Source organism: Saccopteryx bilineata, chromosome 7 (genome assembly GCF_036850765.1).
Source record: "Saccopteryx bilineata isolate mSacBil1 chromosome 7, mSacBil1_pri_phased_curated, whole genome shotgun sequence".
Classification (NCBI taxonomy): Eukaryota; Metazoa; Chordata; class Mammalia; order Chiroptera; family Emballonuridae; genus Saccopteryx; species Saccopteryx bilineata.
In genome coordinates, this window is record NC_089496.1 from 113,096,647 (window position 1) to 113,206,914 (window position 110,268).

At 59.7% G+C, this 110,268-nt stretch overlaps 4 protein-coding genes across 6 annotated transcripts in view; 3 read left to right on the forward strand and 1 right to left on the reverse strand.

Moving 5' to 3' along the window:
* The window catches only part of DPYSL4 (dihydropyrimidinase like 4), a 13,632-nt gene extending 13,249 nt beyond the window's left edge, over window positions 1-383 (forward strand). The window contains exon 14 of the mRNA XM_066238678.1: window positions 1-383. This exon is cut by the window's left edge and continues 365 nt beyond it. The gene's annotated coding sequence lies outside the window, so the exon portion shown is untranslated.
* A 1,223-nt stretch (window positions 384-1,606) lies between these two features.
* STK32C (serine/threonine kinase 32C) lies at window positions 1,607-46,337 on the reverse strand. The gene is made up of 12 exons (XM_066238767.1): window positions 45,975-46,337; window positions 13,233-13,288; window positions 12,321-12,472; window positions 9,571-9,744; window positions 8,741-8,778; window positions 8,555-8,644; window positions 8,138-8,241; window positions 7,474-7,590; window positions 6,157-6,282; window positions 5,939-6,070; window positions 3,262-3,329; window positions 1,607-2,523 (listed from the first exon to the last, which is right to left on the reverse strand). Exons 1-12 carry the CDS (start codon window positions 46,234-46,236, stop codon window positions 2,376-2,378), a joined length of 1,467 nt encoding a protein of 488 aa, XP_066094864.1. The 5' UTR covers window positions 46,237-46,337; the 3' UTR covers window positions 1,607-2,375.
* Window positions 46,338-51,811: 5,474 nt separating this feature from the next.
* LRRC27 (leucine rich repeat containing 27) lies at window positions 51,812-78,075 on the forward strand. Its single transcript, XM_066238888.1, has 11 exons — window positions 51,812-51,880; window positions 52,084-52,360; window positions 55,290-55,420; window positions 60,699-60,757; window positions 64,065-64,217; window positions 65,914-66,301; window positions 67,372-67,518; window positions 68,753-68,849; window positions 69,239-69,357; window positions 70,090-70,219; window positions 76,453-78,075. The coding sequence occupies exons 2-11, from the start codon at window positions 52,142-52,144 to the stop codon at window positions 76,597-76,599; spliced, it is 1,590 nt and encodes a 529-aa protein (XP_066094985.1). The 5' UTR covers window positions 51,812-51,880; window positions 52,084-52,141; the 3' UTR covers window positions 76,600-78,075.
* Window positions 78,076-81,033: 2,958 nt separating this feature from the next.
* On the forward strand, window positions 81,034-99,741 carry PWWP2B (PWWP domain containing 2B). 3 transcript variants are annotated; one of them, XM_066238884.1, is made up of 3 exons: window positions 81,034-82,353; window positions 88,700-90,335; window positions 99,205-99,741. In XM_066238884.1, exons 1-2 carry the CDS (start codon window positions 82,229-82,231, stop codon window positions 90,315-90,317), a joined length of 1,743 nt encoding a protein of 580 aa, XP_066094981.1. In that variant the 5' UTR covers window positions 81,034-82,228; the 3' UTR covers window positions 90,318-90,335; window positions 99,205-99,741. The 3 variants fall into 3 exon arrangements, with proteins under 3 accessions (XP_066094981.1, XP_066094984.1, XP_066094982.1); XM_066238887.1 differs by having other exon boundaries at window positions 88,700-90,030; XM_066238885.1 differs by lacking the exon at window positions 99,205-99,741 and adding an exon at window positions 93,171-93,609.
* The last annotated feature ends 10,527 nt before the right edge of the window (window positions 99,742-110,268 follow it).

A 110,268-nucleotide genomic window follows, 5' to 3' on the forward strand; every position in this document is an offset into this window, starting at 1 on the left:
GCCCCCCCCCCCGTCCCTGTGTTGACCACTGCCCCTCAAAGCCCCGGCTGTGCCACCTGCCTCCCTGGGGAGCTGCAGCCTGTCCCCCCCCCCCCCGCCCAGCCCGCCTGAGCACAGGGAGCGGCCCCGCGGAGCTGAGCCCCGCCAGGACTGCCGTGACTCCAGGGACCCGCGAACGGAGCGGCGCGGTTCGGCCGCCGTGTGTGTGAGCTTCTCCGAGGACCAGAGCTTCACCTTCGTAGTAGTTGCCTGTCTCTAGGGCAACGCTAGGACCGTTAGCTAGGATGCTCTCCTTCTGTCGCTAACCGTGTGTCCCGGTAGTGTGTTAGAGCGTCGGTTTTGTGCGGTGACGACCGTACGGTGGCCAGGACTCTGCATGGCACCGCAGCTCTGCCGCCGGGCTGAGGGGTGCTGGGCCAATTAAAGGCGGCTAGGTTGGAAGCTACTCTGACTTCTCTGCCCCCTGTACCACATCCGCACGAGTGGGTAATGCGTCAGACACCCGGGCCCCCCTGCTGGCCCTTTGCCTGGCATTGTGCTGTCTGTGAAGCCCAGCCTGGGGACCACACACAGGGACAGCATTGCTCTGAGTGGTGGGGAGGGACCCCCTCAGGGAAGGGGGCGCCTGAGAACTGTGCCCCTGAGTCAGGCCTGCGGGTCAGAGGGTCAGAGGGACAGTAGTGGACTGGGAGGACCTCCACCTACATTCTGACCAGACGGGCCGGCCCACGAGCGGAAGGCTGGGGGCTGCATGGCCGGGAGCTCATACCTCCAGTAAGCAGCCATGGCTGACGCCCCCATCCACTGAAACACGCAGCCTGGGCCCTGCCCCTCAAGGCAAAGCAGCCCAGGGTTCCAGTCCAGATCCTGAGCGAGGCTGCCCAGAACCTTCCAGAAGAAGGAGCTGTTGGGCTGGCCTTATCTCAGCTTCTCTCACAAAAATGTTTTTATTCTTGTACCCCACGTGTGGAACCCTCCCAGAAAGGGTGCCCCCCACCAGAGCAGAGTGGTCATGTCACTGAGAAGACAAGTCTGGAAGGTCAGCTGGGCCCAGGGCAACTCGTCCGTCTTGCTGGTCCCGCCGAGTGCCCGGGGCTTCCTCTGGCTGAGTGGTTTGGTCAGTGCAGCCTCATGGCCGGGGCTCCACTGAGGCTGGCGTTCACTACACCATGCCCCCTCCCCCAACAAGAGACAGGGTGATCGTGGAGCCAGACACACCCTCATCCCTGCCATGTATGAGGGGAAACAGGCATGTGTGTGCCGGTGACTCAGAAACGCACATAGATTTACACGTTTATATAAAACTGTAGGCCTCCCTCCCCCTTCCTGCCTCTGACATCTCCACCCAGAACTTTCTCTGGGTCTGTCCCATCCCCGGGGTAGCCTGTAGCATAGCCGACCTCTGGCCCCTGACTTCCCTGGAGGTGACTGGGCCTGACGTCCCCACGTCCCCACGTGGGCACACCCAGCTGTGCTTCTGACAGCAATCCCGGCACCCGCTGAAGGGCGGCAAGATGCCCCCCCGCCCTTCCCACCTCCACCTTCAGCCGGCTCCTCAGGAGGGAATGGCCACGTCCCCGTCCTTGTGGAGCCTGGCCCACAGAGCCCCGCAGGCACCACCTCTGCCACAGCCTTACGGCTCCCAGGGGGAAAATGGGCACCCACCCCTGGGTGATGGGACCGGGTGCCAAGGGCCCCTGCCCAGAAGAAGCTGCTTAACTTCTGGACAAAGGCTCCTTGTGACCCGCACGACCACTCAGCAGGCAGAGAGCATAGAAACCGACAACTGAATAGATCCGTTGTCATTCCCGGAGGTGAAAGTATACAGAAACACCACGAAAAGTGTCGGGAACAGTTCGTATTTATAAAATATCTTCAACTGCCCGCCCACGACCCTCCCTCTTGATGTATAGGAGCCGTGGGCCCCGGGCCACCCCCAGGCTCTGAGGGCCAAGCTCACGGGTGTCGGGCGGCCAACGGCAAGGCTGGTGACCAGGTCTGTGTACAGCCAGAAGGTGGTCAGAGACAAGAGGGCTGGTTGGTCCCACCACGCAGCCCGGCCTTTGACCTGCCAGTGAGCGGGTCCGGAGGCCCCAGGTGGTGACCGCATGTGTCACCGCACTCCTTGTCTACCGCTCAGCCACACTGTCAACCTCGTATCACCAGGTGGCTCTGAGAGTGCAATGGCAGCTCGGTGGTCAGGCTGTCCCGGGCCAGGGCGCGGCTCGATCCACCGGCCTGGGTCTGTGCTTGGACAAGCAGGGCTGCTCCGTGGGCACATTGACGCTGGGCTTCCTCCCGCCAGTCGCCCTGTCCTTCTGGTGGGCCTGAGTCTCCGGTGCAGCCCGAGTGACCGCCTCGGGGCCAGCAGGCTCCTAGCAACTCCCGGCCGAGGGGCAGATGGAGCCGCACATGGGCAGGGCGGGGCTCACCTCCTCGCCGTCCGCGGAGGCCTCACCGTCCACGTCCCCGGCCTCGGGAGTGGGGAGCGCCTCCCTGGTGGGGTCCTGGCTCCTCTTCAGCCTGGAGAGGAGCACAAGGAGGGCTCTGGGCAGCCTGAGCATTCCAGAATGGGTCCCTCGGGGATGTGGCTCGGTCCCCACCCAACATGCACCAGGCGCCGGGCATCTCCTGGGTAGGGCGGCCCAGCAGGGGGCTGACAGCCGCTGTGGGTGGGTTACAGGCCAGGCAGGTGCCGGGCACTCAGCCGAGCAGCAGCCTCTGACCACGAGCCGTGGGCTGGAAGTGCAGGGTTGGTGAGTCTCGTTTCCTTTCCAGCCAGAAGCTGAAAGGGGGCCTTGCTTGAGGGGAAGTTCTGGGGGTCAGAGATTTTGGAAGAGGGCTTTACAAAGAGCGTGGCCATGTCCCATTCTCACCCAAGCTCTGCCACTCAGTAAAATGTTTGCTGAATGACTGAGTGACGGACTGGGGTGGCAGCTGCTGTGCAGGGACCGAGGGAAGCCTCCAGCCCGTGTCTGGGAAGTCCCCTGTGGGCCTTCTCAGGAGGTTCTGCCCTTGGCTCCGGTTTAGAACTCAAGTTCTGGAGGAGCCCCCCCTGCATGAGTCTGAGGCTGTGCCTCCCATGCTCTCCCCCCAGGTGGACGGACCAGGCTTCCGGAGCCCAGTGATGCCATGTGGCTGCTGGGGCTGAGGACTGGTGTGGCCAAGAAAACCCCAGTCCATTTCTCCAAACTCCTCTCTGGCCCCATCACCCCTCCCCCCAACACACACACACACACACACACTCACACACACACTCACTTTTCTCTGTTAAAAATCACAAAGTCCTGCTGGATCGCATCGAGGCAGTCCTGAAGGTAGTCGTTCTCCTGTTAGAACGAGCAGTGAATGCCCTTGGGTTCTCTCACATCCCCCCCCAGATGGGATCCCTTCCATCCTTGTCTGCTTCTCCTCCCATGGCCTGCACCTGTGACTTTCTTCCGAAGCTTGAACTCTGCCCTCAGGCAGCCAGAGCACCTGGGTGTTTGCACCTGCCAGGTGACCCTCAGCCAGTAACCAGAAGGTGTCCTGTAGGGAGGACCAGCTCCCTGCCACAGGGTGGGTGGTGACATGGAAGGCAGTGTCTGTGAACCCACACCTGGCTCAGCTTCCTCCCCTCCCCTACTTCCTGCTGGGTTCTACCGGTCACTTGTCACCTGGGCACAAAGTCCCACCTCAGGGTCTGCTTGGAGAGAACCTGCCTGAGGTGGTCGTCACGGGGGCTGCCCCGAGAAGCGGGTCCTGGGGACAGGCCTGGAGCCGGGTCCTGCCTGCACCGGCCAGACACACGAGGACCCACCGCTGGTGCCACACAGAGGGAGTCGGGAGGGTGGGAGTGGAGGGGCATTGGAGACAGGTGGGGAGGAGTGGCCACAGGAACCGTGGGTCTGCTTGGTCACTGTGGGGCACTGGGGTCGTGTGAACAAGGGACAGGCTCAAATCCTGAGAGCAGCAGGATTTCAGAGAAGGCTGGCCCGCCAGGCCCTGAGAGGGAAGGCCCTGGGCTCGGACACCCGGGAGGGGTGGGCTGAGTGGATGCACGTGGGCACCCTGACGCACGGGCAGGAGAACAGCCCCCGTCCGCAGATGCCTCAAAAGACAGCGTTCAACCCTCAGGATCTGCCTCCCCTCTGAGCTTCAGAACAACCAGCCCCTGGCAGCACGGCTGGAGTGGGGCAGTGCTGCCCTCAGGGGTGCAGGCTGTGGCCGGAGGCTGGGGACTCAGGTGGGGCCCAGGCCACACGCTGGAGAAGCAGTCAGCCATGAGATCATCCCCCCCCCAGACTTGGGGTCTGCTTCCTGGGCAAGAGCCCCTGGAGTGGGTTCTCATTCACTTCTCATTCTACTCAGAGAAGTAAGGGGCTCAGAGGAGAAGTGAGGGGCTCAGAGGGGAAGTGAGGGGCTCAGAGGGGAAGTGAAGGGTTCAAGACGGAGGTGGGCTCAGAGGGGAAGTGAGGGATTCAGGATGGAGTGAGGGGCTCAGAGGGAAAGTGAGGGGTTCAGGACGGAGGTGAGGGGCTCAGAGGGGAAGTGAGGGGTTCAGGATGGAGTGAGGGGCTCAGAGGGGAAGTGAGGGGTTCAGGATGGAGTGAGGGGCTCAGAGGGGAAGTGAGGGGTTCAGGACGGAGGTGAGGGGCTCAGAGGGGAAGTGAGGGGTTCAGGACGGAGGTGAGGGGCTCAGAGGGGAAGTGAGGGGTTCAGGATGGAGTGAGGGGCTCAGAGGGGAAGTGAGGGGTTCAGGATGGAGTGAGGGGCTCAGAGGGGAAGTGAGGGGTTCAGGATGGAGTGAGGGGCTCAGAGGGGAAGTGAGGGGTTCAGGATGGAGTGAGGGGCTCAGAGGGGAAGTGAGGGGTTCAGGATGGAGTGAGGGGCTCAGAGGGGAAGTGAAGGGTTCAGGACGGAGGTGAGGGGCTCAGAGGGGAAGTGAAGGGTTCAGGACGGAGGTGAGGGGCTCAGAGGGGAAGTGAGGGGTTCAGGATGGAGTGAGGGGCTCAGAGGGGAAGTGAGGGGTTCAGGACGGAGGTGAGGGGCTCAGAGGGGAAGTGAGGGGTTCAGGATGGAGTGAGGGGCTCAGAGGGGAAGTGAGGGGTTCAGGATGGAGTGAGGGGCTCAGAGGGGAAGTGAGGGGTTCAGGATGGAGTGAGGGGCTCAGAGGGGAAGTGAGGGGTTCAGGACGGAGGTGAGGGGCTCAGAGGGGAAGTGAGGGGTTCAGGATGAAGTGAGGGGCTCAGAGGGGAAGTGAGGGGTTCAGGATGGAGTGAGGGGCTCAGAGGGGAAGTGAGGGGTTCAGGATGGAGTGAGGGGCTCAGAGGGGAAGTGAGGGGTTCAGGACAGAGGTGAGGGGCTCAGAGGGGAAGTGAGGGGTTCAGGACGGAGGTGAGGGGCTCAGAGGGGAAGTGAGGGGCTCAGAGGGTGTGGGGAAGCAGCTGTGTTAGGCTGGCTCACTGGTTTACAGGCTGCAAGCACTTTGCATGGTGGTGCGTGGGCGCGTGGTAGCCCCACGTGTGTCTAGTCTATGTGCGACTATGGGTGCTCGCGCTCAGGCAGATGGCGGGGTGCCTGTCCGCCACCGTGAGGGGCCACTTCTGCTATTTCTTTGCCTGAGAAGCGGTTTTCCCCGCCTGTGTGCTCGTCCGCCGTTGCGAGGCTATTAAACAGGAATGGCCCAACGCTTTCCGGCTCCGCAGTTCCTCTACCATCTGCCCAAGTCCAGTGAGACCCTGCCTGGCCTCAGCCACCAGCATTACAGAGGGGAGGGGAGGGGCTCTGAAGCTGCAGGAATCCGGAACAGGTGAGAGGCTGGGCTGGAAAAGGCAGGAGGAAGGTCTTGGGACTTTGGGAGGACCACCTGCAGGACTTCAAGGGGCATCCCTGCCGGGGCCTGTCGGGGTGCTGCCATGCGGCAGAGAGATGCCTGCTCCCCGAAGCCCACACTCACGGACTGGGAGCTGTCCCTGCTGCTGTCCCGGGACCTGTTCTTGGCCAGCCGCTTCTTCTTCTTGTGCAGTGGCCTGGACTCCAAGATCATCTCCTCCAGCTCGAAGGTGGGGTCGCAGTGCAGGCGGCCTTTCTGTGAAGGGGGGACAGGGCGCTGAGCTCACCGAGGGCCCCTCCCTGCCGCCCCGGAGCCCCCACCGGGCCACCCTGCCGCCTTACATTGGGCACAAAGCCCGGCTCCACCTTCTTCTTGCTCAGGTCATCCCACAGGACATCGGCCAGTGACGGGGCTGCCTGCATGTCCTGCAGGCTGGACACGCGGTGCTTGGGGTTCACGGTCAGGAGCTGGAACAAGGCCCACGTCACATGGTGCCTGGCCTAAGCCCTGTGGGACCAGGCCCAGCATTCGCCAGGTGGAGCAGCCAGCCCCAGGCCAGGGCACCCGGGCAGGCCTTGCCGGAAGACCTGATGTTTAGAAATTCAAGATCTCAAGTGTCAGGCAAGCAACCTGGTCAGCACAGTAATGTAGCCAAGGGGACGATTTGGCCTGGCTTAGCTCTTAGAGCCCAGGGAGGCAGAGGGCCAGTGGGGTCTGCAGGGATGCTCTGCTGAGATTCACCAGCAGGTGGCAGCCTCAGCCTGGCTGACCGCAGGGTGGCCACGGGCCATACCACCATCACAGCCCCAGAGCGTGTTGGCCCCACGAGGCATCCTCAGGCGTGGGGCTTGGCGTGAGGATCTTCCCCACTCCCCATTCGAGCTTCTGGGGGCCCAGATCCCACCTGTGAACCACCTTGGCAGGTGTGGGCAGAGCTCTGTGGGGCAAAAGCTAGTGTAAGAGGCTCTATTAGGGACCAGAAGAGGCCGCTAGCTGCCTGGCTACAGCTCCAGAGTCCAAGGTCTCCAGGCAGGGATCTATAGGCAAGGACTCAGGACCAAGAGCCGCTGGGCCCCACGTGTTCAGCCTACCCTCCCACACCAGTGTCTCTAAAGTGGTTCTGTCCGAGTGGGCAGCTGTGGGGCCAGCAGAGGTTGGAGTGACCCCACAGCTCAGGCCTGGCCCTGAAGGAGGCACCCCGGTGACACCAGGGCCCATGTCTCTTCAGGCTGAGGGCCCTGGGAGATGCAGGGGATGTTCTCTGCTTGTGCCGGGGTGTGTGTATGGGGGAGTGGCAGGCCATCGGCAGCAGGGCACCAAGAGCAGGGGCAGAGGAGGCCAGAGCAGCGTGGCCGGTACCCTCCCTTCAGCATGCGGAATGTGTGACCCACTCAGGGCTCACTTCTCTGCCCTGTCTTAGTTTGGGCCCCTGTGAGATAGGACCAGGTGGGAAGGATTCCATAGCTCATAGCCAGAGCGCAGACGGGCTGGGCTGCTATGGGACAGAGCCGGCCACAGGTGGGCGGAGAGCCTGCTGTACAGGGACAGCAGACAGGCATTCAGGGACTGGACGCCTGCAGCCACCAGGGGCCCCCTGCCCTCGGGAGGCCCGATACAGCCCCGTGTGCTGGCAGCCCAGCCCTCTGGTCGGGGCTCACCTTCCTCAGCAGGGCCACCATGTCCTTTGACCAGGAGGGGACGTACTGGACACTCATGGTGCTGAACAGCTGTACCAGGGACTCCACAGCGTTGCTCGAGTGGATGTCGTAGGGCCTCTGGGCAGGGAGGCAGGGCTGTGTGCTGCCCCGCCGGGACCACAGCACCCACCAGCACCCACCCCAGTGTGGGGACACAGCCTGGGCACCGCCTCCCTGCAGGGAGAGCTGGGAGAAGCGGGTGCCTGGGCCAGGCCACGTGTCTGCCAGGGAACTGACCAGCCGGGAAGGAAACACGCCCCTCCCAGGGCATGGGCCAAGTGGATGGACCGGGGGCGGGGGCTACCTTCACTGGGGGTGGAGTTTCTCAGAGGCCTCCCCCACCCCAGGGGACAGGGAAAGGCATCCAGGTGCAATGCCCAGAGGCCAGTGCATGGCCCTTGTCACCAGCCCTGGAAACCCCAGCAGCGCCCCTCCCACACTTGTCTAGGCAGTTGTGTGACCCACTCCAAGTGTGGGCGGCTAGACGCATGGGTCCTGGCAACAGAGAGAGCGGACCTCTGAGCACCTAGGGTGGGGCAGCCTCACCCCCCAGGGCACCACGGCCACACCTGGGGCACAGCCAGCTGGGGGTCGGACCGGGCCTGCTGGCCACGGGGCTCCATACCCATCCACGCAGCAGCTCGTAGGCCATCACCCCCACCGACCACCAGTCCACCTCGAAGGAGTAGCCGGTCCCGCCATTGATGAAAGACTGGAAGATCTCCGGAGCTTTCCAGAAAGGGAGGGGGGACGCTGAGCGGCCCTGACCCAGGACAGGCAACTCGGACCGGGGCCTGGGACCAGGCTGCCCCTCAGTGGCCATCCTTCCCCACACCCCACCTGGCACAGGTCCCACAGCCGCCCCGTGAGCTGGGCTGTCTCACGGCCGTGCCCCTGACCCTCGCCTGGGTCTCTGCACACATCACACACAGAGCCGTCCTTGACACTGACCGTGGGTCTCCTCAGGGAAGTGACCGCCCCCCCCAGCCACACGTGACGTGGGAGACGGCGGGCTGGCAGGGGGGTGCGGGGCCAGGCTCACCCATGTACGGCTTGGTCCCGGCGAGCGCGGTCGCCCGCTCCCCGTCCTTGATGATGGTGGCGATGTTGAAGTCGGTCAGGTGTGCGTGTCCTGTGAGGAGAGAGGACAGCGTGGTGGTGCACTGAGCAGAGGTATGTCCTGAGGGCAGGGACGCTCGCCCCTTGCTGGCCTCAAGCCCCCGCTCACCTTGCTCATCCAGCAGGATGTTGTCGGGCTTGACGTCTCTGTAAAAAGAGCAGAAAGCAGGGTGATGACCTCCCTGCTCCATAGTCCCGGGCAGAGGCCCCAGAGGTCTGACATGGGCCCTGGTGACATGTCAGGGCCTGAAGTCCTCTCCCCACCTGGCAACACGTGAACCGAGCTGGGCAAACCAACCTTCCTGGTCCCTGAGGGGGCCGCCTCCAGCCCATCCTCTGGGCCAGACAGCAGAGAAAAGCCCGGCACTGGACGGAGGGAGAGCCAAAGCCTCAGAGAACAGAAGCTGTACCCTGGAGCCCAGACCCCCTCCCAGAGCCCCCAGCTGCACAGAACCACGGAGGGGGCCAGGCAGGCCTGACTTCCAGGTGCTTAGAATCTGGACCAGAGAGCAGCGTCTCTCAGGGCAGAAATGCTGGAGTTGCAACTATAATATTTTGACTTCATAATAGGCAGCACGGTGTTTTATTTGGTCCTGTGACTGCAGCTTGATCTCCCTAAGGTCACCAGCTGTAAGCTAACGTTCACACTGGTATGAATGGGACCTGCAGTTAAACAGACCAGGTGAAGGCCACCCCAGGGTGGCCAGGCCCTGGGCTGAGATCCTAGGGCTCTGTGTGCTCGGTTCCCACTGGGGCTGCTGGCGTAGAACCCACTGCCAGGTGGACATCAGGTATGTCACTAGGGGTGGGAGGGAGGGGTCTGGCCTTGAAGCCACACCTGGGCGCAGATCGGTGGGCAGGGCGCAAGGCAGCCGTCCAGCTCTGCCGGACGTGGCATCCGCAGTCCATCCCGCCCAGTCTGGGCAGGTGCACCCTTACCTGTGGATGATATGCTGACTGCGCAGGTAGTCGAGGGCCAGCGCCATCTCGCAGATGTACAGCTTCACGGTGTCCTCGGAAAACTGCACATTCTGCTGCAGGTGGTAGCGCAGGTCCCCGCCCAGCAGCAGGTCCACCACCATGAACATGTCCTCCTCGTCCTGGAAGGAGTACCTGTGGGCACCGGGGCGGGGGGACCCAGCACAGGCATGACTGGGGGCCCGCGCCCCCTGGGCCCCTCACACCCCACACACATACACTGCACAGGGCAGGGCGCCCCCGGGACCCTCACCCCCCCATACACACTGCACAGGGCAGGGCGCCCCCCAGACCCCTCACCCCCCACACACACACTGCACAGGGCAGGGCGCTCCCCAGACCCCCCCCCCACACACACACTGCATGGGGCAGGGCGCCCCCCAGACCCCTCACCCCCCCCCACACACACTGCACAGGGCAGGGCGCCCCCGGGACCCCTCACCCCCCCCCCCACACACACACTGCACAGGGCAGGGCGCCCCCCAGACCCCTCACCCCCCACACACACACTGCACAGGGCAGGGCGCTCCCCAGACCCCCCCCCCCACACACACACTGCATGGGGCAGGGCGCCCCCCAGACCCCTCACCCCCCCCACACACACTGCACAGGGCAGGGCGCTCCCCAGACCCCCCACCCCCCCACACACACACACACTGCACAGGGCAGGGCGCTCCCCAGACCCCCCACCCCCCCCACACACACACACTGCACAGGGCAGGGCGCCCCCCAGACCCCTCACCCCCCCACACACACACTGCACAGGGCAGGGCACCCCCCAGACCCCTCACCCCCCCACACACACACACTGCACAGGGCAGGGCGCCCCCCAGACCCCTCACCCCCCCACACACACACACACTGCATGGGGCAGGGCGCCCCCCAGACCCCTCACCCCCCACACACACACTGCACAGGGCAGGGCGCTCCCCAGACCCCCCACCCCCCCACCCCCCCACACACACACTGCACAGGGCAGGGCGCTCCCCAGACCCCCCACCCCCACACACACTGCACAGGGCAGGGCGCCCCCTAGACCCCTCACCCCCCCACACACACACTGCACAGGGCAGGGTGCCCCCCAGACCCCTCACCCCCCCACACACACACTGCACAGGGCAGGGTGCCCCCCAGACCCCTCACCCCCACACAGGGCAGGGCGCCCCCCGGGCCCCTCACCCCCCCACACACACACACTGCACAGGGCAGGGCGCCCCCCAGACCCCTCACCCCCCCCACACACACACACTGCACAGGGCAGGGCGCCCCCCAGACCCCTCACCCCCCCACACACACACACTGCACAGGGCAGGGCGCCCCCCAGACCCCTCACCCCCCCACACACACACTGCACAGGGCAGGGTGCCCCCTAGACCCCTCACCCCCCCTACACACACACTGCACAGGGCAGGGCGCCCCCCAGACCCCTCACCCCCCCACACACACACTGCACAGGGCAGGGTGCCCCCCAGACCCCTCACCCCCACACACACACTGCACAGGGCAGGGCGCCCCCCAGGCCCCTCACCCCCACACACACACACTGCACAGGGCAGGGTGCCCCCCAGACCCCTCACCCCCCCATACACACTGCACAGGGCAGGGTACCCCCCAGGCCCCTCACCCCCCCCCACACACACACTGTACAGGGCAGGGCGCCCCCCAGGCCCCTCACCCCCCACACACACACACTGCACAGGGCAGGGTGCCCCCCAGACCCCTCACCCCCCCCCCACACACTGCACAGGGCAGGGTACCCCCCAGACCCCTCACCCCCCCCCCACACACACACTGTACAGGGCAGGGCGCCCCCCAGGCCCCTCACCGCCACACACACACACTGCATGGGGCAGGGCGCCCCCCAGACCCCTCACCCCCCACACACACACTGCACAGGGCAGGGTGCCCCCCAGACCCCTCACCCCCCCACACACACTGCACAGGGCAGGGTACCCCCCAGGCCCCTCACCCCCCCCACACACACACTGTACAGGGCAGGGCGCCCCCCAGGCCCCTCACCCCCCACACACACACACTGCACAGGGCAGGGTGCCCCCCAGACCCCTCACCCCCCCACACACACTGCACAGGGCAGGGTACCCCCCAGACCCCTCACCCCCCCACACACACACACTGTACAGGGCAGGGCGCCCCCCAGGCCCCTCACCGCCACACACACACACTGCATGGGGCAGGGCGCCCCCCAGACCCCTCACCCCCCACACACACACTGCACAGGGCAGGGTGCCCCCCAGACCCCTCACCCCCCCACACACACTGCACAGGGCAGGGTACCCCCCAGGCCCCTCACCCCCCCCACACACACACACTGTACAGGGCAGGGTGCCCCCCAGGCCCCTCACCCCCCCCACACACACACTGCACAGGGCAGGGTGCCCCCCAGGCCCCTCACCCCCCCCACACACACACACTGTACAGGGCAGGGCGCCCCCCAGGCCCCTCACCCCCCCACACACACACTGCACAGGGCAGGGTGCCCCCCAGACCCCTCACCCCCCCACACACACTGCACAGGGCAGGGTACCCCCCAGACCCCTCACCCCCCCCCACACACACACTGTACAGGGCAGGGCGCCCCCCAGGCCCCTCACCGCCACACACACACACTGCATGGGGCAGGGCGCCCCCCAGGCCCCTCACCCCCCACACACACACTGCACGGGGCAGGGCGGCTGCTGCGGGCGTCTTACCACAGGTTCACCAGAAAGACGTGCTCGATCTCCTGCAGGATCTCCAGCTCCCGGAATACATTGCGCACCTCGTCCCGCTCGATGCACTGGTGCTTGCTCATGTACTTCATGGCATACATCTTCTCCGTGTCCCGCTTCTGCACGATGCACACCTGGGGGGGCACCAGGAGCATCAGCACGGCCACCCGACACCTGCCCGCCCACCGCAGGCTTGGCCTTGAAGTGGCCTGATGTGGGTCTCTGGAGATACACGTCTCCTGTGCACAGCAGCCTTCCAGGAGCAGGCAGGGGGCCCCAGGCCTGTGCCCCCCGCCCCTCCCCTCCCCAGCCATGACCTGGACAAGTGGTGTCACTGTCCTCAGCCCCAGAGCCCCCTTCCTGGGGCTCAGAGCAGCAGCTGGGCTTGGGAGTTGTTGGGGAACGGATGAGAGAACCCGTTAGCCGGAGGCCTGCACCCGGGAAGCCCCCATGCATGACAGCTGCTGTCCTCAAATCCTGTTGCCTCCCCAGTGACAGGGTCCCCACCAGCTCTTCAGTCGCCTCGGGCATTGAACTGCACTGTCAGGGAGGCGGACACTGCTCCCAGGCTGGGCTGGCGGAGAGGGCCGTGGTCAGCATGGAGAGCGAGTGGGTGTGAGGGTCTCGGCCCCTCAGGCTGTGACTATACTATCTGCATGCACCCTGGTTCCCGCGGAGCTCTGCGATGCCCAAACACCTGGACTAAGGACCCTAGCACCTGTGAGCTCAGGACAGCCCACTCTGCCCCAGCAGCGGAACGGGAAGCACCCCCACACCCTCCCTGGCAGACTCAGGTGGGGCCAGCCCTCCCCCCAATCCCGGCAGCAGGTGGGCTGAGCATGTGGCTGTCCAACACCGCGGTCCTGCCCTGGCCTCTCACGGGCATTGCCTTACCTTGCCAAAGCTGCCCTTCCCGATGGCTCGCAGGATCTGGAAGTGGTCGAAGTTCACTGCAGGAAGAACAGAGGGGTCCTGGGTCAAGGCCAGAGGAGGGACTTCAGGCTGCTGCGGCAGGTGAGGTGGCAAGAAGGCCTGTGCTGCCCCCAGCCCCCCCTTTCTCTGCCACTCCTGTGCGGAGCCCCCTGCAGAGCCCACTGCACGCGGACAGGGTCAGTAGTGGCCACGCTGGCTGGAGGCTGACCTCCAGTTCCTGCCAGCAGGGAGGGCCCAAGCCCAGGCAGGGGGGTGGGTCCTGGGGGCCGTGCAGCCCCTCTTCCCGGGCTCATGGTGGGGCAAGTCCGGGCGGCCCAAACTGCAGACAGACAGCATCAGTGACACCCTCCGTTTCGTCTCAGGCGTCCAATGGTTCCCCATAAAAGCTGTCCCCAACCGACAATACCCACAAAGAGGAGCTCCTGGGGCTCTCGGGGTGGCCTGAAGCCTCAGGGGCAGAACCCCTCCTGCTGAGTCTCCTGGGGGAGTATCTGCCCTGGCGAGTGGCTGGGTGTGCTTTCGGGGGGCCTGTGCCAGCCCCAGGATGACAACACCTCTCTGAGGGGTGGCCCACAAGGCCTGTGAGAAACCACATGGTTCTTATTGCTGCCGACTTTCTGTGCAGAATTGGACAAGTCCCACTTGGAGAGAAGGGTCCTTAGAAATGACTTCCTGTCACAACAAGACTCTCTCCTGCCACGCACACTGTGAGCCATGAGCATGAGTCCCTGCAGAGCGGTTGTGGGGTAAGAAGCATGCTCTCCAAGGCTTCCTTAGCCTGTACACATGTTTCCTCCTCTGCCCCTCTCAGTCCCCCAGGTGGTGGGGGGCCGTGTCCCCCCAAGGCCCCGGCTAGCCTGGCTGTTCCCCCAGGTCTGTGCCCTCCCTGCTCTCAGACTCTGAGCAGCCTCCTCCAATGTGAAGCCTCCGCTCCAGCTCTGTGTGTGGTCAAGCTCCAAGCCCCTCAAGCAAACCTTTTGCTCCCCATTCCCAGTGTCCGGGGGGGGGGGGGCCTCTGTCCTCACACCTTCTGACCCCCCCCCTCCCAGGCGGGCCTACAGCCTTACTGGGCTCTGCTGTCCTGCACATGGCACCAGGAGCCACCTGAACCCTGAGGGCCCTCCGGCCCCCAGACCTTTCAAGGAAGGGGCTGCTTCTCCTGGGCCACTTGGGATTGGACCTTGGCTGTTTGATGGAGGGCTCTGGCCATGGTTCTGTTTGGGAGGCTGGGCCCCAGTGAGCGAGCTGCAGGAACCACAGGCCAGCCTGGTCACCTGGGAGGGGACCCCTGGAGCAGGGACACTCGAGCGCGGGGCACAGATACTGAGCCAGCAAACAGCTGTAACGCCTATAAGAAAAGTTCTTCTTCAAGACAGGCTTTTGTCTCGCAGAGGTGGAAGCACAGCATTGCTATGGAAATAGGTCACCCTCATGAGGCAGACTGGCAACAGCGGAGCGGGGGTGGACGCACACCCGCCGTGCCCACTGCCCGGCCACGCGGAACCCAGGCCACGTCCTTCCGCGGGTGGCTGCTTGGTTCTGGGTCACTGAACTGAGCCGCACGGCACTGGAGCCGCCACCTCACGACGTGTCCGGGGGCTCAGCCCAAAGCCCAGATGGCGCCCCAAGGGGACGCCTAACGATGTTCTGGAGCTTGTCCTGCGGCCTCAGGAGCCAGCCCCCAGGAGAGCCCGGGAGCTCCTTCCAGAGGGTGGTCAAGGCTCCCGTGGCCTCGGCCCCAGCGAGGCGGATGCAGACCATTCCCGGTCTCCCAGAGTCAGCCGTGGACTGTCCTGTTGTGACAAGGAGCCTGGCCCTGTCACCTCTGGCTCAAGGTGGGCTGCGCCATCAGTCCTGAGGTCTCAGAAGGGACGGTTTCGGGCTCCTGGGCCAAGGTCAGTTGGAGGGATCAGGGAGCGGTTGGAGCTCCCTGGCTCAAGGCCAGAGAAGGGACTCCACACTGCTGCGGCAGTGACCACAAAATCCAGGGAATGTATCTGTATGTTTGAGCACTTATTCCCCAAAAATAAAGTCACGATCTGCCCTTCCTTTGTGCCTGCCCCCAGCCCTGCATCCGTCTGGAGTCCAGCCCCCGCGCTCAGAAAAGCTGAGGTCCCGGAAGGTTTAAGCAGAGAGCGCAATCCCCTCACCAGCCAGGCTTTCCTCAAAACAGACGGAAGTTGCCTCCAGTGAGGGCTGCAGAGGGAATTCAGCCTGGCGGCAGCAAGATTAGAGCTGCTGGGAGTCACGCGTCACTGCTGCTGTCACTGCTGCTGTCACCCAGGACACAGCGAGGGTTCCCCCACGCGGATCTGCAGGGCCACCCTTCTCCTGCCCCTGCCCCAGGGCGTACTGCCTTCAGAGCCTGGGCAGTGGATGCCCGGGACAGTCCACAGGCACCACGGGGAAGGTGAGCCGCCCACGGCCACAGGGCGAGTCCAGGGCATGCCTGGACCGGAACTTTCCGACCTGCCCCTCCTGGCCTGCCTCTCCCTGTAGGGAATCACCCCTGGAGCCTTGAACCCTCTAGGATTGGACTGGGGAACTTGAGTTAAAAGCCCTTGGTGAATGGCTCTTGGATGCAAACACCAAGATAGTGTGAGTGGGTGACCTCTGTGCGGACACAAAGGAATGCATGTAAACGGCTTTTAGAAAATTAGCCTAGAGGTTCTGGATTGTCCCGGTGCTGGTTAATTAGCAAAAGAAAAGGAATTTACTGGCCAACTTAGCCCTTTCTCCATGTCCGCAAATCGACCACGAGTCATTCTCCCCCTTGTCACCTGGTCTTCCTCCCCTGGAACCCTGTTACCTCTGTTCTGCTTCTGGTCACAAAAGCTAAGGGAAGAGATGCCGGAGGTCCTCTGTGCCTCCCTGGGCAGACCTCCCGCCCTCTTCCTCTCGACCTGAGTTTGTGTCTCGAGTAGGTTTCTTCCACGCGACACCGGTCATTCCCAGCGGGCTGGAGTCCCACATCCCCCGTCACCTAGGGGAGGTCCAGCTGCCAGTGTCCCCAGGAGAACCAGCCCCTTCGTCCCCGGGAGAAACCTGTGATAGTAAAGCCAATGTCTCAAGTCAGTCGGTTCCTGGAACCAGTGGCGGGCACCTGGACCCGGCTCTGTGAGGCCCTCCTGTTCTCATGGCTCTCACTCCTCAGAACAGTGTGGTGGTGGTGAGCGCGCCCACCTTACATTTGAGCAGGCTGAGCCCAGAGTCCAGCAGTGTCTTGGGAAAGGACTGCAGGACCCTCGAAGCAGAAGAGAGGATGGAGTTCTCCTGATCTTCAACCCTCTCCCAGGGACCGGAGCCCAGGGTTCCCTGTGCCCCTGAGGATGTCTTGAGGCCCCCGGCAGGAAGGTCAGATGTTGCGATGGGAAGAGGGTGGTCTCTCTGGCCTCTTACCTCAGACCCCTCGGCCCCAGGGGGAACCCCATGGCGATGGGGGAGCGTGATGTATGCTGTAGGTTTGGGGGGACCGGCCAGGCACCCACCACCCAGGCAGGGTGGCCGGCAGCCCCTGGAGACAGACACTTGTGCTGAGTCCTCCCGGGAACCTGGCGCCCTGGCTCAGCCTTGTGGGGTGCAGGGCAGCTTCTCAGCGGTCTGGGCAGGCGCCCCAGGCTGGAAGGAGCCTGGGGAGGGCCCCGCCCTGCAGGACCCTGCTGTTCCTCCACCGGGGACAGCGCTGCACTCACTGCCCCCCTGGCCAGCCCGCTTGGGCCTCAGGCACTCACCACCCCGCCGTGCCTGCCTGCTCAGATGCATCCTCCACAGCGGGGCACCCAGGGCCGCCCTGTGCCTGCAGCATGGCGGCCCCTTCCTGGCCAGCCTGGCCCAAGGGCCGGAGCAGGGCCAGCCAGCATCCTGTCATTTCTGAGAAGCAAACACAGCCTGATGCGCACCAGGCAGGAGGCAGAGCTGAGGCCTCTGGGGGCCTTGCTTCTGGAACAATCCTGGCTTCTGGTGCCCGGATGCAGCCGGAGCCTGAGAGTCGGCGTGACTGGAAACCAGAGGCCAGCAGGTGTGCTGCCTCTTGTCCTCAAGCTGGACTCGGGGGGCTCGGGAGACGGCCCCCACACTCCCGCTCACGGGAAAAGCTTCAGCCCAGCAAACAGGTTTAGGGGTGGCTTCCCAGACTTAGCACCATTCACCCCGGGTCCCGGCTGGTCTAGGGTAGCCTGGAACTGCGTTCCGGTGTTTCACAATGACAGCCTCAGGCGGTGCCAGAAACCCTCATAAATTAGTGATTAGGGCAACAGCCAGATCAATAGAGTATCTCCGGCCAGCAGGCTGGGGCGCAGCTCCTCCCTGAGGGGTGTCACCCAGGACAGGATGGCAGAGGGGTCCTGCTGCCCCCCCACCAGCACCACCAGTGGGTAGGGACTCCACAGGCCATAGGGCTGCTTCGCCCCAACCCCAGACACGGAACCAGCTCCAGAACCAGCCCCAGGGTGCACAGACCAGCAGGGTGGAGGGAGGTGGCCCTGACTGGGGGGAGGGGGTGTCAGGCATGGTTTGGGGAGCAGAAGAAGCCTGTGGAGCAGCTGAGCCCTGAGCCCCGAGGTGGGTTTTCCTAGGGAGGCAGGGAGGGGACCGGGCAGGGAAGAGCAGTCCTGGACAGAGGGCAGCTCCAGTCTCTGTGAGGTGTCTGTGCCTTCATGCAGGTGGGCAGACAAGCCCGGTGGCTCCTTTCCCCGAGTCTGTGGCAGCCCTGCCCGGGCAGGCCCAACTGCCGGGCCCCACCCACCTCATCCCTGCCCAGGCCTCTGGGCGTTTTCAGTCATCCTGACCCCTGATCTCTGACCCCCAACCCACTGTACTTCACCTTTCCTCCTCCCTCCCCCTCCTCCCTCCTCCTCCCTCCCTCCTCCCTCCTCTGCCCTCCCTCCTCCCTTCTCCCTTCTCCCTCCTCCCTCCCCCTCCTCCCTCAGCCTCCTCCGTCCTCCCTCCTCTCTCCTCCCTCCTCCGCCCTCCCTCCTCCCCTCCTCCCTCCTCCCTCCTCTGCCCTCCCTCCTCCCCTCCTCCCTCCTCCCTCCTCTGCCCTCCCTCCTCTGCCCTCCCCCTCCCTCCTACCTTCTCCCTCCTACCTTCTTCCTCCTCCCTCCTCCTCCTCCATCCTCTCTCCTCCACACTGCCTGGAGCTCCAGCTCATGTGAGCCCCATGGCTGGGGTGCATTGCCCCCCTGTGGTCAGGGTCTCTGCGGGGAGCACAGCTGTGGGTCCACCAGGGTGAGCCGTACCCGAGGGTGTGACTCCCGGGGAGGGTGAAAAGGGAGTAGGGTCCAAAGCGTGAGCAGCTCTCTGGGGCATCCTCAGCCCCTCCCAGACAGCCGGGCAGCAGGTGGGAACTGAGGACCTCTCACCCGCCTGAATTCAGGCTCATGGCTGCATCCCTAAAGGCTCCCACACCCCTGAAGGCTCAGAGAAGCTGACAGTCCTGAGCCAGGCTGGGAGGTGGCTCTCACCCCTTGTGGGCATGTCCCCAGCCTCCCAGCCACACAGCCAGTGGGGGTGGGGCCCTTGCATCCTTCCCTCCATCCAGGGTGGACGCAGCCTATGGCCTGGGAGGGCACACAGGACCCTCATGATGCCCCTGCCACTACTCTTGAGAAACGCGGACTGTGGACTTCCTGGGACACAACCCGTGCAAGGCGGGTTGCCGCGGCGAAGGAGCCGTAACAGGTCCTCAGCCTTCACAGGGCAGCCAGTTAACGCTCTGCCCTGCAGCCTCAGGGGTTCCTGTTACTGGGTGACACGTGTCACCATGGCCAGCGCCATGCAGGGCACAACAACAGCCTGATTCAGGGGACAGGTACAGGCAAAGTGGACAGGCTGGGCTCCCGAGTCAGAGCCGTCCCCAGAAATGGCCCTTCGATGGAGAATGTGCCCTCCACGCCCCACTGCAGACACTGAGGCCGACCCCAGCAGCCTCAGCTGGACCCCACCCGTGAGCCAGAGAGAAAGGGAGACTCTGAAGGCGCACCCCAAAAAATCTTGGCCGGGTGAGGATGATGGCCACTGTCAAACAGGCTCAGAAAACAAGATGTGTGTCCCAAAGCCGGCCACCTGGGGAGGGGCTGGTGGGCACTCAGGGCCCCTGTGAGGTCGCTTCCTGCCACCACCTGGGCCCCAGCCAGCTCCTGCGAGCAGGGGAAGGAGCCCCCCCACATACACACACAGGCTCCCACACCCCAGGCAGCGTCCCAGCATGGCCCACGGGGGACCGAGCTTTTCCAGAGCTACGATGTCCTGTGGTGACGCAGGGTGAGCAGAGGGCCAGCACCAGGCCAGCCCAGACCCCTCTCAGCCAGCCGGCAATTTCTGAGCTGTGGGAACAGATGCAGCCTGTGGATTCTGCTGGCTGAGCCACCGTGTGTGAGTGTGTGTGTGAGAGAGAGAGAGTGTGAGAGTGTGAGTGACTCAGGCCTGTGAGCTGCTGCAGGGGCCGGGGGGGCACTTGGGAAAAGCAGGTGCAGGCACCAGCACGGGCCTCACAGCCACTTGTCACCCCCACGGCTCTGCTGAGAGCCGCCTGCGACCGTGTCTCCTTCCTGCACACGCCGCGGCCGTGGACTCTGGCTGCTGGTGACGCCTGTCCCCAAAGGCACGAAGGCCGCTCCTGGCCTGACAAGAGCACCCAGCGCCTCTCCCCTGTGTCAGCTGACCAATGAAGAGCCACCGGACCCCAGGCTGTCCCCGTGCCCCCTACCCCAGGAGCACCCCTTGCCTCGCCATGCAGACGCAAGGTGGCCGGGGCCCAGGTGTCCGCGCAGTCACCATCGCTGACGTCCGACATACTCATGGACGGAGGCCTCACCACGATCAGGTACTGTCTACTCAGCCTTCCAAGGCATTCAAACACAGCCACCGGACACCTGCTGTGGTCACCTACGGCTCCCACACAGTGCAGCCTCCCGCCAGGAGGAGCCACTTGTCCTGAGGGGGCTCTTAAGGGTCGGGCTCCCAGCAAGTCACCCGGCCGGGCTGACTGGTGATGCCCTGCAGCCCGGTCCCACCCCGGCACCCAGTGCAGGCTTGTAAGCGAGCAAGGAACGGATGAGCGTAGCATCAAGGCAGACCACAGCGCCTAACCTGCCCTCGGCCAGGGGGTCTTCCCTGCCAGGCGGCTCCCGCCGGGACCTGGGGCCTCAGTTCCTTAACTGCTGAGAATACGGAACGAGTCCGAACAAATGAGACGAAGTGCATGTTCAGGCTGGAATCAAGGGTCCACGGAGAGAGGCCAGCGGTCTCCAAACCTGAGGGGTCATCAGGCTGGACAGGGCCAGACCACTCCCAGTGGCTGGAGGACAGCGGAGGCGGGAGGCACATGGCACGTTTCTGCTCGGTGGGTTTCCGCTCGTCCCCACCCAGCAGCACAACCTGCTCTGCCCCACGCAGCCTGTCAACCCCGGGCTCTCTGCTCTGCCCCACGCAGCCTGTCCAACCCAGGCTCTCTGCTCTGCCCCATGCAGCCTGTCCACCCCGGGCTCTCTGCTCTGCCCCACGCAGCCTGTCCAACCCGGGCTCTCTGCTGCTGTCCACCCAGGCTCTCTGCTCTGCCCCACGCAGCCTGTCCACCCCGGGCTCTCTGCTCTGCCCCACGCAGCCTGTCCACCCCGGGCTCTCTGCTCTGCCCCACGCAGCCTGTCCAACCCGGGCTCTCTGCTGCTGTCCACCCGGGCTCTCTGCTCTGCCCCATGGAGCCTGTCCACCCTGGGCTCTCTGCTCTGCCCCACGCAGCCTGTCCAACCCGGGCTCTCTGCTGCTGTCCACCCGGGCTCTCTGCTCTGCCCCACGCAGCCTGTCCACCCCGGGCTCTCTGCTCTGCCCCACGCAGCCTGTCCACCCCGGGCTCTCTGCTCTGCCCCACGCAGCCTGTCCAACCCGGGCTCTCTGCTCTGCCCCACGCAGCCTGTCCACCCCGGGCTCTCTGCTCTGCCCCACGCAGCCTGTCCACCCCGGGCTCTCTGCTCTGCCCCACGCAGCCTGTCCAACCCAGGCTCTCTGCTCTGCCCCACGCAGCCTGTCCAACCCGGGCTCTCTGCTGCTGTCCAACCCGGGCTCTCTGCTCTGCCCCACGGAGCCTGTCCACCCCGGGCTCTCTGCTCTGCCCCACGCAGCCTGTCCACCCTGGGCTCTCTGCTCTGCCCTACGCAGCCTGTCTACCCACCAGCACAGCCTGCTCTGCCCCACGGAACCTGTCTACCCACCAGCACAGCCTGCTCTGCCCCATGGAGCCTGTCCACCCCGGGCTCTCTGCTCTGCCCCACGGAGCCTGTCCACCCTGGGCTCTCTGCTGCTGCCAGGCTGGGGCTCAGGGGAGGGGGTGGCTCCCGTGGTTCCAGGGCTCCAGGCAGAGGGATGGTCCACGCGGTAAGGTCTCTGCTTGCCTGGGCAGCGGCTGACAGCTCGATGCCATCGGTCACCCGGGGCCGCTGGCCGGGTCCCAGCCTGCACCCAGTAAACAGAAGCCAAGCAGCATTGTCGAGAGAAACACGTTCCTTCAAATTCTGCCTCACGGGGTGTTATTTCAGACCTTCTCTTTGAAGAGAGATTTGCATATGTTTTTCATGGAAAGTCGATATTTAAAGGTTAATAAATCGCATGGCTGTTGGCCTTGCAGGAAGTGCATGTTACGAAAGCCCTTCCCAGGCTGTAGAGGCCATGCTACTGCTGACATTTATCCCCAACCCTTGGGTATCTAATGGCACCTGGCGACCAGCCAGCCTGGGACAGCCCCTTGCCGGGACGGGAGCCTCGTCCAGTCCTCGGCCTCAGTCCCTCAGGTGCTGACCTCCCAACTAAACCTAGGAAAAGGCAGGAGGGCCCAACACACCCCAGCCCCCTGTCTGCAGACGGGCCTCCCCGCTCAGGGCCACCACAGGGCACAGGCTGGGATCTGCACACAGGCTGCCGGCTTCTCCCCAGGAGCGTGGGCCAGGGCCGAGTCTCAAGAGGACATCAGCTGCGGAGATGGGCAGCCGTACCTCAGAGGAAGGAAAATCACAGATGACAGCCATGATGGGGACCCTGAGAAATCGGCCCATGGTTCCCAAACCCCGAGGGCCCAGCCCCTAACAACAGGGCCCAAAGGGACATATCACAGCTCCGTCTCCCCCGCCTGCCCCCTGATTAAGAACTGTTGCCATTATACAAACCACCCGAGAGCCATCAGGGCAGCTTCTGCCATTCACAGGACCACTGGGCGAGGTGGGCGTCCATGGGGTGCCCATGAGCCTCCATGCTCGGACCCCCAGGAACGGCCCAGCACCTGACAGGCACCCTCACCCTAGGCCAGTTCCTAGGTGTTCAGATGGGGTCCTGTGCGCTATCTGAAAATGCCACCTTCACAAGGCATGCAGTGTATCTGCTCCTGGGTGGGTCTCCCGGGCGACCCCAGCATGGCCCCTTAGTCACCACAGGGTCCAGGGGGACAGCTGAGATGCCCACGGCCCCTCTAGTTCCACAGGCTGAATTATCACCCCAGAGAAGGGCCGGGCCTATTTTAGTCCAAAATGAATAGAATTAAGGAAAGGTATTATTGGAAACCAGAGCACAAGGACTCTGTTTTCTTTCAGGTTTCTAAAAATAGGCGTCAGAGGGGCGAGCAGCTGGAGGTCTGTGTTCCCTCGGGAGCTCGGGGCCTGTGGTTTCCAGGATGAGCTTCTTGGCCAGACACAGAACCATGTGATGATGGGACAGGGTGGCTAGGCCGACCCGGCTCTCCCCAAAGTGGCTGGGGAGGGAGCTGGGACCACCCGGGATCCAGAGATCCAAGCACAGCCACAGCCACTGACCTCTGTCCAGCCCCACGCCGTCCCCCACGCAGGCAGGAGGCCAGGCCGGGGGCCTGCTGGGACCACCCACAGGCCTCTGGACCTTCAGGAATGTCAAGATACTGCCTCTCCTGCAAGCCAGGCAGCTTTCTTCTTCTCCAGAAACCTCAAAGCCTGGACAGGCAGCCCGGCCTCCAGCCCACAGCCTCCGCTGGACAACAAACACAAGTGCCACAGAGAGCCGCTGGCCTATGGGCCCTGGGGTCTCCCTCGCACGGAGCACCCGCAAGTGCGCCAGGAGAAAGGGGACGGTGGTGAGTGTGTGTGTCTGTTGTTCCGGAAGGCGAGAGGCCTTCCTGAGTGGGAAACAAGAGAAGCGACAAGGTTGGGGAGTTCTGTCAGACGGGGGGGGGGGGGGGGGGGGGGGGGGGATCACATAAAAAGCACCAGACTTTCTCATAGAGAAAAAAAAAACAAATTAAAAAAATAAAATAAAATACTACACACTGGGAAAATGTATTGGCAATAAAGGACGAGAGATGAGGGGACATTTCCTTCAATTACAAGGAACTCGGACATCAGGGAGAAAGACAGAAAGCCAACCCAGCAGAAAAGGCAGGGCCTGGCCACCCACCCCCGACACACGCATGTCCGTCCACATGACATGGAGGCACCGGTGTGGCTCTCCAACGTAGAAGTCTTGGCCACACGCTGTGCCCGCGGCACCGGGGCAGGCGAGGCGGAGCCCCCTGGAAGCTGTCGGCGGCCGGGTGATGAGGTCACTGCCGCGGGCCCACACCACCAACATGCACACACACGCATCAAGACCAATGCCCAGCAACACTCACACTTACAATCCGGCATCAGACGAGACAGCCCAGGTGTGTGTCACTAGGGCTGGTCACCCCACCCCTCACCCCCCACCCCATGACAGCAGTAAAACGGAATATTGTGTAGACATTAAATACCAGGTATGCTTATGTTCCAACAAGAAAACACCCTGAAGAGGCAACGTGAAGTCTGTAGATTCACACATCCCTTGTGGGGCAATCCCTGCCATGGAAACAAGAGACTGCATGGGAAGCACGTGTATATAGACACGGGCATGCGTGTGACGGTTCCACGGTCCACTGCTCTAGACTATCGTTGAAATCTTGTGCACGATTTCCGGTTTATGCCAACAGGGACTACGTAGGCATGAGATTATGGGCTATCTTCTGTTTTCTTCTTTATGCCTCTCTATTTATTTTAAAAAATAAAATAAAAAAGCCGATGACACGAGAGATAAAAATAGATACCTCTGCTGTTCCTGACTGACTTTGCCAGACCTCCCCCTCTGGGCAAAAGGAATATGTTCTGCTAACTCTTGTCTTCATAGGCCTGGACCAATGTTTCTCAAGCTTCACATGCATGGCTTTAAAAACAAACAACCACATCCTCATGTAGCCGCCAAGGACAGGGACCTGGAGCCCAGGAAGGAGAAGGGGAACATGGTCTCCAGGAAGCTGAGGATCTCACTCGGGGAGAATGGCACCAGGGCGGTGGCCCCGCAGACAGGAAGTTCCCACTTCACAGCTGGTGAGGTGGTTTCTGTCGGCCGCCAGCCAGCCACCAAAGCAGAGGCGTCTCCCCAGACTCGGGAGCCCTTCAGAGCCGGCTCCGGGAGCAGACACAGCCCGGGACTGTGCAGGGGAAGCAGGTGTCAGGGCTCCACCCACAGGGGTCTCTCAGCCCCCAGGAGGCAGAGGTGTTCTGAGCGGGACTGGAGGGCGGAGCACCCTCCCCGCCCAAGAGGCACTTGGGGGACTACATCCTACACCCCACTGCGGAGGGAAGATAGTGCTCCTTCCCTCCTTCCCACCCTGTGAGGGGAGACAGTGCTCCTGCCCTCCTTCCCACCCTGCGGGCGGTGGGGACAGGCACTCAGCAGACAGCGGGCTGCCCGCAGGCCCAGGATGAGCTGGGGCTGTGCTGAGAATGCCCAGAGCATCGCCGCAGGGGGCCAGAGATCGCAGCCCCCCCCCCCCACAGAACCACTCATCACGTGCTCCAGAGAAAAGCAGGCTCCCGCCATCCCCTCCCTGGCCACGCACCCCCAGGCAGGACCAGAGCACCAGCCAGGACAGAAGACTTCCCGGCCACCATGCCTGGGCGCCAGGACCCGTGTCTTCCCTCTCTGAGCGTCACCCTGGTGGTTTCACCTCCCAACAGCTGGGGCTGCCCCTGTCCCTGATAGCCACAGGCTTCTTTGCTGGTCAGGCCCCCACCTGACCAGCAAAGAGCCTCCTGGTCACTCGCTGTCCTGCTGCCCCAGGGGCCACCAACCCAACATCCTGGCCACCTGCTGCCACTCCTCCAGGCACTCAGCCAGTGGAGCCAGTCCATGTGTCCTGTTCGTCACCAGAGGAAGGGGACAGAGAGAGGCACGGGATAGGTGACGTGACAACTGATGGGTCCGGGGAGGAGGGCGGGTGTCCACAGCCCCTGAGCCTCCTCTCTGCGCTGAGCTCCCGGGGCCGAGGGCCCCCACAGCCTCTGCTTCCCCACAAAGGGCCACCACCAACAAGGACATCCCTCCATGCTGCAACACAGCTGCCGATGCCGGGGGGAGGGGTGTGGGGTGGGGACAGGGCTCACCCTGGGCAGCATGTGGGCACCACGGAGTGGGCCAGCGCAGGAACGGGCCTTGGGTGGGGGCTGCACCTGGTGCTCGCAGCCCAGGGCCTGCGCTCAGTGACTGTCACCTGGGGCAGGGGGCTGCCTTGCAAAGGCCCTCCCTCCACCCGGCGCGAGTGACCCGCACACCGCGGCCTCAGAGACAACAAGGGTTAGCCAGAGGAGAGCCGGAGGGACAGGTACTACCAGAGGTCAGAAAAGGTCGCTGTGGCCAGCCTGTCCTGCAGGCTCGGAGACACCAGAGCTGCGACGGAGCCGGCGTTCCGGGCGGGGCTGCCCTCACTGTGTGACGGCGAGCAGGCAGCGTCCGGGACGCGCTTACCTGGGACGCGGGCTCTGCTGGAGGAGACGGTGGGAATGGGGACAGGCCAGCTTCAACCTCAGGGCCGGGCCGTGGGGCCTCTGCAGGGGCTGGCCACGCTCCCTGGGGGTAGAGGAGGCAGGTGAGCGGACAGGCCGGCTTCAACCTCAGGGCCGGGCCCGTGGGGCCTCTGCAGGGGCTGGCCACGCTCCCTGGGGGTAGAGGAGGCAGGTGAGGGGACAGGCCGGCTCCACCCACAGGGCTGGGCCTGTGGGGCCTCTGCAGGGGCTGGCCAAGCTCCCTGGGGGTAGAGGAGGCAGGTGAGGGGACAGTGAGCCCACCTCCAGGGTGGGTGGAGATGGGAGAAGACCCCCAGGCGCGGGAGGAGCCAGGAGGGTCCAGCCTCTGCGGAAGAGCCAGAGGCCAGGGGAGCCTGGGGAGGGAGAGACCGGTGAGGCAGCCAGCCGGCTCGGCTCTGAGGTGGGGTGACTGAAACCACCGTCTGCTGCCGCCCGCCTCCCCCAAGGTCCTGCCGGTGAGCCCACTCCCAGACTGCTTCCTGGGTCCAGCAGACCCCGCCCCAACCACCCCACCCCCACCACAGCCAATACTCAGGGGTCCTGGAGAAGGGGGCTCAGGTGGTGGGGGAGCCAGGCAGGAGGACTGGGCTGAACAGCACCCCCTGCCTGTGTGGTACAGAATGCGATCTCCCCGTCACATATCCCCAACCCCTGGGGAGAGCCACGGCTTGGTCTCCCCACTGGCCAACCGAAGGCAGGCGTCCTGTGGATGCAGAGACAGGGCGGGAAGAAGACCAACTGAAGAGGCCCGAGAACGCTAGCAGGCACACCTGCTACCCAGAGGGCCGGCCGGGGCCCCGGCGGGAGGGAACAGGTCAGGAGGTGGGGACTCTCAGTGCAGAACGCCTTCGGGAAGGGGCAGCCCCAGCCCACAAAGCCATCCCAGGTGGACATGGGGCTGGCCCCTAGGCTTTTGCAATGCAGCAGCCAGGACCACCTGTCCTGGAGACGGGGACAACCCAGCACACAGCAGCACAGACTTGCAGTGCTGAGTGAGCAAGACACTGCCCCTCGGGGCCTTCACGCTTTGGCTCGGGAGGTCGATGGCCAAACAACGGACAGACGGGAAGTAGAAAGCAGAGCAAGACTGCCCACTCAGGCACGCCAACACTCACGTTCCAGTGAGCGGGTCCACCTCCCCAGTTAGAAAGCAGACATTTTCAGACCGGACTGAACGAACAGGGCTCAGCCACACGTCATTTAGGCAAGACCTGCTTCCAGTTTAAAGACACAGGCTGGGACGGAGACCACCGTATCCCGCCAGGACGGAATGGAAGAAAGGTAAGTGGCCGTGTTAATACCAAAAGAACTTTTGAGGCCAGGAGCGTTGCCCCTGATGAAGAGGGATGCTTCATTAGGGTACGAGATTGCCGTACCCTAATGAAGGAGAGACCTGCCATCGGGGAGACCTGCCATTCTGACTGTGGATACAGCTGGTAACAGACCGAATGCGGGAGACAAAACCAGACGCAGGAGCAGAGGAAACGGACTAATCCACCAGGCTAGATCATTCCTGCCTTTGTTAGATAAGAGAAGGAGAGAAGATACAAAACACCGGTATTAGGAATAAAAGGGAGGTGTCTCGCAAAGGTTTACACCAGCACACTTGAGGACTGGGATGAAACAGACTGATGCCGTTCTGTGAAAGACACGGGTAACCCAGACTACCGTGAGGATCACGGGGACACCTGAGGACTCCGTATCTGTTCGAGAAACAGAGTGAGCACTCAAACCCTCCCCCAAACACTCGAGGCTCCAGCGGCGTCCCTTGGGAATCCTAACAAACATTTAATGGAGGAACAACACCAACCAACCCCACGCAGACTTTCTCAGAAAACGAAAGGATACTGCTCCTCCAGCCGTTCTATGGAGCCAGCGTCATTCTGATACCAAAACCAGGCATCTTCCCACCAGAACAAAAAAAAACACCTGGAGCCACATCACGAGCACAGACGGGAGGATGATCGACGGATCATCAGGAAACTGAATTCTGCGACGACACTTGTTCAGAAGTCAGTCGGCACCATTTTACCACCTTGGCTGAATAAAGACGGAAATCGTACCTCCACCTCCGCAGATGCAGGAAGAGCATTTGACAAACTTCCAACAATTGTGCATGATTTAAAAAAAGAAAAACAACAGTCATCACCTAAGGAAGAGGAGACTTCCTCCACCTGGAGAGGAGTCTTTGGGAGAGCTCAGATAACATTCTATGGACTACTTCCTGGCGAGATAAGGAACGTTCTCGCTGAGATCCGGGGTAGGCAAGGGTGTCTGCGGCTCCACGTCTGTTTGCCACGCGCTCGAGATGTGGGACCAGGCGGCGAAGGTGTGAAGAGTAAGGGACAGAAGTGTCTTTACTCAGGAGCGACGTGACGGTGACACAGAAAACCCTAGGAAGTCTACAAACAGGTGAGTGCGGCAAGATGTCAGGATACAGTTACCGACATTGGTAACTGTATCCTGTACCGATGTATACTGTATACTGTAACAATCTCTTGTAAAAAAAATGTCAACTATGTAGCGATAAGTTAAAATGTGCGAGGTCCGCACACTGACCACCATGCAACAATGCCCACGGAAATGCAAGTGGAGGAGAAATGCGCCACATCCGTGGACTGGAAACCCCAACTCTGAGGATCCTGTTCCCTCTGAATTGATCGAGGTCTCCACACAGCCCCAGTCCGGACCTCCGCCGGCTGCTCTTAGGGAAGAACCCGCCGGCTCTCACACAGGACGGGGGGGGGGGGGGCGGTGGTGGGTCTGGAGCAATCAAGACAGTTTGAAAAGAAAAGGCAGGTTGTGAGGCAGAGACACAGGCTTTCAGGTCCTGCTGCGGAAGCCGTGATCCTCGGATCGGGGTGGCGCTGGGGTCAAGATGGACACACGGGTCGGTGGGGCAAAGCGGAGTTCAGAAAAAGGCCCCTGATTACCGGGGCCGTGACTTTCAAGGGGAGGGCTGAGGAGGCTCCCTGGGGAGGGGCAGTCATTTCAGCTCGTGGCACTGAGTCACGCGAAAAGTCGCGAGGGGGGGGGGAGAGGAGACAGAAAGAGAGAAGATGAGAGAGAGAGAGAGGGAGCGAGCCTGCACCCTTACTTCTTACCGATACAAGAACCAACAGAAAATGGCACATAAACAAAAACTAACAGCTAAAACGATAACGATAGATAGGAGATAACGATAACGATAACACAGGAGAGCTCTTAGACTCTTAGTTACCACAAAGAGTTGGGCAAATATTTCCTAGAGGAGGCACAAAAAAGAACAAGTGGCCAGAGGACTGGACTTCCTCAAAACGAACAACTCCTTTGCCAAAATGACTGTGAAGAACTGAAAGAGCACGGGGCATTTGCGGGCGGGGCCCAGCCAGTCGGCCACGGGGCTGACCGCAGCGGGGCATGGGGGGGCTTGGCCACGGGGCTGACCGCAGCGGGGCATGGGGGGCTTGGCCACGGGGCTGACCGCAGCGGGGCATGGGGGGCTTGGCCACGGGGCTGACCGCAGCGGGGCATGGGGGGGCTTGGCCACGGGGCTGACCGCAGCGGGGCATGGGGGGCTTGGCCACGGGGCTGACCGCAGCGGGGCATGGGGGGCTTGGCCACGGGGCTGACCGCAGCGGGGCATGGGGGGCTAGGCCACGGGGCTGACCGCAGCGGGGCATGGGGGGCTTGGCCACGGGGCTGACCGCAGCGGGGCGTGGGGGCGTGGCCACAAGGCTGACCGCAGCGGGGCGGGGCATGGGGGGCTTGGCCACGGGGCTGACCGCAGCGGGGCGTGGGGGGGCGTGGCCACGGGGCTGACCGCAGCGGGGCGTGGGGGCGTGGCCACGGGGCTGACCACAGCGGGGCGTGGGGGGCGTGGCGGGCTGACAGGGACACTGGTGTTCCTCTTTGACAGCTGTGATGGTCACACAGCAGCAGCCATCTCTCAGAACTCACGGGATCACGTCCATAATGTGGAGGAGCTTTATTTTACGTAAGTTCTACTCCAGTAAGACGGACGTTTCAAGAGAACCCTGTCTCCTCCTGGCCTTGGGGAGCGGAGCCCGGCCTCCCGCACAGCAGCTCAGCCACCCTCTCCTCCTGGTCTCTTTGGTTCGAGTCGACAAGCAAGACCCTGTGGAGTCCAACGTGACCGGAACGCGGCCCTGTCCTCGTGGCCTTCCTAGCCCTGGAGAGGGACCCGTGCTCACATCAGGAGGTTCCCGGAGAGGGTGCCTGTGCCCTGGCCTGGGTCACCCACCCCGGACCCCGCGGCAGGAGGCCAGCAGGCAGGGGCATGGCCCCTCAGACCGTGGGCTCCTCCCTCTCGTGTCCTCATCCTGAGGACGAGTCCCCGCCCTGCGCGGCAGCTCCGTGTTTGAGCGGCAGAGAGCTGTGCTCAGAGCAGGAGAACTCGCCAGGGAGTGAGTGGTAATTACGGAGACTTTCTGAACCTCTCAATTAGCTCGGCGGACAGACGAGCGGGCGCGCCCCTTTGGGGCACTGCGCTTCTCTCTAATTAAAAGGAACCCGAGTTCATTTTGTAAAAGTTTCTCGAGAGTCCACTGGACACGCACGTGGGTCCAAGGCCGGGACCGCCTGGCTCGGGGTGACTATTATCCCCTCCACTTTCTCAATCCACGATGCTCCCGCTCCAGCACCACACCGGTGGCCTGAAGATCTGTCACCCCAGCGAGAGGGGGGGACTCGGCTTTTAAAGGACCCTCGGGGCAGGGTGCCGCCCATCAGCCTGGCCCCTCCAGGGGCGTGGAGAGCTCGAGTGGGAGAGCCAGGTGAACAGACCTTACCCCCCAGCTCCCACGCCAGCTCTGAGACCTGCCGGCCCAAGGACACTCTGCCTGCAGACAGGTGGACACAGCCACCTGACTCCATGTCCACCCGTGGGCGCAGGATGGCTATTCTTAATCTCCTGCCCCACAAGCCGGGCGCTAGCAGTAGGAGGTGGACAGTCTGCCTCCCTGTTGTCCCCACAGAGAAGAGCGCAGGAGATAGAGTTCACGTATGGGGCCCATGGTCAGCCTTGCCTCTTCCCCCAAACACCAGGCCTCTCTCAGGACCCAAGGCTCCCCCTGTAGGGGCTCCTGGGGTCCCACAGAGATGACAGAACCGGGAGCCCCAACAATTCCAGCTCCTTCTTAAAGAGGCAGGGGCAACGCCAGGGGAAGAGCCAGAGCCGCCACCACCCCGGCCGTCCACGGGGTGGACAGCCAGGGCAGCCCCAGGGGAGTACGCCTATGGTGTGCACACAGCCAGGGCCCTCACTGGGCTGAGGGCTGGGTCTTGTTTGCTGTTTCTCTCCCCTGCACACACACATACACAAAAACATACAAACAGGATCGCACACAGGCACGCACACACAATCCCACGCACTCACACGCACATACATGCTTGCGTATCCATGCGTATCCATGCTCACACACTCATAAAGACACCCATGCACAATCTCACACTTGCACATTCAGACATGTGCATTAATACATTCATACCCACAACCTCTGCACATGAACATCCACTCTTACACGCACACCCCACATTTGTGCATACATTGTGTTCACACACACATGCTCACCCACACATGTACACGTCCTCACACTCACATGTGCACACATGCTTGTATGCACACATACATTTGAACATGTTTATTCAAAGACACAGTCATGTTGGCCCCCAGACCCCTAGGACAGCTGGGATGGTTAGGCTGTGTAGCCGTGCAGGTCACAGGCCTCTGCCCGAATCTGGCAGACCTGGTCCTGGCCTGGCTCCGAGGCCCACGTGAGCAGTGCTTCTCCGGTCTCGTCTGTGAGCTGAGGCTCTGACTGGACCCTGGCCCTGGGAGGCGTGATGCCAGGCTGGGGACACCTGGAGACAACTGGAATCATCCCCGACACCCCCACACTGTTGGCTGCGGCCTCTCACAGATTAGGGGGGGCATGTGCCCGTGTTGGAGGCATGATTAACTGTCACCAACCGAAGTGTGCTGCTGGCACCGTGGATAGAGGCAGTGATGCTGCTGACATCCCACAGCACACAGGCCGGCCCACCACACCGAACGGCCTCCCAGATGACCACAGTGCCGAGCCAGCCTGGCTTAGAGGAGGCCCCGCCCCCGCTCAGCCTGTGGACATGCAGGGGCCCTGCAGTCAGAGCCACCCCCAGCTGCGGTCCCGGGGCCACCCCACGCCCAGTGACCCCCTTGGACGGCACTGGACCCTCTGCAGAGGCGGCTGCCTGCCCTGGACATGAGGCACTTGGCTCATGGGCCTGCTCTGAGCTCCTGTCAGACGGGTGTTTCATAACCAGCCCACATACAAGCCTCCAACCTAATTCAGGAAAAGGCCTTCCGGGCAGCAGTGCCTGCAGCTGCAGAGACTCATCCGTCACATTTAGCCAGAGGGGAGGTGCCGCCAGCCTCCGTGTCCCCTTCCAGTACCTGGGCAGGCACCCTGCCCCCTCCCCCGCAGCTGCTCCTGACCTGTCCTAACGCCCAGCTCCCCAGCGGGTCTCTCCCAGTATCTGGCCTGGGCCCACCACCCCGACCGCGTAACAGACAGCTCGCCCATCAGAGAAGGTGGAACAGTTGGTATGACCGGGTGAGAGCCAGGCTGTGAGGGTCCAAACAGCCGCAGGCTCCTCCTGCCCAGAGAGGTGGGGCCGCCCATGCCTGTTGCCCCCGCGGTGCCCTGCTGAGGCCTCCCCTGCTCGCAGAAAATCCCACCAAAAGGAGAGAGTCTTCAGGAGCCACAGGAGTGGCTCTGCGCTGTGCCTCCACGGCCCCGACTCCTTTGAAGGGTGGTGGGGATGCTGGGAGGCCTCTCGGAGGTCTGGCCAACTGCTCCCCCCCCCAAGCTGGCCCTTCTGTGTGAGAGGCGGGAGAACACCAGCCCCCCCTCAACCTGCACCCCTTCCCACTTCACACAGACAAGGGTCCCACCACCTGGAAACGGCCCCACCAGGAAAGCAAAGCAGGCCGGGCCAGAGGTAGGAGCTGGGGTTGGGAGGGGGGTACCCAGTTTTAAAGTGGGTTTGAAGGAGATGTGGTGGGCATGCTCTTGCCAAACCACTGGCAGGTGGCCCCTTCAGCCTCTGGGACAGAGCCGGGCCTTGTGAGTGTCCGGTTGACAGCTGTGAGCAGACAGCCTGGGCCACTCTCAGGCCAGAGCGGGGTGGCGGGGGGGAAGGTGGCTGGACTCAGAGCTCACCGTTGAACGTGCTGGATCTGAAACCTCTCTGAGACACTCGAGAGGGGTGGTGTCAAGTCTGAGAGTGGACAGAAAAGGCTGGAATGTGGGAGGCAGGTCCCAGCAGATTTAAATGAGGGTGTTGTGAGCATATGGATGATATTTGAAGCCCGAGGTTGCCCGTGCGTGAGCCTGCCGCGAAGAGAACGCTGCAAGAAGGGGCCCCGAGGTGTTCCAGCGTCACGTTCTGAAGAGTGGGACATCAGGACAGTGGGCGTCCTGAAAACCACGGGAAGAAAGGTGGACTGAGGAGGGGTCCAGAGGGTCCAGCCTGTCACGGGCCCAGGACGTAGAGGACTTAGCAGGTGAAAGGGACCTCACAGGAGCTTTGGGGCTGTGGAGACACATCCTGACTCCAGTCAGGAGGGGCCGGAAACAGCAGGACAAATGCTTTCAAGGAGTTTTGCTGCAAGTGTGGAGCAGGGAGCCGGCAGCAAGCGAAGCCTTCTCACGAGTAGGAAATGAAGCACGCTGTGTGTTCACTGCAAGCCCTCATGGCAAATGCCTTCTAAATGCCTACATGATGGCCTCCCGGGGACACAAACCCACGGTTCACTCCCGCCCACCCCCGGGAGCTGGTGGAGGACAAGTTACTACCAAACGTGCACCTGGCACAGCGCAGAGCTCACAGCTGAGCCCCGGAGGCCCAGAACCTCGGCCCGCTGGCCCACCAGGCTCCCACTCAGAGCTGGCACCTTGGACAGCTCCCCTAGTCCTCTGTGCTGCCCAGAGGACCTCCCACAGGGCCACCAGGCCTGAGAGAGCTCACGCCCGAGGCAGGGGTGGGAGGAGGTGTCCCAGGCAGGGACAGGCACATGGCATCCTGGTCCTGGAGTTGAGAGGGGGCGTGAGGGACATGTTGGGGCTGATACGGGTGGTCCGGGAGGCCAGACATTCCAGGCTGAGGTCACTTAGGCGCAAGAAGCAGGAACAAGGGCGTGTGTGCCCAGTGACGAGCTATCTGGAGCCCTGCAACCCTGGGTTCCAGAACCAGGTCTTCATCCCACTCGCCTCTGAGCCCAAGCCTGTGCGGCACGGAACCAAGCAGAGCAGAATTTCTGGATCGGGGGCCCGGCACTGGTGCCTTTCAAGTATTCTTGCAAACTTTTGGTTAGAGCCGACGAAACACGCAATAAGAAAACAGTGCCTGTGATGAGCATTCAGCTCAAATAATGGTTATAAAGTGAACATGCCCAGGAAATCGGTGAGCAGATCAGGAAACACAGCCTTCCTGGGCCCCTGGAGGTGCCTCCCACCGGGGGACAGACCCGTGGCTGTCACCTGCCACGCAACAGAGTCAGCAGCACGAGCTGTCGCTCCGTGACTCCTCACTGTGACGGGAGGCCCATGCGCATAAAGGTCTGGGACCTGTGCTCTGGTCCCGGCTCCGGTGAGTCCACACAGTGCCGTGTGGTCAACCATGCGCGTCTTGGGGTGCACGGAGGTGCACATTCTGTTGGGTCCACTCCGAGGAGCACTGTTGTAAGTGTCAGTGCCCCCAGCCAAAGTCCACTAACAGCAGCTGCCGCTGAAGGTGCCGGGTGTCCGGCTGCTTGCCCCCAGGGAGAAAAACTCACATCGTGGGGCACAGGCACCCGGTCAGAGGGTGTCGGGCAGGATGGATAATAGTGTCCCTAAGATGGGCCAGAACAGAGCAAACTGTGGAGGAGGGAGGAATATGCCCCTTTCCCTGCCCCACTGCTGAGCGGGGACCTCTCAGCTCATCTGCTCAGGCTGTCACACTGGGACCCGGACCGTCGGCTCCACGGGTCTCAGGACGGCAGACTCGAACTGGACTATGGTACTGGCTTTCCTGGATCTCCAGCCTACGGACAGCGGACTGTAGGACGTCTTGGCCTCCAGAGCCAAGTGAGGCAGCTCCTCTATTTCTGTACAATCCATCTGTCTCCCATCTGTTTGTTACCTATTGCCTATCTGTCTCTCTATCTATCTATCATCTGTCTATCTATCTATCTCTCTCTCTCTCTCTCTATCTACTTATCTCTATATCTAATCTATCTCTCTATCTGTCTATCTATCACCTCTGCACACGCACTCACTATGGTCCTATTGGTCTGCATCTCTGACTCCCACAATAATGTATCAATATAGGTTCACTGGTTAACCACAGATGGACCAGACTCACTAATAAGACGTGAATACCAGGGAAAAACCAGGTGTGGGGTGGATGAGAACTCTCTGTATAAGCTTCACAGCTTTTCTGTAAATCTAATATATTCTAAAACAAGTTCACTAGGAAACCGTTTATTTTTTCTGAGTGACATACATCCATTGTGCGCGTCTGCAAGTGTGTGGACTGAACGGTGGCGTAAAAACCCCGCAAACGGGTCTCGTGTGAGTGCCGAGTCCACGTGCGACACTGAACTTCTCGGCACTTTTTGTCTTGTCACTTTGTGTTACATAATGATGAGCTACAATGGAAATAGAAGGGTCATCCGGGCAACGGTGTCTGGCGGCTAGATGGGCGGCCATATGATTTATCATTCCAACCAGGACATGTCTAAGAGTGACCGCTATTAATAAGTATGCCCAGTCGACAGGATTTGGGCGCAATGGTCAGTAGCCACATGGACGCGGGAACTGCCAGCTTCTTCCCTATCTGGCCCCCCCCCCCCGGTGTCAGGGACCCTGGAAAGGAGCCAGGAGGCTAAGGCAGGGGGGGGTGGGGGGCCGGGAGGAGCCTGGGACAGGAGCATGGGGGTCACCGGGTCAGGAGGCAAAGGCTCTCTCTTTTACCTCTGAACTCCGGTCACCTGTTCAGTGCCTCCCCCCCCACCCCGTGCCCAGCTCAGAGTCGCAGCTGCCCAGCGCTAGGGGAGGGGGCTCTGTGTCAATCGTCCTGCTCATTCTAATCACCGAAGGGAAGGGGCCTCGGATCCAGATGACAGAGGAAAGACGTTGTAAAGTAACAGAGCATTTTGTCTGTTTATACTCGCCGACCAATGCTGTGTCACACCGTACCCTCTGCAGGAACCACCGTAGAGAACAGAGCCCGGGGCTGTCCCTTCCCTGTGGCCCTGCACGTCTGGGCGCCATCCCCCCGCTGCCCCAGCCACTCCTCTGTCCTGACTCCTGCTGTCCCAGCACCTCGCAGGCTGGACAGCTGGGCCCACCCCTGGGTGGCAGCCCCGCGGCCCGATGGGGCCAGGACTGGTCACCACTGGAGGTGGGCCCTCCCCTCCCTCCCTTTCCGCACACCTCCCCCTTCTGTTCTGTCTTGTCCTTCCCCGTCTCCACCAGAGGCTGACGTCTCAAGTGATCCTTACTGCCTGAGGAGCTGGCCTGCAGCTTCAGAACTCAAGCTGACTTTGATACTTAGAAGGCAAAGAAAAAAAAGAGAAAGAACTAAGGATAAGCCAAGCAAATGTGACCAGTGAAGCCCACAGTGGACGTCTGGCTCTCCTGCTACGGAGACCAGTGGACAAGGGAGCAGCCCTGTGACTACAGAGGACCCCTGTGGTCATTCGAAATAGGTCCACAGATTCTTCAACCTTCCCGCCAAAGTCCCTCCCTTTGATGGTGGGCCCAACACCCACTGTGACTTGTTTCTGAGGGACAGAATGGGGGGAGGGGGCGGTGACCATGTGTAACTTCAGAGGCTAGGTCCTAAAACTCATCAGTGCCACCTTGTGAGGTCATACAGCTGCCTTAGGAGAGGCTCTTCAGTGAGGAGCTGAGGCCTCTAGCTATGACCCATGTGGGGGACCTGGCTTGGGAGCAGGTTGTCCAGCTCTGGTAGAACCCTCAGATGACCGCAGCCTGGCTGACAAGCAGATGGCAGCCTCGGTCGACCCACCTGACCAACTCACAGAAACCACGCGGTTAGCGTTCCTTGTCTTAGATCACTGTGGTCTGAGGTCATTTGTTAAGCAGGGTAGGTAACTAAGAGACCAGCTCACCTCGGGAATGGAGGCTATGGGCTGTGACTCCCAGAGGGCCCTTCCCAGCCTTCATGACTCGGGGCCATTCCAGCCTGGAGTGGGCACCAGGTGCATGAATGAGGAAGCCATCGTGGGGGTTCTGGCTCCACAGATGTCCCATGGAGCAGGAAGACCCGTCCCCACGGAGTCCTGTCCAAGTTCCCAGCCCACAGAATCATGAGAAATGATAAAAAATGGCTGCTGTTACATCACTGAGTCACTGATATCAGGCTCCCTGGGCATGAACGCTGCCAGGTGTGAGAAGCTCAGTGACATGCCACTGCCCTGTGCCACCAGGGTCCCAGTGCTGTGGGACCTGGGCTTTGAGTTGCATGGGGGACAGTGACGGGGACGACACAGGGGGGAACGGGAGGCCCAGAGAAAAGGCACCAGACACCGGGGCGGGCGTCCCCACTCGCACCGGGTCACGTGCAGGAAGGAACTCGAGGCCCACAAGAAACAGGCCCCAGCGCCCGCCGCCATGCCTACTGCCCTCCCTGGAGAGGTCGGTCTGCTGGCTGCTTCTGGGACGAGTCCCGCCTTGTGCACGCAGAACAAAGAGTCACGGTGTGAATTCTGGAGGCAGTGAGACCCTCCTAAGGTGGCTTTGACATCACTGGGAGAAGCTGGGGGTGCTCAGCTCCTATTTTTAATAAATTGGGGGTGACGCCCTGGCTGGTTGGCTCAGCAGTAGAGCGTCGGCCTAGCGTGCAGAGGACCCGGGTTCGATTCCCGGCCAGGGCACACAGGAGAAGCGCCCGTTTGCTTCTCCACCCCTCCGCCGTGCTTTCTTCTCTGTCTCTCTCTTCCCCTCCCGCAGCCGAGGCTCCATTGGAGCAGAGATGGCCCGGGCGCTGGGGATGGCTCTGTGGCCTCTGCCTCAGGCGCTAGAGTGGCTCTGGTCGCAACATGGTGACGCCCCGGATGGGCAGAGCATCGCCCCCTGGTGGGCAGAGCGTCGCCCCATGGTGGGCGTGCTGGGTGGATCCCGGTCGGGCGCATGCGGGAGTCTGTCTGACTGTCTCTCCCTGTTTCCAGCTTCAGAAAAATGAAAAAAAAAAATTGGGGGTGACCTCAAGTCCCTCCCCCCACCACCTCTTTGGCTTCAGAAATTAAATAACATCAAACAGGGGTTTTGCACGATTGATGGGGGCCTGTGCCTGAGCCGGCAGAGCTGGCAGTGCCCGGGACCCACTGTGGGTGCCGGGGTCCCGTTCAGGAAAATGGAGGGGAGGGCGGGAAGTGACCTGTCTCATGGCTGGATGAGCCTGGCCACAGCGAGCCCTGGGCCTCCTCTCTACCCTCAGCCAGGCTGATTTCGGTCGGTTGCCTTGTTTTTTCCAGACAGATTTTAGGTCAATGAGGAAAAAGCATTTTTTGATGAAGCAGGCATCCCAGTTTTTTTGTTTGTTTGTGTTTTTTTGTTTGTTTGTTTTTTGTTTTTTTTGTATTTTTACAAAGCCAGAAACGGGGAGGCAGTCAGACAGACTCCCACATGCGCCCGACTGGGATCTACCTGGCACACCCACCAGGGGGCGATGCTCTGCCCATCTGGGGCGCTGCTCTGTTGCGACCAGAGCCACTCTAGCACCTGAGGCAGAGGCCATAGAGCCATCCTCAGCACCCGGGCAAACTTTGCTCCAATGGAGCCTTGGCTGCGGGAGGGGAAGAAAGAGACAGAGAGGAAGGAGAGGGGGAGGGGTGGAGAAGCAGATGGGCGCTTCTCCTGTGTGCCCTGGCCGGGAATCGAACCCGGGACTCCTGCACGCCAGGCCGACGCTCTACCACTGAGCCAACCGGCCAGGGCTGCATCCCAGTTTTTAAAAATAACAATAATTTCAGTAATTACAGCTTCTCCCGAATGGTCTCTAATTTTGATCATTAAAATCATCCCGCGTGCTGGACCAATGCGTTTGGGGAGCAGGGAGGAGCCCAGAGTGTCCTCTGTCCTCCAGGGCACCTGGCCAGTGTGTGCCCACTCCCCGGGTGGGAAAGAGGCAACTGGCTCTGAGCTTCCCACCAGCCAGGGGACTGAGACCACGGCCACAGAGCACAAGCCCTTCACCTAAGAACTGAGGGGTTCAGGAGAGACCCAAAGAGCTTGCCTGGGCCTGGGCACCCCCAGGAGGGCCCGCTTGGTGAGAGCACCCATCGGCACCCCAGGGCGAGTCCCAGAGGTGTGGTGGCTGACCCTGTGGTGTCCCTAGCTCTGGGACAAAAGGATGGGTGACCAGAAGGGCGGAGCATCCGCACACGCTTCCATACCCTTCCGGGTGGGGATCAGAGGAAATCAGCCTGGCCTCTGCTGACAGTGAGGGAGAGGCTGGGGCCACAGGGTTGGGGGAAGATGAAGGATATGAAACGCTAGTTACACAGGTGACAGGCCACGCACCTGTCACCAGGAAAGGCAGCCAGGAGCAACACGGAAGCCAACACAGAACCCACAGCGACAGGCACGCCATGCCACGCCACGCCACGCCATGCCACGCCACACCACACCACGCCGTGGCCCAACCGACACCTGTCCTGCATCAGGGCAGGTACCAAGGTCACCAGGTGGGCTTCTGCCCTCACTCAACAATGACACCAGCTGGACACTAGAGTGTGTCCACAGGCCGGCAGCAGTGACGTCTCCTGGGGGCTGCTGGGAAATGCAGAGCTCGGACCCCACCCCATTGCTCAGGGTCCCAGGGGCTAGGCCCCTGAGGGTGGAGGTGCCGCTCAGCACAACCTGACCCCGTGGGGCTGATGCGTTTCCACGGCATTCCCGCCCCAGACCACCTCGGAGTGCTGTCCTCAGAGAGAAACCCTGGACAGAAATTACCTCCAGTGAGTTCTTGCAGCTTTTCTCAGCTGGAAGCTGGGTGGTTACATTTTTAAAAGAAAACAGGCTTATTTTTAGCATTGTAAAATGTACAAGCAGATGGATAGACGTGCAGAGCTGACATTTGTTACATAAAGAAGTGTGACAGTAGTCCCGTAGTCCCGAGTCCGTTTGAGACCGGCCCTGCCAGCTGCAGGGAGAGGGATGCGCCAGACCCCGTGGCTTCCCAGAGGTCTCCCTGGTTCACCCTGTGCTTCCCGGGGAACCCAGGAATGAATGGTCAAAGTGGGCTGGACCACATGCCCTCCAACCCAACTGGAACCCAACCCCACCCCCAGACCTGGGGCGCCTATGCTATGTCTCCCACTGGGAAAGGACCCCTGTGTCTGCAGCCACCAGGGCCCCTGTGTTGTGGGGGAGGGGTGAAGGGCTTCCAGCCCAAGCTTGGCCCACACATGGAGAACCAACCTCTCTCCCACCCCTCTTTTCAGGGTCAGAAGGGAAGGAAAAAAGCACCCGTTAAAACTCAAGTCAATGCCCCACTGGAAGAAGATTTAGTAAACCAGGGCTAGACCGATGCTGGGAACTGCAGCTCCACCAGCACGATGGGGATAGCCACACCTGTGCTCAGCCCCACTGGACCCTCCGGGTAGTACCACGAGGAACACGGGTCTACAAGGCAGTAAGTAGGCCAGTCAGGCCTTCTCTGCAGGGGACACGACCGGCCGCCCACAAGGCCCAAAGAAACAACTTAGAACCGATGGCAGAGTGGCCACACATAGGGCCCAAGGAAACAACTCAGAACCTTGGCAGAGTGGCCACACACAGGGCGAACACTGTGGGAGTCACCGTATCCCGCACCCCAGCACCAACCCAGGGTGAAACTCCCGTTCCCAATTCAACAACAACAACAACAAAGACAAGCAACTGACACACAACAGGAGTACATTTTTTTTTTTCCCCGAAGCTGGAAACGGGGAGAGACAGTCAGACAGACTCCCGCATGCGCCCGACTGGGATCCACCCGGCATGCCCACCAGGGGGCGACGCTCTGCCCAACAGGGGGCGATGCTCTGCCCCTCCGGGGCGTCATTCTGTTGCGACCAGAGCCACTCTAGCGCCTGGGGCAGAGGCCAAGGAGTCATCCCCAGCGCCCGGGCCATCTTTGCTCCAATGGAGCCTCGTTGCGGAAGGGGAAGAGAGAGACAAAGAGAAAGGAGAGGGGGAGGGGTGGAGAAGTAGATGGGTGCTTCTCCTGTGTGCCCTGGCTGGGAATCAAACCCTGGACCTCTTGCATGCCAGGCCGACGCTCTACCACTGAGCCAACCGGCCAGGGCCCAGGAGTACATTTTAAATGTAGGAACCACCTGACTGTGCGCAGCCTAGGACAGCGCGCAACCCACGGGAGGAAAACATTCCCGTTCTACCTGGAATGTTTGTCTAAAACGAAATTTGCAATGAAAACTGAAAAAAAAAAAAAAAGTGAAACCACAGAGGAGAAAAAGTAGGTGCCGATTGGTTTCCAAATTGGATTATTCCCGCCTGGGCTGCCCGGGAACAGGCTTCTGTAACCCTACACCAGGACGAGACACGGCCAGGACCGAGGATGCTGATAGATTTGACCACCTGAACATTAAACACATCCGTACCAAAAACCCGAAAAAAAACCAAAAATAAAACCAAGAGCTAGCAACCTTACCAGGTGAACAATGAGCACATGTGGGGAGCTGCTCACAGGAAGCCTTTATGTGTTGGGAGTGGTGAGAAGAAGGGGGACAGCAAGCACTCCCGTTGTGATCAGGAAGGTCACATCTTCCGTGGTCAGAGACGGTGCCCCAACCACGGAAAGCAAAGGTGACCAACCTCACTGGCGGTCAAAGAAACTCGAAGTGTCTGTGCAACCTCTTCACCTTCCAGACTGTCAAAAAATGCAAACATCCCCAATGCCCCCAGTTGGTGAGGACTCCGACAAAAGTACTTTCGGGCCCCTGAGAGGAGCCTCCCTTTCCGGCCGCCCGCCGAGAGCAGGCCTCCCCTTTCTCTCTGCTGCGGCCCCTGCTACCGTTCAGTAAGGTGTTCGTGTGGCTTTGTCGATGGCGGCTCTCCCCACGGCCCTCTCTGTCCGGCGATCCCACATGGGCGGGCGGCACCCACGTCTGTTGGACCACCGCTGCACACCCGAGACAGCGGCTGGCTCGTGGCGGGAGCTGGGCAGAGGCATCGAGCCACCTGACATGGATACCCCTCTGACGTGGCCTCGTGGGCAGAGGTGAGTGTACAGCTCTGTTCATGGCTAAACTGTTTATGGCAGTTATAAAACGGAAACACCCAAATGTCCTACCATAGGGAATTAAGTAAAGAACACTCTGTCTGCACAGAGGAAAGCGACAGAGCAGTGATTGTCGGCCCTGACCGCCCATCATAATCACCGGTGGCAGGGGTGGGGGTGGGGGGGCAGTGCTTCAAGATGTGCTGATGCCTGAGCTCCCCCCTCACTCAACCCCAACAAAGTCAGCCCACGTTTCTGAGGGCAGGGCCCGTGGAGTCCAGGTCACAGCCAGGGTGCAGAATTGCAGCTGTAAATTCAGCCGACCAAGGATGCTGCAGTCAGAAGATGTGCACAGCACCCGGCTTGGGGCAGGGGGGGGGGGGAAGCTGGTTATGACAAAACCATCTGAGCTGACCCTGTTCCCCTGTCAGAGGAAAGCCGTGCCTTTTGGGACGGCCACATGCCCCTGGGAAAGGCTGGGAAAGTGCACGGGAAACTCCTCCTGGAGTTACAGGTATGGATGTCTCGGTTTTCCTATTACATAGGATAATTTTAGAAAAAACAAAACAAAACAGGAAAGTATGAAATTCTTATAAACGTATGCATTGTAATGCTTCTGTGACTAGAAGAAGACAGAGGCTCGTTTTTTAACTTTAAGGAAAGGTGACTTGGTAACCAGGTGGCCCTACTGCCCTCCCGCCCACCAGCACACGGGCCAGGTTCTGCGCAGCCTGCCAGGGTTCCCTTACTCCCGGTCTCTCTGGGTGAAGGCACACCTTCTTGGTGATCAGTTACTCCTTCCGAGCAAGCTCATGCCACATCAGGTGTGAGACAAGCCATGGTGTCCCCCAGGCTCCCCAGTGGGTCAGCCGGAAGGTGCTAGAACCCCCCCTCTAGCATTGAAGATACCAAGACAAAGAGCAGTGAAGAAGGCGCTTGCCCAACAGCACGGCTCTGGAGCAGAGCAGCAGCAGAAATGCAGGTTGTCACCTAGCAAGTTTAGTCCCTAAAAAGAATTGCCCCGGAAGTCAGGGAGGGACAGAACGGGAGGAGGGGGTGGAAGGGAGAGGTGCAGAGGACACTGACCAGGCCCTGACCCTGCCACAGAAGGAAGATAGCTCCACACTCCACTGGATTGGTAGGGACAGGGGACAGTTAAGATTTTTCATATTACAGCTACATCTTTTTAGTTGGAGTTTACTAAATGGCACAGGTTGGGGACGGTGCCAGCAACTCAGAAAAGAATACCAATACCCCGGCCACGAAAAGCAAAGGTGATCAATCTCATTGGTAATCGGAGGGTAGTTCAATTATCCTCTTCTTTTCTTTTTTTCCTTTTCTCTACATACCAAATTTGATATATTAATGGGGTGTTTTAATAATAAATAAAAAGGCATCAGAAGGTTTCACATTGCCATAGCAACCATGCAGTCCCAGTAACTGCGAGTCACCAGAGCTACACCGTCACCTCTCAAAGCCCCTCTGCAGCGGGGCTGAGAAAGTCATAAGATGCTATCTGGAGGCGCTGGGTGACTTTACACCCTCATCCAGAGAAGTGGTGGATTCAGGGAGCACAGCTCCCCTCCTGAAAGACGTCCCTTCCTTCTTTCCATCCAGATAAACCCATGGCCTTCACGCTAGGAGCTGCACAACATTCTCTCTGCGGACACGGCTGTGACTCCTGAGCCTTATGTGTCCTGATGGTGACACACACTCATGGAATAAAAGTGGCTGCCCACCCAGATCACATCCACAGCCCCCGAGGCCGGAGACAGGTGTGGCCTCCTGATCTCACCAAAGCTCAGGAAAATCCTGATCATGTGTTCAGTTCAGGAATGTGGCCACCGTGCCCAGTGATGAGCAGGTGATCAATGGCCACATGTCCTATAAACAAGTAAGCACCTGGAGCCAACACCAGTTACCCACCCACCTCCCACAAGCCAAGACAGCTGGGACCCTGTGCTACCCTTCCACAGGCAAATAAGGGGGTGGGCGGGCATGGGAAATGACTGTCGAATCAGAGTACGAGCATCGTAAAGCGATTCCGCGCTCTTTTTTTGCCTTTTTAATCATTCTCGGATCCTGAGACAGAACTCGCTGAGCACATAGAAGAATTCCACCCTAATGAGCCCACATCAGTGCCTCCATCTCTGCCTCGCAGGGCTCGATGCCGAGGTGAAGAGAGTGGCCGTGCGTGGCGGACACCGGCCAGATCTGAAGTCGGATGTGCTTCCCAGCTGTGTTCTCCTCCTGCACTCAGAGGCTAGGTGCACATCTGCTCCCTGATTAGGTCCTAATTCACTCTGGGCTTCCTTTACTTTGAACACAGATGCTCAAGACAGAAACAGATAACATGAAACAGGTGCAGCAGTGAGTTCTGCTGTCCCCGAATTCAGAGCACAGTGAAAGGCAGCCCCAGATTGCACTGTGTGGGGTGTGGCTGGTCCTGAATGTTTGTCTGCAGAGTGCAGGCATCCCTGACCTGCGCCAGACTCACCACGGCCAGCCCTGCTCCCACCCCACCCCCCACAGCACAACAGAAGGTACCTCATCACTCCCTCTGAGGATGGTGAGCACCTGACCTGCACACTCACCAACACTGGCCTCAGGTCGGACTGTTGTAATGTCCTAGAATGCTTAAATTATTTATCGGAAATAAATAGCTTGAGCTCTCGTACTGAGCTGGGCTCTAAAATGATAAGGGATCCATCTTACCTCTGAAGGCTGCCTACAAATGAAAAAAAAATCCGCATATTTCAACTATTTTAGGAAAATGTCAAAAAAACATCAAATGTGTCATCACCATGCCATTTCCACGATCTGTGTGGCATCTGTAGAGAAGGGCTGGATGTGTGCCTGTGAATGTGTCACAGTGCCCCAGAGGTGGCCACTGCACAGCCACCTCCCCTCCAGGTGCTGAGTTAGGGGTGCCTGCTGCCCAGCAGGGCCCCAGAGGTGTGCCTGGATGGGCAGCTGCTGGTCACCTGCTTTCCACCAGCACCCACTTCCCTATGGCCATTCAATGGACACCTGTGCTCTGGGTGGACAACTTTACCTGGTCCCGGAGGACCTGACAGCAAACCAGTTGACCAAAGGGCAGGTCTGTGCACAGAGGCAAGGCCATCTCCACCGCACAGCTGAGCGCAAAGGTTGGGCATGCCGGTGGCCACGTGCCGTCACTCTGGAGACTGAGAGCGAGGGCTAGGGGCCCTGAGCCACCTGTGGGACACAGGTCTCCCTTGCACACTAGGCACAGCACAGGTGCAGAGTAATGAACCGAGCGGCGCACTGCCCCTAACAGGAAAATGAAACCGTACAGCCCTCGGTACAGCGGCTGGTGTCACACCCAAGGTTAGAGCCGCCTGACTGCTACTGTACACGGAGGATGCATGCGGGCACGCTGGACACGCGTGGGCACCACAGGCACTGTCCGCGAGTTTCCCTGGAAACCAAGTGGCTCCATGACGGCTTCCCAACCCGGGGCTGCGGTGTCTGAATGTGAGGAAATCCTACCGCCAGGGCCCTCCTGCGAGAGCGCGTGGAGTCCCCACGCTGTTCCTGGAGCGACCCGGAGTCCCCGGCGTGCAGCCAAACTCACCATCCTCCTTGTCGTCAAACACTGGCCTCCGTGCGGGGGCCGCCGACATGGACGAGCTCATCCTCTTCTTCCACTTGCTCCACGCAAACAGGGGGCGCGGCTGCGCGCGGGCATCGGCCGAATCCCGGGCTCGAGGCTGGCCGGCTGCAGGAGGCTGCTGGGCCAGGGGCGCGTCAGGGCCCGCGGGGCGCACGCGGCCGGAGGGCGGCGAGCCGGGGGGCGCCGAGGCGCTACTGCCCCTGCGCTCGGCGCCGCTCCTCATCGCGGGGCCTGGGTGCGCGCCGCGGCGGGAGTACGGGACATGGCCCACCCGCCGGGCCGGGGGCGAGTGTGGGAGAGGCTGGCAGCGGCCGCAGTGCGCCCCAGCTCCGCGCTCGCGGGTCCGGGAGGCCGTGCAGGCTCCGCCGACTGAGAGCGCGCGGGGGCGGGGCCGGGGCGGGGCCGGCGGGAAGGAGTCAGGGTGCAGCCCAGCGCCGGGGGCGGAGACGGGGCGGGACTGGCGCGGGGGGCGGTGCGTCGCGCTTTCTGTGCACCGTGCTTTGTACCCACGGTTCCTCTCCAGAGGGTCCAGTTCCTCCCGGACCGACTAGGCGGAGAAGACAACAGTGAGGGAGGAACGACCATGGTCCCCTCCGAGTTTCCTGAAGGCCCGCCCCTAAAGGATAGGGTCCTGGGGAAGGGACGGCTCCGCCCGACAAGGCGGCGGAGACTCGGTGGTTCCGTGGAGCCTGCCCACCTCTGCTGCCTGCGTGAACAAAGCCCGCCCTCGGACTGTCGCCGCTCGATCTGGGAAACCTTAAACGTCAGCCTGCGGCTCTGCGCTTCGCAAGGTCGCGCCGGGCTCGGGATGAAACAGCTGCGTTTGGACCGAGGTCGGGTCCCACTCAGGCCGGCAGCCCTGAGGTGCTGGTCCGAGTGTGGATCCCGCCCTGGGGTTGCAGGTGGCTCTCGGGACTGCGCACCGGGAGGGAGCGGGGGAGGACTAGGGAGCGCGGCTGCAGCAGGGCTGGTGCGCGAGCCCCTTCCCCGGGCGGCAGGCCCACAGCCTGGCTGAGAACGCGTGCGCACACGCCTTCGCGCGGGTGGCGGGGGCGCTTAGCACGTGCGTCCGCGCTTTCAGGGTCCCCTTGGTTGGGTCCCCCTCCCAATGCGGTCGCCAGGGCATTGGTGCTAAACCTCCTGGGTAACGTGTGTCTGAGTCGCCCAGGGTCCCCATGGCCCTGCCCAACTCCCACAGGGGTCTGGGCCTCCCAGTGGCCTTTGCCGCGTATTTGCGTTGTGCGAGGTGCTGTTTCACGCCCTGCGCCTCCATCCCTGCTTGAGCAGTCAGGTGAGATTGCCTCGCGCCCTGCGCCTAACACTGTGTCGCTGAAGAATCATTTTTGTTATGCGTTGTTTGACTTTGACTTTTGGAAGCTTTTGCCTCCTTAAGTTCTGCCTTCTAGCCAGGCCACAGAGCCAGCCAGGCCTTTCTACCCTGTGAAGTCCGGGAAAGCCTTCTGCTGCAGCACTGTGAGAACCGACGCTCCACTCAGGCAATGCATGATCACCGGGCCCTGCGGGTCTCCCGGTCTCCGTCTGCCATGGTATGGGGCGCTACATTTGTCCCTCACCCCATCTCTGAAATTCACTGTGGCGCCTCTACCTGCTTGACCAATGAAATGTTAAGTAGGCCTGTGTCATTTCTGAGCCTCGCTTTAGGAACAGTGTTCTACTGGCCAGATGCTATTTGGGGACCACCTGCCCACCAGCCGGGGACATGAGGGAGAGGGAGAAAGCAGCACAGTGCTGAGCCATAGCCATGTGGGGTTATTTTCACCACAGCACCACCTGGGGTAGCCCGCCCACCACCTACTGCAGGACCCCTGGGTCTCGAGTTTCTGGCCCCCTAGATCGGGCTCAGCCTCCTGAGCTCCCTCCCACAACTTTCACTTCCCGGGAGGCACATAAAAGGCACTCAGCACGATGCCTGCACCCAGAAGCCTCAGTAGGGCTTCACCCTGCTCAGGGCAAGAGCAGGAGTGTTCTGAAAGAGGAACCCTGTGCAGTGAGGTGCACACAGAACCCCACAAACCCACTGCAGCCTCGGATTCCCCAGGGCATACAGACTGCCATGCTCCTCTGTCTCCTCTTCCACCAAGACCTTCTAACAGGGCAGAAAAGAAATTAAAAAAAAAAAAAAGTATAACTTTCCCTCTCAGAGAGGGGATATTAGTGGAAAACATGTTACTGGATTAAAAGGTGGGCTGGAAAAGTACTGAGAATGTTGGAGAGACTGAGGCCTTGGAGCTAGCAAGCCCACAAGGAACATGGGGGCCTAGACACAGGAGGGGGGGTGTTGGGCTGACTGGGGCAGTAGAGCCCATTGGGTAGGGTCTCCTCCCCACCCAGGGCTGCTAGGGCTGGACTGGCTTCTCTGGATAGAGGGAGCAGGGGTTCCTGACTCAGGGACACTAGGCCCAACAGAAGACACAGTGAAGGGAGCTGCAGGGACTGGTGGGAACATCTGCACACTGAGCACCCCAAAGGCCAAACCAGGCACCTGCCCCTGGTCAGGAAATAGAATCTCTTCTATTTCCTAAGGTCTGGGTCCCTTCACAGGCTCCAGTGGGACAAAAGAGGAACCAGCATAGCCAATCGGCCTGACAGCCAGCCCGTGGGCTCACGGCACAGCTCTGACGAGACCTGGCCCCAAGATGATATCCGTGGTTGCTCAAGGATTGGATCGGAGCCAGGACAGGCTGAAATAGGATGCAGCGTGGGTAGGGGCAGAGGAAAGGCTAAGAGCAGCCTCAGCTGAGAGCAGACCAGGCCTCTGCACCTCTGGGGTGACAGTGACATTCTAGGCAGCTAGGGATGGGTGAGGGGGGACTAAGGCTGGAAGGGGGCTATCTGTGAGTGGAGAGGAGGCAATGAAGCCAACAGAGAGTCCCTGAATGCCTCTGGGTGTCCACGCTGATCAAGAACCTCTTCTGTCTTGTTCCAATGACAGGAGACCATCAACAGCCCAGTAACCAGAAAAGTTGACCCACAGTGTCCAGCATGTGGGCAGGCACAAGCAGGGTCATGGGATTTGGAGATCTTTATATGTATCTCACAATTTTACCTTTTCCGAGGAGAACGTCACTCTGGAGCAGGTGGGTGAGGTGGCCATCACCAGCCCACACTTCCCTCCGAGTCTGGGGCTGGTCACCTCTGGCAGCCAGACCGCAGAGAGCTGGCCCAGCCCTGTCCCCACCCAGTTGCTGTGACACAGAGGAGCACAGAGCCATCCTGCCCGATCACGGCCCTGACAGGAGCACCCAGTACTGCCTCTAGGTTAAAATTAAACCTTGGACTCTGCCCCAGGTCAGAGACAAGGGCTACATGGGGAGGAGAGATGGGGGGGGGGGGTGATCCTTTTCCCCGACCCTTACTTCTGAGTCAATTTGATACAAATTCTAAAGTCTTCAGAAAGAGAGCCCAATCTAGTTTTCTGCATTTCCTGGCTTTCTGAAGTTGTCCTCAATCCTCTTTAAAATGGGCTTATCATCTTCCTAACTCCCTGATTCATTTGTGAAGCTACAAGCTAAGGCAACTCTGCAACACAGTTGCCACCGTAACCTCCCCTGGAGAGGTGGCACTGTCATGCTTCCAAGGTCGTGGGTCTCTAAGGGGACCTGTCAGCCCTGTGTCTCAGATAGACTCACAGCCTACTCCCCATCCAGGCAGCAGACACCTGTGGAAAGGTGCTGGGCCTGGAGCTGAGAGGCCAGGTCAGTGGCCTGGGCAGGGATGGAGACGAGGTGACATTGTGCAGCCTGTCTGACCAGTGTGGAGGGCCTCTTTGCTCCATGGAGGTCTGGCCCAGGCCAGGGGCCAGCGGGCATCATGGTTGTTGGTGCAATTCTCATCAGATGGTGAGTCCGCTGGCTCTGTGACCCCACAAAGGCCCCTGTAGAGAATTCACTTCTCTATTTTAGTCTTGTTGTGGGGGGAGGATGTCTACCTTCTTGTGTTCCCCTTAGATGTGTGTGCGGAGCCAGGCGGCTAAGGGCTTGGAGCTCTGGGGGCCCTCCACAGACCCAGAAGCCATCTCAGGCTGCTGTGACCTCCCTGCTCTTCTCTCTTCCCTGTAAAATCGGAGTGACAACCCACCCTTGTGTGGTCTGTGTCCGAATGTCTTCTTCTGATAGAATAGCAGTCCTATAGAGTTAGGGCCACTTGTGTGACCTCACTTTACCTCTGTAAAGACCCTACCTCCAAGCAGAGTCACATCCTGAGGGGGTTAGGAATTCGATGTATGAATTCTGGGGGACACATTTAGCCCATAATACCCACCCTGTGCTCTCTTGTCCCCTGCCTGCCCCCAGTCTGGGTTAGTGGCCAGCCAGAGGACTTTTCTTGTTTTGGAGTCTTCCCATCCAAACTGGCAACTCTATACTCAGTCTTACTCGTCTGAGAAACGTTTGTGCTATGGGAGGTCTCCTGAGATTTCCTCTTTCTAAGAGTCGTCCTTGTCCTTGTGAGCAGCTAGCTACTGTCCGTCCATTTCAGGATTTTCTCTTGTCCTGGCCTCTGAAGTCCAGCGCTCGCTGACCGTGAGCGAGGCTGCTGTGAACATCTGTGCCTGTGTGTGTCCTGATGCATCTCCACACCTTGATCTCACTCAGGGAGACCACTAGGTCAGACGTCGGGCCTCCCGAACTGTGAGAGGACAAATGTGGCTGTTGGAAGCCACCAAAGTGTTTGCAAACAAATACACTAGCATTGAGATACATGTTTTTACCCTATTATATGTGAATTTCAAGATGATGAAAATCCATCAGACACTGCCCTGAAAAGGATGATCTCCTTCAGGCTGTCGGCCTGAAAAGTGTCCTTTCCCATGTGTTTAGGCGGCTATCCCCCGGGGCCCGGTGTCTGCAGACCCAGCTCTCTCCCACCATCCCGCAGACGTCCCCCTGGTGCCCGTGACTCTCAGGCCTCCGCACCCTTGTCCTCTGTACCGAACGCCCAACAGCCTCGCCCTCTGTGTCGGCGACCTCCGGGCAGAAGAGGCCTCAGGAGGGTTGAGGGTGGGGCGTCTCCTCTGGGGACACCGCAGAGAGCTGAGGCCCGCAGGTGCCCTGCGCGCACGCGCACTACGCCCTTCACGCAGCTGGGCACCCGCGTCTCCATGGCGACCGCGAGCACACTGCGGCATCCATTGTTGGGGTGCGCCTCTCCGGCGCTCCCTGCGCCCTGTCGTGCTAGTGGCAGGGGGCGCAGGTGAGGAGGGGGTAGGAAGAGCTGCAGGTGAGGCTGGGGTGGGGGCTCCGCTGGTGAGGCGGGTTGAAGGGGGCCCCCCGCAGGTGAAGAGGGGGTGGGGGCCCCCGCAGGTGAGGAGGGGTGGGGGCTCTGCAGGTGAAGCGGGCTGGGGGGCGGAGCTCTGAGCGTGCGGGGAACCAGCGTGGGCGGGGAGCAGGAGGAAGGCGGCGCCCAGTACCCGCTGCGCCCCCAGGCCTGGTGCATCATTAGAGCGCGCTGGCACCGGGAGCAGTCTCAGGATCTCGCAGAGCCCGCCTCTCTCGTTTTTAGGTCCTGGTGCTTCGCTCCCGGTTTTCAGATATTTTCCCGGTTGGAGGGTTTGTAGGAAGCTGAAGGTCTCCTCTCCTCGCAGCCGGTGGGAGACGCAGAAAAGGACGAACCCGAGAAAGGCCCGTGGTGGTCTCCACCGAGGGCAGGCTGCCCAGGGTGGCACCTGTGGGTCTGTCCCGCTCCTTAATTGTTTGACCTTTCTCGGCAGTTCCTTAAGCCCGCATTTTATGGGAGGAACATTGGTTTCGGGGCTGTGAAACATTCCACCCTGTTTCCTCTGAAGCAGCCATTCCTGTTTTGCATTTTCCAGGATTTAAACGTTTTATCTCAGAACTCCGTGGCGCAGGGTGAGGAGCAGAACATTTTCATCTGAACCTTCCTGAGTCCCTAGGGAGTTTTAAATTTTTTACAAAGTTAGAAGTCAAATTTATGATACTGGTTATTAAGATGAGGATTTTTAAGCAGGTGAAATCATTGTAGCCAGCCTGTCCCACCTGTGAACTGGGCGGCAGTGCTCCTAACTGTGGCTGTGTCCCCTCCCTGTCTCCAGGCAACTCCAGACCACAGAGGATGCATGGTGGCCCTGGAGGATTCCTCCCGGCTGACAGATGGAGGGAACCAGCCCTGGGGCCGCTGACCCTGCCAGTGGGGCCGCTGACCCCGAGAGCGAGAGCGGTGCTGCTCAGGCTGGAAGCCTGCCTGCCTCCAGCCCCAGAAACATTCCTGAGAGTGTCAGGGAAGTCATCTTGTCTTCCTCGCCTATTCTGGACCTGAGCCAAAGTGGTCTTCACCACTTAGAAGACATCCTTAAAATTCCCACCCTTCAAGTAAGTGGGGCGTGTCTCAGGGTACAGTAGGCGTGCTGTGCAGACAGAAATGAACAGCTCACCCCCTAGGCTTTTACCTGTAGGTGTCTTCTCAGGAGAGAAATTCTAGAATGAAATTAAGGGCTGGCTCCACGTGCTACTCACAGCAATTGAGAAATTCAGCCAGTGGCAAAAAAAAACCCTTGTAGGGTCAGACTCTGATGTCCTCAGTCCTCAAGAAAGTCATGGGCACCAAAAAGCTGGTGGTAGACAGCACTTGTCGTAGACCAGATAGCCTTGGTCTTGTCTGTGAAACACAAAATCCAAAAAAAAAAAAAAAAAAAAAAAAACCCAGGCAACACTGATCCAGGGAAAAACTGCCTCTCACACTGCGCTGGTGTCATATGCTGATTTTCACCTCATGCCTGGTACCTTCACCAGGTGAGCCCCTGCCTGCTGGTAATCTTGAGTGATTTCCAAACTAAGGTTCCGTCAGAGCCCAGCTTTGAGGGGAGACGTCAGAGGTGCTCAGCAGGGTTGCTCTCAATGTCTGGTGGTCACATAATTTCCTTATGCCTCATCTGTCCTCAGCAAGGACAGAGGAAGATGGGAACGAGAGTGTTTTTCATGGGTTGCTATAAGAATTGAATGGCGATGTATACAAAGCACAATGTCCACATCATGGCGCGCACCTGACATGTTGCTCCGTTAAGGTGTTGATTGGCATTTCTGAGTGCTTTTCCAGAAGCTGCAGATGTAGTTTGTGAGAAGTTTCCTGTTCACGGACCCGCGCCGCTGTGTCCCGTACCCTGGTTTTGCTGTCAGGGTCTGAACGGGTCTTGCTGTTGCTTTTTGTTTGAGCACTGACCCGGGTGTGTGAATTACTGGGTCCTCGGGGCTCAAACCCACAGGTCACTTTTCACGAGGCCTGAGCTCCCGGTTTCTTAATGAAAAAGCCAGCAGTGTCATAAGGTTTATCTACCTTCACGAGTCAAGGAAGAGGAAGAAATTTGAAAACTCTTCTCCAGGCTTAATAAAGAAATGTCAATTATTTCTTATGCCTTTTAGAAAACTGATAATGAAGTTAAAAAATTTTTATTTACTGTGGCAACACATCATTGAGTGAGGCAACCGCTCAGAGTTGTGGGCCCTTGGGGGTGACGGGGCATCTCTGGAGTCCGCAACAGCACTGCCACAGACCGTAGTAATCGTCACACGGTCTCAGGTCAATGCGGAGGGACAGGCTGTGTGATGCTGTCCACTGGCCCTTTACCAAACCAGCTGTGATGATGAGTGGGCCATCTCTTCCTGCTGAGGTCCCTTCCTGCTGGTGTTCGGGGGCCTGTGGCTTCTAGGCTGAGCAACAGAACTAGCTTTTCCTGAGAGAAGGGAGGCCCGAGGACCTGAGAGCCCCCCTGCAGCCAGGGGCCGAGAGCAGCCACGCCTCCCCCTGTCCGTGGTCACTGCTTCCCAGGGACGGCCGTCTGCCTGCAGAGCAACTGTGCCCTCGTCCGAGCTGACAGAGGTCTGTCCTCCCTGCACCGAGAGTGTGATTTCCTAGACAGTGTTCCCAGGTTTCTGCTGTGACTCAGAAACGCTTGGAGGACGGCGTTGGAGGCAGAGCTGGGAGCTGACATCGTTTCAGGAGAGGACAGCACGACGGCCCTTTGCTGTCCTCAGTGGGTCTCAGTCACGCGGGCTGGTGCTGGCCTGGCACCGCCGTGCCCCCTGGGCAGTAGGGTCCTGTGGCCTGTTTTACAGGTGAGGATTCTGGAGCACAGAGAGGTTTGGGTACTTGTTGAAAGTCACACCACAAATAGGGTTCAAAATCTAGGTTTGAACCCAGGAAGCCTGGCTTCCGGGCCGGTGCTCCACCCTCTGTGCTCTGCTGCCCGGCCGGGTGAATACATGTGTCTCATATAAAAGAATCCAAGCCCAGCAGCGGCATTGGAGGAGGCATTGTGAGTCACCACCCCCCTGTGTGCCGAGACTGCAGCTCACCTGGGCATCTCGCCATCAGTGCTGCACTGTCCCCTGCCGCCCGCACTGTCGCTGCCTTTACGATGGTGACTTGAGTCCAGTGTGTGGACGTGATGGTCTGGGGTTGGTCTTGTGTGGCTGCTGATCACAGTGCTGCCACAGCCGGTAGCTCAGTGTGTGTGTCCTTATCTCCTTGGGATGTGTCCCTGGGACCCGACCTGGCCGTTCCTTCCCTGGGCAGCAGCGTGGTGTCTGCACTCTGGCAGTGAGTCTGGGGTTAAAGGGTGTTTTAGAAGTGGCTCCTGGTGGCGTGTGAGCCGCTGGCATGCAGAGAAGCAGCGTCTCCGGATCAGGACGCACTCTCAGCTCCAACCTTAGCACTCGGGTCCTGGCGATTCTCTCGTTCAGTCTCAGATCCAGCGTCTAAACCACTTATGATAAAACACAACGGTGTTTCAGGCCCTGGCCGGTTGGCTCAGCGGTAGAGCCTCGGCCTGGCGTGCGGGGGACCCGGGTTCGATTCCCAGCCAGGGCACATAGGAGAAGCGCCCATTTGCTTCTCCATCCCCCCCCTTCCTCTCTGTCTCTCTCTTCCCCTCCCGCAGCCAAGGCTCCATTGAGCAAAGATGGCCCGGGCGCTGGGGATGGCTCCTCGGCCTCTGCCCCAGGCGCTAGAGTGGCTCTGGTCGCGGCAGAGCGATGCCCCGGAGGGGCAGAGCGTCGCCCCCTGGTGGGCGTGCCGAGTGGATCCCGGTCGGGCGCATGCAGGAGTCTGTCTGACTGTCTCTCCCCGTTTCCAGCTTCAGAAAAATACAAAAAAAAAACAAAAACAAAAAAACCCCACAACGGTGTTTCTTCTAACTTGTGTGTGGTGGCAGCGGCTCGTTACTCTCTGGGAAATGCATTTTGGAGGGATTGTGTTTTAAAATTCAGTTAGTTCACACAACCTGGTCTTTTCTTTCCCTGGAAGCAACTGCATCTTCAGAGAAATGCCCTTTGCACGATCCCTGAAGACTTCTTCCGGCTGCTGCCGAACCTGACGTGGCTGGACCTCCGGCACAACAGAGTCCAGGAGCTTCCCCCGGGGATCGCCTCTCTCAGGTAAGCCGCGCTTCTGCTCCCGAGGTCAGGTCACCGTCCCTCCGCACGTCCGCGGGCTGACTCTGTTGCTGCTAGCTCCCCCTCCTGATTGAGTTTTCACTTCAGAATAGACGCACCTGATGGGACTTTGGAAGCTGGCCGAGAGGTATGGGGACTGGCTATCCACTATGCATAGCTGTTGTGGTAACTCAGGACACGTGGTAGAGCAGAGGATGCCGATGGCCGCAGTGCCTTTGCTAGACGACCGGCTGTGTGGGTCTTGCAATGTCCGGTTCTGTCTCTGACTAATTGTGTGAAGCTGCCCAAAGGGTTGGAAGTACAGCCATCGGCTCCCATGAGCCCATGTCTACCTGTGCCGGTTCCTGGTGAATAAAGAGAAAGTCTTCCCATTTCGGAAAGTGGATATGCGCTCTCCTGCCACATTCCGGCCACTCTGACTCCAGGGAGTCTCAGCACCCCCACTTCCAGGACAAATGTCACGCTTCCCTCTCCGTACCTCACCTGGACCTTCCCCAGCAGCTGGCTGGCCAGCGGCTGCCATCCTCACTGCCTCTGGAAGCCACATTCACCATGAGGTCCCCTCCCCTCCTAGCCTCTTTGCCTCCCGCCCCAAGTCCTTCTGAGAAACATTGCAGGTCTTCCTCTATGTCAGTGCATGCGGGCAGAGGAAGCACGTGCAAAGACCCTGGGGTGGGCATGTGTTTGGGGACTCAAGAGACGCAGGGAAGCCAGTGTGGTGCAACAGAGATGGGAACAAGTGGTAGGAGATAAAGGGGGTCGGCTGAGCTCGTAAAGCTATGGTTGCTGTTTTAAATTTCATTTTGAAAGGAATTTGAGTGGATTAGGGTGGAATTCAACTTGATGTTCAGATCACTGTTTGGAGGGCTGAAGGTGGCAGCAGTAAGGCCACTTAGGAGGCCACTGCAGCAGTCCATGTGAGAGGTGCCGCCCCAGGCAAGGCCAGACATGGCAGAGCTACCGCTGGACTTGGCAGTGGGAGAGGGTGGGGTTCAGGCTGGATGTGCGCATGGGGAGGGGGAAGAGAGGTATGCATGAGCGACCCCCAGTTCTGACACGAGCAATTGTCGCAACAGCCAGGAAGCCACTGTGACACAGCGGAACACAGACCTGCAGCAGGCCCCTCACGTGTCTGAACATAGCCCTGGCCAGATAGCTCAGTCGGTTAGAGCATTGTCCCAAATGCCAAGATTGTGGATTTGATTCCCCGTCAGGGCAGGTACAGGAATCCAACCAATGAATGCATAAATAAGTGGAACAATAAGTTGATGTTTCTCCCTTTCTCTCTAAAACCAATCAAGGAATAAAAGTAATAAAATAGTAAAAACAATTTTTAAGAAGTATCTGTCACGTGTAACAGTAAGAGAAAACACCTCTGACCCTCAGTCTCTTCGAGGGAGCAGCGACCGTCTGATGGTGAGCGGGCATCTCCCACAGGATGGCGACCGAGCCAGGAGCCTTCTTCCTGGACCCTTGGGGATGGCAGGGTCCGCAGAGCCGGTCACCTGCTGGGAGTTGTGTCCCTGGCTGTGCAGAGCAGAGTCCTTGGCTCCGACCGGGGTGGGCACCCTTGCCGAGCCTGGTCTGCATCTGGTTGTGTGACGCGTGGCTGCGTGTTCTTGGGGACGCTCCGTCCTGTTCCCTCACAGCTGACCCGAGGGGCCTGCCCCATCCTCTGAGCTCCTCTGGGGCTCAGGGCGGGCTGGGAGGGCTTCCTTCTTCCCAAGGCCGTCCTCTGTGTTTAGGGTGACAGTGCAGTTTCGCCGTGAGTTGTGCTGGCATTAGCACAGTTCTGGAGAGTAACTGTTGCTCGGAAGGTAAAATTCAAGTGTGTCACCCTCAGCACTGGTTTTTTGTTTGTTTTTTTTTCTGAAATAAGCACTTGGTTCTCAAATCATGGAATCTTTGATTTTGTTAGTCAAAGCCAGCTGCTTCATGCTGTTTGAGATATAATTTTACAGGCCTGACCTGTGGTGGTGCAGTGGGATAAAGCGTCAACCTGGAACGTTGAGGTTGCCGGTTCGAAACCTTGGGCTTGCCTGGTCAAGGCACATATGGGAGTTGATGCTTCCTGCTCCTCCCCCTTCTCTCTCTCTCTCTCTCTCTCTCTCTCTCTCTCTGCCCTCTCTCTAAAAAAAAAAATCAATAAATAAAATATCTTTTAAAAAAGATATAATTTTACATGTGATACACAACCCATTGCATTATTAAAGTAAGCGGCCTGCTAAAGACCTGAACACCAATTAATTAGAAAGTTTAAGTAATTATGGGCTTTTAAAAAATTTTTTTTACAGAGACAGAGAGTGAGTCAGAGAGAGGGATAGACAGGGACAGATAGACAGGAACAGAGAGAGATGAGAAGCATCAATCATTAGTTTTTCATTGCACATTGCAACACCTTAGTTATTCATTGATTGCTTTCTCATATGTGCCTTGACCAGGGGCCCTTCAGCAGACCGAGTAGCTCCTTGCTGGAGCCAGTGACCTTGGGTTCAAGCTGGTGGGCTTTTGCTCAAACCAGATGAGCCCGTGCTCAAGCTGGCGACCTCAGGGTCTCGAACCTGGGTCCTCTGCATCCCAGTCCGATGCTCTATCCACTGCGTCACCGCTTGGTCAGGCTTAAAAGCCTAATTAAAACAATCCAGAAGTAATGTTCCCCCTCCTCAGTGTTGGAGGCATGATCTTGCTGGCAAAGCAGATTTAGAAGTGGACATCGTTGATTTTGGGGGTACACTTGCACAATGGAATACTACACAGCCATAAAAAGGAGGGAATCTTCCTTCTGCAGCAGCCTGGATGGACCGGGTGTGCACTGTCCTCAGTGAAAGGAGCCAGGCAGAGAAAGACGAGAACCGTGTAATCTCTCTCATATGTGGAATCTAATGAACAAAATGAACTAACAAGAAAAATGGAGACAGGCTCAGAGATGGAGAGAGAGAGCAGGCTGATGGCTGTGGGGGGAGGGGACTGGGTGAGGAACGGTGGAGGGATGGAGCAAAAAAGGACAAATAAAGAAAGGAAAAATTCACAAACACAGACAACAATGTGACTGCCAGGGTGGGGGGGGGGTTGGAGGAAGAAACGGGGATAAACGGTGATGGATAAAGACTTGACTTGGGGGTGGGGGTGGACACACCAAACAGAGCACAGAGACATGTAGTAGAATGGGACACGTGAGACCTGTATAATTATGTTAACCAAAGGCACCCCAATAACTTCAATTAAGAATAAATAAGTTAATTAAGTAATAAATAAAAGTGAAGATTGATTTGCTTTCCAAAAAAGAAGAAGGAGAAAAAGAGAAAGAAGAGGAAGAGGAAGAAGAGGAGGAAGTGGAGGAGGAAGAAAAAGAGGAAGAGGAGGAGGAAGAGAAGGAAGAGGAGGAAGAAGAGGAGGAGGAGGAGGAAGAAGAGGAGAAGGAAAAGGAGGAAGAAGAGGAAGAACAGAAGAGGAAGGAGGAGGAGGAGGAAGAAGAGGAGAAGGAAGAGGAGGATGAAAAGGAGGAGGGGGAAGAAGAGGAGGTCAGGAAGAGGAGGAGGAAGAGGAAGGAGGAGGAGGAGAAGGAAGAAGAAGACATCAGCCGTGCACCCCCTTAGGCAGGTGGCTCTGTTCAGGCTGTAGGTGGACGTGTCCAGCAGAGAGCCTGTGAGATGAAACGATGGATTGGCGGTGGTTGTCATTTAAACTCTGCACAGGAACATTTTGATGTGTCATTATACAAGGTGGAAAAGCCCTGATACTTCAGGGCAAGCATTGGCCATCTTGCTCCACGCCCCAAACCAGCAACGACAGGAACGTCCCAGTGCTGACAGGTGACAGCTGTCTGCAGAGCTGCGGAAGAACCTGGTGAGTGTGGACGTGTCCCCCTCCCCCCACCCCATGGCTGCTTCGTGTCAGCATGAGCAAAGGGCTAAACCAAAAGCAGTTGAAGTAACAATGTTGAAATAACTCCTCTGTGCACATCAAGAAAAGTTCAGTCCTTCAAGTTCATTCCTTTAAAAGTTCAAAGAATAAGGAACATACAGGGACATAAATAGAAAGAAAAATGTTCAGACCCCCTGGGCTGATGACACAGAGGAGCCAGGGTATTTATGGTCCTTCTACACCAGATTTCAGCTGGTGGCCCCTGAAAAGGGAAGGAGAAATCTATGACATGGTCTACATCTGAGGGAGAAACAAGGGTCCGAGGCAGAGCTGTGGTGAAGTTCAGAGGAACTAGCTGTTTCCATCAGCGTTCAATCAAGGAGGGCATTTTATTGGTCCCTCGAGCTCTCCTGTCTGTGGTCTCTTTTATGCTAAATCTTACAAGTCCCGTTCACAGGTGTCAGATGCGGGAGAAGCACCTGACCCTGCGGCCAGGTCTCCTTGCTCCGGGGCATCTCCGAGCCCTGGGTGTGTGAGTCCCCGTCTCGGAGCCCTGGGTGTGTGAGTCCCCGTCTCGGAGCCCTGGGTGTGTGAGTCCCCGTCTCGGAGCCCTGGGTGTGTGAGTCCCCGTCTCGGAGCCCTGGGTGTGTGAGTCCCCGTCTCGGAGCCCTGGGTGTGTGAGTCCCCGTCTCCGAGCCCTGGGTGTGTGAGTCCCCGTCTCCGAGCCCTGGGTGTGTGAGTCCCCGTCTCGGAGCCCTGGGTGTGTGAGTCCCCGTCTCGGAGCCCTGGGTGTGTGAGTCCCCATCTCCGAGCCCTGGGTGTGTGAGTCCCCGTCTCCGAGCCCTGGGTGTGTGAGTCCCCGTCTCTGAGCAAGGCGGACACACCGTGCAGTGCAAGTCTTCCTGACGTTATTGGCTACAGAAAATGTTCTCACGGAGCCCCTGGAAATGCTGGGGTTCCTTAGCACACACCCCGGGAACCCCCATATGTGGTGATTGTATCAACGGGAGGTCAGCAGCCTGGGCACTGGTTCTCAGCTGGGCGAGTTTGCCCCCGTCCTGCGCACATTTGACCATGTCTGCAGATTTTGTGGTTGTCCCAGCAGGGGCAGGTAGGTGGACAGGCATCAATCACACCAGGACGGGCCTGGATGCTGCTATACACACCCTGAGGCTACAGCATGGGTCCTCCGACAAGAACTTCCTAGTCCCGGGCGTCAGCAGTGCTGACCAGTTGCTGAGACGGTGGACTGTGTGTGTGTGTGTTTGTGTGGTCACCCTGTGTGTCTACACAGCTGCCCCTTAAAGAGAGGACAAGTGAAGAAACATGGTCAAGTGTAGGAATGGTTACTTGATTTTCTGCTTTTTTAAATGATGTATTTTGTTTTGTTTTCAAGGTATTTGAAGACTTTGCTTTTAGAAAGAAATCCTATCAAAATGTTACCCGTGGAGCTGGGTAAGTGTTCAAACAATAGAATAAAAGGCAGGTTTTAAAATGCATCTTGTGAGATGGGGGCGCCAGGCGTGGCCCAGCGGGGAGATGGGGGGGGCAGCTGACATGTCAGGACCCCCCTCCCGCCTCTGTCCTGGGCTGGAAGAGCTGTCGGGGCTACCACGTGATTTCCGCAAGTGAAGAGCAATGCCCCCAGCTTAGTGTGAGAAGGATTGAACCCCCTGGGCCCAGAGCATAGCTGCAGGGAAACTGTGAACTAACATCGCTGTGCCTGAGCCTAGGCTAGGCCCCCACCCTTCCATTCCATTCTGCCTCCCCTCTGCGCAGAGGGGGGCGTGGCCCTGTTCCCCTGCTTCCCCGGCTTCCCCAGAGAGCTCTACCAGTTACCAGCCTGAACAACAGGTGCTTTCAGGGGTCCTCCTTCCCAGCCTCTTCTAAGTTGAGTCAGGCTGGGTGTATTCTTGGCCATGGGCCTGTCGTGTGTCATAGCTCAGCACTGGGTCTGGGGGTCATCCTTGTGGACGGGCGGCTGTCTCCTGCTTTTGGCTTGGTGCCTTTTCCTTGTGTGCATGGTAGTGAGGACAGGGAGGGGAACGGGGCGAGGAGGGGGAAGAAAAGAGGGGGTGGCCGTCTGACGTGCATCTGTTGTATCTCAGAATTGCCTGTTTCCTTCAGGTTTCATTTGCTGTTCTTTTTCTGACTACTGATTGTAGACCCAGTCTGTGCAGTCACAGCTGGGGTGCCCCTCTGAGCACCCCCCGGGTCTGAGTCACATGTGGGCTGTGGTGTCCCCGCCACAGAGCTCAGAACACCTTCTGATGCCCAGCGGCCACGGGCTCTTCGGAGGTGTGCTGCCCATTACGGACAACGGGAGGCTTTCTGTTTCTTCTTTCTGTTCCTAAGTTCTGACATCATGCCGCCTGCCTGTGTGAGTCTGGTTATCTGAACGCTTTGGGGCGTGCTCTCTCTAGCCCAGGCAGTGCTCTGTCTGCTGAATGTGACCTCACCCTGGAGAGGGGGTTCTCAGCAGCCGCCATGTAATGTCCACACACTCGGTGAGGTCAAGCTGATCATCACGGCGTTCAATGATCTGCACCCTCAATTGTCCTTCACGCTGTCAGCCCCTGAACACTGTGCAAACGCCGTCCACCTCGACGGGCATTTCTCTGCCTTTCCGATCACCAGCCATCAGCTTTTTGCTTTGTGTACTTTGATGCTGTGTTATTGGTCGAATAAAAATTTTGGATCTTTGTATACTGCTCACAAAAATTAGGGGATAATTTCAAAATAAATTTGAAGCGATGAAATACTCCCTAATCTTTCTGAGCAGTGTATTTCCCTGTTAAATTCCGTGCACCCTGGCTTGTGTGCAGTGCTGGCCCGTGGTGGTTTTCACGTGTCTGTCTCGGGCTCAGAGCCCGCCGGCGTGCCCTGCATGCCCACCGTCCATGCGGCGCATGCACACAGGCCATAGTTTGACTTCCAGCCTCTTTGCCGTCAGACATGGGCAGGTGTCACTGAATGTCCCTCTTCTATCCGGTCAGATGGTCTCTGCCTTTGCATTGGCATGTTCAGTGAGTTGCATTTAATGTAATTATTGATGTGAATGGACATAGGTCTGTAATTTTATTTATTTTTTCTTAATTGCATTTACTGGGGGTGGGGGGGGGACACTGACTTACACGATTATCCAGGTTTTGGGTGCCCAGCTCGACAAGTCGCCTGTTCCTCCCTCCAGAGGTCTGTCTTCCCTGTTGACCTCGTTTGGATTTTTTCCCTCGGTTCCTACTTTCGATGTTGCTTTTTGCTCATTCTCATTTCCTTTCCTGGGACTCCAGGTACACAGACACACACACACACACACACACACACCTAGACTTTGACCCTGTCCAACATGCCCTAAATACGCCCTTTACTCCCCCCCCCCCGTTCTTTTTTCTCTCTGTTTCTCCAGTTTGTGGTTCTTTCCACTGACCAGCCTTTCATCCTGTCTTCTGCTGAGTTTGGTCGGCTGTTACACTCAGCCAATCAGTGTAGTGCTTTCTCACTGGACCTGAGATTGTATATGTGTTGGGGGGGGGGTAAATACTTCGTTCTTCTTCACTGCTCTTGGCCAATTCGGATTCTCCGTTTCTTCCTGCATCCATCTGGGAACGTCTTCATCAGTGTTTCCGACGAAGGCTGGTTTTCTGGGCTCAGAGCCCTTAACTAACAGCGTGGCGACCACGTGGTCCCACGGTCCTCAGCCCACAGCGGCCCTCAGCAGGAAATCAGCACCTGGTCTTGTGGTCGCTCTTCCCGTGTGGGCGACGGACTGTTTTCCTCTGGCTGTTTTCAAGGTGAGTTGTTCTCTGTCTTTTGTTTTTGTGACTGTGACGTTTCCCAGTCTGAGTCCCCTCGGCCTGTCCTGTGTGGGGTCTGTCAAGCTTCTCAGGGGTCTAGATGGGTGGTTTTTGTCAGGTCGGGGCCACAGTGGCCCCGGTTAGCTCGGAGTATTTTCTGTTCTTTCTTCTGCTCCTCCTGGGACTCCCGTTACGTGGGCGTCGGTGTTCCGGACGCTGCTCTGGTCTCCAAGTCCCGTGCTGGTCTTGTTCTCTCTTCTCTCTGACATTAGATGGGGTACTTTTTTATTTCGCCAGCTTCAAGTTTAACGTACTGTTTCTTTCGTCATCGTGTGTGTCTACCAAGTTATCGGCGAATTTTTTTTATTTAGGTCTTCATTAAGGTTCAACTCGAACACTGCTGTATTTTTTATTGACATTCTGTGTTTGTTGAATCATTTTACTGCATTTTCCTTTAATTGTTTTTAATATTGGGTGGTTGTTCTTTTCTGTCATAATATGCTTCTTTGAATATATTTATAACATCTCCGTGGAAGTTTCTGTCTGCTAAGTCCAACTTCTCGGCCTTCTCGCAGAGTGCTTCTTGCTGTTGGCCTCGTGCACCCTGAGTCAAGCACGTTCTGTTTTTCTGCCCGTGCCTTACGGTCTTTGTTGGCATGGAACACAGGCGCTTTAAACAGTGGATTATAGTAGCTTTGTGCCATGATCTTGACTTGCGGGCTGTTGTGGCTGCTTCTGTTCGCTCATTTTATTTGATTCATTTAATTTTGTAAGCAGGCTGGTCTCGCTCCATGGGCTCTGTGTGTCCCCTGCAGAGATGCTGTTAAAGCATGCTCAGACACGGGTCGTGTCATTGTACCCAGAATTCTCGACAGGGTTTCTTCCCTGCTGTGCAAACCGGGGCCATCATGCCCTGGTTCCCGTCGCACTGGGGAGCGCGTGATGCGCGATGGCTTTCCTCCCCGCAGGGAACGTGGTCATGCTGAGGGCACTGAACCTGCGGCATTGCCCGCTGCAGTTCCCGCCGCAGCTGGTGGTGCAGAAGGGTGTGGCCGCCATCCTGAGCTTCCTGCGCGGCTGTGCCGCCGAGTCCGCCGCCCGGCGAGGCCCAGCTTCTCCAGGTTCGTGGCACCATGATTCTGGACAAACTATGAAAATGGAAATGAATGCTTTCTACTTGTCCCCAGGGAGCCCCTTCTCACAGCCCCTGGTCACCCACAGACCTCCGTGCTGGCCAGCAGGGATGTCTTTCCCTAGCTCCATGCTCACGCTTTGCATCCTCAGTGTTCGTGGTGGAACCTTTCCGGTGGGCGTGGGTGGAAGTTCACTGGGGTGGATACAGTGAGGCAGTTCTTACTCCCAAGCTCCATCAGGTAAGTATTTCAAGAATTGCTTGGTCCATCAGACAAATGATTGCCCATTTTGTAAACTTTCTTTTTTTTTTCTTTTTTTCTTTTTTTTTTTTTTTTTGGTGAGACAGAGAGAGGGTCAGATAGGGACAGACAGACAGGAAGGGAGAGAGATGAGAAGCATTAATTCTTTATTGCGGCACCTTAGTTATTCATTTACTGCTTCTCATATGTGCTTTGACTGGGAGGCTACAACAGAGTGAGTGACCCCTTGCTCAAGCCAGCGACCTTTAGGCTCAAGCCAGCAACCAAGGGGTCATGTCTATGATCCCGCGCTCAAACCAGCCACTCTGTGCTCAAGCTGATAAGCCCACACTCAAGCCAGATGAGCCTGCACTCAAGCTGGTGACCTGGGGGTTTCAAACCTGGGTCCTCTGCGTTTCAGTCTGACACTCTGTCCACTGCGCCACCGCCTGGTCAGGCATCCACTATTTTTCTTTGAAACACCAACCCCAGTCATGTAAGAGTCAGGAACGTGTGGCATGGGAGCATGCTTCCCTGTGCACGTGCATGTCTCACCCAGCCACCGGTGGGGTCCCACAGGACACGCTGGCCATGGGTTGTGTGGGCCAGCACGGACACGACAGCGCTGACGTCAGAGCCTCCGCCTGCCTCATACTCTGCACGCTCCTCCCGGACACTGTGTTTAGAGAAAGGCTTTTTCTTGAAGAAAAAATTGTGAATCACTAATTTAAAAAAATTTTTTTTTGGAGTTTAAAGTTTTCATGAGTAATAAGATCTTCCTCATGCTTACCTTTCAACCACATTGCTGTTTTTGCTTTTCACATGGAAGCCAGTACCTGTTGAATATAGTAGACACGTAACTGACAAGAAAAAAGGTAGAAAACAGCTAAGCAGATTGGGCTCGAAAGGCTGAAAATGAATTCACTTCTTACTAGAAGTAGCTTACAGTGGTTGGAGCTGGCGAGGGCACCAAAGGCGCGTGGGTCTGCGTGCCCGGAGGGACATGCGGCTGGGGCTGGGTGGGCACACCCCAGCCTGTCCAGGTGTCTGTCCCACTGGGAGCGGAGCAGGCCTCGCATAGCCAGGCGACCACCCTCTGGGGGACCCCGTGACTATGACGCCTGACACGGGGCCTGGCAAAGACAGTGGGCGAAGGCATTCCGGGCCAGTTTGCTCGCAAAGAATTGACCTCCAGCCGGAGAGGAAAATGCGTGAACTTCAGCACGAGCGTCGCAGACAAGAACAGCCAGCCCGCGGGCAGAAAGCGGGTCAGGCGTTCAGATGACCGGGACGCGGGCGGGAGGCAGAGCAGTCTCTTCACTTCCGTGGCCAGGAGAGTGTGGTCGTGTGGAATGGGAGCCTGGGCAAGGGCATGGCGCTGGGTCTGCTCAGCCCGGGACCGGCTGGCAGCGCCATGGACTGACTCGGGGCTTTATTTTACCAGTGATCTCACCCCTGGAAAAGATACACCTCTGTCAGCCGCCACATCCCCCATTGGGCTTCCCTGAAGATCGTGCCCCCAGTGGAGAAGGCACACACCCTCCAGGGCTGACGGGGACCAGGAGAAAGGAAGCGGTGGACCCCCACCCGCCTGTTGAGACGCTGGACCTGAGTGAGCTGAGGAGGTCCTCAGAGCCCTGGGGGCCGAGCGAAGAGGACTGGCTGAGCGAGGGGGAGCTCCGGCGCTTCTGGGCGCTGCGGCAGGAGATCGTGGAGAAGGAGCAGGCGGAGGTGCTGGAGAGCCAGCTCCTGGCAGCGGAGCTGCCTCCCAACCTGCAGGCTGTGCTGCGTGCCCCAGAGGAGGCTCACCCCAACCCCAGACACGGCTCCCGGTGCGTCCCAGACCGCGCGGCCGTCGTCTTGGTCTTTGTAAAGCTAAAAAGCTACTTTGTTGTTGTTGTGTATCTTTTAAAACATCAGAGCAATGGCTGTCTGCATTGCCATCCCTGGTCACAGGACGGTACCAACCTGGCTATGGGTCAAAGTCACCCAGCATGGCTCCAAGGAGATGGTTACCTGAGAGAAAGCCTGAATCCCACATGTCTGAGTGTGTGTGTGCCTGGTGTGTATGTGTGGTGTCTGTGTATGGGGTGTGTGCATGTGTGTGTTTGTGTGTGTATTATGTGCTGTGTGTACCTGGTGTGTGGTGTGTGTACATGCTGTGTGCTGTGTGTGTACATGTGTGTGTGTGTGTGTGCATGGTGTATGTACGGTGTGTGTGGGGGTGTGTGCTGTATGTGCATGGGGTGTATGCTGTGTGCTGTGTGTGTGGTGTGTGCTGTGTGTTGTGTGTGTGCATGGTATGTGTATGGTGTGTGGGGGTGTGTGTGCTGTGTGTGCATGGTGTGTGTGGTGTGTCCTGTGTGTTGTGTGTTGTGTGTGTGTGGTGTCCATCATGGGGTGAGAGCCATAAGTGAGAGGCTGGGGTTCAGTAATATTGGGAACAGGTTGAGAACCTTTGGTCTTCAGGGAAAGTGTTTGGGTGGTCACTGCCCGTGTGTAGGATTGAAATCTCTCAAAATAAAACACTTTGAAGTATTAGGAACTGTGACCTTGGAGGTGCTAGAAGCTGCCATGCAGGTCTCCATGGCAGCCTCTGCCTGGAGTCCCCCACGCCAGGACAGCCCCACGCAGCCTGCCATTCAGAGCCTTCCTCCCCCTGCAGTTACTCCTCTTGTCATGACCAGCTGTGAACGGTCATCCAGTTCACGCAAGGGAAGCCCTTTCAGAGCCGCAGCCCTAGGGTTCCCGGGAGGCTTGGGGGGCGGGCGTTGAGGGCAGTGCCCCACGGTCGGGCCAGCATGCACCTGGTTGTGTTTGTTCTCTAATGCGTGCCTCCCAGGCGTGTTTTCATGGCAGGGCTTTTGTTAGACATTCAGCTAGAAACCCTGTGTCATTCCAGAAGGAAGGCACCCTCCCTGAAGGACACGCTGCCCAGCCTGGTGTCAACGCACCAAGGGCTACCTGGAGCTGGGCGGCTGGAGGTGAGGCGGGCCGAGGCCCTCCAGGAGCTCCGAGAGAAGCAGGCGCTGATGGAGCGGCACCGGAGGTGAGTGTGGGTCAAGTGCACTCTCATCCCTGCCTGGCCAGGTCTGCTGCTGGCTGCGGTCACGACCCCTGTGCTCCCTGTGACCTCTGACCTCCAGCTCTGCTGACTGCCCATCTTCCCCATCATGGACCTCATCCACATTACCCTAGGACCCCTCACCTCCTGGTTAGATGTGGCCAGTGGGGGAGTCCCAGCAGGAGGTCAGAGAGAAAAGGGAGCCGGGGGCCCCTTTATTCCCCGCGCCCCTCCCTGTCAGCACCACCCGGGCCTGGCTGGACCCTCAGAGTGGCCCGCTCCACACCTCTCCCTTCTGGGTTCCAGCAGCCACTCCTTCCTCGCTCTGGGGCCCAGCACTGCCCTGGGGCCTGCCTGCCCCTGCCCCTGCCCTGTAGGAAGACCCATTGTGCATAAACCCTCCTGAACCCATCCCACACAAGCGTGTCTTCTCTTGGAGCCTGAAGGACACAGACCCAGTTCTAAGGGGGCACGAGTGTCCTCCGACACCAGCCCTACTTTCTAGTCGGTTTCTTTTCTTTCAGTGCCGCACCCTCAGAACTGGTCACAGGGCTCACGCTGTCCCTGTTTCTGGGTGGTCACCCGGAAGGTAGGGATGCAGCCCACAGACAGAGAGGCTGAGGCTCAAGGTGTGGTCTGAGCTGCTCCTAGGGTCACCTGCCCCATCTCCAAAGCTGTGGGCAGAGCCCAGCCCAGCTTCCAAGCTGTGGGCAGTGTGACTCCTCTCGGGTATGACTGCGGGAGGTCACAGTGCAGCAGGGGACACCATGGAAGCGAGGTGAGAGTCATGACCATGTCACAGGGGAGGACTGGGGAAAGACACGCTCCCTCTGCAACGTGAAACTCAAGTGTCTAAGAGGAAGGCGACGTGTCCATGGTTCCTTCAAGCCTACGGTGACTGGTCAGCACCTGAAGGCTTCGCATGTGAGGCTTGTGGCCACAGCCCCAACCTGGCCTTCTCACATCTTACCTGGCAGAGGCTCAGGGCGAGCCCAGCTTGCCCTGGCCCAGAGAGCCTTGGGACGGGTCCAGTGTGCCCAGCTCTGCCCAGGGCACTTTCAGAAGCTGCCCTGGATGCTGGGCATGTCCAGCCAGTGTCTGCCCCCTGGACAGTTGGACCGGAAGAGCAGGGCTTTTGTGCAGAGCTTTAGAATGGACAGCAGAAATCCTTGTAAGATTCGCGGCTGCTTTGACCAATGCGATGACATCTTTTCTCCAGAGACAGAAGGGTTCTGCTGGACTGGCGAGAGCAAGCCCAGATGATGAAGAAGAGGAAGGAGGAGCTTGGCAGGCTGCTGCCTCCCAGATGGACGCTGGTATGTGGCGGCGCTGGGTGGGAGGGGGCTGTGGTGCCCACAGGGAAGCTGCTGTGGGCACACCGGCACCGTGCAGGGAAGGGCACCTTGTGCTTGTGCGCATGCTGCTCAGCCCTGTGACGTGCTGGGTGGTGCAGACGACCCTTTCACAGGGGACAACTGAGGCCGGCAGGCCCAGTGCAGGGAGGGGGGCTGGGCCGGCGCTCAGTGCACCTGGCCATCTGCCCTCTGAGCTGTAGGGAGTGGAGGGCTGGGTCTCCTTGCCCTCGGGAGGTCACCCCGAAGCTGAGAATCAGCGGTGCAGGGGCCTCGTGCCCTCCGCGCCCGAGGCTATGATCACCACAGCGTCTCCTTAGATTCCTGAGAACATCCTGTTGCATTTTTCCTAGATGGCATCCAGCATCCCCTTTGCCACGGACCTGCTAGACAGGGAGAAAATGCCAGTGAACCCGTCTGGAAAAGGGGGACAGAGCAAAGAGAAGTCACTGCAAGCAAGTAACAAGCTGAGGTTGGTTCTGGGCGGGGGGGAAGCTGTGTTGATGCTCCCTCCCCACCCCAGTTCACAGGTCTTGGTTCCTCACCGGGCAGCATCTAATGAGAGGAGGTCCAGGCATTTGGGGGCTCAGGTAGAACAGACAGCGGGGAGGAGCTGCTGTAGTTGCCTGATTTCTCACCCCTGTGTCCACATGTCCCCTGGGACCCCTCCCCACACAGCCCAGCAGCTGCCTGGGGCCCCAGCATTTCCATGATTTCCCGAGCTCCCCCTTCACTGCTGGGCCTTCTCAGCCCCCACATTGAGTGTTATGGTGTGTAAATCAAAGGATAGGACCCCCAAACTCCGAGGCTAACAGAGCAACTATGTTTAAGATACTAATTCCATTCAGTGTTCGAGGATTGATAAGAACTAGGTATCTGACATGAATGAAAACAGACACACTCTTGTCACGTGGTACCACATGCAGCACGTCCTTGAATTCGTGAATTGGATGTTTCCAAAATAGAGTGTGTTTCAGCAGCTTCTGGCCAAGGGGAAGGTTGGAAGGACCCCAGGCCTGCCGGCAGGGAGAGGCAGCAACCTCATCCCCCTCACCACATACCGCAGGTGCACTGGCCCCAGACACAGGTGCACTTGCACTAGCCCGGGACTGTGATTGGCCCGGAGGAGAGGGGAGGTCCCGCCTCCAGCCTCGCGGGGACAGAGCCAGGGGACAGTGGCCTGCCTGACCACCGGTCCTTGCAGTGGTGCCAGCGTCCGCGAGGGGCCACTGAAGGAGCAGCAGGCGCGGCACGTGCGGCAGCTGCGTGCACGAAGGGAAGCGGCGCGTGGGGTGGCGCAGGACAGCAGGACCGCCGCCGGGGACTTGGAAACGGTGAGTTTGTGTCAGCGGCGCCACTAAGACGTGAGTTGCTTTAAGAAAGCAGAAGGCGGGCCCTGGCCGGTTAGCTCAGTGGTAGAGCATCGGCCTGGCATGCGGGAGTCCCGGGTTCGATTCCCGGCCAGGGCACACAGGAGAAGCGCCCATCTGCTTCTCCACCCCTCCCCCTCTCCTTCCTCTCTGTCTCTCTCTTCCCCTCCTGCAGCCGAGGCTCCATTGGAGCAAAGATGGCCCGGACACTGAGGATGGCTCTGTGGCCTCTGCCTCAGGCGCTAGAATGGCTCTGGTTGCAACATAGCGACGCCCCAGATGGGCAGAGCATCGCCCCCTGGTGGGCGTGCCAGGTGGATCCCAGTCAGACGCATGCGGGAGTCTGTCTGACTGTCTCCCCGTTTTCAACTTCAGAAAAAAAAGAAAAGAAAAGAAAAAGAAAGCAGAAGGGGCCTGCTGCACCCTTTGTAGAGCAGGGCTCCCTGCCTCTGGGTGGGCATGTCACAGGACTGTGCTGGGTGCTGGGCACGAGAGTGTCAGGGGCGCTGTGCCACCTGCCGGGCCTGCCAGCAGCTCCTGCTTTCTCAGCGGGAATGGGCGGAGACATGTGTGGGGGTCCTCGCCGGCCAGGGGTGGGGTGGTTTCCGGCGGGGCGCTGCAACGGTGGAGGGGCCACTCGCTGAGCACCCAAGTCTGCGCAGGACAGTGATCGCCTTCTGCCAGCCTCACCCACAGGTCCTGGTGAGCGCCCACTGTGTGTCCGGCATGTCCTGGATTGTGAGAGTAATGTGCAATTGATGAGGGTGCTCTGTCCTGCCTGACACAAGGAGCACTGCCCTCCCTGAGAGTGACCAGGTCTTATGGGGTCTCAGGGCGTGGCAGAAGCTGCCCACTCATTCTCCTGGACCACCTGGCCGGGTTCTGACTCTCTTCAGTCTCAGTGACTCAGCAGCTTGGATCCCTGCTTCCGGGTCTGGCAGCCCTGGGCTGCACGTGGCTGTCCTCAGAGCCAGCTGCAACATCCCACAGTCCCTCAGGGCTCCATCGCTTGTCCCCAGAGCCAGCTGCAACCTCCCACAGCCCCTTTGGGGCTCTGCCACTTGTCCCCAGAGCTGGTAGCACCATCCCACAGTCACTTGTCAGCTTTCTGGAGGCCCTGGCAGGGATGGGGAAAGAGGAGCACAGGCAGGTCTGGGCCACTTCACAGAGACCCTGCCCCTCCCTCAGCCTCTCCTGCCCCTCCCCCTGCCCAGCCCAGACACGTTTACTGCATTCTGATAGTTCATTATTTCCCTCCAAATCTGCTGTTTACGGTATGACCTCGTCCTTGGATGTCCAGAACCCGACCTCTTAGGACTCTCAGCATGTGTCCCAACCCACTGCTTTGGGATGTGGACTCAAAAGTCTATTTGTATTACAAACAACCCTATGCTCAGAAACTTGATAACCTACTTGAAATGGACCAAATCCTTGAAAGACACAATCTGCCAAAACTCACAAGAAGAAAATGGAGTAGGTCAATATCTACTAATGAAAATGAACCTGTAACTTTCCAGTGCGTTTGCGGGTGGTGTGAGGTCGACCAAATACTTAAGAAATCACCAGCTCTCGACGATCCTTCCCTGCAGATGGAGCAGAGGGATCGATTCGCGAGCCACTGTGAGGCCACCAGCAAGGACCCAGCCACCACACCAGTCACCACACGAGGGGGGAAACTACAGACCGTTTTTTTTTTTCATGAACACAGATGCAAAAATTCTCAACAAAACATGAGCAAAACCAAGCCCCACAGTGTGTAAGAAGCATTCTACACGACGGCCAAGTAGAGTTTGTCTCAGGTGTGCAAGGCGGGCTCGGCATTCCAAAACATGGCAAGCCACTTCCACAAATTAAAGAGCCACAGGATCATGTCATCTGATAAAGTCCATCACCATCCATGGGGAAGACTCAAAGCCAGCCAGGAAGGGGCGGAGCTCTCTCAACTTGATGAGGAACATCTACAAAACCTACAGCCATGGTTACACTCCCTGGGGAGGAGCTGGGTGCTCTCCCCAAGGTCGGGAACCGGGCCAGGACGACCCTTTCTCTCCCCATTCCTTCGGCATCTACCGAGGCCCTGACAACCACAGTAACACCGGAGGGGGAAATGGCACTCGGATTAGGGAGGATGAGGTGAAACTTTGTTCACAGCTGATGTAACTGTCTCTGTCGGAAATCCCAAACAACCGACAAAAAATAAAATAAAATAAAATAAAAAAAACCCTGTGTAACTAAGAAGCAGTGACAGCAAGGTTGCAGGATACCAGGTCCATAGTCAATCCCCTCCTACACACCAGCAATGAAAAGTGGAATTTGACACTTAAAAACGATACCATCTATATTAGCACCGAAAAAGTGGTGTAGGTATCACTCTAACAAAGTGTGTGCAAGATCTGCATAAGGCAAACTGAAGAACTCTGACGGAGGAAGAAGTGAGCTAGGTCCGTGCAGAAGCGTTTCTGTTCATGGACTGGAAGACTGAACGTTGTCAGAAGGTTTCGGTTCTTCCCGACTTTCCCTGGAGATTCAACACGAGCCTGTCAAAATCCCAGCCGGTTATGTTGTAGATGTCGACACTTTGATTCTCACGTTTGCATGGAGGGCAGACAGAAGACCCAGGGTGGCCAGCGTCACCGTGACAGGGAGAGCAAAGTCGGACGACTGACGCTGCCCGACCTCCGGCCTGGCTGTAAGAGCTGCAGCCGTCACAGGGTGGGTGTTGGTCAAGGACAGAAGGGACAGAGACCCGGAAATGGCTGCACGTGAATCCAGTCACCTGTGCTCTTTGTCCTGGGAGCTGTGTTATACGACAAAGACACAGTGACGTGGGCCTGCTTCAGGCGAAGTCTGTTTGGAAACTGAAGCCTGAGCTCTGGCCGTTCAGTTCTGCGCTGTGGCCCGGATGCCCCACTTCCCCAAGGAGCCACCCGGGGGCCCCCCGACAGAGCTGGGTCATGACCGATGCCTGGAATGATATGCCTCACGGCCTTGGCCTCTTCTCCACCTGGGCCACGCCGCAGGGTCAGCAGGATGGTGCTGAAGCGGGTTTTTAAGTCCGGTCCGGTGGGAGAGAGAAACCAGGCTTGGAGCACGCAGGGCGAGGGATGCCCTAAGACAATGCTGCGGGTGGGTGTCGGCACAATCTGATAATAGTATTCTAAAAGATGACCTTTTTTTTCTTTATAATTTTAGTGAGAAAATTAATTTAATGGGGTGACATTGATCAATAAGAGTACATATATAGGTCCTGGCTGGTTGGCTCAGGTGTAGAGCATCAACCCAGTGTGTGGAAGACCCAGGTGCGATTCCCAGTCAGGGCTCACAGGAGAAGTGACCATCTACTTCTCCACCCTTCCCTCATCTCTCATTTTCTTCCCCTCCTGCAGCCATGGCTCAAAAGTTGGCCCCAGGCACCAAGGATGGCTCCATGGTCTCCCCCTCAGGAGCTAAAAATAGCTCAGTTGCTGAGCAACAAAGCTGTGACCTAGCCAGGCAGAGCATTGTCCCCTAGTGGGCTTGCTGGATAGATCCCAGTCAGGTCATATGTGGGAGTCTGTCTCTGCCTCCCTGTCACTTAATAAAGAAAAAAAAAAGAGTACATATATTTTATAGCATTTGAACTGTTGATTATGTTGTGTAGTCATCTTGAGATGATTTTAATTACCATTGTTTTTTTCTGAAATGTGCCCCCACCAAGGACCTAAGTCTCCTACAGGCCCAGGGCATTTCAAATGACCGTCTTTTTAAGCCATCCACACGGGACCACTGGCCAGAAGGAGTAGTGCTGTGTGTTCTGCACCAGGTAGTGAGCCTGTCTGTACAATCCCCGGGAGAGGGTTGGTGTCGCCTTGCTTGTGACAGGGGTGACCACTCCCTTTGCCACTTGTAAAAGCACAGGCCACCCCACCAAAGGCCACATTTCCCAACCTCCTGCAACCACCTTCTGGCCAATGGGCTGTGAAGAGAGATACAGGTATATGGAAACTCCCTCTGCCTGGAATGCACACATGATGGCAGGAGCTGGGCAGCCATGTCAGGTCCTGAGGCAAAGGCCTTGGATGAGGAGCAGAGTGACAGCCTGCAGCCCGGAGACCCTCTTTCTCAGACATCCCACTCCACCTGGTGTCCTGGCTGTCACGGGCCTTTGTCACAGCTGCTGAGCCTGAACCCTAGCACATCAGCCGGTTAGCGTCATTTGGGAAGAAGCAAGCCCCCTAGTGGGCAATGTGAGGGCCAGCTGAAGAGAATCCCCACAAGAATCAGGACCAGAAAGCACAGGCGGTGAGACTAGAAACAGATGGAGAGTTGGAGGTCTGGACAGGGTCCTATTAGGTCCCCTTCCCCTGTGCCGCCCCTACGCTGCTGAGCTCACTGACGCCCACCCACCTAGCAGGAGCCCTGGGGTGTGGTGCCTGGACACAGGAGCCTTCCTGAGCATGCAGGGTGGTGAGGACTGGCCTTCTCCAGGGCAGCGGGCCAGGCACACCCCTGCAGTCAAGAGCCAGCAGGGTCCTCTCTGAGGACACTGATCCACACAGAGGGCCAAAGAATCCTGATACATGGGTGTCCCCTGCCCTGACCTGACTGACCTACAGGGATGCCTCCAGCTGGAAGCCCGTCTGCCGACATCCACTGTATGTAATGGTCTGGAGTGAGTACGAGTCACAGATCCCCCCACCCCCCAGCCCCGGGCGTGACGGAGAGGCTGGGCACCCTGGCGGAAAGCGCGTTTGGAAGAAATGAGACATCTTGGGAAACAGAATTAAAACTAGAATTAAAAATCCTCGGGGCAACAATAGAAAAATGGAGCTACCCTGAAACAAGTCATTATACAAACAGAACACTCAGATCACCAAGAATTCTTGGAGTTCAGTTTAAAATATGGCAAAAAAAAAGTTTTTTAATTAAAAAGTACTTAAATCTAAAGGCGAGTTGGAGTATGCCCCCACCACCACCACCACCAGAAGCAGAACAGAAGGACCAGGAGAGATGGAAGGGCAGACAGGCAGAAGAGCGTGGCCCAGGGGTCACCCCCGCTGCCAGCGTCCCAGACGCTAATAAAACAACAGCACGGTCTTCACGAAGGGAAGGGACGTGTTTCCAGACTGAAGGCTCGGCATCCCAATGGGGAGGCGAAGATCCAGAGATCCCAGGGAGGGAAGGCCAGGCTGGTGCGTCCCCTCAGCGAGCAGAGTTGTGTCTGTAGTCTGATGGGAGTCCTGGCTCCGGTTACCAGCCAGGGCCAGGGTGGAAGGACTCAGAAACATTACCTCCTGTATGGCCTTCTCTGGAAGCTTCTACAGGATGTGTTCTCCCCAAATGGGGGGTGGATGGAAGAGGACGTGGCTGGTGTCCAGGAAAGGGAGCCCTGCTGTGCACTGGGCAGAGCCAATGCCCCCCTCCCTCAGGCTGAGCGTAGTAGACAGGCTGGTCCGAGGACTTGACCGGTGACAGGACACTGGGAGGGTCACAGTTTGGGAGGACTCAGTGACAGCTATGAAGAAAACAAAGTGTTTATAATTCCACAAAGAATGCAGATGTTTCAGGGAAGAAAATGTGACCAGGGCATCGGCAGCAGATAATGTTTGCTGGTCACAAGGATTTGAACCCCGAGCGTCAGTTCACCCCAGTCGTGGTGGGTCTGCACGGGGGACCGGTTATAGAACAGAACTGAGGGGGGAGAGTGAGCAGACCATGGACAGGCCTTCCTTGGGGACAGGGAGGTCCTGGCACTGCAGACTCAGTACCACTGGCCACCTGAAGGCCACCTGCCTCATTCTCCCTGTCATCTCTTTCTGGCTCAAGAGATGGGCCGGGGACAGGGCATTTGGAGCAGAGCCTGCACCTGGTCCCCTGTTCCGCCTTAGGCGTGCTGGGTTCTGTTTCTGTGTCTGTGGGACAGGGCTCTACCTCCCAAGGCAGGTGTGAGTCTCAGGTGGGACTGTGGTGGGGATGGTACCAGCCAGGGTGACATGAAGGAGAGTCAGTCTCCCTTGTCCTTTCATTCACTGGCAATTATCAGACATCTTTGTGTGCAGAACACCTGGGCTGAGCAATGAGTAAGGCGCCTCTGGGGACAGGCTTCAGGGCCCAAGGGACAGCACGCTGCCCCCTCCACAGGACAGTGTTTTGACGGAAACAGGCTAGCCCCAGTCCTGCCTGCCTGGGTCACTTTGTCCCCCTCTTCCCTCCCAAAGGCCAGAAAGCTACAGGATGAAGTCATGAAACTGAAGTCGGGATCCACCCTGAGCAGGAGCCGCCCACACCCGGCCGTCCCCAAGGACCTTCCCCTGCTCCCACCGGCATCACAGCCGCAGAGTATATTTTCTAACACGAAGAATTAAGCATCGAAAACGGTTACCGATACTAACGACAAAGTCTCCTGTGCAGCGACGGAAACATCCCGCAGCATCAGGCGTGCGGGGGGTCTTGGGCTTAGCGTCCCCCCGTGGTTCACTGCGGGCAGCCTTGTTGTGTCTGATCCGTGTTGCTTTTTCTGAGGCTGTGAAAGGGTCTGGTTGCATTAAAAGGAAGAGACTGCTGTACACCAGTCACGCTGCTTTCATGCCAAGTGAGCTCACAAACGTGGCCATAGCTTCCCTGACTGGCATTTCCCTGCAGGGAGGAGGCCAGCCCACTCGATTCCAGCCAGGTCAGCAGTCCATCCCCACGGGGGGCTGTGGCTGAGCTCACCCTCCTCCCGCCAGCAGCATGCTCCTCTGGCCTTCACCCCTTCCTGGCTGCAGACCCCTCACTCTGCACACGGGACAGTGACATCCAGCCTGGGCACAGCCCTGCCCCCCGAAGGGCGTCCAGACCCGACACCCACGTCAGCCCTTTATTCCGCATTCCCTCACGTGGGCGCTTCTGTTCCCTCCGACTCGGTGTCCTGCTCCGAGCTCACTGCACCCGGGAGGGGAAGCGGGGACCCCTGCTCCCTCCATCTCTGGGCCTCTGGGTGGGAGCTGCCCCAGCTGCCAAAGGGGCTCCCTGCTCATCCTGCCCAAGGGGCCGACTCCAGCCACGGTGCAGAAATCGCTCTGCTTCAGGAATCTTCAGAACGTTACAGATAGAAGTCAGACACTGTTAGTTACAAGGACGAGCCGATGGAAGACTCCATGGTAGCACCGGCGGCTGGCTGCATGCCTGGTTCCCTCCCGCCAGCTTCACGCGTGTCCGTTTGTTTGCTGGTTTGTTCAGTTGAGGTGATTCCGTTGCTGTCCTTGTTTGCCTCGAGGGTTGTGCACTTTCATTATTCGTAGTGACAGTTCCTGTGTCCTCTCTCCCATCAGCAGGCTCACAGCTGTCGGCTCTCGTCTGCTTCTCAGCCCCCCTCACCCGCTTCCCACCCTGAGCCCAGATGAGGCCTTTACCCCGAACCCGCACTCGGTGATCTAATGCTGCGTGACAGCCACCTTGGGCCCTGAGGACTCCCCAGTGCCCTTCCCCGTGGTCCCCCACGCAGGGAGCTCCGGGCTCTAAAGATGCAGAGCCGAAGCCTGCAGGCTGGTGCAGTGACCCGCGATCGTCTGCAGGTGGCGCCTGGGGCCGGCCGCCTGGGCACAGGCTGTGGCCAGGGCCTTGCGGGGCAGGGGCAGGCGTCCTGGCCCATGTGCCCAGACTCTGCTGGTCCTCCGTCTCTGACTCCCACAGGAGAGCTCAGTTTCTAGCCAAGCAGTTTGAATCCACATGGGGCAATTTCTCCTCTCGCCCACACGAGGACATCAACGGCCGTCTGTGAACCAGGTCAAATGAGGACCTGGACAGGTGCCCGGAAGCCTCTCGAGGGGAGTGTCACAATCATGCTCACCCCCAGGACTTCCCAGTGGCCCCCACCAGCCAGGGGTGCTCTGCTCTAGTGCTGTTGTCATGGAGAACAGGCTTATCTTAAGGAATAAACAGCCAGCTGGCCCACAATAGGGCCACAGATCAACTCTTTTTGAAACTGAAGCAATTATTTGGAAAAGAGATGCCCCACCCTAAAAAAGTGTTTGCTCAGATGCCTCCAACCACAAGGCTCTCAGATTGGGGCCTGGCAAGGATTTAGGGCCACGGCAGAGTGCTGCCTCACTCTCAGGGGACGCAGAGGGCACTGGTTAGGGAGTGGGCAGGGTAGCTCTCTAGGAGGTGCTAGTCCTCTATCAGGGCCCAGGAGCATCCCCACTGGCCCAGGTGAGATACTAGTGGGGGGCAGGTGCTGCACAGAGATGTGACCAGTCTGCTGCTCCAGCCCAGCCCTGACCATGGCCCAGGGCCTGAGGATCCCACTGCTGGCCCAGCCCCAGGGGAGAACTGTGATGAAGGTGATAATGATGGTGGTGGTGGTGATGGTGATTGATGGGGGTAGTGATGGAGGTGATGATGGTGGTGATGATGATGGTGGTGGTGATGGTGATGGTGGTGATGATGATAGTGACAGTGATGATTGTGGTGGTGATGATGGTGATGATGGTGACAGTGATGATGATTGTGGTGGTGGTGATGGTGATGGTGGTGATGATGATGATGGTGGTGATGATGGTGATGGTGGTGATGATGATGGTGACAGTGATGATGATTGTGGTGGTGATGATGGTGGTGGTGGTGATGGTGGTGATGATGATTGTGGTGATGATGATGGTGATGATGATCGTGGTGGTGATGATGGTGGTGGTAATGGTGATGATGGTGATGTGGTAATGCCTAAGAGGGAAGCCTGGCTGGCTCATGCACCCCACTCTGCCCTAGGTCTAGGATGGATGCTAGCACATAGTAATGAGTGCTCGCCAGGCCCAAGTTCTCAAGGGCCTCATCTCGTCCTCTCCCTTCCAGCAGCTGCCCAGCATGAAGCCTGCCGTGAGGTGGCCTGGGTCCGCGTGATAGTCCCATTCTGGCCCTCACACCTGTGCCCTCTGGGCATTGGCTCTGGGGAGATTGGGTGAATCCTAGAGCACCTGGGAGGACCAGCACAGAGACCAGGACCCTGAGGGGAGGTGGACACAGAGGTCACCCCCTGCCTGAAGCACTATTGCCGCCTCTCCTGCCAGTTCATAGTCACCCAACTCAGTCCTAGAGAAGGTTCTGGGTAGTCTCCTATTCCCTTCCAGGCCACCACCCTGCCCATCTGACCAGGCTAGGCAGCCCTGGTCACTCTGCCAGAGCTCAGGACAGGACAGGCGAAGGGCTGGGTGCTGGGTAGGCCTGGTGGTCACTGTGGTGCCACAGGGGGGGGTGCAGCTTCAGGAGGAAAGTCCAAAGGCCTAGGTAGAGGATCCTGGCCCTGTTTTCCCTCCTCTGGGGTGGGGGTGGGGGTCATTCGGCATCCTTGCCCCAGTCCTGGTGGGCAGCCACCCACAGCTCTTGGTCTGGGAATGTTCCTTCCAGGACCGCCCGTTGTCACTGACCGCCACGCACAGGGCTGGCTCTTGAGGGGGACACTAGAGGAGGGAACACTGGGTCAGGAAGGAAGGGGCATATGGGGGTCAGCACCCAGGCCCCTGGGCTGATCAAGCCCCCCTGCGAAGGACATCTGCATTTGCACCTGGGGCTCTGAAAACTCCCAGGGCCTTCTGGAAATGAGAGAGGGGGCGGGGAAATGGACAGGGAGCAGGTGAGCAGGTGGGCAGGTGGGCAGGCAGGTCTGCTGGGTGGGGCCCTGAACAGCCACTTTTAAACTACAGATCCACTTTTCTATCTACTCTTTTCCAAAATTTTCTACCCTGTAGAAACGCATTTGTACAATGGTTTCCGAGTTCACTTAAAAAATACACAGCACAACTGCACAGATGGGGCTGGAGGGGGGGGGGCTTCTCACTTTCCTTTTTACTTCTCATCTCTGTGCCCCCCTCACCCTGTCCCATCTGGCCATCTGGTTCCCCTCCCCCAATCTCCACCCCCTCCCAAAGCCCATCCTATCTTCAGGTGTATCTGTCCCGCCTACCTCCTTCCAGGGAAACCTGGGAGTTACCAGGGAAGCCCCCTTCCTCACAACACTGGGTGCTTTTAAGAGGGTTCCCTTCTCTGCACTCCCCTGCACCCAACACTATATAGCCCTGCCAACCGCCTGCCCACACTGCCATGTGGGGCCCATTCTCCCTCTGGGTGGATGCCTTTCCCAGACACTCTTTCGGAACACCATCCACACACAGCCTCCTGTGCACACATGAACACACCCCCACCGGTTGATGTCCCCACCAGCCAAGAGCTGATGCAAACCCTGGATTCCTGGTCCATGGTACTGCTGTCCCCAGTGCCCAGGAAGGGCAGTGCCCAGCAGGCACCTGGTGGCCCTCAGGCACCTGTGCTGAGCTGGTGGGCCGCCCCTGGTCAGTTCCTGCCAGCTCCCAGTTCCAGCAGGGGTCCCTATTGCCTGGCCTTTCCAATCCAATGTCAGCCCATCCAACTCTGCGTAGGGGAGGCTGCAAAGGCCTGTGGGTGTGGTGGCTGAGTCGTCACAGGGAGAGGTTGGCTGACCCTGGAGAGGAGGCCGAGTTGAGGGGCCTGAGCCCCTCTGGTGTCTGCTGGCACCCGGGCCACGCAGAGGAGGACAGATGCTCGCTCTCCTCCCACACCTCCACCAGGACCTCTCCTAGGGCTGGACTGGCGCTGCTTGGGCCTCGTTCCCCAACCCTGTGCAGTTGGGGTCAGTGAGGCTCAGAGAAGGTCCCTGGCCTTCCTCTGGCTCCGCCAGGACTCCTCTCGGACGGCTCTGCGCCCCGCGGCCGCTTGAGGGCGAGCACGAGTAGAGCCGCGGCGGCCCCGGGTCCCAGGCGGCACTGGGGGTGGCGGCCATGACGCAGGGTGGGACCGGGCGGGGCCTGTGCCCGGCTCTGAGGGGCGTGGCCTGGCGGCGGGCGGCGTCCGGGTCGTCAGGACAACCGGCTTCAGGCTAGTCTTCGGTGCCGGGTCAGGCGCAGCAAGCCCGGCTTAGGGGGCCAGGCCAGGCTCCGAGCAAGGTCACTGCAACAGGGTGAGCCCGCGCGCAAGTGCTCAGGAAAGCCCAGAGCTTTAGGAGGAAGGCGCGCGGGAGCAGGACCCGGGCTGGGGTCCCAGGCTAGAATCGGGCGTCCCCTCAGCGCCTCCACCTCCCATCCCCACAGCCGGCGCGCGAAGCGCCCCACTCTTCCTCGCAGTGTTCCTTCATATTGTGAACTAGCCGCGTGGCACTCCGGCCCCTCCGGCCGAGGTGGGGTGGCACGAAACGCGCTGTTTCCCCAGCGACCCAGAGGGCAATTTCGTGACTGAGAGTTGCAGACGGAATCACTCTCCCTAATCCTGGTGCGGGCCACCCCAGGAACACAGGACACCCAGAGCCCGGCGCACGTTCTATCGTAACCCAGGGGGGCGCCTAGTACACGGGAGTCGCCAGCTGCCCCACTATGCGGCGAGGGAGAGGCTGGCCCGCCCATGTCCCCTCGGCGCCGCGCGTCTCCTCGGCCTGTCCCGACCGGCTTCCTGCTCGCTCCGCCGGGACTTCCTTCCAGCAGTGCCGGGTGGCCACTGGGCGCCTGACCCGGAGGCGGGGGACCCAGGGTACGGGATTTGGGGGCGGAGAGGAAAGGAGAGGAGGAGACCTGGGGCTGGGAGGGGAGGCACCCCGGAAGGCCCCAGGCAGGGGTGGGGGAGGGGCCCTGGAGCAGGGCTGGGAATGCTGCCCGCGGCCCCTCGACTCCGGCTCCTGGGCTCTTTCCGCGGACGCTCGCGGCCAACGTACCCAGAAGCCGGACACAAACCCTGCCCTATCCCGGGAGCTGCGCAGTGCGTCTTCAGGCCCAGCTCCGCAGGCAGCACGGCCCCCGCGCGCAGAGGCGCGCGGGGTTCCGGGACAGCGGCGTGGGCGAGTGTCCCGCGAGCCCTCCGCGCCCCCGGCCCGCGCGCGGTAGCTGGCCGAGCCGGGCTTTGTGACGTCAGGCGGCCGGTGGCGTCACGCGCGGGCTGACCCGGCGGCGGCGGCGGCGGCGGCGGCGGCGGGCGGGGCGGCCGGGACGCGGGAGCATGGAGCCGCGCGCCGGCTGCCGGCTGCCCGTGCGGGTGGAGCAGGTCGTCAATGGCGCGCTGCTGGTCACTGTGAGCTGCGGCCAGCGCAGCTTCGCTGGGATCCTGCTGGACTGCACGAAAAAGTGAGCGCGGAGGGAGGCGAGGGCCCCGGACACCCCTGGAATCCCCCCGGGACACCCCCCAAGCCCCCTCTCCCCCCCAGGGCCGGACCTCAGTCCAGGGCAGAGCCGGCTCCCGCTTTCGGTTTCCCCAGCCAGGGTTTCGGGGCGCGCGAGAACGGCCGCCACTGGAGGCGAAAGTGGTTCTCAAAGTCGTTGCTACTTTTCGGGCTGGGGGGCGGGTGGGGCCTGGGCGCGGGGCGTGGAGCTGAGTCCCCGCTTCCCGCTGGAACTCCGCCCGTCTGCTGCAATTAACGCACTTTTCTTTGTTAAGACACACTGTTGATTTCGGCTGTTTTCAGAATTGTCATCCGTTGGGGGTGGGGGAATGGGTTCAGAGGCGCAAGACTTGCCTTGTCAGTTACTCACACTGGTGCTGCCCTGTCTGATGTCACAGTGCCCCAGGCTCCTGGGAGCAACTGTGACTGAGGTTTGGGTTAGTGACCAGCAGTCGTGTCCAGCGGTGGCATTTAAAAATTGTGTGTGGGGAGGAGCCCCCAGCAGTGCAGGAGTGAAGATACAAGTTGTACTGGTTTCTCTAGAGGAGGGTCCCCCGCAGGCCTGGGGCAGGTCCCTGCAGAAGCACCTGTGCGCTGCAGGGCTCCTGCTGCAGGAGTCTCCTGGATACCGTGTCACATGGTGGTGAGCTGTCGGCAGATAAATGATGAGGCATTAACCAGGCACTAATGTCTGGGCACTCCTGCTGGGCCTTATTTTGAGACTGGGCCCAGGCCCCGGCTTTCTTTGCAGATGCCGGACTTCTCTCGCTGTGGAGCCGGATTTTGTTCCGGTGGTGTGGATGTGACTGTCATTCTTCCACAGTCACCCTGCTGGCATTCTCTCTTCATTAGATGTGCCAGAAGCCATTTATGCACAAGTCATGTGACTTACCTCCCAGTGACTGCCGTCCTGCTCCCAGTTGGCTACCGCAGAGTGCTCCGTGGAACCAAGGGACACCCGGGGGCTGCAGCATAGCTGCCTGCATGCTGCCAAACCTGTGCCCTGGGGTGTCTGTCCCCTGCCACAGGTGGCCAGGACGTCCTCCCTCAGGCAGGGCTGCAGGCCTGGGCCCGTTGCTGCTCCCGGGTCTGTGCAGGGCTGCTCGGACCAAGGAAGAGGGGCACTTGCAGCAGCAGTTACCCCTCCCCTTTTTCTGGGCTCCATGAGTCAGGACAAGGGAGGCTGGTAGGGGCTGCCCCCTGACTTGTTGCTGGGGCTGTCTGCAGAGGCAGCAGGCCTGTGGTAACCTGGTTTGGAGATCCACACCTCCCTACCCCCTTCCCACCAACTCAGGGAAGGAAGCAGACCCTGCTGGGATATGGCAGCTGCAGGCCGAGTGGGCGTCAGCCCTCCCAAGGCCACGTTTGGCTGTAACCAGAGCCACCCACAGAATGGGGAGCTGGTTCTCGGAGGACACAGCTCTGCTCAGCAGGGTCTCTTTCGGACTTGAGTCCCCCTCTCCCCGCCCTGTCCTTGTGGAGAATCAGAGGATGAACCTGGCCTCCTGGCCCTACAGCTTGCAAGGCTTGGCCCTGGACTGGCTCCACGGCTGCGGTGCCAGCCCACCGTTGGCATCCCTTGCTGTGTCCCCTGGCTCACCCATTCCCAATTCTCTACCCATAACGTCATAAGTGGCAGTGCTTGTGTGTTCTGCCGGCTTGTTTGGAAAGGTCAAGGAAGCTTACCCCCTTGGCCTGTGTGGTTCAGACTCTGGGTGTCTGGCCTTGGGCCTCCAAGTCCAAAGCACCCACCTGCATTGCCTGGTGCCAGTTCTCTCTCCCTGGCACCTGGTTTCCCTACACGTATGTGACAGTGACAGGGCTAGATGTGAAATTCACTGGAGGGGAAGAGCATGCGTCTGCCCACCTCTGGGGGCCCGCAGGCCCCAGAGCAGCAGTCCGTGTTGGGGTGCCCGGGTGCAGCAGCTGGGCCCGTGCGGACAACCGCCGTGTGTCAGCAGCTTCCCAGGGTCATGTGCAGACCTGGGGGTTTGGGAGGCCCGTACGGTAACAAACCTCAGTGTCTGCTGGAATGGAGCCATCCCATGGGAAGAGCTGTGTCCACAAATTCCTGGTCATTCTCCTTGAACAACCAGTGTTAATGGCCTAGTGTTTGGGAGGTGGAGTACTTCCCTTGGCGCTCTGGGAGGTGGGTTCTCTTCCCTGAATATTGGTGGAGGAGAGAGGAGCTCAGGGGCTGAGTGAGATCGCAGCAGGTGCGTCTGCGGAGGCGGGCTGGGTGCCAGGCGCCACCTCCTGTCCATCATCCATCGTAGTCTGGCTCCCACTGCGCAGCTGCTGTGCGATTTTAACCAAGACCCTCAGGAGCTCAGAGTGCCCACCTGCTCATGCGTTCACGTACATCTATTCAGCACCTACTGTGTACCAGGACGTGGGCTGCCAGTGTTTCCACAGGCACAGGGATGAGGATGCAGGTGGCCCAGGGAGGGGCACAGGGTGGTGTGGGGGTATACCTCGGGTTGAGGACATCTGGTGGGGTGCCCTGGCTGAGGGGTCACCTGAGGACAGCAGAGACACAGAGTGGTGAGGGCATGGTGTCATGGACAGTGGGTGTGAGGGCCAGCTGCCTGCCAGACCTGACCAACCCAGAGCCTCCAGCTTTCACCTCTAAGCTGGTGTTTCTCAAAACTTCCCCAGGTTGCTGTTACCATGCAAGCCCCCGGGGCCCCCCTGCTGGAAAGGGTGGGGTGGGGGCCTTTGTGACCCACACTCTCCACTGGGGGATTGGGACCCAGGCATCTGGGGACTCTGCCAGCCAACAACCCCTCACAGAGGGCCCCCGATCCATGCTGGGCACAGCCCCTGTCCAGAAAGGAGACTTAGCTGCTGGTGGCTGCTCCCAGGACAAGTCACTGGACAGACACCTGGACCAGGCCCCACTGGGCACATCCTCCTTGCCCTGGGGGAGCTAGAGGGACTGAGAGTGAGATGTCCAGTGCGTCGTAGAGTGGCATGACCTGCATCCAATGGGCAGATGCCACACATGGGGACCTGACCCCCATCACTGGTCTTCAGAGCTTCTGCTAGGAGGTGGCGGGGGCTGTGGCCTGGAAACCTTGTGTTGCAGAGGAACCCTCGGAGGGCTTAGAGAGGGATGCAGTCAGCTGTGTTTTGTTAAAATGATGCTTCTGGTTATTAAACCTTTTAGTCCAAGACCCTGGGGCCAGCTGTGACTACCAGGCCCCACAGCTCTCCCTGACGACCCTGGGGAAGGAGCGGGCTCCTCTGTGTAGCCCTGGACGAGGAGCCACCCTGGTGTCCAGACTGTGACTTCGCCCACCAACGTGCTTTCCCCAACTCCCTAAACAGAGGTGGACCCAGAGGCCTCCATGCTACCATAGGCCTGGTATCCCCTGTGGGGCACTGCCAGTCCAGCCAGAGCCTCTGTCCCTGGGCATGGGACAGTGCAGGCACAGGCTGACCTCACGGAAGGGCCAGACCCTGTGGGTGAACCCTAGTCCACAGGGGTGTGATGCCTTATGCCCCGGGGTCCAGTAAAGGTCTTCCTATTGGGAGCAGGCTACTGAGGTCCTTCCAGGGGACAGCAGCCTGGAGCCAGCGGGCACTGGGTCACGAGCACCGACCTGCTCAGCCTGCGGGTCTCCCCGCGCCTCACTCCCCTGCCCCCGAACTGGGGCGGCGATGGCATGTACCTCATGGATCGAAAGGGCCTGGAAGCTAAAGCCAGGGCCTGATCCGTCCTGCCCGGCAGGCCCTGTTTACCCACCAGGCAGCCGTGGGTGTGGCCTGGGCAGGGCAGCCGCTCTGGGAAGGAAGTATGTCTGCCTGTCATGCCAGAGTCACGGGGCCTTCCCTGTTGGCGGCAGGGCCGTCCACAGGCTGCCCCTGCGGTCTGGGAGGACGCCCCCACCCTCAGTTTTGGCCCGAGGGGCGTGCCCACCAGAGGGCAGGGGCATGGCTGGTCATGGTCCTGGGCACCATGCACCGAAGCTGCTTCTGGTTTGATGGGGCCAGGCAAGGAGGGCGAGCTGGCACAGTGACCTGTGTTTGGGGGGTGCAGGCCGGCCCACCCAGCAGCCCACATTGAGGGCCCAGGCTCAGGCCTGGGTCTCTTGGCAAGGGCCCCGTGTCCTAAACATGCTAGTTTCCCCCTGAGGGGCCTGTACCACACACATACGGGGGTGAGGGAGGCACAAACACCCCTGAACCAAAGCTGTGGGGACTTTGGAAATGGAGCAACTTGCTCTGTACCCTTTGTCTCAGCCTGTGTGTGAGAGAAGTCGCCCCAAAGCCTCCCTGCCCTGAGCTGGCCGGCCGGGGGGACAGTCTGTGCACAAGGTCCTGCAGAGGAGGGTTCCTGGAGGGCTGATGGAAGGCCCCTGGGCCCCAGACGGCCAGAGAGCTTTGGTCCGGCATAGGCAGGTGGTATGGGGATACAGGCCAGGGGACTGGAGGCAGGTGGGAGGGAGGTGAAGGCCACAGAGGGAGTGTGGACTGGGACTGGGTCCGAGTAGGGTGGCAGACAGGCAAGGGCCTGGGAAGGTGGCACAGTGAGGATGCAGATGAAGAGGAGGGTGTCAGAGTGGACCGCAGTTCCTGGTCTTGAATACCTGCAAATGGGCAGGCAGTGGGATTTGGGGTGGGCCTTAGAAACAACCTTCCAGGCCACAGATGTGTGGTAGACCTCCGGACTGTCAACTCCCAGACTATAGACCGCCCCCCACCCCCGGTCTGTCGATCCCCCTGACCATGGGTTCCCTAGACTGTGGGGCCCCCTGGACTGATAGGAAAAATAAGAAAATGAAAAGTCTGTTGTGATTCCCAGGCTTTTACCAGAGGTGCCGAATTAAACAAAAATTGGGTGGCGTTCGCACAGCAGACATGCCTTCCACAGTTCACGTCACCAACGTTGTGACAGCAGAGCCCCAGGGGAGGTGACAGGGGCCATGTGCCGGGACGGGCCTGGGCCTGTCTCAGGGCCATGGGCTCATTGCCGGCTCTGCGCCTGTGCTTGTCATGTAGCCTGTACCCCACTCCCAGCCCAGCCGTGGGTCAGTTGAGGCACCGGCCCTGGATGCTCCAGGGACATGCTAGAGCCCGGGACATCACGAGTGGTCAGCCGCTCTTAGCGTCCCTAGATACTCCTGGAGATGAGTCAGTGGAGAACTCATCTGTAGGTTGAAAAGCAGCAACGTCTTGTCTTTCCTGATCTCCCGTCAAATCAGAAAAGGAAGGTAGAAGGTAGTGATGCCACGTGCCCAAACCTAGTTGCTAAATATCTACTTTTGTGCTTAAAAATAACAGCTGTTCACTAAAGCAGTCTTACAAATCAATTCACATTTGTTTCAAAGTGATGTGTGTTCACAGGTGGAAGAAAGGTGTGGACTCTTTGGGCTTGTTTTTTACTGTTTGAAACAATGTTCATGTTTTCCGGTGGGCCTCCAGAACAATGTAGCAATCTGGCCTGGAGTAACCACCTGCTTTAGAAGACACAACAAAGCCCCCCCCCCAGACCATTTGAGGTGCCCATCCCAGCGCTTTTGGCCTCTAGCCAGACAGGTCCTGCCCAGGGGTCCTGGGGTGCTGGCTGCACCTGGCTGGCACCATGAGCCTCAGCTATGGTCTTCGTGGGAGTTGGACCTTCTGCCTTCTTGAGTCCCTTTCCTGTAGGTCTCCTGGCCTTGTTGGTTCTGGCTGCTCGGTGTCCTGGAGCTGTGAGTCCTGATGGAAAGGCCTGAGGGTGCCAGGCAGGAGGGGTCCCTCCAGGCTGTGGTGGGTTAGGAGAACCTGGGGGAACACCCTACCCAACGGCAGTGCTAACAGTTGGAGCCAACTCAGCATTCAGGACAGAGTGGGGTCACTCCCTGGCTCGTGGTTCTGACTTGGTGGCTGAGCCCTGAGCCCCAGGGGCTGCAGCTACAACCCCCACCCCCAGACACACGTCAGGCACCTGGGACGGGGATCCTGTAGCTGTCCTGGGCCCCGGGACTGGGAGTCCTCTGGGGGTTCCGCTTGGGGTCTCTGTTCTGGGAGGAAATGGAGCAGCGGAGGGCTGAGAACCTCAGGCCCTGGGCCTGGGGGGGTCTCCAGTATCGATCCCATGCTCCCCCTTTTTGCCGGGAACTGAGATGTGAACACAGAGGCCTCGGTGTTGGTCACATGACTTTACGAGCTCACACCTTCATCTGGGGTTCCCACATGCTGTGTGCCAGGTGCCCTGTGCCTTCGGATGCTCCGGGCGGTGCCAGCACCCAACTCCACGGAGCCTGGGGGTAGGGGGGCAGCAGGGTTGTCACCTTCCTGATGTTCCTTCTGTCTCCCCCTGCCAGGTCCGGCCTCTTCGGCTTGCCCTCGTCCACGACACTGCCCCAGGCCGAGGACACCCCTGTCAACGGCCACCAGGGCCCAGCCGCCAGAGAGGGGGACACAGAGGCAGTGCAGCTGGGGATGGGCCCCCCGCCTCCACCCTGCCCCGAGCCGCCCCCAGCTCTTGTGCCTCCACTGCCCGCAGGAAGCCTGCCCCCGTTCCCGCCATATTTCGAGGGCGCCCCCTTCCCGCCCCCGCTCTGGCTGAGGAACACTTACCAGCAGTGGGTGCCACAGCCACCCCCCCGGACCATTAAAAGGACAAGGAGGCGCCTGTCCCGCAACCGTGACCCTGGCCGGCTGGCCCTGAGCCCCATCTGCCTGCGGCCCCGGCGGGTGCTCTGCGAGAGGTGCAAGAGCACGCTGAGCCCTCCGGAGACGGGCCCCGCACCCCCAGCCACCCCTCGGCCTCGGAGGAGACTGGGAAGTGGCCCGGACCCCAACAGGGAACCCCACAAGCATGAGGACCCCGATGGTGGGAGCGACACTGTGGCCTCCGTCACTGCCAGGAGGAGCAAGAGGGAGAGGCGGGAGGAGGACCAGGCTCAGGTGCCCCGGAGCCCGGCCATCAAGATCTCCTACAGCACGCCCCAGGGCAAGGGCGAGGTGGTGGAGATCCCTTCCCGCGTGCACGGCTCCCTGGAGCCCTTCTGCCCGCCGCAGGCCCTGCATGGTGCCCAGGACCCTGAGACGGCTCGGGACAGGACCTCTGGCGGGCCCTCTGCCTCCATTCCTAAGCTGAAGCTGACACGACCCCCAGGGCCCCCCAGTGCTGACCTGCCACCCCCCAAGATCCGCCTGAAGCCCCACCGCCTGGGGACCGGCGAGCAGGAGCCCATCTACAGGGCTGAGCTGGTAGAGGAGCTCAATGGCCATGGGCGAGGCCCCCGGGCCGGCTCACCCGCCCACCCTGCGCCTGGCTCTGCCCACAGTGCACTGGTAGACTTGTCTTCAGGAAGTTCCGGAGAGGACGATGACTTCAAGAGGTGTCCCCAGGGTAAGCACGGGCGTGGCAGCCTGGCCTTTCTCACCAGCTGCCCAAGGAGCAGAGGGGACTATGCCCGGGAGTCAGTGTGGAGCAGTGACAGCCTGGATGAGTCCAAGTCGTCCAGCTCGGAAGTCACGTCACCAGACACCTGTGACCTCTCCTCTGGAGACGGCGTGTCTGCGCCGTCCTCGTCTAAGGATGCGGGGCCGACGGTCCCGCCCCTGACGGTCAGGCTGCACACACAGAGCATCTCCAAGTGCGTCACCGAGGATGGAAGGACCGTGGCTGTAGGGGACATCGTGTGGGGTAAGATTCATGGTTTCCCCTGGTGGCCAGCACGTGTCCTTGACATCAGTCTTAGCCAGAAGGAGGACGGGGAGCCCTCGTGGCAAGAAGCGAAAGTCTCATGGTTTGGTTCTCCAACTACGTCATTCTTGTCCATTTCCAAACTCTCCCCTTTCTCTGAATTTTTCAAACTGAGATTTAACCGTAAGAAGAAGGGGATGTACCGGAAAGCTATAACGGAGGCCGCCCATGCCGCACGACACATGGCCCCCGAAATCAGGGAGCTCTTAACTCAGTTTGAGACATGACGGGGGCTCCCTGACCAGGTGAGTGTGTGCGCAGGGGTGGGACGACCTCCTGCCTCAAGCTTGTGTCTGCATTGCTGTCCCTCCGCTCTTGACCTTGCAGGGGTCAGGGTAGGGGGGCATCCGCAGCCATTTGCCTCGCTGCTCCGAGGGGGGCCACCCGGGAGATCGTCCTGCATGCTGGCGACCTCACCCAGCTTTGCAGAGCACAGACGATAGGTTTCAGAAGCGGGCCCGCCCGTCAGCCGCGGCGTGCAGAGAGTGGAGAAGCCGGTGTGCGTTCTCTGACCGGTTTCAAAGTGCCCGAAGGGAGTTCCTTACTCTGTCTCAGCCTTTGGGGGAGAGGGCTGTGTTTTTGTTTTTTGTTTTTTTAAAAAAGATGGTTGTGACTGAGAGGGAAGGAGTGCAGGGACCAGCCCGAGGAGGGAACCCATCTTTCCGTCTCCTCCTGCTCACACGCAGGTCCTGTGGTCTTTGCGTGGCAGGAAGGAGGAAGGTCACTGAGGTGTCTGCCCTCACAGCTGCCGCCCCTACCTAGTGCTGGGTGACTCTCCTGCGTCTGTAGGTGGCCGGGTGCCCTGGGCTTCTGGTGTTGGCTTTGGGATCTGTCCTGGGGCCTGTGTCTGGCTGTCCGTCTCTCCCTTCTGGAAAACTCTGTAGGTCCTCCAGCCGTGCACCTTAGAGACTGTCTGAGCTGGGGACTGTCACCATGCGGAGTCGGGGGCTTCACCGTGTGCGATGTCTGTGGTCACCACGTAGGGTATCAGGATGTGGCCGAAGTGCTGATACCACTGGCCATGAGCTTACCCCGGACCCCAAGATGCTCTGCGTGTTCCCACCTGGTGGCTGCCACCAGCGGGTCGCTGGGCAGGGCGTGTGTCTGGCGGGTCACTGGCCCTGCTGAGGATGAGCACAGTCCTCCATCCAGCTGGGCCTCTCCCTCGGTTTCCATGATCTTTAGATGACCTTGTCTGGCCTGGCATGCCTGTCCACCCACCTGTCTGGTGCCGCCGTTTCCCAGGGGACGAGCCCTGTGTGGCTGGGGAGGGGTTAGTGGGGCGAACCGCTCAGCATGCCCCGCGCAGTGGGGTCGCAGGGTGGAAGCCATCGTGAGGGGCTTGTCCCCGTCCCTCCTCCCCCACCTGCTTCCTGTGTGAGGCCTAGTCACCACCTGAATTCCTCTTGGGTGTCTGGGCACAGACCTCTCCTCTCCTGAACTAAGTCCATCTCCCGCCCGCTCGTCCTGGAACTTTGTGTTGGGCATGGGCGTGGCCTGACCTGCAGCTCCGAGCCAGAGGGGGTCTCAAGGGAGGTCCCCATGGGGAGGGGCAGCCAGCTCGGTTGAGGAGGGGCAGTCCAGGCAAAGGTCTGATACCCCCAGGCAGCTTCCCAGGATTTCTCCCTGCTGTGGCTGGTCTCAGCTGAGACCTAAGGGCTGCGGCCAGGGCCTGCTGGCCTGGGGCTCGTCCACAGGGTCTTCTCTCTCTCTGTGCCCTTTGCTGCCCCTGGCCCGCTGCTCTGCTCACAAGGTCCATCCTGCCTTTGGCCTGGTCTGGGGACAGGCATGGAGGTGGGCCCCGCCCGTGTGTGCTGTGGGCCCATGCTGGCCTCCTGGGAGTTGTGAGCAGGTACGTCCTCAGAGTGACCTTCAGGTCCCAGGTCATGATGGACAATTACAGGGGGCAGTGAGCCCGCATAGCATCAGCCCAAGTGAAGCTGGTTGCCCTGGAGCCCAGCGTGGCCCTACTCAGTGGAGCCCCATGCAGGGAGAAGGCCGCCCTATGGGCTCAGGGCTGGCTGCTGGTCAGGAAGCAGCAGGAAGAATCTTGCCGGGCGGGTTTGCCTGCTGATGGCCAGTGCCCACACACTGCACAGGGCTCTTTTGAGTCTCATTCTGGACTGCTCTTCCTGGGGCCGTGCCCTCAGCGGTGCGTGTAGCTCCGGACACAGCCTGCTGGGGCCCTCTCGGCCCCAGAGCATACAAGGTTTCGCCTGGCTGGCTTCTCAGTTTTGTGTGTTGAGGGCTAGACTGTGAGCAAGGTCCACGCCCACCAGGTGGCTGACCGGCGCGTCCACGAGCTTGGGTGTCCTGCTCTGCGTGGGGTCGGGGGCCTCCTGGTGGGAAGTTTGCTTTGAAGCATGGGGCGGGTGATACTGTTTGGGGGCTGCCCCTCTGACCAACTCTTTGAAGGAGGGACTGGGAGCCGCGTGGACTGGGAAAGCTGGGCTTCCATGGGCGAGGCGAAGGAGGCGTGGGGCCCCTGTACCGGCCTGCCTTCAGGTGGGCCGCTCCTGACACTGTGTTTTCTACTCCATTTTGAGCAAACGGTGCCCATGGATCTCGCCTCATCCCCTCTGTTACCTTCCTGTGGCTGGCATCACCAATGACCACACATCGGGCAGCTAGAAACAGCCGAAATTTATTCTCATGGTTCTGGAGGCCAAAACCCCCAAAATCAAGGCATCAGCTGGATTGTGTTTCCTGTAGGGGCTCCTGGGGGCTCCAGCGTTCCTGGGCTTGTGGCCCTGTCACCCTAATCATGGCCTCTCCTCCACTTGCATAAGTGACGGAGATTCACCGGCCGCCTGGATAACTTCCTCCTCGCAGAATCTTGAACATAATCGCACCTGCAACACCTCTGCTGTAGAAGGTTGCGTTCTGGTTCCAGGTTGGGGACCTGATGTCTTTGGGGGCACGACTCACCTGCTGTGCCCTGCCGTCCGCTCCATTTGGAGCTTGAATGTAGCTCAGGGCCCCCAGCTTCTTGGACAGATGGCTGCCTGGGCCCAGGGAGGGATCAGTGGCGGTGAAGTGGACTGGGTTTTGCAGTGATGGAGAACCTGTTGTTGTTCCAGAAGGATCCCTGCAGGTGGGCTGGACGATTGAGATGTGGGTCCTGGAGGCCCCTGGCGGTCTCCGCGTTCAGCGTCCTAACGGAGATTTCTCCCAGGAAATGAAGACACAGATTGAGAAAACCCGCCAGGGAATGGCATGGTGGTGCTGGTGAGGGCATCACTCCTGACAGGCTGGGACTAGACTCGGTGTGAACGGGGTGCTTGCTGATCCAGCAAGGACAAGCGCTTCCCGATCCTGTCTGCGGGTTTGGGTGGGGCTTTTTTTTTTTGGTATTTTTCTGAAGTGAGAAGCGGGAGGCAGATAGACTCCCACATGCGCCCAACCGGAATCTACCTCGCATGCCCACCAGGGGGCGATGCTCTGCCTATCTGGAGCGTTGCTCTGTTGCAACCAGAGCCATTCTGGCACCTGAGGCAGAGGCCATGGAGCCATCCTCAGCGCCCAGGCCAACTTTACTCCAATGGAGCCTTGGCTGCGGGAGGGGAAGAGAGAGACAGAGAGGAAGGAGAGGGGGAGGGGTGGAGAAGCAGATGGGCGCTTCTCCTGTGTGCCCTGGCCAGGAATTGAACCTGGGACTTCCACACACCGGGCCGATGCTCTACCACTGAACCAACCAGCCAGGGCCCTGTCTGCGGGTTTTGACATTTTAATGTATTTTTCTTTCTGTGAGCCGCATGCCCCGAATTAGCTTTTCTCTGTCTTCCAACTCTGAATAAAAATGTCTTTTCTGCTTCTGAGGACAGTTTCCAGCTGACATTCGCATTGCTTCCAGGGAATTCAGGGCCTCCGTGGAGGTTGTAATTATTTTGTTCCAGAAGGAAACCGAAGCCTGTAATTCCAAGCTGGCTGCGGGGGCTCGGCCCCATCCACCTACACTCCCAGCACCGTCCTGCAGCCAGCCTCCTCCGGGCAGTGCCTCGAGTGTCCTGGAGGGCTGGGCGGGTGTGGCCGGCCCGTCAGGGACAGGGGCAGAGCAAGGCCCAGGGAGTCTCCTGGGGGCGAGGGGGGGGGGGTCCTCCGTCGCTCTTCCTGCTGTTGAGGCACCTTAACCTCCCGGAAGAGCCCTATGCCAAGGTCTTCACGGCTTCCTGGTCTCCACCACCTGCTCCAGACTCCCAACCCTGGCCCAGCTGGCATCTGCGCCCCTGATGGGCACCTGCCCTGGACTCCGACGGTTGAGGGCACCCTGGAAGGGACCGCTGTGCTCTCCTGCACCACTGCATTCGGGCAGGACCCCTCCAGGGACGGCAGCAGTCTCTGCTAGTGGACCCATTTTCGTTGGAGTTGCTGGCGTCCCCCATTCTCAGCAGTCCTGCAGGGATGCTCTGGTCTTGAAGGCAGGACGTGTCTGCGTGGTCCCTAACACCCTTCCAGGGTGACCGGTGAACTCTGTCCTGAGCGTGTGCGGATCACAGGCGTTTCAGCCGTGTCTTCCTCGGCAGGGTTGGGAGAGTGGCCGTGCCTGTCATTTCCCAGGGTCGTGGACATGGGGGGGCCCTGCACGTACCTCTGCCTGAGGACAGTGGAGTGGGGAGCCAGGCCCCTCACCACCCTGGCCTGCCTGGTGACACCTGGCATTTCTCATTGTGCCCACGGCTGCTGGTTCCTCTGCTCACAAACCACACTGATGTCACCATTTCAGAAAGGTTGTGGTTTGGGGAAGTGGGCCTCAGTAGTTCTGGTCTTAAGTGTTGAGAGCAGCAGGGTGGTCTTCATCCTGGGGCCCTGGGCACTGGCTGGCCCTCTCACCCGATGTCCATGCAGCCCAGGTCCTGTGTGGGGGCAGGGCAGCCCCTCCTGTCAGCCCCATCTTCTTGAACAGCCTCAGCCAGAGACTGCGGGGTCCCTGGTGGTGATCTCAGCCCACGGGGTCACTCTTGCAGGGGACACTGCGCCCGTGAAGTCGGCTGGGCCAGCAACGGTCAGGCAGGGAGAAGGGGCTGTCAGCACTTCGTGTGGGCGGTGTGGCCTAGTGGGGCCTGCGGCGCAGGCATGGGAGGCTGGCCCAGAGCTTGGAGACACTGGGAGGTCTGTCCTCCCAGGGCAGGGGAGGCTGGGGGCGGGGTGGCCTGCATAAGGGATCTGTGGTCCCCCCGGGCCCAGGTGGAGCCTAGATGTGGTGCCACCTCCGTGGACGTGAGGGCAGCAGGGGCCTCCTGCCAGGACGGGACTGAGAGCATCACAGGGCATCTCTGGGGGGGGCTGGACTCTGGGGGACATGGCCACGGAAGGGGTGAGAGGGAGCCTGCAGTCCTGCAGACGGCCGAGGCAGGCGGCAAGGAAGCCCCACTGGGCAATTGGGTTGCTTCCTGGCCAGACGGGCATCTTCCGGCCTGGGAAGCCCCTGGAAAGATGAGCTTTTCTCTTAATGGCCCCCAGCACAGCCTCTCCATCATCTTCAAGTTGGGTAGGTGGGGGAGCAGGGGCGTTCTGGGGGGGCCATTCAGGCTGGCTGTGGTCAAGGAGTAGGGACCTCCTGACCCAGAGCGAGGGTCCCCTGGAACATCCCACAGTTGCTTGGGGGCAGGGTGCGTGGGCCGGCACAGTTCTGTCTTATTCTGAGGGACAGGGACGTTTCCTGGCCCATCAGTTAAGAGGAAAGCGCAGGGTAATTCCTGACTTGTCTCCAGGTTTCTAAGAAGACTGTGTCCTGGAGGAGGCCCAGCTGCCAGAGCGCCCTGGGCTGCCTGTGTGAGTCAGACAGAAAGGGCGGGTGGATGGAGTGAGTGACAGATGGGTCTCCTCTCCTCATCCACTGGCTTGATCGGCAGTTCTCTTAGGGGCGGAGGTGTGCCTGACGGGCCAGCTCCTCTGAGGCCCATTGGTGCGTTTCTCCTGAGAATGGCAGCTGCTGGGTGTTGGACAACATCTCTGAAGGTTGCACTGTCGTGGAGGGGACACGCCCCCGGACTGTGTGTTTGTTTAGCCGAGCCTGGTCGCCTTGGAACCCCTTTCAGATCCCGAAACAATCTTAAGTGGGGGGCAGCTTCCCCTGGGGCGGTTCCCCACCTGTGCCAGCAGCCCCCGCATGACCCCGATGGCCCCTCACACCAGATCTTGAATGCAACTCTGGCCATCGTGGAGGTTTAGGAGGGACCGACCAGCGACACAAGGACACAGAGGTGGGGCTGCCCAGCCCTCTGCCCAGCCCAGTGTGGGCTGTCGTCCTCACCTGTGGCTCCCACCTGGACATTTGTCACCTGTGGTGGTGGTGCCCGGGGGGGGGGGGGGGATCAGGGGATCAGACTGTGTTGTCACGACTACTTTCCCACTTGAAAGACAAAAATGAATGTGTCTGTATGACAGGCTGGGATCCAGGTGAACTTTCCCTTCTCGTCACTTGGAAGCTGCTGTCCTCCAATGTGATGGCCATGGCCTCATCCACCCGGAGGGGCCGTGGCAGTGAGGATGGGAGGGGCTCCATCCAATTCCCTGCACCCACGGGGAGTGGTATCACCCTCCCCAGCTGCCCTGAGGTGCCCCAGGCAGGTCTTCCTTCCAGAACGATGGGGTCCTCAGGATTCCTAGGACTCAGTGACATCAGGCCGTGTTTGGCTGGAGGACATTTTCTCAGGTACCCTGTGTTGGGGCCTCCATCTGGCCAGGGAAGGGGCTGCCATCCAGGGTCAGGCAGCAGCCCTGCCCTCAGGCGCTTGTCAGGGTGATGTCTGCGCCTCTGGACTGAGCCCCTCCCTGCCAGCAGTGTGGCCCAGGCCAGGGTGGGTGGTCAGGCCTGGACAGAGATGGGTGAGGGGACCTGTGCCCAGCAGAAACATGTCACCTCAGGACACCTCACTGCAGGTGCCAGCCGGCTGCCGGGGTGGACTGCATGGCTGCAGGCCTCATGGGGTCCCTTCTCAGGGCTTTTTGAGATGGGCCTTCCCCATGGTGATACCTGGATCCCAGGTATCTGCCGTACAGGGCTGAGAGGGGCTCTGTGTCTGTGGTTTGAGACCACCTCGTCTGTGCCCCTTTGTTCTGGCTGCCCAGGACACTAACACCCTGGCCACTGTGCTGGGCCAGCGTTGCACCGGTGGGCAGATGCTTGGGTTTCCCTGCACATCTCTCCTGGTGGACGGGAACACCTTCCAGTGGCTCCTGCTTCCCGCCATCCGTCAGAGCGAGGCGCTCTCTTCACAGAATCTCTCTCCGCTTCATTTTTGTGTGTAGCGTGCCTGGTGTGCTCATCAGATTTTAAAGTGATTCATGAAAAACATTATCTCCGGGCTCCTCAGTGGTCTGCTTACCCTGCTAGGCCTGGCCTCGTGGTTGTTCAGTTCCGGCCTCATGAGCGGGCCATCTCCACGGAAAAAGAAGGTTCTGCCATCTTATGACCTGTTCTCCTCTGCCATGCTGGTGCCCAGACCTGGCTTTGGGCTGGGTCAGGGTTCAGTGTTAGGTTAAGAATCGCAGCTTATCCCTGTATAATTGTGAATATATTTTACTTTTGTTCAGCTCTGTTCTCTGCAAAGCTGGATTGGCCTCCTTTCCTGGCTGCTTGGTTTTTGTATCCTTATCACCGGTGTGTCCCCACCCCTCTAACAGAAATGGACACAGCTTGTGGCGGCAGACGCGTGAGGTGTTCCATTCAGTGTACGATCGCTGTGTGGACAGACTTCCCCAGACAAAGTGGCTGAAAGCCAGATTGTTGATCTCCTGACTCTGTGCCCCTGAGCACTGAGGCTGGAGTGCTGGCCTGGTTCCCCACCTGCCGGGTACTGGGGCCTCGGTGGGGGCACCAGGACAGGCAGGTAGGGTGACCGCCCCCAACCCCCACGGGCACTTACACAGTGTTACCCTCTCTCACACATCCCGGGGCCCACCACGTGGCTGGAGGGGGGGGGTGTCTCTGCCCAGCATGGGGTCCCAGGACAGTCCGGTGCCCTCACAGCAGCTCCTGTGAGAGCACAGACAGGAGCAGCTCTGTCCAGGGCTGGGCCAGGTCCCAGCACAGAGTGTTTCTGCGTCTTGTGTTGGTGGAAGAGTCATAGGTGGGCGGGGCAGTGGGATCCGGCCTGTGGGCGGGGTGCCTGCGGCCTGGTGGGCGGGGCGGTGGGGGTCCAGCCCCGTGGGCGGGGCGCCTGCGACCCGGGGGGCGGGGCTTCGGGCGGGGCAGTGGGATCTGGCCCCGTGGGCGGGGCGCCTGCGGCCCGGGGAGCGGGACGGTGGGATCTGGCTCCTCCTGTTCCTGGAGCCTACCCAGCGGACTCTGGGCTGGCGCTTGGCTGGCCTTTCCCTCTCTCCTTTCCCGTTTCCTGGGCCCCTGCCTCCCTCTGTCTTGCCAGGAGCCGCTGTGGCTGTGCATAGCATTGCAGACCTGCCCTGCCTCCTCCACCCCTACTAATGGGGGAGGGTGTGTAGAAGGCTCTTTCCTCCTGGAAAACCAGGCTGCTTTTCTTTGGGGCACTTGGCCCTTAGAGGCTGGGCTGAGAGATGCCTGTCTGTCCCTGTGGCCAGGTCTGCACACTCTGGGAATCCCTTCCGGAGACCTGGTGTTCAGATGGGAGGTGGGGACACGTTGAGAGGCAGGGCTGAAGCCCACGGTCCCCACCAACCTAGGAAAGGATTCTTTACTTGAGGGTGGGGGCCTCCGGGCTAGGGGGAGTGTCTCTCCAGGCATGTCCGTCACAGTCTCGCTGACGGTCACACACTGGGGTTCTCCTTAGCCGGGACCTCAGCCATGTACAGGAGCGTCCCCTTAGCACCCTGTGTCCCTGTCCGGGGCTGCAGGCATTAGGACTAGTCCTGTGATCCAGCCCTCCTTAGCCCACAAGATCCTGCTTCTAACCCCAGACAGCTCTGGGCCCTTGGAATGTGGTATGGGCTCAAGTCCCTGCCCAGAACAAGAGTAGCAGACACCATGTGGCCTGAGGGAGGACAGATTCCACGACAGTGAGGGCTGCTAGAGCTGGGGTTGGGAGGAGGCTGAGAAGGTTCCCAGTGGATGCTCAGGCCTGCACTTGGACCCCAAGGGACCTGTATACCCCATACCTTATCCCATGGTAACCTCAGCCCCTTTCTGCTTCCCACAAGGTCACCAACGGTGAGGGCACGGCTGTTATGGAGCTTCCGACCTCAGGAGTGTCCTCCGTCCTCCATGTCCCCCATTCCATTCGAGGGACCCTGCGCGCCTCCTGGCCGGCTGCGTGCAGCGTGCGGAAACACGCCAGGCCCGCGCTGGTCAGCCTGGTCCCGGGATCCCCAGGAGGAGCAACTGTGTGTGGCTGTGAGGACAGCCCAGGGTCCTGGCGGCCAAACTCATTTCTTCTCCTGGTTGGACTTTAGTTTTTCTGGAGGTGAAGCGGCGGGAGCCCAGGGTCCCTGTCCTGGGGAGGCTGTCCACTCAGGACCATCTGGCAGGCTCCAGGACCACCGGATTGCATGTGGGTTTCCGTGCACTTGAGGAACAGGGACCTGCCCACCCCAGAGCTTGGGTCCCACTGGGCACCCAGCACCGGCCTCCTGACCGCCCTGTCCCTGAGCTGCCTGGAGGTGCCTGTATGTGCGAGGCGATGAGCATTGTCACTTTGAAAACAGACCTCACTGTAGAAAGTAAACCACTTGACTCGGCTGTTTGTAAAGTGTGTTCCTTACCCCTTTGTGTCGTTTTAAAGATTAGAAAGAAATAAGAAGAGAAGAGAAATGATGTCTGCTCTTTGTTCCATGCGGACGAGAGCAGAGGGAGCTGCTCCTAGCGACGCCGGTGCACCCCGGGCTCAGCCACTCGGAGCGTTGGGTGCAGGTGGACCCTGTTGAAGGGACCCCACCCCTCGTAGAGGTCTGTTCACCCATGACACATGGCCACCTGTTCCCTGCACTGCTGCTTGTCGGGGGCGGTGGGTTCCAGCCTCCCTCGGGCGTGCTAGGTGACATCGACTTCCCCAGGGTTGGAGGGGGGACCATAGCTCTGTAAATGGGACAGTTCTGCTGTGGCTTCTCCCAGTGAGACCTGCATCTCCTGTTTCCTGGTTGCTCATTTGGAGCCCAGGGACGTCCCTGACAGGACTGTGGTGGCTTCGCCTGTTCCTCATTCTACTAGAACAGGGGTCAGGAACCTTTGGCTCGCGAGCCAGATGTGACTCTTTTGATGGCTGTATCTGGCTCGCAGACAAATCTTTAATAAAAATAATAATAACGTTAAAAATATAAAACATTCTCATGTATTACAATCCATTCATTTCCTACGCTCATGTTCATGGTTGCGGGTGGCTGGAGCCAATCACAGCTGTCCTCCAGGACAACACCTAATTTTTATTAGATAATGCGTAATGTACACGGGTAGTTGTATGGCTCTCATGGAATTACATTTTAAAATATGTGGCATTTATGGCTCTCTCAGCCAAAAAGGTTCCCGACCCCTGTACTAGAATGTTGTCTGCCGTGAGGGTGCCACTGCCCCAGCATGCACTGCTCCTGGCCGTAGGCGTGTGGGCACGGTGGAGGTACTCTTGGGCCCTCTCTGGGAAAAAGGGGGTGCGACTCCCCTCCTCCAGGGCCCCAGTGGTCCCAGCTGGCCTTGAGGATGGGGTGGGCAACAGCACAGACCTTTTCTCAAACAGACTCTCACCTGAATGAGGCCCTCAGGAGCTGTTCTGGTCTAGGCCCCAGGACCCTAAGACCCACGGGGTCCCCATGTGGGAAGGAGACCTCACAGGAGTCCAGGAGAGTATTGGGGAGGGGAGGTTGGAGGAAGAAAAGACTAACTATCCTTCCTCTGGCTCCCCCCTCCCCAGGAGCCCCCTTCCTGCCTCTGCCTCGTGAGTTCTGGTTTGGCAGAGCTAAAATCACAATGCAGGGCAGGTGGTCTGGCCTTCCATTGCCGGCTGGAGGAGGGGTCCAGACCTCTGTGCTCATGCTGCCTGGATGCTGTCCCCCTCTCGGAGCCCTGCTGTGACGCCTTTGTCCTGGAAGTCCCCCAGGTGCCTGGGACTGCTGTGCCCACCTCTAGGGGAGAAATGGCTGCGGGGGAGGGGGGGTCACCTGGACCTGGGGAAGTGCTGAGCAGAGAGAGAGACAGGGCATCCTTCAGAAGCAGGGTGTTGCCCCTGCAGACACATCTTAAATGGAGTGATCAAGACTCAGGTTCCTGGAGATGGACAGCCAAAGGCAGCCCTGGCCTGGGCACTTTTACTTCTGACCACCCAGCGTGGATCCCTGGGCTCGGGCACAAGGGCAGCACCAGTATAGGGGGTTTGGCTTCAGGATCGTAACCACCCTAAGCTTCAGGGCCGGCTGAGGCCCTTGCAGGAGGTATGAGCAGCCCCAGCCCTGGGCTAGCACCTTCCTAAGAGCCAACTGGAGTCCAATAGCTGAAGTCTGGCCTCAAAATGACCGCTGGGACTATGAGTGCCCCAGTCACTTGTCTGTCCAGTCCCTCATGGCCCAGTGCTGCCTGGTCCTGCCAGGGTGCCCTCCCGCCCTGGGCTTGAGGGTTCCACCATGTCCACCGCCACTCACAGCTCAGTCGCTAAGAATGGGGCTGCCCCTTTCAGGATGCTGCCCTCGCTGAATTCATCCAGCCTGCCCGAGGGACTGGACGGAGCTGAGTCCTTGCTGTTTGCCAGAGCCAGTCCAGCTCTCCACCCCACCCACACCCCAGCCGGGGACGCTGGCCCGTGGGTGCTCAGGGACAGACAGCAGCTCTAATTAAAAGTGAAGGTAGCTTTGTTGCTTTTTTAAAGACTTTGTGACGCTTTCTTTAAGCAGCAAATTAATTATGTCTTCACGTCACCTGGATTTCATGGTGTGCACACACCGCCTGGCCGTGTGGTTGTCATTCATCCCAGGATCTGGGAGACAGGACCCCCACCTGGGCTGGTGGCCCCCCTCCCCCTGGTGACCTCTGGGTACCATGGTGACATTGGTGCTCTACTTCTTCCCCTCCCTGGGCACCCTTTCAGGGAGGGTCCGGCATGGGGGTGTGGGAAGTGGTGGGCTTCCCTGGGGGCACCATCTCACTGGGAAAGGCTCTGGGGTGGGGAGGCCCATATCAGCCTAGAAGGGAGCTAGGGAAGGGGTCCCTCTGTCAAGGGACAAGCATGGCCTGGGCAGGGGAGGCCAGCTTGCTCAGTCTGCTGCTGTCCTGGGTGCAGAGTGGAGTGCGTGGCTCCCTGAGGCTGGTGGGCAGGCTAGAGGAAGCAATCCCATGGCCCTTCTGGCTCCAGGTCCCATCATCCCCCCAGGTGGTCTACCCTGTGTCCCCCATACAGAGGGCTATGACCTTCTTAGCCTTCAAGGGGCCTTGCAGCGGGGAGCACGTGGCCTCAAGGGGGTCAGGCTTATGCTCTTGAGAGCAGCCCCCAGCTCACTCTGCCACCCACAGGGAGCTCCAACCCCCTCTATCACCGTAGGACCCTGTGGCCCTCAGTTGGCCTCAAATCCCTGGAGATTGCTGACCCCATGGGGCAAGGGTCCTGCTGTATCCTCATCCTCCCCTCTCAAGAGTCAGCAGGGCTTTATTGGAGAAGGACCGCAGACGGCAGCACTACCCCGGGGGGAGTCCTCTCGACCCCCCAGGTCCTCCCTGGAGACCCGAGAGTGCCCTGGAGCTCATCCAGGGGAGTGTGGGCAGCAGGAAGTCCTTCACCTGCCTGTGGCTGCCCCTTCTGCACTCGCCCTTCCTCGTGGCCTGAAGCCAGTGGGCTCCCTGCAGCTGGGGGGGGGGCTTGGGTGTGAGGCAGAAACTCCCCCTCCAACAACACCACCACACTGCCCTCCAAGCTTTCACCCAGGGCAGGGACCCTGCAGTGTGTGTGTGTGTGTGTGTGTGTGTGTGTGTGTGTGTGTGTGTGATGGGGGTGGGGGGGCTCTGATCTCCCCATATCCCTGTTACAGAGTGGAAGATACTTCCGAGTGTTCCTTGGTCCCCTCACTCTCACCTCGGGTACACAGCTGGGGCTTGCAATGATCAGGGGAGCAGAGGAGTCCCTGCTACCTCTTAGGCCTCCTCACAAAGCACATGGTGAGGAATCCCCCACATGCCTCCTGCTCTTGAGGGGTGGGGGACAGCATGGACTCCTTAGTGTGACCGGCTAGTCACCACAGCCTGGGGGGAGTGAGGCCTGGGGGCCACGACAGCTGGTTCCTGATGCCCCTCCCCCATCTGCCAGGTGTAAGGCCCCCAAAGCAAAGCCCTGGGCACTCTGAATCCTGTCCAAGGTGACCTGGCACCCAGCTGTGCTAGGAGCCGGGTCGGTACCATCTGTTGCTGAAGGTTTCTTTTCCCCAGATTAAAAAGTTACCCTGGGCCCTGGCCGGTTGGCTCAGTGGTAGAGCGTCGGCCTGGCGTGTGGGAGTCCTGGGTTCGATTCCCGGCCAGAGCACACAGGAGAAGCGCCCATCTGCTTCTCCATCCCTCCTCCTCTCCTTCCTCTCTGTCTCTCTCTTCCCCTCCTGCAGCCAAGGCTCCACTGGAACAAAGTTGGTCCAGGCGCTGAGGATAGCTCTGTGGCCTCTGCCTCAGGCGCTGGAATGGCCGTGATTGCGGCAGAGCGACGCCCCAAGATGGGCAGAGCATCCCCCCCTGGTGGGCATGCCGGGTGACCCTGGTCGGGGAGTCTGTCTGACTGCCTCCCCGTTTCCAACTTCAGAAAAAAAAGAAAAAGAAAAAAAAAAAAAGTTATCCGGATGGGTGGTAGACAATTAGTGAAATAAAATAAAAACAGAAAAGAAGGTAAAAAATCTCTCACAGTCCCCAACCCCGCTGGCCTCAGCACCGTGCTCCCTGGGTGACGGTCCTGGGCACGAGCAGATGGGCTCTGGGCTCCGGACCTCCTGCCGCCTGGGGAGCTCTGTCAACTCTCCTTCCAAGGCCTCCCCAGCCCTGGGCGCTCCTGCCCCTTCCTGCCTGAGGTGTGTCCAACCTCTTGGTCATTGTGGGAGGAGCTGTCAGCCGGCCTGGGAGGAGGGCAGGACGCTGCTGGCCAAGTGGGGGCCCTGGCCTGGCCTGAGAGTAGCCACTGTCTGCTGAGGGTTAAGTGGCTTGTGCCTTTCCAGTACCCCTGGAACCCCGGAAGCTTCTGGAGTTGGAGACGGCGGGGGTGGGGGGCAGATTCTTTCCCCTCCCCAGCCCCCAGCGTTCTCTAGTTGGCCACACAGCAGCACCTGTCCTGTGTGGCCTTGCTGGGCCCTCGGTGGTGCCACTGTCACCAGGGCCGGCCTCCTCCCACCCCTGCCCGCCTGCTGTGGAGGCTCCTGGCAGTGCCGGGGGGGGGGGGTGTTATTTTTAGTCCTGCTTAACGCCAGGATCAGCCTTCTCGCCTCTGAGATTAGAAATAGGTGGGTGAGGCCCTCAGGCCTCTGACAGGGCACCCAGCACCTTTGACCCCATGCTTCTGAGGACTGGCTGGGCGTTGGGCATTGCTGACCACAGAGGGAGGCAGGACAATGGGGCTGCCCTGAGTCCTGGGTGTGGCTGAGAGTGGGGCCCAAAGAGCCCGCAGGGAGGCAGGGATCACTGCGCATTGTGTAGACAAGGTCACTGAGGCGGAAGCCTAAGCAAGTCTGACAGCCTCTCCTTGGGTTCAGGGGGACAGGCGGGGGCATGTCTCACTCAGCTCCATAGCCAAGTACTACGGAGGCTGGAAGTCCATGGTCAAGGTGTCGGCTGATGCAGTCTGGCGAAGGCACCTTCCGCCTGGTCTCTTCCTACAAGGATACTGACCTCTGAGGGGTCCCACCCTCATGACTTCACCTGACCCGAAACACCTCCCAGGAGCTGATTTCCAGATACCTGCACACAGGGGTGCTGCCGCAGCACCAGGCCTGGGGGAGCACAGACATGCAGTCCAGAGGGAGGTGGTCATGTGTAGGGATCCTGGGTGGGGTGGGTGTGAGCCGGGCCTCGGGGGCAGCAGGGAGTGTGCGGAGGGGGGTGCTCCGTGGGTGCTGGGGGCTCAAGGGAACTGGGAGGACCAGGAGCTGACCTGCACTCAGACTGCCCGGCCCTGGGGAGGGGCGAGTGGCAGAATGGGGTCCAGGATAAAGGCCTGTGAAAGGGGGGGGTCGTGGTGGGTGTGAGACGCTGCTCCCTGGGCTGCAGGACACCCTGAGGTCCCGGGACTGGGCTGTCTGGGCTGGACCTGGCGGGGAGGACCCCATGCCTGCGTGTGGCAGGGAGGACCCCATGCCTGCGTGTGGTGGGCAGATGGGGACCATCACTGCCCGGAGGAGGACTGGAGCTGCTGGTAGAGACACAGCTGGGGCTGCTTCGGGAAGGAAACCTGGGGCCCTGCCTGAGCCATTGGCCTCCTCCCCTCTTCCCTGTTCCTGTCACCCCCTGGAGCTGGGCAGGGCAGACCTGGGGACAGGGCCTGGCACAGCCACCCAAGGAAGCTCCTTGCAGCGTCGGGAGGGGGTATTTCAGGGCCACCTGCCATGGTGATCACCCAACCCATGGGTCCCTAATCGAGGTATAGTTTCAAGCGTGGAGCTTGAGACAGGATAGTGAGAAGCTGGGAAAATTCCTTGGCAGGTAGAATGGGGACACTGAGACAGACAGCTGAACAACCTGGCTGGGCCATTTACAGCCAGACACAGAGGGTCACCTCCGTAGAGATGACGTTTAGGCCTCAGTTGCATTTTAGCTTCAGGCCCAGAAAAGCAGCAAAACCAGGTGGGCGGCCAGGCCAGGACCTACAGTGACTAATGACCCAGCACCGGCCAATCAGTAGAGACCACGACCAGGGAAGGGCACGCTCAGAAAAAGCTGACGAATCTTCAGTTGAAATCCTCCCCTAATCTCCCAGTTTTGAAAAACCCTCAAAACGGAGGAGGCAGCATGTGCTGTTCCCTCCCAGGGGCAGGCCCTCCCCTTCCCCTTCCCTCTCCCCAGCCCCGACAGGCCTGCATCTCCTAAACTAGAAGGGTCCCCACCAGACCTGCAATCAGGGGAGCAGTGGGCAGTGGCAGCTCATCAGGGGCTGACCCCCTGCACGTGTCTCCAAGGCCCCCTCTTCTCAGACTTCCCAGTGTGGGTTCATTTCCTCCCCATTATGTTTCTAAGGAGCCCAGGGAGCCTCCAGGGAGTCTGCCTTAGACTCTCCTATGGCTTCTTCTGTTCTAGGCCTTCCTCCTCTCACTGTCCGCAGCTGTCACAAATGTGCCCTCAAAATCAGCCGGGCTCTGTAGTGAAACCTTTCCTGTAGGGAGCCAAGAACCCACCCACTACCGGCCTGGTCCCCTGTCCAGTAAACAACAACAACAACAACAAAAACCGCAGGAGGACACTAGCATCCCGGGAGAGCTGCTACCTGATGTTCTAAAGGCACAGATCTGTGGGATTGCGAAGGAAGCTCATTATTTTAGAACAATTATCAAAATGTCACGAAGCAAACTTGTGAGGGGGTGAGGGCGAGCTCTCCCTCACTCTGGATCAGAGCCCGGCTCCAGGCCACCGGGCTTGGAGGCGAGGTGAGTGGTCGTTGGGGAGTGGCCTGCAGCGAGGCGGGCCACCTGTGCTGCCCACAGGAGGGAAGGCCACAGTCTGCAGAGAGGTCCTTTTCTCACTGAAAAGGGTCCTTGTTTCCTGTCCCGATCCCCCCCCCATGAAGGACCCCGGTTCTAGAAAACACGCTGAAGGCCGGTGAGTCGGAAGAGCGTGCCAGCAGGAGCAGAGAGCGTGTTCCCCAAACAGAAGATGTGGCTGCTGAAACCGCCACCGTGGCGGGCCTCCCTGCTCTGTGTGCTCAGCTAGCACCGGCTCCTCCGGGCCCTCACATGCCTCCTGCTGATGGAAATGGGGTTTTCGGGAGTGTCAGGGGTGCCCTCCTCACAACAACTCTCCGTGAGCATGCCAGTGTCTCCCCGCGACCTGAGAGCTGGGAGAGGCCGCCCAGCAGAGCGGCAGCGGGTCTCGGGCACCCGGGCACTGCCAACACCGAGGGCCCCAGCCCGTGGTTCCTTGTGCGCCTTGTGAGGCACGCACAGTGCTGTGGGAACTCTGCTGTGTCCCTACCAGTGTGCAGAGCAGGTGTGAGCTTGGTCTGCCCAGCGGCCCCAGGCCAGGCCCCTCTGTCTCAGCCTCTCTGGCGGGCAGGCTGTGGGAGGCAGCTGTGCCCAGCCTCTGACTCCCTCCCCCTCCTGGCACACTCATCCTATTTTCTGCCCCAGTTCTCCTGACCTTCCTCCAGGCCCACAGAGCTCACAGCAGGCACCTGTCCCCAGTCAGCCCCTCCTGCCCCTGGAGGCCAAGGTCTTTCCCAAGCCCCTCCTCCATGTGGGACACACAGCGCCTCCAGCCTCCATGCCAGCCCACCTCACAGAGGGGCAGAGGGGCGGGGAGGCGCAAAGGAGCCACACAGGTTCTGAGCAGAAGAAGCCCTAGGGTTTGAACCTGGGTCTTGGGCTCTGCAGCCCTGGACTTGCCCCTGTGCCCCGCACGCCCAGAGGTCATGGTCCAGCACAAAGTCCAGCTTTGGAGGCAGGGCCATGGAAGACTTGGCTGCAGACACTGCTCTGGGCTGGTCTCTGCACGTCCAGATCAGGAGCGATTAAGGGAGACTGGCTCAGACCTCGGGCCTGCAGCCGACCTCAGTGCCAGGAACGCAGAGTGGGCCGGCCAAGGCGGCTGCCTCCAGGCGTGGCCCTCCGGCGAGGCTCGCCGGGGCTCTGGCCTTCACCCCTGCAGCCAGTGTCTGGGGGGCAGCAGGAAGGCCTTTCTCTGCACCTGCGGGCACAGTCGGGCCTCTGTCGCCCTCCAGGCCCTGCCTGGCTTCCACCAGCACGTGGACACCTGGGGGCAGAGGGCCACCAGTTGCCAGTGTAGGGTCTTGGAGGGGGCCCCTCATCTGGCCCAAGCAGAGGCTCAGGACCAAGCCCCACCTGGGAACTGGGCTCCCCTGTTCCTGCAGTCGCTGTCCCCGCCTGTGTACAGGGAGGGCCCGTGGGACTCCAGCCCTGCCCCCGCCCTCTCCTCTCCTCAGCTCTGGCTCCCGACAGCAGGCCTCTCATCTCGGTGAGGGTGCTTCTCCTCCCATCCCAGGATCTGGGGTGGCATAGCCTGAGCCCATGGAACCCGGTGGGCATGGCCTGTGCCTCCCCTGTGCATCTCTCAGGCCTGGCCCCCTCTCCCCCGGCCTCCGCAGCCCAGCAGGCATCTCTTTGCCTCTAGCCATGCCCACCTGCAGCCCGAGTCCCAGGCGGGCTCAGGGGGGCAGGGGGGGGGCTGGTCCAGCACATGCTGGAGGCCACTGAGACTCTGCAATGCCATGGCAGTGACAGGGTTTCCTAGGAAACCGCAGCCAGCTGCCAGCAGCCTATCTCTGTGTGTGTGTGTGGGGGGGTGGTGGATGGTGTGAGTCTTTGTGCCTGTGTGGGAGTGGGGGATGTGCCGCTGGTGTGTGTGCTCGGGAGTCTGTGGGTGAGTGTATGGTGGGCGTGCATCTCTGTCCTGGGGAATCCAGCATGGGCAGTCTCACAGTGCCAGTGGGCAAGGCTGGCACACCACTCCCCGTCTGCCCCTGGGCCCATGGTAGAGGCCCCGAGCCTTCTGGCAAACTCCCAATGACAAATAGCAGTGGGCCAGCCTTCCCCCATGAGGAAGGAGTGAGCCCACCACTGATGACCCCCTGTAAGGGACCACCCCCTGGTCCCCTGGCTCTGAGGAAGGGCTCACTCCTGTCCAAACATCACTTGAACTCTGGTCCTGCAGACCTGGGAGACTGAGTCACCCTGGGTCATGGCTGAGCTCTGGGTCGGTGGAGGTGCAGGTCACACTGGAGACCCCCTGGGCCCCTCCTCCACCTCCCTTCTGTCTGTGTCAATTACTGGATGGCCCAGGTCGCCCCTTGCTGCACCAGCAAGCATGGGAGCCAGCCAGGAGGAAGGCCAAAAATGAACCGCCCCCTGGGGCCACCGGCCTGCTCTGACTGGGGACTAGCTTGCTCTGTGGTCTGTGACATAGCAGGGCTCAGCGGGGGACCCCGGAGCTCTGGGGGCCCCTCACCTGACCCCTGTTCTGGTGAGGCCACAGGCTCAGGTAGGTCTGAAATAAGCAGGGTCTGGGCCTCCGTGAGGACAGAAGGGTCCTCAGCGTGGGCCAGCTGGGGGCACCCTGCCTTCAAGCCCTTTTCAGCCTTGAGACCATCCATTGGGGTCCACCGACCCCCAGCCTGTCCACCTCTCAGGGCCCCAGCAGGGGGCCGACATTGCTTATGGGGGTCTTGTTGCCCCTCCTGGGGGGCTTTCCCACGTTGCCTGGGAACCTGGGAGGCAATGAGCACCCTCCCCCAAGCCTGCACCTCCCTCCTCCTTCTCTTCCTCCCTCTCTTTCTCCCTCCCTCCTCCCTCCCTCCCTCCCTCCTTCCCTCCCTCCCTCCTCCCTCCCTCCCTCCTTCCCTCCCTCCTCCCTCCCTCCCTCTCTTCCTCTCTCTCTTCCTCCCTCTCTCCTCCCTCTCTTCCTCTCTCTCTTCCTCCCTCTCTCCTCCCTCTCTTCCTCTCTCTCTTCCTCCCTCTCTCCTCCCTCTCTTCCTCTCCTCTCTCTCTTCCTCCCTCCCTCTCTTCTTCTTCCTCCCTCCCTCCCTCCTCCCTCCCTCCCTCCCTCCCTCCCTCCCTCCCTCCCTCTCTTCCTCCCTCCCTCCCTCCCTCCCTCCCTCCCTCCTCCCTCCCTCCCTCCCTCTCTTCCTCTCTCCCTCCTCCCTCCCTTCCTTCTTTCCTTCTGTCAGTCCTGCTGGGTGCGGATCTAAGAGCAGGCCCACGTGGATGCCATCAGTCCTGGAGACATCATCAGGTCCCACATATAAACTTTCGTCTCTGCTGGTTGGAATATATCTGCCCTGGAGGCTGATAAAAGAATTTTAAATGAACACGTTTTGCCCTGGAAGCTGATAGTGGATCAAGACGAACAAGGTGGCAGCCTGAGGCTGACCAGAGTGACTGAGGAAGGTGGTGACTTCACTGGAGGGTGTGTGGTGGCCACAGCAGTGGGGGAGGGGTGTCATCCTCACAGCTGCTGGTGGGGTGGGGGCAGGGAGGCTGTGCTGCTGGCAGTCTGGGAAAGTGGAGTCCTGAGGATCAGTCCGGGGCTCCCTTGACCTACAGAAGGGTGAGGTGTGGCAGAGGGCCCAGCCGGAGGCACTACAGAGACTGCAAGGCCAGGCC

Excerpts from the sequence above, each read along its gene's own strand:
- PWWP2B (XM_066238884.1), top strand. The coding sequence starts at position 82,229 with ATGGAGCCGCGCGCCGGCTGCCGGCTGCCCGTGCGGGTGGAGCAGGTC. Across the intron at positions 82,354-88,699 it reads CTGCTGGACTGCACGAAAAA|GTCCGGCCTCTTCGGCTTGC; the intron begins GTGAGCGCGGAG and ends TCCCCCTGCCAG.
- LRRC27 (XM_066238888.1), top strand. The coding sequence starts at position 52,142 with ATGGAGGGAACCAGCCCTGGGGCCGCTGACCCTGCCAGTGGGGCCGCT. Across the intron at positions 60,758-64,064 it reads AATGTTACCCGTGGAGCTGG|GGAACGTGGTCATGCTGAGG; the intron begins GTAAGTGTTCAA and ends TCCTCCCCGCAG. Across the intron at positions 64,218-65,913 it reads GCGAGGCCCAGCTTCTCCAG|TGATCTCACCCCTGGAAAAG; the intron begins GTTCGTGGCACC and ends TTATTTTACCAG.
- STK32C (XM_066238767.1), bottom strand. The coding sequence starts at position 46,236 with ATGAGGAGCGGCGCCGAGCGCAGGGGCAGTAGCGCCTCGGCGCCCCCC. Across the intron at positions 9,745-12,320 it reads GTCTTTCTGGTGAACCTGTG|GTACTCCTTCCAGGACGAGG; the intron begins GTAAGACGCCCG and ends CGGTGCCCACAG. Across the intron at positions 3,330-5,938 it reads GCAGGGACAGCTCCCAGTCC|GAGAACGACTACCTTCAGGA; the intron begins GTGAGTGTGGGC and ends TCGTTCTAACAG.